Source organism: Balaenoptera physalus (genome assembly GCF_965194825.1).
Source record: "Balaenoptera physalus genome assembly, chromosome: 2".
NCBI lineage: Eukaryota > Metazoa > Chordata > Mammalia > Artiodactyla > Balaenopteridae > Balaenoptera > Balaenoptera physalus.
The window spans coordinates 84,334,821-84,478,999 of NC_138883.1; the positions used below are offsets into that span (position 1 = coordinate 84,334,821).

Consider the following 144,179-nt stretch of genomic DNA (forward strand, 5'->3'; position numbering starts at 1 on the left):
AAGTTAACAGAAGTTGGTTTCAGTATTTTGCATTTAAGAACTCTGACATCTTCTGATCCACTTGGAGTTTTAATCTCAGGACACGAGCGTATGGGAGGCAAATGGGAGATCTCTAGTCCTTCTCATGCTGTTAGGGAGAAGGACAAGTGTAAAAACATTGCTTCTGAGATGTGTGTGCTTAATTACATATATAACAGCTTTACTGAGGTATAAGTCACAAAATATAATACCCTTTAAAGTATACAACACAGTGCTTCTTGGATATTCAGAGTTTAGCAATCCTCATTTTGTTTTGTTTTGAAATAACTTTCAAGAGTCTTTCCAGACTCAAGGGACTTCGAGCATATCTACATGGAATCTACACTTAACGAATCATTCTCACAGCCTCTCAACTCAACTCATTCTGCTCACGCCTTCACTCCTATTCTTAACGCAGTCCCGCCTCGGCACTAGGCCTCACTGATTGGTTGGTGCCTAGTGACGTCATCAGAGCGCGACCTGGCCGCCGCGGCTGGGTGGTCATGTGGCTGGCCGGCCGCCTGTGGCTCCAGGTTTTTGGGCAAGTGTGCTCCAACCTCCGGCGCCTCACCTTTGACGGGACTTGGGGTGGCCGTAGGGGCCCCATGGCGGAAACACTCTCGACCGGGGTCGAGGCAGCGAGTGGGCTGGGGGCTCCGGCTCAGCAAAATGGAGATGCGGGTGGCGACGCGAGGGGTGAGCAGCCCCCAGGGCGCCCGGAGCCAGCGGGCCCAGGAGTGGAGCCGGCCCCGGGGGACGCGAAGCAGGCCGCAGGGAGCGGGGAGCAGGCCGCGACTGCAGCCCCGGGCCCCGGCAAGCGGAAGAAGCGGCGGGGCGCAACCGGGGAGCGCGTCGTGCCGCCCCCGAAGAAGCGGCGGGCAGGCGTTAGCTTCGGCGATGAACACTTTGCCGAGACCAGCTACTACTTTGAGGGCGGCCTGCGCAAAGTGCGGCCCTATTACTTTGACTTCCGAACTTACTGCAAAGGCCGCTGGGTGGGCCACAGCTTGCTGCACGTCTTCAGCACCGAGTTCCGAGCCCAGCCTCTTGCCTACTACGAGGCCGCGGTCAGGGCGGGGCGCCTGCACCTCAACGAGGAGCCAGTACAGGACCTCAGCGTTGTGCTCAAGGTGGAGTCCTCATGGGGCCTGCCCAAAAGGGGGCAGGGTTTTATTTCACAGTCACTAGGGCATAGGTACTGGAGTAAAATCGGGGTAATTCTGAAGCGTTCTCATTTTCACTTGGAACACTCTTTTAGCGCCCGATCTCTGCAGGTAGACAGCCTGTATGCTTCAGAACTCAGCCCACTTATCCCCTCCATCAAGGCGTCTTCGGTGTTTCCAAGGCACAGAAGTTGTAATTCTCATAGCTCCTTTTATGCACTGTCTTGTGGCACTGGCGCTTATGACTTTCTACCTTGCATTGTAGATCTCTGTACAAACAGTAATAACCGAGATTATCATTTATATCTCCTGACTGTGTGCTGGGCACAGAGTTAAGCATTAGGTACTTTAACATTTAATTCTAATGACAAACTTGTGGAGTAGATACTGCCACCTCATTTTACCTGTGAGGAAGCTGAGAAAACTAAGGTAAACCTCACAGAGGTAAGGCAACAGTGCCACCTCCAACGCCTGTGTCCTTATAACTTCTGCTTAAATTATTTATCGTAGAGCCTGATAAGATAGAATTGTGAAATGACAGAGGTTGAGACTAGAATTGTCTAGCCCAGTGCTTTGACTCTTCTTTAAAATTCCATCACAGCTGAGGTACCAGACACCCTTGTTATTAACACTGCCTCACCATAGTTGTGAGGGGATGCAAGGCATTTGGAGAGTGAGTGGTTTGAATCCCCTCTCCCATCCCAATTTTGAGAAGCACAGGTCTGGACTTACCCTCACATTTTACAGATGAAGAAACTGAGGCCTGGAGAAGTTAAGTTCCTAAGAGCATACAGTAAGCCTGTAGCAAATCCAGGTTCAAGGTCACAATAAGTGATGATTTATGGAGGTTTTTTCCTTTATTTTAGAAAAATTTACTTTTTGAATATAACTTTGTGGTAGAGAAAATACGAATAAGCAGAATAACAACAACAAAAATCCATACTCTTACCACCCAGAGATACCACCATTAACGTTTTGTGTATATCCTTCTATGAGTTTTTCAGTGCCTGTTATCTACCTGTATGTCTGTGTTTTTGCAAAGTGAGACTACACTATGCACACTGCTTTTTCTGCTTAAGGATGTACTGTGACCATTCTTCCATGTCAGTAAGGAAGAGGGGAGGAAGCTGTGTGTGCTGCTGACTGATTATGGGTGGCTGGACCCTGGGCTGACTGGTTGCCTATGTCATTGGCAGGACAATGACTTCTTACGGAACACAGTGCACAGGCATGAGCCACCAGTTACAGCAGATCCCATCCGCCTGCTAGCAGAGAACGAAGATGTGGTGGTTGTAGACAAGCCTTCTTCCATTCCTGTCCACCCCTGTGGCCGCTTCCGACACAACACGGTCATCTTCATCCTGGGCAAGGAGCACCAACTCAAGGAACTACACCCATTGCATCGGCTTGACCGCCTTACCTCTGGGGTCCTTATGTTTGCCAAGACAGCAGCCGTCTCGGAGAGAATTCATGAACAGGTTCGGGACCGGCAGGTGAGCCAAGCTTTTGCCTCCTGCAGGCCACCTTCCGACCTCATGAATGCTCTGTGCTGAAAGGGTGTCACTGAGTTCTAGATCTGAAGTGAGCCTTCATGTTTAGCTGGTCATGCCTTCTATCTTCAGGAAGGTCAACACCTAAAGTGCCAGAGACAGGTTATTATCTCTCATGTTTCAAAAGATCTTTAGAGATGAAATATACTGCCTCTCGGTAATTTGCAGTTTTGAAGATTTAAAGTGCTGACAGGCTGAGCAAGGTTTTTAAGACTGTGGGGAGAATCTACTTGGTGGGAAGAATTCTGGATGGCGTTGGAAGATGCTTGGGTAGAAGAGTTAAATGGTGGTGATTGTGGTCTTGAGACTTGTAATTCTGGATCTGATTGTAATGTATTTATTGTTTACTGTATACCAAGCTCCATTACCAAGTACGTTAGAGCCCAGCTGACTGAATCCATATAACAGCCCTGTTGGGGTAAATGCTTTTCTAATCAAACATTTTCCAGACAATGGGATTTAAAGAGGCTAAGTAAGTAATGTGCCTAGGATTGCACAACTGGCAAATGGTGGAGCTGGGGTTTGAATCTTCTTCTGTCTGACACAGGTCCATTGTCATCACTGCAGAGGGTTTGGGCTTCATGCGTTTAGGCTTTGTGCTGACTTTCTCCCTCTTCCCTCCTGTGTAGCTGGAGAAGGAGTATGTGTGCCGGGTGGAGGGGGAGTTCCCTGCCGAGGAAGTAACCTGCAAGGAACCCATCTTGGTGGTGTCCTACAAGGTAGGGGTATGCCGTGTAGATCCTCGGGGCAAGCCCTGTGAGACAGTGTTCCAGAGACTGAGCTACAATGGCCACTCCAGTGTGGTACGATGCCGGCCACTCACCGGCCGCACCCACCAGATCCGAGTCCACCTCCAGTTCCTGGGTCACCCCATCCTCAATGACCCCATCTACAACTCAATCGCCTGGGGCCCCTCCCGAGGCCGAGGTGGCCACATTCCAAAGACAGATGAGGAACTACTGCGGGACCTTGTGGCAGAGCACCAGGCCAAACAGAGTCTGGATGTGCTAGATCTCTGTGAGGGTGACCTGTCTCCAGGACTCCCAGACTCTACAGCCCCTTCCTCAGAGCTGGGCAAAGACTGCCTAGGAGAGTTGGCTGCATCTGCCCAGAAGATGGATGGAGCAGTTGAGGCAGGCCCTCAGGATCTGGACACAGTGCCCTTGGCATCAGGGAAGGCAACGGAAATCGATGTCGTGGATCAAGAGACAGACCCACTGTGTGCAGAGTGCCGGCTAGTGCGACAGGACCCCTTGCCCCAGGACCTTGTGATGTTCCTGCATGCCCTGTGCTATAAAGGGCCAGGCTTCGAGTACTTTTCACCAATGCCTGCCTGGGCACAGGATGACTGGCAAGAGGACTGAGGGTTGTGGCCAATGGAGGGATTACTTCTTGAACTGGAACAGGGATGGGCCATGAAGTAGGAGTTGACCACATGGGGTGGTACTCAGACTTTCTCAGGGGTGAGGTTGGGCTCTTAAAGGACCTGCTCATACTTGCTACCTCCTTCCTTCTTCTCCCTCCAGCTAGAGTTTGGGGACTTTTTGGTTTGTAAATAGATCTCTTTTTCTAATACCGTGTGTGTCTGGTTTTCTTACTACTTGTCATTTTGGTTTTTTAATTGAGGTAAAGTTCACATAACACAATTACCATTCTAAAATATACAGTTTAGTGGTGTTTCATACATTCACCATGATGTGCAGCCATCACCTCTTAATTAGTTCCAAAACATTTTCATCACCCAAAAGGAAACCCATACTCTATTTTTTTTATTTTTTTATTTTTTATAAATTTATTTATTTATTTATTTATGTTTGGCTGTGTTGGGTCTTCGTTTCTGTGCGAGGGCTTTCTCCAGTTGTGGCGAGCGGGGGCCACTCTTCATCGCGGTGCGCAGGCCTCTCACTGTCGCGGCCTCTCCCGTTGCGGAGCACAGGCTCCAGAAGCGCAGGCTCAGTAGTTGTGGCTCACGGGCCTAGTTGCTCCGTGGCATGTGGGATCCTCCTGGACCAGGGCACGAACCCGTGTCCTCTGCATTGGCAGGCGGATTCTCAACCACTGCGCCACCAGGGAAGCCCCCCATACTCTTTAAATAGGTAATCCCCATTTCCTCTTCCTCCTAACCCCTGATTCCATTAGTCAACCTTCTGTCTATGGATCTGCCTATTCTGGACATTTTTTACAAATGGAATCATATAATATGTGACCTTTTGTGTCTGTCATCTTTTGTTTAGCATAGTGTTTTTAGGGTTCATCCAGTTTTGGTTTTTTTGGCCACGCCATGTGACATGTGGGATCCTAGTTCCCTGACCAGGGATCAAACCCGCGCCCCCGGCATTTGAAGCACGGAGTCAACCATTGGACCGCCAGGGAAGTTCCCTGAGTTAATCCAATTTATAGCATGCATCAGTACTTCATTCCTGTCTATGGCTGAATAATATTCCATTGCATGGTTATACCACATTTTGTATATCCATTCATTGGTTGATGGACTTTGGGTTGTTTCCACCTTTTGGCGATTGTGAATAGTGCTGCTATGAACATTTGTATACAAATTTTTGTTTGAATACATGTTTTCTGTTCTTTCAAGTATATACCAAGGAGTGGAATTGCTGGGTCATATGGTAATTCTGTGTTTAATTTTGGGGGAAATCACCAAACTTTTCCACAGCAGCTGAACCATTTTACATTCCCACGGGCAATGCACAAGGGTTCCAGTTTCTCTCCATTCTCACCAACACTGGTTATTTTCCATTGTTTTGATTGTAGTCATCCTAGTGGGATTGAAGTATTATCTCATTGTGGTTTAGATTTGCATTTCCCTTGTAACTAATAATGATAAACATCTTTTCATGTGCTTGTTGGACATTTGTGTATCTTCTTTGCAGAAATGTCTATTCAAATCTTTTGCCCATTTTTAATTCAGATTGGCTTGTTTTTGAGTTATAAGAGTTTTTATATATTCTGGATACAAGACCCTTAAAAGATACATGATTTGCAAATATTTTCTCCCATTTTGTAGGTTGTCTTTTCACTTTATTGGCAGTGTCCTGTGATTCACAAAACTTTATTTGTTTATTATTTATTATGTTAAGAACACTTAACGTGAGCTCTACCTCTTAACAAATTTCAACGTGTACGATACGATATTGTTAACTGTAGGCACGGTGTGGTACAGCATCTCTGGAACTTAAGTATCTTGCGTAACTGAAACTTTATACTTGTTGAATAGCAATTCCCCATGTCCCCCTGCCCCCAATCCCTGGCATCATCATTCTACTCTCTGCTTCTATGTGTTTAACTATTTTAGATACCAGGAAAGAAAAACTCATTTTCCTTTACTCACAGAATACTCTGTACTTCAAATATGTGGTGGTTTCCCCACATCAAGCAATTCTCTGACACAAGCTGGGTGTCCTACACTGTAACTCATCTCTGACACCATCTACCTGGAGATAGGGTCAGATGCCACAAGTTAAGGACTCGGTCCCACAAGACTTGCCCCAACTTCAAATGCCAATGGCAAGTCCAGATTGTTACCTGTGCTTCTGACCAGCTGTGAATCAAAGGTTCTCACAAATGCCTCCTCAGGTTCAACCATTTATTAGAATGGCTCACAGAACTCAGGAAAGCAGTTTCCTTACTCGATTACTGGATTATTACAAGGGATTTTAAAGGACAGGAAAAACAAGCAAGATGAAGAGATACACAGGGCGAGGTCTGGAAGGGTTCTGAGCACAGGAGCTTCTGACCCCATAGAGCTCAGGTGTGCCACTCTCCAGCATGTGGATGCCTTCTTGCTCACCAACTCGGAAGCTCTCTGAACCTAGTCATTAGAGATTTTTAGGGAGGTTTCATTACTGAGGCATGACTGATTATATCATTGGCCATTGGTTATTAAGTCAATCTCTAGCCCTTCTCTTCCGGAGGTTGGAGTTTGGTGGTGGCGCTGGAAGTTCCAGGGTTGATTCCTCTGGCAACCAGCTCCCATCCTTAAGGGTTTTCCAAAAGTCACTGCATTAACATAAACTTTTTTTTGGCCGTGTGGCGTGGCACGCGGGATCTTATTTCCCTGACCAGGGATCCAACCCGTGTCCCCTGCAGTGGGAGTGAGGAAGGGGCATATTTTGGGGTGACATTTTGGTTTCCTTCAGCTGGATCATATGCTATTTCTGCTTTTAATTTTTTGAGGGCCCTCCATAGTGGTTGCACCATTGTACAATTCTATCAGTGCACAAGGGTTCCAATTCTCTACATCCTCTCCAACACTTGTTACTTTGGTTTTTTGATAGTAGCCATTTTCATCACCCAAAAGGAAGCCCATACTCTTTAAATAGGCCATGCAAATGGCCAACAAGCATATGAAAAGATGCTCAACATCAGGGCAATGCAAATCAAAACTATCAAAGATATCACCTCACACCCATTAGGATGGCACATACTGAACAGTAGTGTGGGTGGAGAAACACATTTAGTTTATATGCTTTTAGTGGTTCATACTGGTTGTTAACCACCTACTATATGCCAGACATTATTTAGTGCTGGGATACAGAAATGAATGACTAGGCCCTGCCCTGATAGAGCACATATGTTTAAGTGTGCAAAATACAAAGGGAACCAATGGACGTATGGCATAATTCAGTCTGGAAGTGCCAGCACAGATTTCCCAGAGGAAGAGGCGTTTAACAATGAGTTAGAATTTGCCCAGTAGAGACATGAGAAGGATTCCAGGTAGAGGGGAAATGTGAGAGAAGGCAGGCGTATTCCAGAGCTAGAGAAGATGGAGGCGGCACCCAAGGAGAAATGTTTTCGGGACTTTTGGCCCTCTGGTCTCAGTGTATGATTCACTGTCACTGACTATGGAAGTCTTTGCATGGCTTGTATTTCAACAGGGCGCTCTGAACTACAAAGCATAGAAACAGCCTGGATAAGACAAGATTCACATGGATCTGAGTATCTGCCCAACTTTGTGAAAACTCTATCTCTTTAATCTCTTATGAGCCAACCAATTCCTCTTATCACTGAGACCCTCCTTAACTCAGGAGCTCTGGTTTCCTAGGACTGGCAAAAATCAGATGTCTGGTAAAACTCATTCATTCAGCAGACATTTGAGTACCAACTGTGTACTAAATTTATACCAGACTCTGGTTATATAATGGTGAATAAGATAGATGTGGTCCCTGTTCTTATGGAGTACACAGTCTGCAGTGTACAACATGATGTGGGGAAGACCAGTAAACAGTTAACATGCAGGGAAGTCAATGTTCTGTGTGATGGGAGGAGGAAGGGGGCAGAGGCTACCTCCATACCTAGTCTGTTGTCTTCCAGGGTTCTGAATGGGAACATTAACCTTTGCCGATTTTCTTTCCCTCTCTAGTCCTGTTTGTCTTATTCGCATTCTTTTAGTCAGCTTCAGAGGTTCTTGAAGTAAGGACACATGGATGGGCTTGATAGGGTCCCTGGATCTCTTGAAATTGTATGCAAAATTTTCTGTATGTATATTTTTTTCTGAGGAGTCTATATATTTCAACAAATCCTTCAAATCTGCATTGTCTAATACTAGCCATGTGTGGCGATTTAAATTTAAATTAATTAAAATTAAATAAAATTTAATATGCAATTATTCAGTTGCACTAGCCACATTTCCAATGTCCAATTCACTTGGTCTATTGCACAGCACATGTGGAGAGCACTTCCATCATCACACGAAGTTCTATTGAGCAGCATTACTTCAGTCTCTATTGAAAACAAAAATCCCCGAGTACCATGACTCCACTAGTCTGCAGACACTTAAGAAACAGGGGTTTTGTGTGCGTGTGTGTGTGTGTACGTGCCCATGCATGTGTTCTTCCACCTTCTACGTGCTAGTCAAGTAATTGGTCTCTGTGTCAGTCAGTTACTGTGCTAGGTGCTAGAACAGTTGTAGAGAATCTGTGAAAAAGTTATTGCCCTTAAGGAGCTCAGGTTGAATCCAGTTTATCTTTCCTCTAGTTAACAGTTGGCTGGACTTGAATGTGTTTTTTTCCCCTTGTAAAATGTTACCCTTTTTATTTATTTATTTTTAATTTATTTGTTTTTGGCTGCATTGGGTCTTCAGTGCTGTGCACGGGCTTTCTCTAGCTGTGGCGAGCAGGGGCTACTCTTCGTTGCGGTGTGCGGGCTTCTCATGGCAGTGGCTTCTCTTGTTGCGGAGCACGGGCTCTAGGCACGCGGGCTTCAGTAGTCGTAGCACGTGGTCTCAGTAGTTGTAGCTTGCGGGCTCTAGAGTGCAGGGCCAGTAGTTGTGGCGCATGGGCTTAGTTGCTCCGTGGCATGTGGGATCTTCCCGGACCAGGGCTCGAACCCGTGTCCCCTGCATTGGCTTGTGGATTCTTAACCACTGCACCACCAGGGAAGCCCATGATAGCCTTTTAAAAAATTTAATTTTTATTATATGCCCCGTCTCCTTACCCCTACTCTGGAGGTAACTACTATTAATAATTAAATGGTCTTTTTATGGACTGTTTTCTCTACATAGATACATAAATCTATCTGTATTTTTAAATAAAAATGGGATCAGGCCTTACAAATTTTTCTGCAACTTGCTTTTCCCTAGGACTTTTAAAAAATAATAGCTGCCTTGTGTTCCATTGTGTGACTACACCATACATTAATCCATCCCCTATTGTTGAAATTTTAGGTATTTGCAGTTTTTCATTATTACAAACTATAGTGAACCTCCTTATAATACCATACTACCCTCCAAAAAGATTAAACCAATTTACATTCCCATCAGTAAGTAGTGTGAGAGGTAGAGGCAAAGGCAGCTGAATGTAGTGACTGAAACGGCTGGTTAGGCAACTGCATTTTCAAGTTTGGCTTTAGTTCCAGCTGTGGGCTGTAATCATGGGTTTCCCAGAATGTCTGTATCTCTCAATGGATGACCTAGGTTTGCTTGGGTCAGTCTTGCTCCCAAAGGCTTAGTTTAGAGAAAATGGGCTCATTTCAAAGCCTCTTTAGGCTTTGGATCACTGGTCCTCAGGGCTGAGGATTTTCTAGAACACAGAATTATTGAAAACAAATTATTGAATTATTGAAAATGGAAGCGGAGCAGCTTAATGAATGTGACCAGATTTGGGATGGATAAGTTTATTGGAGTCAGAGGTACCATCACCAAGGCACTCATTCTGCTTAGAACACTGCTTTGCACATGGCAAACAATATTGTCTATGATTATGACTATTGTTTTCTTCCCCTCCAAACCCTCTGTGTACCCTCCTTTTCCTTTCATTTGAAGCTTGTCCATGTTTTCAAAACTGCAACATTTTTATCAGCCATTAACCACATCAAAACAGTTAAGAATTGCCTACTAAAGTTGACCAGTGATTCCACTTGTAACTATATACCTAGAGAAACACTTGTATATGTACCCCAGAAGACATGTATAAGAACATCCACAGCAGCATTCTTATAATAGCAAAAGACCGGAGACAACTGAAGTATCTGTCCATAAGAGAATGGATAGATAATTATATATTCAGACAATTGTATAATAAACAGCAGTAAAAATGAATGAATTATATGGATAAAACAGTTTTGAGTGAAAGAAGTCACAGATGAATGATTCCATTTATATAAAATTCAAAAACAGACAAGACAAATATATACATATATATTCCTAAAATGTTATATATATGTATGTATGTATATGTATATATGTATATTTGGTAAAAAAAAAAGTAAAAGGATGATTAACACAAAATTCAGTGAAGTAGTTTTCTCTTTGGTGGGAGGATGCGAGCAGGGAGGGGCACACAGGAAGCTTCAAAGGTCCTAGTAATATTCTATTTCTTTAGCTGGGTTGTATATACATTGTACTGGTTTTATGCTTTTAAACTATACATACACAATATATTACATGTATGTATTATATCATTGTATGTATAATATCTTTCAAGGTAAAAAAAAAATTTTTTTTAAGCGTTAAAAGATCTCTCTCTCTCTTTTTTTAACCTTTGGCTATCTCTGAAATAGTGACTCTCCTGGTCACCCACTGCACAACTCCCAAGGTCTATTTGACCTCCATGCAGCTGGTGGGCACCACTCCCAAGTGTCTCGGCCATGGGTCGCTTTCACCAGGGATGGAAAAAGAGCACCATATGTCTGGAATTTTGGAGACAGCAATGATAAGCAATATATAATAATTTGCAAAAGTGACTGACCACTTTAATATGCCTTAGCAGATTGAAATAATGCTTCTTTATCATAACAGAGCTGAGAGATCTAAAAGCAGTTTAGAGTTTTGGTATTCTAGATTTGGCATACTTTCAGACACAGCGAGAGCCCTGTGCATTGCATTTCCTAACACTTTATTAATGTGGCATCTAGACACAAAATTCTTGAAAATACTTCATTAATTCAAGTAAACAATAAATGATACAATTTTTCTGGTTCTTTTTTCTTGTAAACTTTCCAACATTTGAAATGGAGTAAGAATAGCTTTATATTTCAACCTAAATGCTAAATTGTCCAGAATCAGAATTGAGGCAAAATTATAAGGATTAAGAATTTTACAAGCAAAGGAATGTTAAAGATTGCCAGAAAATCACCAGAAGCTAGAAAAGAGATGTGGAACAGATTCACTCTCACAGCCCTCGGATGGAACCAACCCTATTGACACCTTGATCTCAGACTTCCAGTCCTCAGAGCTATGAGATAATTTCTGTTGTTTAAGCCAAAAGAAAAAAAAATTAAGTCCTACATCATGGGCTAAAATAAAGGTTGCCTCTGTTACTTGCTGGGTTATACCAAAAAATGATTACTGACAGTCGTCGAAAGGAGAATTGATTTTAAGTGATCCTTTTAGTGAGCACATAGAAAGTACTATCAAGGAGCTATTTCAGTTTTCTGAAAGCAAAATTTTATTTTAGGTGTCAAGCTTCTATATTATTCAAGTATTTAAAAATCAGAATTTAAAATCTATAGCTGTATTAGCTATCAACAGAAAGTTGATCATTGAGACGACTTGGAATTGTTACTGGTCTGTTGTTATCACTCAGTATGCTGTCATAGTTCAGAACAAATATAGCCTTCATTTGTCCATCGTAACATTTCTAAGCATTTACTGAAGGCATCTGATCTAGAATTGATAAATGTAAATCAAAAGATTCAGATAAAAATACTTAAGAAAGTCAGAATCTTTGAGAAAGCCAGAGGGGAAAAAAGTGCTTAGAGTCAATGACCTTTTATTTAGCCCAAAGAGAAATATGAAAAACTTACCACTCCATAGTACCAAAATCAGAAAAGGAATTATTGCTTCTAACTCCATGGAATCATCAGTCATGTCCTCAGGTCCTTCATCCATTAATTTCACCTATTGAAGTTGGGTTTGACCCAGTTTTACTTCATTCTGGAGATTTCAAATGAATACTTGAAATTTGAAATCTGGGGCATTGCTCATCCTCACTGTGATGAGAAGGAAAGGTGTAACTGGTTCTTGCTTGCTATCTATCCATAGCTATCTTTGCAGAAGATACAAAGCATAGGATATAAGCAAGTGTTATTCCCCCTTTCCCCTAGTCTATTGCCATTTATTCACTTTGTCTTCCTGAACAAGTTTACTATAAACTAGATTTCAATTTTTGCTCTATCGATCTTCAATATGAAAATATTGTTTACTTTTCAGCTTAGTAGGCATTCCCAGAAGTTGTTATGGCAAGGTGGATGTTTTCATATGATAGCATGCAGCTGAGGGAATAGTTTGAGGGAAAAAAAAGTTTTGAGTTGATGTTGCAGACTCAGAGAAGAATGCCTGGATTCATTCTTGAACTTCTCCAGGTCTTGTCACAACTGTCTTCCCAGAGATGATTCTCAGTGGGACCATACTTCCTAATGGTAAGGAACAGAATGAATTCACTTCTCATATTGCCTGCCTCTCAAAACCAGTCTTTGTTAAGTCTTGCAGCCCTGGGTCTGAGTTTCTCTTGTAAGAGTTAAGAAACAAACTGGAGGCACACCAAAAAAAAAAAAAAAAAATTCCTGGATTTCACTTCTTCCTTCAGAGCTTTGTCCATGAGGGCTGCTGACATATAAGGATCTGCCCAGGCAGCAGACCATCACCAACTAAACACTGGACAGTTCTTCCCAGAGCACCTCATTCTCCGGAGAGAATGGGTCTTCTTGAAGCTGGACTCAGAGAATGAAGATGCATTCCCTGGCACTGAAGTTACAGGAAAGCTGGAATATCTTGGTGATGCATCTGGCTGTGCAACGGTTCTTTCTCTCCTGGTCTTCCAGAGGTGAGAGGTCCTGCAATAGTTCAGGATAGGACTTGTGAAGAACCCTGGTGTTGATGGAGAATGATTTCCTTGAGCTGTGGTTTGTTGACAAATTTGGGGGAGTAATGGGGATATTTCAAAACATATGAGCCATTCAGGCAGAACTATCTTGTCCAAGTTTTCAGTTGCAGCTTCTCCAGTAGATGGCGCCTCTAACGCTTTACTGCCTTCCTTCATTACATTGATAAATTTTTCTCCATTACTACTAATCCAAGTCCCCACACCCCTGCCCTCAGGCTTTTAAATAATCTGGCATGTTGTTAATCCTTTTTTTTTTTTTTTTTTTTTTCCCAGCTGTGACTCCAGACAGGATCCAAGAGGAGTTTTACAATCTTTTCTCTGGGTTTTAAAGAGACTTACTTTACCCTTCTGTGTTAGCCTGAATCCTTTTGATTCTCTCAGAAACAGGTAAAATAAGCACACTTCTTATACATCAGGAGATCATAGAAATGCAAAAAACTGGGACTGTCATAGCAGGACTTACTGCAATTTCATATGAAAGAAACCACAAATGAACTAAGCATGAAAAGAGGTAAAGAACTGAGGAAAAGAAAAGTGAGCTTCCACTCACAATTTCTTTTTTTCTCTAGACACTTCCAGTGCTTTATAGTTTCAGCTGAAGATTTTCCTTTAAGAAAATAACCCACTCACTTTTTATTTATAGAGACTGGACACATTGATAGACCTTATCAGTTTTCCATAGGAAGTCATCACTGCAAGAAGCAGGCAAAACTCAGAAAAATGACGGAGACTTGTCAGTCTTTAGAGAGGATGCAGCACCAATGCACAATTTCAATACTATTTGGCAAGTGCTGGGGGAAACACAGGGAGCTTCAGGAGCATCTAGGAGAGGTACGAAGGCCCAGAAGCAGGAGAGCACAGGACTAGGTGAGGGAAATCTAATAAGGAGCTGCAGGTTGCAGGGCTAGGGGAGTCTTCTTGATGGGGGTGACATCTAAGCTGAGATCTGAAGGGGGAGCAGAAGCCAGCCAGGCAGGGGTTGATGGGAAGGAGGCATAGGGCAGCAGGAGCATGATCGAGGGAGAGGAGTAGGCAAAGCATCTGCAAAGGTCTCGGGGAGAGAGAGCAAGGCCTAGTTCAGAGGAAGGTTAAGATCAATGTCTTGATGGCACTTTAGAAAAATCTCTCAGGCGCTCTTAACCTTTTTTGTGACATAGATCTTTGGTAGTCTGGTGAAGCCTATGGGTCCCTTCTCAGAATATTGTTTTTAAATGCATAAAATTAAGTTTGTTGTAATATACAGTCAACCAGTTAAGCTGGAATACAGTTATCAAAATAGTTCAAAAATCTGTGATATAATACCAAGTGAAGCAGAAACAGAAAGACAAATACCATATGATATCACTTACATGTGGAATCTAATCTAACATATATGTGGAATCTACGACACGAATGAACTTATCTACGAAACAGAAACAGACTCACAGACATAGAGAATAGAGTTGTGGTTGCTAAGGGGGAAGAGGGGTGGGGAGGGAGGGATTGGGAGGTTAGGATTAGCAGATGCAAACTATTATATATAGAACGGATAAACAACAAGGTCCTACTGTATAGCACAGGGAACTATATTCAATATCCTCTGATAAACCATGATGGAAAAAGAATATGAAAAAGAATGTATATATATGTATAACTGAATCACTTTACAGCAGAAATTAACACAACATTGTAAATCAACTATACTTTAATAAAATAAATTTTAAAATTAAAAAAAATCTGTGATCTAATAGTATAATGCATGTACTTTCTTATGAATGCATAAATTTACAAGATCTAATGGCAGGTCCAACAACTACCATTATCTTGAAGTAGTAGTAATGAGCATAAAGCAATAACAGTAATGTGATATAACAATATCTGTTATTTCTATTGGTGACAAAAATCACGGGTAAGGTTAATATTACTGTAGTTTGCTGCTTATCTTTATTGAAGGAAGTGCTTTCAATTAGAGATGAATGAAAATAAAGCTGCAGTTTTTTCCCCAACGAAGTAACCAATTGAATTCTGTCCATGGCTCCCTTGGGAGTGTGTAGAATCCGGGTAGAAACACCTCCTAGCAGCAGAGTGGTGAATGGATTACAGAGCAAGGCTGAAGGCAGGTGCTGGAGTGACTCTTAGTCCTCAGCCCAGGCAGGTATCAACATTCCCAAGGGATTTGGATTGACGAAGGAGGAGCCACCGGAGCCTGAATTCCACCCTCAGGGCTGAAAACTTTGCTGAAGACACCTGCCCCGTGCCAGGTTCTGGGGTACCGTACACTGCAGAGAGAATGTGTAAACCATTACCGCAAGGGATTGATGACCACTTTTTACTAATTTCCAGCACCATATAGGATGATGTTAAGAGCCACCAGAGTTCGACAGACTTGGGTTACAATGCCTTTTCTGCAATTACAGAAGCTGTATAACCTTGGGCAAGTTTATCTTTCAGTGTCCTCATTTATAAAATGGAGTAATAAAAACGTCTCTCGTGATCACAGGGTTATGGTTAATTAAAGTGCTGTAATTCATTGTGTTGCCTGTAGATAAATACTGGATAAATGAAGGTTGTTAAATGTGAGTTGAATGAATCTGCCCGATGACCTTTCAAGAGGGGAATCTATTCTTTTTCTACTCCCTGTTTTTCCCTCTTTGCTTAAATCCAAGAGAGGAATTAAGACCTTCGCCTTTGGGAAGGTAGATGTTCAGTCTCTGGCTTCTAGATACTACCAAGTTTCCACGTGTTGTCAACATCTTTTTAATGTCGAATACTTTTCTTGAACACCTGCAACCTGCTGGGGGCTGGAAGAGAATCCTCAACACTGTCTCGCGGTAGCTTTTGAAGTGAAAACCCTGGGGTAAGAAGCCACAGTAATTGAAGTTCCTCAATCAGGAGCTGGGTTAATTAATATTGACCAGACCACAATTGGAACATATGGGAACAGTAATAATCGTGGAATTCTATGCACTGTTGTTTACTTCATTAAAAAGACATTAAATCCATTTTATAATTAAACTCCGAATCCCAGAAAATGTCTCTTTCCCAACTTTTTCTTTATCTGCGAGGTCACAATGCTCCCGAACCCGTCTTTCAAAGATTCAAACAGGAGGTTGATTGTGCTAGAGTAAATTGACTAGTAAATCATACCTGGAACAAATATTCAACTGTTTCCATTCCGCAAGCAAATTTACGTTCATCTGTTCAAATCAGAGGCAAAAGCAATTCTCGACGAGGATGGGATTCGAACCCACGCGTGCAGAGCACAATGGATTAGCAGTCCATCGCCTTAACCACTCGGCCACCTCGTCTCCGAAACGTCCTCCTTCCTGCTAGCTATAGGGAGTAAAACTAGGGGGATGTGACGCAATGTGATAGAAGCCGCCATTTTGTACGGAAGCAAAGCTCCTATCCTTTTAATAGCAAGAAATCAAAAGAAGATGGCCGCTCCCATACTGTGGGGGATCTGCAATGGGAAGGGACAAAGGAAAATTCGGTAGAAAATGAGATAACCTTGAAAGAAATAAAATCGGCATACAGGCTGCAAAGAAAGTTTGATTAAAGGAGTCTTAGGAAGGCTCTGGACCCTAAGGGGCGGGGCCGACGCGTTGAGCGGCTTTGCGCATGCGCTCCAGCTAGGCGGTTAGATTTGAATGCTTCACTGAGGCCGTCTGGGTGTTGTGAGGTGACGTCGAGGGGTGGCGGTGAGGTGCCTCTCTGAGAAGCGTGCGGACCCCAAACAAATCTGCGGAGAATTTCTCAAGCAGTTGGGCCGCGGCGGGTAACTTTCGGCCTGGGCTTCGCGCGGAGGCATTGAGGTTTTGTCTGAGCGGTCTGAAGGCCCCGCGGTGGGAGGTGGGGGACACTCCTATAGCCAGGCTGCCTCGGAACTCGCTGGGCTCAGGTACGGACTCTTCTCCGCGGGTGCGGGGCTCTTTCTTTCCTCACCTCGGCCTGCACATGTGCCGCCTCCCTCCTCCCTAGCAGTCTCCATCCACACCTGGGACCCACGGTGGGGGGACCCGGCTCCCTGGCCCGCGGCGTACCCGCCCCGCCCCGCCCCGCCATCTTCTGTCAGGATTCCGGGACTCTTCCTCGCACCCCAGTTTCTTCTCCTTGGGGAGCTCGCGGCTGTTTGCACTTCTTAATCTTTTCTTAGCTATAAGTGAAGTGACAGCAATTAGTGATTTTAAACTCTGGGCTTATGGTTTATTTACAATGTCTGATCGAGTGCTAGCAGCACTGAGCAGATTTTGGGTTTCCGGCGGATGTAATAACGTAAACAAGTAAAGCCAATATTAGTACACCGCAAATAAGTTTTTAAAAAATCTTCCTTTGTCCATTATTAGGCCAGAGTTAGGAGTCTTTTCTTGCTGTTTATCTCAATACTAGAGTTTAAGAAAAAGTTCTAAAAAAAATACATTGCCGATTGGAATTTTGAAGATAGGTTTATAGAGAGATGGCAGAGAAGACCAAAGCAGAGCTTACTCTAGGTATTAAGATTGAAGTTTTCGGTTGAATTGAGTAAGTCGAATTCCTCAGATTTGTATTGGGTTCTTTGTTGTCTTGTGCTAGGGCTGGGAGCGGATGATTCAGTCCCGCATCTAGAGTTTACAGTCCAGAACGGGAAAGAATTAATATACACAAATAACTATAAAACAGGACAATGTAAAGGATTATAGGACATTCTAAAGGAATATGGGAGCACAGAAAAGCTTTATTTGGTGCTTTTTGGCAATGGAGACTAAAGGAGGCTTCTTGGAGAAAGTGGTATTTGAGGTGGAACTTGAAGGGAAGAATGATTTATAGAGATGAGTTAATGTAAGATTTTGCTAATTAAAGTTTGGGTTCAAAGCAGTATAATTCTTCTTGACTATGTGAATGGCTCGGAATGTTTACAAGATGACAAATAGATGTAAACTGAGTAAAAATATTTGGAGTGGTAGTATTAATGATGTGTTTGATGCTAAGTAAGAGATGGTAGAAGATACTCTAGATAGTAGGACAGTGCTGTCCAATAAAACTTTCAGTGTTAATGGTAATGTTTTATTTCTGCGCTGTCTAACGCGGTGCTCATTAGTCCCATGTGACGAAGACCTGCAATGTGGCTATTGTAACAAGAACTATATTGTAAATTTTATTTCATTTTAATTAATTTAAATTTTAATTAATTAAAATTTAAATGATATAGACTCTAGACCTGTTCTGTATTGGACAGCACAGATCTAGAGTCTATATCATTGGACACTATGAAATATATTAACTCTAGATAGTGGTGAAGTAAATGAAGGAGTGGACAAATAGCTAGATAAGTAGATTTTCAGGTTTTGCAGGCTCCATGGTCTACATGATCTCTGTCACATTTCTTCTTTCTATGCTTTTTTTTTTGTTCTCTGTAACTGATTTAAAATGTAAAAAACTACTGTTAAAGGCCCATTTGGCCCAGCAGCTGTAGTTTGTGGACCTCTGGATTATTCAGACTAGTAGTTCCCAAATTTTCTTGGCTCATGGTGCCCCTAGGACAAAAGAAATACCTAACAGTTCTATCAATATTTATTAAGTGTTTAGGCCCAAACAATTTTAGAAGTTGTTGTTAAATGATTCTAGCTGCTTAGTAGCCATTTGAAAAAAATAATATACATAAATTGAAGTAAAAGATAATATTTTAATTTTATTCATAAATAATTACAATTATTTACTAATTGGATATGTGTGCCTGTTGAATATTGCACACCTTTTAGATTTTGGAATCAGATTGGATACTGCCACCCTCATTTCCAGTACCACATTGATCAAAAGTACTTGCTTTATATCACAGCAACTGCCAAAAATCCAGCTTTGCAGTAATATGTTATCAAAACTAATGTAATGTGAATGGGTACTATTTTGAGCTAGCAGTGATGGATAGATGTTGAGAATTGTTGTTTCTCTCAAAAATTCAAAAAATCCCAGAGCACCTTTGTGAGTAAGCTGTAGCACCCCTACCTGTGTGCCAGGTGCACAGTTTTGGAACCAATCAATAATCAATTAATGTGACAGTGATCAAAAGTTCAACCATAATAGCATTTTACACATGAAGCTTAATGTGAGAACCTGGAGTCTCCTATTTCTGTTGGAAGTGGAACTTACAGATATGTACTGAATAGAATATTTTTAAAAGAGGACATCAGTAAGCTTTGAATCTTATTACTTAAGTGCCAGCTGGTCTGCAGGTTAGACAAGAATGATGCACAATGACTGTTTCAAACAATGAAGATGTTTAGGTGATCCTGATTTGATAGTATTTACTATTTTTAATCTGTGAATTTTTAATTTATCACTGAATTTGAAAATATTTCCAAAAGAAGAAAAAAATGCAAGACATAGATCATGAAGGCAACTTTAAAGAATTGTTTCTTTTTTTTTTTTTTTTTAATTTTATTTATTTATTTATTTTTGGCTGTGTTGGGTTTTCGTTTCTGTGCGTGGGCTTTCTCTAGTTGCGGCGAGCGGGGGCCACTCTTCATCGCAGTGCTCGGCCTCTCACTGTCGCGGCCTCTCACTGTCGCGGCCTCTCTTGTTGCGGAGCACAAGCTCCAGACGCACAGGCTCAGTAGTTGTGGCTCACGGGCTTAGTTGCTCCGCGGCATGTGGGATCTTCCCAGACCAGGGCTCTCGAACCCGTGTTCCCTGCATTGGCAGGCAGATTCTCAACCACTGTGCCACCAGGGAAGCCCAAAGAATTGTTTCTTAATTAGTCATACAGCAAATATTTATAGCTCGTATTATTTACAAAGCATTGTGCTAGATTCTCAGAATATAACAGTGAACATAAGAGACACCAGCCCTATTCTCATGGAGTTTACTGTTGGGGCAAGGGTATGTTGATGCAAATAATCAATAATCAATCTATAATAAGAATAGAAGAGAGTTTTATTTTAGCCAAACTGAGGACGATACCCTGGGAGACAACCTCTCAGATAGCTCTGAGGAACTGTTCTGGAGAAGCATGATTTTCAGCACAGTTTTATATTTTGTCAGAACAAAGAACATCAAACATGACAAGGGTACTTTCCTTCAGAGTTTCCAAAAAAGACAGATTAGTAAGTACACAGCAAGTCAGTATGGCCTGGGAGCCTGGGTAGCGAGCCTTATCATCAAAGGAGTACTAGCACTGAGGTCCCAGAAAGGGAGGCATTTATCTCTATCTTCAAAACAGACATTCTTTACTTCTGGACAGTATACCCTTTTCTTTAATGGTTAAAGCAGATGCACAATGTATGTTTGATAAGCCATAACACGGGCTGTTTTAATTAGAATAAAGTTCAAGCCAAATCATGTATAATCCAGAATGGCTTCCCCATACTTCAGTATGTGAAAATTTCTTCCATCAGGTAGTTTGGGAAGATAAAAGGAATAATTAATTTACATAATGGACTTTTAAATTACAGCTGTGGTAATGCCACAAAGGAGACATACACAGTCTACAAAGAGTACTTTTCTTGGCTTCTTGCCAAGAGAGAATAGCAAATATAAGTTTAATGACAGGAAAAAGCTTTGTGTGTGCAGCAATAAAAATGCCAGTGTGGTTAGCATAGAGAGTGAGGAAGACAGTGGTATGAGATGAAGTCTGAAGTCTGAGAGTCAAGTAGGACCCAAATCTTGTAGAGCTTTGTAGGTCCTGGTAAAGAGTTTATTCTCAGTACAGTGGGAAGCTTTTAAAGGGTTTTACGTAAGGGAATGTCTTAAATGTGATTTATGTTTAAGAAGATAACTGCCTACTATGTGGAGAAAGTATTTTAAGGGGATAAGAGTGAAAGTAGGGAGACCAGTGAGGTAGAAATTGCAATATTCTACTTGAGAGATGATGCCAGCTTGAATTATGGTGGTGGCACTGAAGATAGAAGTGAATGAATTTGTGATATATATTGGAAACAGAACCACTAAGACTTGATGATAGATTGAATAGAAGTGGAAATAGCTGTCGTACTTGTTTGATCTCAGGAAAAGTTTTCAGTTTCACCATTAAGTTGATGTTTGCTGTTAGTTTTTTAAACAGATACTGTTTGTTAGGTTAAGGAATTTACCTTGTATTCCTGGTTTGCTAAATTTTTTTTTAACATGAAAGGATGTTAAAAGTCAGCAAACTTTTTTTTTATCTGTTGAAATGATCTTAGGATTTTTCCCTTTTAATTTGTTAGTATAGTAAATTGTAAAATTGATTTTCTAATGTTAAACCAATATTGCATTTCTGGAATATAACCAACATGACCGTGATATATTGTCCTTTTCACAACCTTTCCACAAATTGCTGGCTCTTTTTTTGCTATTCTTTTTAGGATTTTTATATTTATTGTAGTGAAATTAGCATGTAATCTTTCCTTTATTGTACTGTATTTTTCTGGGTATGGGGTGTCTGTGTGTGTATATGAGATGGAGGTGGTTGCGGGTAAGAGAGCTTTTTTTTGGTTGCTTTGGGTCTTCATTGCTGCTCATGGGCTTTCTCTAGTTGTGGAGAACGGGAGCTGCTCTTCGTTGCAGTGTGTGGACTTCTCATTGCGGTGGCTTCTCTTGTCGCGGAGCACGGGCTCTAGGTGCACAGGATTCAGTAATTGCAGCACACGGGCTCTAGGGCACACGGGCTTTAGGAGTTGTGGTGCTCGGGCTCAGTAGTTGTGGCTCGAGGGCTCTAGAGCACAGGCTCAGAAGTTGTGGCACACGGGCTTAGTTGCTCCGCGGCATATGGGATCTTCCTGGACCAGGGCTCGAACCCATGTCTGCTGCATTGGCAGGCGGATTCTTAACCACTTTGCCACCAGGGAAGTCCCAAGAGAGCTTTCTTTAGATACAAAATAATTAAAGTGGTGAAGGTGGTTGCTTTTGGGAAAGAGGATAGTATGTAATAGCTTAAATTTTTAAATTAAAAATATTATTTTAAGTAGATATAGGTGTTATCTGTGAACAGGAGGTAAGTGAAACCAGAAGAATGGATAAGCAGACTGAGAAAGTGATGGAGGACAAAAGGAGAGGGTCAGAGATCAAATCCTAGAAGATGCCCATCACCTTATATCTATATTAACAGCTAATTAAATAAATCAATACTGAAAAATAAGCAGACTTTTACTTCAGGTTCAAGTTCATTATGAAGTATTGTTCTTTAATTTGACTTTTGTTATATATGATGAAAGCATGTAAAATAAGATATCTTTTAAGTACCTTTTTTTTGTTGTTTTGGTTTTTTACTTATTGCTAAGAAGTGTAAGAACATTGATTCTGAAAGTTTGTGTATGTGGTATTTTTTTTTCTAAGTAAGTATTTTAGTCTTTTTATCTATCTGTCTATTTATTTATTTTTGGCTGTGTTGGGTCTTTGTTGCGGTGCGTGGGCTTCACATTGCAGTGGCTTCTCTTGTTGTGGAGCACGGGCTCTAGGCACATGGGCTCCAGCAGTTGTGGCACATGGGCTCAGTAGTTGTGGCTCGCGGGCTCTAGAGCGCAAGCTCAGTAGTTGTGGCGCCTGGGCTTAGTTGCTCCGTGGCATGTGGGATTTTCCCGGACCAGAGCTCGAACCCGTGTCTCCTGCCTTGGCAGGCGGATTCTTAACCACTGTGCCACCAGGGAAGTCCATATGTATGTGGTATTAATTTAGTATTGTGGTAGAAATGCTAATACTGTTGAGTCAGAATCTCTAGCTATTCTGTTTTTTGAAATCTACAATGGAATTTTTTCTTACCCAGGGATAAAGTTCTAAGATTAAAATGCATAAAGTGAAAATATAGGTATGGATAGGTAGGAGATAAGACCAATTAAAGAAACTTCAGGTTATGCTTCTTATTGCACACTCTTTCCAAGACAAATACTCATTGAGTGAGATTGTAAACATAATAAACTACACTGTTTAAAATGTTTCCCCCCCCCCAATTATTTATTTATTTATTTATTTATTTATTTATTTTGGCTGCCCGGGTCTTTGTTGCAGCATGCAGACTTCTTAGTTGCAGAAGGATGAGGGATCTAGTTCCCCAACCAGAGATCGAACCTGGGCCCCCTGCATTGGGAGTCCAGAGTCTTACCCACTGGACCACCAGGGAAGCCCCTAAAATGTTATTTTTATGTCTTAAATTTTTTTTTGCTGAAGTACTTAAAGTTAAACTTTCATAAGATAAATATGCATTTATGCAAATCCACTTTATGCAAGTATCAGTATTTTGATAGCTGATTGACTATATTTTGAGATTGAATTATTATATAATCCATAAACTCATATAAACTAGGACAAATTTTTATTTGAACCATTAACGTCCATATCATTCCAATCAGAGTTAGTCACTGATTTCCTCTTGAATATGAGAATTTTCCAGGATGGGGAATTATAAGAGAGTAGTTTAAAATCCTCAAAATTTCTCATGTTTCATAGCCCCATAGTGAAGTTTTTCCTTTTTTTTTTTTTGGCCCTCCCACAGAAAATAATCCTGAAATTACAACTCTGCTCTGCTCTTAATCTCTTCACAGATTACAACTTCTCTTCCTTTTTTCTCACCTTTTCTCATTTTGTGTATTTGTTACAGAAACGGTTTTTCTTCGAAAATGGATGGGATGTCTTCAGAGGCTAATGAAGAAAAGTGAGTTTGGGAAATGCAGCTAAAAATGTTCAACTCTTTATCAGGGAAAGATACTTTTCCAATTAGTAAGACATGTTTATAACTTCTGAAATGTTTTCGCAGTCTGTTCCAGGGAAAAGAAGTAAATGTTACAAAGTCACAGCACTCCCTGCCATATCTTAATATAAACTCATCTAGAGTCAAAACTGAGAGGGACTTTAGAGACCACTTCCTATCTCTTCAATTTAAGGATGAGAAAATTGAGGCCCAAGGAAATGAAATGATTTGTCCAAAGTTGGCGTCACAAACTAGTGGCAGTTTACAGCCTACAGGCATATATATATATGACAAAGAAAAAATTGTCAAACAATAAACAATGTTTTTAAATTTTTGAATTAGTTGCCAAAATTTCAAGATTTCATACAACAATTAGATTTTCAGCTTTTCCTGAAAAACCAAGTGGTGCAACACTGGGCTCATATTCTTGTTTGGCAACAACTAACATGAGTGGAGTACATAATAGCTGTGATGATCAAACCAGGCAGGAAGGAACTCCCCTTTATAGTCTCAATACCACCTATTTTTCTTGCATCTGCTAAGTTATCTGTTTGGCCACCATAGCCAGTTGAATATTCACAACCTGGTCTAAAAATCACACTGTAGTAAAACCAGAACTAGAATCTCTTGATTTACGGTCCATTTATCTTTTTTTTTTTTTTTGCTGCACTGCGGCTTGCAGGATCTTAGTTCCCTGACCAAGGATTGAACCACGGCTATAGCAGTGAAAGCACTGAGTCCTAACCACTGGACCGCCAGGGAATTCCCTTTCTTTCTTTTTTTTTTTTTTCTTTTGGTCCATTTATCTTATAATTGTGCTTATATCAATATGGTAAATTATGTTTTACTGATTGTTTTTCAAGAGATAGTCTTATGGTATACCATATGTATTTTAAAACACTGACTTTCTAAATACTGAATTTAAGACTTGTAATATAAATTTTATTAAGTGAAAGTGACACCAAGTGTTAAGTGATGACCAATTTAAAAGCATGTAAGGGATGTTATAATGATGGGTTTTAGAAATTCAGTCTTTTACCGCTGTGTATGTAATTTTTTTTTCCTCTTTCAGTGACAATGTAGAGAGACCTGTTAGAAGACGACATTCCTCAGTAAGAAACACCTATTTGAGCTAATAATTGTTACCTTTTATTGAATGATGACTACATACCACAGTAATTTTGAATGACATCACCATCCCAACCCCGCTGGCTTCTATTGCTCTCTGGATAGACTCAAATATTTAACCTGATTACACAATTCTGTAAATATACTAAAATTCCTATTTTATGGGTTTCATGGTAATTTAATACATGCTATGCTATGTAAATTATACTTTAATAAAGCTGTTTAAAAAATATATTTAAACGTGTACAAAGCTGTAGCAAGACACACAATAATCCAACTCAAACTGATTTAAGCACAAAATTTATTGGGTTATGAAATTGAAAAAATCCAAAGATAGGGATGATGTTAGACACAATTTAACCAATCAGGTGTTCCAACAGTAGCACCAGAGGTTGTAGGGTACTTTCACTGTAAGCATCTTTGCCACAAACACTTTTGCCACATAACTAATTGGCAGCAGTGCAATTTAGCTGTAAAGGTTAAATAACTAATTGATAGTTTGATTTCATTTCTTCATTGAAGCAGTACTCTCATTTTTATATTACATAAATCTTAGATACGCCAAGGTCTCCAAGGCAGAGTTGAACCCATTTCTCCCATAGAATTTTAGAACATCTGTCAACAGACATATGACATAATGCCAAGAGCAAACAACAGTGTGGAAGGGTTTTATAATGCAATACAAAGCTCAGTTACAAATATGTATCCTAGTATTTGGAAACTGATAACCTGTCTAATGAAGGAAGAAATTTTAATGAAAAAGAAAAAGCGCGATGCCAAATGAAGAGAACGAATCAATAAACAAAAAAATGTATAAAATACTATGAGCAAAAGACAGAAGGCAAATGCTTAGGTACAACCCACAAAATAAAATCAGTTATTTGCTCAGTATTGCCATGAATCTACACACATTTTAAATGTATTCAAGTATTTCATATCTTCCAATAAAGTCTTTAACTTTCTTATTCATTTTTCATGTTTCATTATGTCCTCTTTAATGTCCCTCTTTTATCTTTTATAGCAAAATTGCCTTACGGCCAGTTAGTTATGCAGCAAAAATGTTTGCAACAAAGATGTCTGTGGCAAATATGCTTATGGTGAAAGTACTGGACACGATCACCAGTACTAGGATTTCATTTTTTATACTCTGATCACTTTATCTGGGTAATCTCCATTATCAGAACGGCTCTTCCTCTGTGATTACTATAGTACATCTAGCTCTCCCAACTTCCAGGTTCAAGTCCTACGTAAAAAATAGTGTCTATTTCCTCAGGATAAAAAAAAAAAGAGAATTCTCGGATTGAATCATGTTGGCTTGATTATCTTGATATGGGTCAAGTCCTCATTACCAAACCAGTCATTATTGACAAAAGAATATCATGTGCAGATTGTTCTCAGCCAGGGCTACCTGTTGAACTCTAGAGTTGGAGTAGAGCTTTACCCAGACCACGTGGGATGAGAGTAAGCAAAATAATTGGGGAATGTGGGCAAGGAGAAGGGAATAGATGCCGAATATTTAAAGCAGCCACAAAGTATACCACTGAGCAATATGAATTTGAGGAGTTTTAGAGGTTTTTACAGGAATTTTACCATCTCTACCTTTCTGTTCATGGTATAACTTGAAATGAAGTGATTATTAATAGACATTGCAGATTTTCTTGAATAATTCTGTTCTAGATTTTGAAACCCCCAAGGAGTCCTCTTCAGGACCTCAGAGGTGGGAATGGGAATGAAACTGTTCAGGTAAGTCTCTGGTACAAATGCTTTATAGATGACTGTTTTCAGTGATATTTTTAATAGTTAGAAACTTTATTAGCTATATGAAGGGAGAATGTCATAAATGATTCTCAGTTGAATATGTACAAGTAAGCATCCCATGGCCTTAAGGTTAAAATCCAAACACTTGAGCAAGCTGGCACTCTTGATTTTTAACCCCTATTTGCTTTTCCAAACTTCTTTCTTGCCACTCTCATACATGTATCTCACCATTCAGAACTGTTTACCATTCCCCAAACAGACATGAACTCTCAAGCCTGCAGGTATTTACATGTGATGTTACCTCTGTCTAGATGGCTAGTCCCTCATTCTTCGTTTATCTGCCAATATTTTATTAAAAATTTATTTTTCAAACACACTGAAAAGTAGAAAGAATTTTAGGGTGAATGTTCATATAGTCATTACCTAGATTCCATAATTAATATTTTATCATACTTGGTTTATCATATATTTGTAGTCCTCTTTTTTAAAAATTAATTAACTTATTTATTAATTTTGGCTGCGTTGGGTCTTCGTTGCTGCACACGGGCTTTCTCTAGTTGCAGCGAGTGGGGGCTACTTTTCGTTGCAGTGTGCAGACTTCTCATTGCGGTGGCTTCTTTTGTTGCGGAGCATGGGCTCTAGGCACATGGGCTTCAGTAGTTGTGGCTCACGGGCTTAGTTGCTCCGCGGCATGTGGGATCTTCCCGGACCAGCGCTCGAACCTGTGTCCTCTGCATTGGCAGGCAGATTCTTAACCACTGCGCCACCAGGGAAGCCCTGTAGTCCTGTTTATCTGGTAATTCCTATTTGTTTTCAAGACTCAGTTTTGGTATCATTTCTCTCAGAAAATCATCCCTTAACATCTTCTGTTGTAATTGTTTACTAATGTCCATTCTAAATTGAGAACTCTCTGAGGTTGGGACTTCGTTATATGTTTTTAAATATATTATGCCTGGTATATAGTTCACTTTCAGTACATTTTGTTGATTGATGAAATGTGTATAGTTTTGGAGACCATATCATTCTGAGTGCTTATGCTACTTCTGCCTCTCTTATCTTTCTATTTCTCAAATACATCAAGCCTTTCCCTGCCTCAGGGCCTTTGCACATGCTCTGCCTAGAATGTTTTCCCTCTGCCCAACTCTTCATCTGACTACTAACTAATCCTTCAGGTCTCAACTTAAATGTACTTCCTCAAAGAAATCTTCCATGATTATCAGGCTAAATTATTTTTTTATATACAGTGTTTATTCACACCACTCATTACACTTTGAATTTTATATTTGTGTGGATTTTTTGTTTTAATTTGTTTCACCATTAATCCCCATTAGAGTAAGGACTGTATTGTTTCCTTTACCAGTCTTTTTCCATCACTCAGCATGGGATTTGGTATGTGTGGTGTTTTTTTTTTGTTTGTTTTTGTTTTTTTTAAATTTTTTTAATTGTATTTATTTATTTATTTATGGCTGCGTTGGGTCTTCGTTTCTGTGCGAGGGCTCTCTCTAGTTGCGGCAAGCGGGGGCCACTCCCCATTGCGGCGCGCGGGCCTCTCACTGTCGCGGCCTCTCCCGTTGCGGAGCACAGGCTCCGGACGCGCAGGCTCAGCAGTTGTGGCTCACGGGCCCAGTCGCTCCGCGGCATGTGGGATCCTCCCAGACCAGGGCTCGAACCCGTGTCCCCTGCACTGGCAGGCAGACCCCCAACCACTGCGCCACCAGGGAAGCCCTGTGTGGTGTTTTTTAATTTAATGAATGTTTGAATGAGTAAATGACAGATTCATAGACTCATAGAACTTTAAAACCAACAGGACCTCAATACTAATCTTGAATCTAGTTCCTTCATTATATAGATGAGAAATATGAGGTCCAGAGAGGTTAAATGTTTTGTCTAAGCCCACACAGTTAGTGGCAAACTTCAAATTGGAGCTCTAATCTCCTAATTTCTAACTCAGTGCTCTTTCCAATATACCACACAAATTTCAGGGGTTTTTAGTAAGAAATATAGTAGTATTTACTATGTCCATATTATTGTCATTATTAAGCTCAAAGCTGCCTGTAGTGTCTGCCAGAGATCTTAACAGAGAGGATGATTCTTTGTTATAACAAAACTTGTCCTCAGTTATCCAGAATTAGCACAGTTAAAATTCTCTATGGATTTCATTTGTTTTTGTCTTTTGCTTTTTGTGTTCAGTATCTACATGAGTAAAAATGTTTGCCGTTGTTAAGGAAGATGAGGGAAAATAAAAGTAAATTATAATGAAAAGATGCTCAGCATCACTAATCATTAGAGAAATGCAAATCAAAACCACAGTAAGATATTAACTCATACCCATTAGGATGGCTACTATTAAAAAAAAAAAAAACAAAATAGAAAATAGCAAGTGTTGGCTAGGATGTGGAGTAATTGGAACCCTTGTGCACTGTTGGTGGGAATGTAAATGGTGCAGCTGCTGTAAAATATAGTGGTTCCTCCAAAAATTAAAATAGAATTACCATATGATCCAGCAATTCCACTTCTGGGTGTATACCCAAAAGAATTAAAGCAGGGTCTTGAAGATATGTATACCACTGTTCATAGCAGTGATATTTACAGTAGCCAAAAGGTGGAAGCAACCCAGAGTCCATTGATAGATGAACGGATAAACAAAATGTGGTGTCTATGGAATATTATTCAGCCTTAAAAAAAGAAGGAAGATGCAAGAGGGAGGAGATATGGGGATACATGTATATGTATAGCTGATTCACTTTGTTATAAAGCAGAAACTAACACACCATTGTAAAGCAATTATACTCCAATAAAGATGTTTAAAAAAAAAAGAAGGAAATTCTGATACATACTACAACATGGATGAACCTTGAGGACATTATGTTAAGTGAAATAAACCAGTCACAAAAAGACAAATACTTTATAAATTACACTTAAGAAGTACCTACAGTAGTCATATTCATAGAGACAGAAAGTAAAATTGTGGTTGTGGGCAGGTTGGCGGGGGAAAGGAGGAGTTGTTTAATGGATATACAATTTCAGTTTTGCAAGATGAAAAGATTTCTGGAGATTTGTTGCACGACCACATAGAGGTACTTAACATTACTGAAGTGTACACTTAAAAACAGTTAAGGGGGCTTCCCTGGTGGCGCAGTGGTTGAGAATCCGCCTGCCAATGCAGGGGACACGGGTTCGAGCCCTGGTCTGGGAAGATCCCACATGCCGCGGAGCAACTAGACCCGTGAGCCACAACTACTGAGCCTGCGCATCTGGAGCCTGTGCTCCACAACAAGAGAGGCCGCGACAGTGAGAGGCCCGCGCACCGCGATGAAGAGTGGCCCCCGCTTGCCACAACTAGAGAAAGCCCTCACACAGAAACGAAGACCCAACACAGCCAAAAATAAATAATAAATAAATAATAATAAATTAAAAAAAAAAAACAGTTAAGGACTTCCCTGGTGGTGCAGTGGTTGGAATCCACCTGCCAATGCAGGGGACGCCAGTTCGAGCGCTGGTTCAGGAAGATCCCACATGCCGCAGAGCAGCTAAGCCCGTGAGCCACAACTACTGAGCCCGCGTGCCGCAACTACTGAAGCCCACCCGCCTAGAGCCCATGTTCCGCAACAGGAGAAGCCACTGCAATGAGAAGCCTGCGCACTGCAACGAAATAAATAAATTAATTTAAAAAAAACAGTTAAGATGCTTCAGTATGTTATGCTAAGTAAAATAGTCGCAGAAGGACAAATACTACATGATTCCACTTATATGAGCTGTCTAAGATGGTCAAACTCATGGAAGCAGAGAAGAGAACAGTGGTTGCCAGGGACAGAGAGGAGGGGGAAATGGGGAGTTGCTAATCAACAGGTATAAAGTTTCAGTTATGCAAGATGAATGAATGCTAGCGATCCGCTGTACAACATTGTCACTATGGTTAACAGTATTGTATCGTACACTTAATCTGTTAAGAGGTTAGGTTAAGTGTTCTTACCACAATAAAATTAAAAAAATTTTTTTTTAATTTTTGAATTTTATTTTATTTATTTTTTTATACAGCAGTTCTTATTAGTTATCCATTTTATACATATTAATGTATATATGTCAATCCTAATCTCCCAATTCATCACACCACCACCCCCCAAAATTAAAATTCTTAAAAGTGGTTAAGATGGTAAATTTTATGTTAATTGTATTTTACCGCAATTAAAAAAAATTTTTTAATCTTAAAAATAGTATAGTAGGGTTACCATAATAGGCAACATATCACTTGTTTTGTTCCCAGTCTTTCTTCTACTTAATTGCAAAATAACCATTCATTTAAAGGAGAGAGAAAAGGTAAGGGATAGTAATCACCTTCCTTAAATATGTTGTTTGTGTCACTGTGCTTATTTTTCACATTGAAAATCATATTCATGTTAAGTGCTTCTATATTGGAATTTTTTGGAGAATCAGATTAATTATCAAAATTAATGATATCACATTAATTCAGAATAAGAACTGGTCTCTGTCTATCGTAATCTTGGAGACCTAATTCACAGTGGTTTCATTAAAAATCATACCATATATTCTCTGCCCTTAGGAATCCAATGCTTTGAGAAATAAGAAAAACTCTCGTCGAGTCAGCTTTGCAGATACTATAAAGTAAGTTGAAAAGAAAAATAATTAAAATGTTACAGGTAATACTTTTTGTGTGTCACACCAAATATGTTGGTACTAACTGATTGGGATAATTTGTGTTTCAATTAGAGAAGCTTTAGAAAATTGTTATTTAAAAGGCTGTTATGCTTAAAAGAGAAACATTGAAAGCATCCCCTCTACAGTCCAGAACAAAACAACTGTGTCTTACGGCTGCTATTTAACATTGTATTGGAGGTGCTAACCAACAAAAAAAAACTAGAGAAAGAAAATGGAGTTATAAAAATTGGAAAGATAGGGATAATCTGTCACCTTTGCAGATTAAATAATTGAATATTAGGAAAATCCAAGAATATCAATTGAAATACCTCTATAAACAGTAAGTAGCAGGATACAAAATTAATATTTAGAAATTAATATATTTCCTATATAAAAATAATAACCAGATAGAAGATAAATGTCCTTTTTTCCATTATATTTAGTTGCTGTAAATTTAATAATAAAAGAATATAAATTGTACAGGGATTTCCCTGGTGGTCCAGTGGTTAGGACTCTGCACTTCCACTGCAGGGGACACAAGTTCGATCCCTGGTCGGGGAGCTAAGATCCCAGATGCCCCGCAGCATGGCCAAAAAAAAAAAAAAAAAAAAGAAAGAATTGTGCAAATGAAGACAAGTTCCTGAATAAGAAGATTTAACATCATAAAGATATCACTTCTCCCTAAGTTATTAATTTAATGTAATTCTTATATGTAATTTTTTATGATTATTTTCTTAATGCTGAGCAGTATATTTGTATTTCTCATTGAAGAGTTGTTTAATTGAGAATTTTCACATTCATATCTAGGTGGTAAAGACATCTTGTGGTCATTAATTTTCAGTTATATTGTAGTAAGAGAATGCTAATTTGTATTATTTTGATTTTTATTGAAATTTTCTGTGTGGTCTTGTATATGATCAATTTCTGTGAATGATCCATCCACTTGAACAGAAGATACATTTTGTATTTTAGAGTGTAGAATTTGATATATATCAATTATATCCATTTTATACATGTTATTTGGGTCTTCTGTAATTTTATATAATTTTAGTCACTTTAATCTGCATGAATTATGAGAGAGGTAAATTAGTCTTTAACTGACAGTGCATCCCACTCTATCCAGTAGTTTTTCTTTATGAATGTTTATTCTGTGTTTATTGGTGCATAGTCATCATTGCTATATCTTCATTTGGGATTGCACTTTCTAGCATTATGAAATATTCATCTTTGCTTTGTTTATTGCTTTTTGACCCAAATTCTACCTAGACTGATGTTAAGATTTCTGTCTTTGTTATATTTTTGTTTTCATTTTTGTGGTATACCTTTGTGTAATGTTTGACCATGTATGAGCAATGGTAAAGTTAGTCGATTTCCTCTCTCCCAACCCAATTTTACTTAATAATATACTTTTGTACTATTAAAAATATGCTTAAACTTCAATTAAAACTTCATTGTATTATATAATATCCTTTGGCATTTATAATGGATGAGGTTATTGGCCTACTTCTTCCTCTTATTTTCTCCCCCTCATTCCCTACCCATCTTTTTTAAAAATTTTATTATTTATTATTTATTTTGGCCACGCTGGGTCTTCGTTGCAGCGCGTGGGCTTCTCTTGTTGCAGTGTGCAGGCTCTAGAGCGCATGGGCTCAGTAGTTGTGACGTGCGGCTCTCGTTGGGGCACACAGACTTAGTTGCAGTATGTGGGATTTTAGTTCCCTGACCAGGGATCGAACCTGGTCCCCCTGCATTGGGAGCACGGAGTCTTAACCACTGGACTACCAGGGAAGTTCTTCCCCCACCCCCACCCCCACCCCCCACCTTTTTTTTAAGTTGTATTATATCTCTTTTTCCCTTTCTCTCACTCTCTTATCTCTCTCTCTCTGTCTCTGGGTATTTGACATTAGGTCATCTGTCACATTTGTGTTTTAGTTGTATTATATATATTTAAATGTTCACATCAGTTCTGTTACTATAGTTGCCCTAATTATCTCTTGGTTGACCAAAGCTTTTTCTCTTATGTTTTCCCAAGAAGGGCTCATTGAAGCAATACTCCCTGAGTTCTTGGGCACTCAGAACTGTTAGTCATAGCCTTTATACTTGAAGATTTAGCTGGATATAAAATCTTCAGTTCACATTTTCTTTTTTTCACTTTGAATATGTTTTGTTTTGTTTTTGTTTTTGTTTTTTATCAAACACCAAAGTCACTGAGGGTTTTTGTTTGTTTTTTATACAGCAGGTTCTTATTAGTTATCTATTTTATACATATTAGTGTATGTATGTCAATCCCAGTCTCGCAATTCATCCCACCGCCACCCCACATTTTCTTTAAGGAACTTGTTAATGTGATTCTGTTATCTTCTGGTATTGAATGTTTCTATGAACAAGTCAGAGGAGAGCATGATTTTTCCCCCTCGTAAACAACTAGATCTTTTTGACAGGCTACCTAACAGATTTTTTTTTCCTTTATCTTTGAAGTTTATTGACTTTACTTGGATACATCTTTATTTTGACTGTTTTGGGTCTTGAATCTTGAATTAACCTTTAAATATCTTTTTCTATTTCATTTAAATTTCGTTAGGGACTCAATAATTTAGAAACACAAATTATGTTTAAATTCTTTGCTTTTCTTCTGTATTATATTCTCTCTTAAGTCCTTTTATTTTCTTTTACTTTGTTCAGTTAAAATTTTTTTCTATGTCCTTTACCATATTTTCCAAGATAGTTATTCGCCCTTATGTCTCTTCCAGTTTTGCCTTCATTCTGTGATGATTATATTTTTTCTTCTGCTTCTTTCATGAGTTTCATCTGTTTGTGTGTCATTTCCTGTTTTCTTACCATCTTTTCCTTGAGTTCTTGTATTTCTGCTTTCATTTCTGTCTTTCATAGAGATTATTGCTTCGTTATGTTTTTTAAGTCCATAGCAAACTGTATGCATACAATTTTCATTTTCTCTGGGACAACATTTTTCTGAGTGTTTTTCTTATGTTAATAAGTTATGTTATGCTTTGCTTTCTTTTAATCTTACAGTGTCCTTATGGATTGTATACGTTTCACTCATCATTGAATGGGTTGGGTTTTCCTGAGCCACCTATTTTCAAGACATTTCTGTGGAGGGAGAGGGGATGTAATGGTGTTCCAGGGTAGCTGTCTTTTTGTAAACAGGCTCTCCTTTTAGCTATCATAAAGATAGCTTGTCTACTTAATATCACCTTCTTCAAATTTTATTTTCTGTATAATTCAGACTTCTTTAACTTGGCCTGTTGTGAGGTGAGCTCCTAGATCAATTTAACCTTGAATTTAAACATTTTAGGATGAGGCTTGATTGTTTCTTGTCCAGAAATCTTCCTAGGAAAGTCCTGGGCTTTGATCTGCATTGTTTCCCATTCCTCATTTGTTCCTCTCTCTCCTCTGCATTCTTTATCTTAACAAACCTTTAGGATCAGACAAATTAAAGAAATTCAATTCTGTATTTGCCATATAAAACATGATTTTGCATTAGGATAAGTTTATAGTTGCCCAGGATTTCAGTTGTGGGACTACTGGGAACATGTTTTCTTTCTTCTTTTCCTTAGAGGAGTAGTAAGTAGATGTTGGTAAGGGGTGAAGAAGGGGGTTCCCACTTAGCGGCAGACTATGTGACATCTTTCTGTTACTGAATAGTTCCAAACAGTAGGTACCTTCTGAAATATAAATTCATTGTTGTCGATTGATAGTAATTCTAATTGTTTTATACTTCTTTTCTATCCATCTTTTATCCATAAATCAATTAATGTCTTCCTGGATAAACATGAGTTGTCAATATTTCATATGTATTGAATTCTGGGAGTGAGGGGTGGGAAAGACATAGTAAGATTTGGTATTATCAGGGAAGACTAGCTATTGCCTGCCAGTAGAGTTCCCTAGGTGGTATATTCCTTGGTGACGTTGCTACTGTCTTCCTAGATCTTGCCCTTGGCTTTGCAGGCTCCGTATTGTTTTTTTCTGTACCAAAAATGGTTCTATCTCTTAGAGATGGACTTCTACTAAACATATTCACTAGAGATTTGTGTATAAATAAGAATGCTACCACTAAATATATCATGAGAACCAAATCAAATGAATCAGAACCCTTATTTGAGTAGATCAATACATTTCTTATAGGCATTCTACCTAAGAAAGTAAATTATAATGTAAATATGGCTTGCTGATCATGGAATCTGAACTATTAGTTATTTGAATGATTCAGAATGTTTAATGGCACCAGGCTAATGAATCCATGTCCACAGTAGGTACGTACACACCTATTGCAAGCCTTGAATGATTCTGTCTGTATACTCCCAGTATACTCCTTGAATAGGTGTGGCCAAGGTTTGATTTAATAACTCATTTTCTCCCCTTTGTTTCAGACTGACTTTTCCTTCACATGCTGTTTTTCTGTTTTTTTTGGCTACACCACTTGGCTTGTGGATCTTAGCTCCCTGACCAGGGATTGAACCCAGGCTACTTGGTGAAAGTGCTGAGTCCTAACCACTGGACTGCCAGGGAATTTCCTTACATGTTTTCTTTAGGAATAGTAATGTTAATGTAAAAATAACTATTTTAAATTTTCTGTTAAGCATTTGATTGTTCCTTGTGCTGTGTTAGATATTTTTGTGTAAATTACCTTTTTTCTTTTGAGTTACTACCTTGGGATTATAGTCCCCAAAGTAGAATTGCCAGACTTAAAAGAAGAAATGGTTACATAGTCATTATTACATTTTTGTTATTGGTTTTAGTACCTCTAGTAATGTACCTTTTTTTTCCTAAGGCACTGTAAATATTAGATTTTAACACTTAATTTTAGCTGATTTGATTGATTTTATTGTTATCTTAGTTATTTTAATTTGTACTTTATTTTTCATTACTATTTTTTCTATATTTTGTTCATTTATGCTTTTTTTTCCTTCTCATTTTGAAACGTTTCGTTTTTTATTTCCTAGTCTACCTAGACGATATTGAAGAAAATATTTTAAAGTTTTTGTGTGGTTAAACCCTTTAAATTTTGTGTTATTAAAGCATGTGTCTTTCTTGGTTCATAAGTAATTTTTGCAACAGATTGTACCTTTGAAAGCTTTCCTTGTATCACAGACACTATATAGATTGAAAAAAAAATGAGAGAGCAAGGAACAACCATAATTAAGATAAATATACATAAAGTTAAATATGGAGGAAAGAATTATTTTGCCCTTTCAGTTAGGTGTCTCCATATGTTTGCTAAATGTTTTATTAATTATATGTATTTACAACTTACTCTTTGTCTACCTAATATGTGGTGTTCTAAAATTTGTATCTTGAGGCATCTAAATATATTTCTGCATTTTCTTCTTTGTATTTCTTTCATTTTTTTCCTCTGACTTCTTTTTTTACATGTAATTTGGTTTATTCATTGTTAGTTTTCATTGATAATTTTCATCTTACTGTATGATAGCAACATTGTTTAGTTCTAATACTTTTTTGCTATGAAACTTAATGTGTTGGATGACTTCATAATTATCTTTTCTGTTGTTTGTCCACAGATAATTTTTAGCTGTGAAAATTTTTAATTTGTAACTTATAGGTTATAGATTGGGTTTAAAATTTTAAAAAATTTAGTCAATAGCCATTTTTTAATAGGGTAGCTCAGCCAATTTACATTTGTTAAAATCAGTACACCTATTCTCCCTGTATTGTTGGATAAATTTAACTTTATTGTTGCAGATTTTTGTTTTGTATTTAAACAAGAATGGATATTGGATTTTATAAATGCTTTTGACCATCTATTAAAATAACTAGAGTTTTTCCCAGTTTAATCTTTAATATGATAAAACAAATTTTTGGGTGTTGAGGTATCTCAGCATTCCTGGGATAAATCCAGTTTAGTCATAAAATATTCTTTTATTGGGTGGGCCAAAAGGTTCATTTGGTTTTTTCCGTAAGATGGCTCTAGTAGCACTTAGTCATCTTTAACTTCATTCGAAACAATTTTGTTAGATTGTATGTGACAGCTGTTATATCAGCGTGCATTTTAAAAAAGACTTATCAAAATCGGTGAATTTTTGTGTAGCCATTTTAATATTGAAGATGGAAGAAAAAAAGCGACATTTTCGGCATATTATGCTTTATCATTTCAAGAAAGGTAGAAAAGCAAGTGAAACGCAAAAAAAGATTTGTGCAATGTATGGAGAAGGTGCTGTGATCGATCGAATGTGTCAAAAGTGGTTTGCGAAGTTTCGTGCTGGAGATTTCTCACTGGACGATGCTCCATGGTCAGGTGAGACCAGTTGAAGTTGATAGCGATCAAATCGAAACAATAATTGAGAGCAGTCAGCGTTATACCATGCAGGAGATAGCCGACATACTCAAAATATCCAAATCAAGCGCTGAGAATCATTTGCACCAGCTTGGTTATGTGAATAGCTTTGATGTTTGGGTTCCACATAAGTTAAGCAAAAAAAACCTTCTAGACCGTATTTCTGCATGTGATTCTCTACTGAAACATAATGAAAATGTTCCATTTTTAAAACAAATTGTGATGGGCAATGAAAAGTGGATACTGTACAATAATGTGGAATGGAAGAGATCTTGGGCGAGCGAAATGAACTACCACCAACCACACCAAAGATGTTGATGTTCTGTATATGGTGGGATTGGAAGGGAGTCCTCTATTATGAGCTTCTTCCAGAAAACCAAACAATTCATTCCAACAAGTACTGCTCCCAATTAGACCAACTGAAAGCAGCACTCGACGAAAAGAGTCCAGAATTAGTCAACAGAAAACGCATACTCTTCCATCAGGATAACACAAGACCGCATGTTTCTTTCATGACTGGGCAAAAACTGTTAAAACTTGTATGGGAAGTTCTGATTCATCCGCCTTATTCACCAGACGTTGCACCTTTGGATTTCCATTCATTTTGGTCTTTACGACATTCTCTTAATGGAAAATATTTCAGTCCCCTGGAAGACTGTAAAAGGCACCTGGAACAGTACTTTGCTCAAAAAGATCCATCTTTTGGGAAGATGGAATTATGAAGTTGCCTGAAAAATGGCAGAAGGTAGTGGAACAAAAAAGGGTGAATACATTGATCGATAAAGTCCTTGGTGAAAATGAAAAATGTATCTTTTATTTTTACTTAAAAAACCGAAGGCACTTTTTGTCCTGCCCAATAAAACATTGCTAGGGAATTCCGTGGCAGTCCAGTGGTTAGGACTCTGTGCTTCCACTGGAGGGGGCACAGGTTCTATCCTTGGCCAGGGAACTAAGATCCTGCAAGCCACACGATTTAAAAAAAAAAAAAAAAAACCTAGCAGATTTTCAGTAATCTTTATTTTGTTTTCTAGAGTATTCCAGACAGAGCCTCATATGCACGCAGTGCAGCCAAACAAAAACAAAAACATTACTAGAGGCAGTTTGCTTATATTTGGGGATTTCTGCACTAATATTCATATGTGAGATTGGCCTATGGGTTTTGTTGTGTGCTATTCTTACTTGGTTTTACTATAAAATCAATCAGAAAGCTTTATTTTACCTTTCTCAAAACAGACCATAAATTAACATCATAGTGTTCTAATTAAAACTTCCAGATTTTCGGGAGTTCCCTGGTGTCCTACTGGTTAGGATTCTGGGCTTTTACTGCCGTGGCCTGAGTTCAATCCCCGGTCAGGGAACTGAGATCCTGCAAGCCACACGATTAAAAAAAAAAAAACAACCTTGCAGATTTTCAGTAATCTTTATTTTGTTTTCTAGAGTATTCCAGACAGACCCTCACATGAAAATAGTGAAAAAGTCAGAAATTTCAGGTAAATTTGTTACTGCAATCCCTGCTAAATCTGTTTTCTATATAATTATGCTGTGGTTATCTAACCAGATAATTGGTATAACTTAATATCCATCTTATTGCTTAAAAAGTGTAACTTGAGCAATGGGGGGCAGAACGTAAGGTACATCGTTAGTATTTTTTTTTTATTGTTGTTAATGTCCTTATGCAATTTTTCTAATGCTTAATCAGTGTATTATTGAAAAACTTTAATCTTTTCTCTATTTATAGAAACAGAAGCAGGAGGAAATGTTCTATTTATGCAGTAAGTAAAAAAATGTGAAAAAAAAAATGTGATGTAAATTATACTTTAAAACTTGTTTACTCCTATTAAATGAAGTGTTTTTAAAGTTAAAATTCTTTTCGTTTTTTATTTCCATTCCCTTTTGTGGAATACTTAGGATTAATTCAGAAAACAGATTCTTTGCATAATTTAATATACTGCTGTAGTTGATAAGTATGTGCATTGTACACCTTATCCTATTAAGAGGGATGAAACATTCTACTTTCATATATAAATCCTCAAATACATGAGCTAGTACAAAACAATAAATAGCAAGTCCTCAGATTTTTTTTAATTAAACTAGTTTTTCTTATTATAACATTAATACAAAAATTAAATAGCAGTAGGCTTGAACAAATGAAAACATGCTTATCTTAATCATAAGAGAAATACAAACTTAAACTATATTGAGACATAATTTTTCATCCAATCAGTTAAGAATATAGGTAAAAAGTCTCTCATTGCTAGTGGGTATATATTGTAGAAGGCAATTGGCAATATCATTCAAAATTTTAAATGCACTTGCTCTTTGGCTCAGAGATTTCATGTCTGGGAATTTATCTTACCAATACACTTGTAAATGTGTGAAATGATGAATATATAAAGTTATTCACTGTAACATTTATTTTAATAGTAAAAGATGTAAAAGATCCTAAAGGTCCATCAGTAAGGGACTGGTTAAATAAATTACAATTTTTCCATGTAATTGACTAGTGTTGAGCTGGAAAAAAAAAAAGATTCTCTTTATATATTGACACAGAAAAATCTCTAGGCTATATTACTTAGGCTCCTCACAGATAACCACTGTTGATAATTTTGGATGTCCTTGCAGAAATTTTATATGTATATCCAAGTGCATGGTTTATCTTTAGCATTTTTTTTTTAAACAAGACAAAAATGGGATCACTCAATGTCTTTTGGCACTTTCCATGTTGTTACATGTAGATCTACCTTAGTCTATTATAATCTGTTGTATGTCTGCACCAGCATTTAGTCAGCTCCCCATTGATGGACATTTGGGTTAACATTTTTTTTTTTTTTTTTTTTTTTTTTTGGCCACGCCGCGCCCTGGGATCTTAGTTCCCCAGCCAGGGATTGAACCCAGGTCCCCTGCAGTGGAAGCGCGGAGTCCTAACCGCTGGACTGCCAGGGAATTCCCTGGGTTGTTTCCTTTGACTTACCTTTTTTTTTCTAAAGCTAAATTTCTAGAAAATGAGTTGCTTTACAGGTCATTCGTTTTTTCGTTGTTTTTTTTATTTATTTATTTTAATTTTGGCCGCGTTGGGTCTTCGTTGCTGTGCTCAGGCTTTCTCTATTTGCAGGGAGCCCGGGGCTACTTTTCATTGCAGTGCAGGCTTCTCACTGCAGTGGCTTCTCTTGTTGCGGAGCACTGGCTCTAGGCGCGTGGGCTTCAGTAGTTGTGGCACATGGGCTCAGTAGTTGTGGCTCCCGGGCTCTAGAGCGCAGGCTCAGCAGCTGTGGCTCATAGGCTTAGCTGCTGTGAGGAATGTGGGATCTTCCTGGACCAGGGCTCAAACCCGTGTCCCCTGCATTGGGCAGGTGGATTCTTAACCACTGTGCCACCAGGGAAGCCCCTACAGGTCATTCTTAAAAACAAAATAGGGAATTCCCTGGCGGTCCAGTGGTTAGGAGTCCCCGCTTCCACTGCAGGGGACCCAGGTTCCATCCTGGTCGGGGAATTAAGATCCTGCAAGCCTCGTGGCACAGCCAAAAAAAAATTATTTTTAATAAAAAATTAAAAAAGAAAAAGCAAGCTCATGTATTAAGCATATTTTTATAGTGTTCTTGAAATTTAGATATCAGAAAAAACTTAATGGTAAGGTCCTTTAATTGCCTTGTAATTTTTTCTGCCAGTATTAGATGAGTCTTTTTTTAAAGATGTCTTTGGAGTTTTCTGCCAGTCACCCTATGAAAACCTTTTGCCTACCCTACCCTTTCAACTGTTGTGATTCTTGGTAATTGTCCAGAGTATAGATTTTTAAATTACTTTATTATTTTTAGGAATAAGAATCCAGAAGATAACTACTGTGAGATAACTGGTGAGTATGATCAGAATACTTTTCTTATCATACGTTTTTCTCTTTATCTAGATTCCTTGAAAAATAATATGTAAGAGAACCATGAACAAAAAATGTAGAGAAAGTGTTCATCTTTACACAAAATCTTTAATTTAAAATTTCACAAACTTACTAATATTTCTCTCAAACCTGCTGTTCCTCTTGTTCTCTATCTTGAACTCCCACTCACTGTCGTTCACTCAAGTCAGGAATTGAGTCATGTTTTACCTTTTCCTCCTTTCTCCATATCCATTTGGCCCTATTCTCTTTGATTTTTTTTTTTTTTTTTCTGGCTGTGCGGCTTGCAGGATCCTAGTTCCCAGACCAGGGATCGAACCTGGGCCCCCTGCTGTGGTAGCGAGGAGTCCTAACCACTGGACCACCAGGGAATTCCCCAGGCCCTATTCTCTTTCAATTCTGTCTCCAAAATATCTGGCCCATCTGTTAGTTATTCTCTGTTCCTTCTGCCCGTATTTGAATTCAAGTCCTCGCTGTTCTATCTTGGGCTATTGTATTTAGTTTCTTATCCTTCTAGTCCATTCTACATATTTCTAAATCTTATCATATTACCTCCCAGCTTAAAATTGTTCAGTGACACTATTTTGCTTACGGGATAAAACCCACACTCTTCAGCATAAACTTGGAAAACCTTTTATAATTTGGCTTGTTTTTTTCTCCAACTTTATCTCCAGCCTGTTATAAGCATCCTGTGCTATATCCCATGAATAACTACTTGCATTTTCCCATGTGGACTTTTTTCCTGCCTGTATCCATTTGTAAATGCTATTTCCTCTGCCTAAAGTGATCTTCCTAATACAATTTGTCTAACAGTCTTCTCATCTTTCACTTAACTTAGCTTTTCACTTAGCTTAACTTTAGTGCTTTCAAAGTAGCCAGTCCACAAACTGTTATAGTCCTTGACAGAAAAGGAACTTGCAATAGAATGTAAATCAACTATGGCAGTAAGCTCCTGTTTAGTTAGTGGCATTTTTTTCTTAGCAAAGCTCTACTGATGAAAGGAATTTCACATCAGCTGCAAGCTTCTTATCTCAAAATGAATTAATTAATTGATAATAAGCAGTTCACCATCTGGCAACATACGTTAAGTAATACTGGCTTAAATCGAGCCTTCACTGACAAAACCAAGGAGTTAGTCACTCTGTTTTGTGCTCTTACAACACCCCTTTTATTTCTCAGTCTATTGTAGATTTTTTTTTTTATATAAATTTTTTATTTATTTTTATTTTTGGCTGCGTTGGGCCTTTGTTGCTGCACACAGGCTTTCTCTAGTTGCCGCGAGTGGGGGCTACTCTTCGTTGTGGTGCACAGGCTTCTCATTGCGGTGGCTTCTCTTGTTGTGGAGCACGGGCTCTAGGGCGTGTGGGCTCAGTAGTTGTGACTCATGGGCTCTAGAGTGCAGGCTCAGTAGTTGTGGCGCACGGGCTTAGTTGCTCCATGGCCTGTGGGATCTTCCCGGACCAGGGCTCGAACCCGTGTCCCCTGCATTGGCAGGCGGATTCTTAACCACTGTGCCACCAGGGAAGTCCCTATTGTAGAATTTATCATGCTGTATTTTAGGTATTTACTTTTGGCTCTCTTATTAAACTAGGAACTCTTTGAGTCCAGAAATTTTGTCTTGTTCTTTGTGCTTTAGTACATGGTTGAGTTCTGGGGCACATAATAGGTTCTGAAACAATATTTGTTAAGTAAATGACAAGAATGGAAGCTGGATATGTAAATAAGACTTTAATAAAAAGCCCATAATTACTTCATCATATTCAGTCGAGGTTGCCGTAAACTCTTTGAAATATTCTAAATATTAAACTTTAAACTTAAGTATTTTAAAACGTATTTCCTGTTTTATTATAGCATCTTCAGTCCCTTCCTTATTTCCAACATCCAGTTTGTTACCTAAACCTTTATATTTCAGTTCTAGAATGTCTTTTTTTTCTTTTTTTTTTTCAACTTCTACTCTTTTTATTTTTTTATACAGCAGGTTCTTATTATTCATCCATTTTATACATATTAGTGCATATATGTCAATCCCAATCTCCCAATTCATCACACCACCCCGCCCACCACCACTTTCCCCCCTTGGTGTCCATACATTTGTTCTCTACATCTGTGTCTCTATTTCTGCCCTGCAAACCGGTTCATCTGTACCATTTTTATAGGTTCCACATAGATGCATTAATATACGATATTTGTTTTTCTCTTTCTGACTTAGTTCACTCTGTATGACAGTCTCTAGATCCATCCACGTCTCTACAAATGACTCAATTTCATTCCTTTTTATGGCTGAGTAATATTCCATTGTAGATATGTACCACATCTTCTTGAGGTGGGCTTGTATTGCTATAAACTTCCCTCTTAGAACTGCTTTTGCTGCATCCCATAGGTTTTGTATCATCATGTTTTCATTATCATTTGTCTCTAGGTATTTTTTGATTTCCTCTTTGATTTCTTCAGTGATCTCGTGGTTATTTAGTAACATATTGTTTAGCCTCCATGTGTTTATACTTTTTACGTTTTTTTTCCCTGTAATTGATTTCTAATCTCAGTGTTGTGGTTGGAAAAGATGCTTGATATGAGTTCAGTTTTCTTAAATTTCCTGAGGCTTGATTTGTGACCCAAGATGTGATCTATCCTGGAGAATGTTCCATGTGCACTTGAGAAGAAAGTGTAATCTGCTGTTTTTGGATGGAATGTCCTAAAAATATCAATTAAATCTATCTGGTCTATTGTGTCATTTAAAGCTTCTGTTTCCTTATTAATTTTCTGTTTGGATGTTCTGTCCATTGGTGTAAGTGAGGTGTTAAAGTCCCCCACTATTATTGTGTTACTGTCGATTTCCTCTTTTATAGCTGTTAGCAGTTGCCTTATGTATTGAGGTGCTCCTATGTTGGGTGCATATATATTTATAATTGTTATATCTTCTTGGATTGCTCCCTTGATCATTATGTAGTGTCCTTCCTTGTCTCTTGTAACATTTTTTATTTTAAAGTCTATTTTATCTGATATGAGTATTTCTACTCCAGCTTTCTTTTGATTTCCATTTGCATGGAATATCTTTTTCCATCCCCTGACTTGCAGTCTGTATGTGTCCCTAGGTCTGAAGTGGGTCTCTTGTAGATAGCATATATATGGGTGTTGTTTTTGTATCCATTCAGCAAGCCTGTGTCTTTTGGTTGGAGCATTTAATCCATTCACATTTAAGGTAATTATCAATGTGTATGTTCCTATTACCATTTTCTTAATTGTTATGGGTTTGTTTTTGTAGGTTCTTTTCTTCTCTTGTGTTTCTCACTTAGAGAAGTTCCTTTAGCATTTGCTGTAGTGCTGGTTTGGTGGTGCTGAATTCTCTTAGCTTTTGCTTGTCTGTAAAGCTTTTGATTTCTCCATCAAATCTGAATGAGATCCTTGCCGGGTAGAGTAATCTTGGTTGTAGGTTCTTCCCTTTCATCACTTTAAATATATCATGCCACTCTCTTCTGGCTTGTAGAGTTTCTTCTGAGAAATCAGCTGTTAACCTTATGGGAGTTCCCTTGTATGTTATTTGTTGTTTTTCCCTTGCTGCTTTCAATAATTTTTCTTTGTCTTTTATTTTTGCCAATTTGATTACTATGTGTCTCGGCATGTTTCTCATTGGGTTTATCCTGTATGGGACTCTCTGCGCTTCCTGGACTTGGGTGGCTATTTCCTTTCCCATGTTAGGGAAGTTTTCAACTATAATCTCTTCAAATATTTTCTCTGGTCCTTTCTCTCTCTCTTCTCCTTCTGGGACCCCTATAATGTGATTGTTGTTGCGTTTAATGTTGTCCCAGAGGTCTCTTAGGCTGTCTTCATTTCTTTTCATTCTTTTTTCTTTAGTCTGTTCCGCAGCAGTGAATTCCACCATTCTGTCTTCCAGGTCACTTATCCGTTCTTCTGCCTCAGTTATTCTGCTATTGATTCCTTCTAGTGTAGTTTTTATTTCAGTTATTGTATTGTTCGTCTCTGTTTGTTCTTTATCTTCTAGATGTTTGTTAAACATTTCTTGCATCTTCTCGATCTTTGCCTCCATTCTTTTCCCGAGGTCCTGGATCATCTTCACTCTCATTATTCTGAATTCTTTTTCTGGAAGGTTGCCTGTCTCCACTTCATTTAGTTGTTTTTCTGGGGTTTTATCTTGTTCCTTCATCTGGTACATAGCCCTGTGCCTTTTCATCTTGTCTATCTTTCTGTGAATGTGGTTTTTGTTCCACAGGCTGCAGGATTGTAGTTCTTCTTGCTTCTTCTGTCTGCCCTCTGGTGGATGAGGCTATCTAAGAGGCTTGTGCAAGTTTCCTGATGGGAGGGACTGGTGGTGGGTAGAGCTGGGTGTTGCTCTGGTGGGCAGAGCCCAGTAAATCTTTAATCCGATTGTCTGCTGGTGGGTGGGGCTGGGTTCCCTCCCTGTTGGTTGTTTGGCCTGAGGCAACCCAACACTGGAGCCTACCTGGCTCTTTGGTGGGGCTAATGGTGGACTCTGGGAGGGCTCACGCCAAGGAGTACTTCCCAGAACTTCTGCTGCCAGTGTCCTTGTCCTCATGGTGAGCCACAGCCACCCCCTGCCTCTGCAGGAGACCCTCCGACACTAGCAGGTAGGTCTGGTTCAGTCTCCTTTGGGGTCACTGCTCCTTCCCCTGGGTCCCGATGCCACACTACTTTGTGTGTGCCCTCCAAGAGTGGAGTCTCTGTTTCCCCCAGTCCTGTTGAAGTCCTGCAATCAAATCCCGCTAGCCTTCAAAGTCTGATTCTCTAGGAATTCCTCATCCCGTTTGCCAGACCCCCAGGTTGGGAAGCCTGACATGGGGCTCAGAACCTTCACTCCAGTGGGTGAACTTCTGTGGTATAAGTGTTCTCCAGTTTGTGAGTCACCCACCCAGAAGTTATGGGATTTGATTTTATTGTGATTGCAGCCCTCCTACCGTCTCATTGTGGCTTCTCCTTTGTCTTTGGATGTGGGGTATCTTTTTTGGTGAGTTCCAGTGTCTTCCTGTCAATGATTGTTCAGCAGTTAGTTGTGATTCTGGTGCTCTCGCAAGAGGGAGTGAGCACACGTTCTTCTACTCTGCCATCTTGAACCAGTCTCTAGTTCTAGAATGTCTTGAGTCTAATCCCTTATTTCCGTTCTTATTGTCTCTTGCCCTAACACAAACTCTCAACATGTTGTATCTGAACTTTTAGAGTAGCTTCTTCATTGGTTTATCTTCTCTTGAATCTTCTTTCTTCTTCTCTTGAATTATTTTTATAAAATGCATGTCTCATCCTGGAAACATTTAGATTCCTTAACATAGAATAAAAGATGCTTCAAAATCTTACCCTAACATCTTGGTCTTTTTTTTTTTTTTTTTTAATTGGAGTATAGTTGCTTTACAATGTCTTAGTTTCTGCTGTACAGCAAAGTGAATCAGCCACACTTATGTGTATATCCCCTCTTCCTTGGATTTCCTTCCCATTTAGGTCCCCACAGAACATTGAGTAGAGTTCCCTGTGCTATACAGTCTATTCTCATTAGTTATCTGTTTTATACATAGTAGTGTTTATATGTCAATCCCCATCTCCCAATCCATCCCACCCTTCCTTTCCCCCTTGGTATCCATACGTTTGTTCTCTATGTCTATGTCTGTCTGCTTTGCAAATAAGTTCATCTGTACTATTAACATTTTGGTCTTATCAGTTGGTACTCTTTACTATGTAACTTCTGCTATCCAGGAAATAAAAATGGAGAAGTGAAGGAGGAAAAAAAGTAGTCCACACTTTCCACTTTTAGAATCCCACCTTTTAAAAATCTCTACCACATTCGAAAAATATTTCAATCACACAGAGAATACAGTAATCACTGATCTGTTTCTAAAATGGGAAAGTTTAAAAGTCTCAGTGAAATTTAGGAAGGACTTAGTAACTGAAAAAACTTTAGTAAATACTTGTAGCTGATGAAATTCCTAAGAAAAGGAAAGTCAGGCTCTTGGTGATATATATTTTTGTCATTGACTGTAGTTTTTCTTTTTACTTAATAGGGATGAATACATTGCTTTGTGCTCCCATTCAGACCCAGATGCCCCAGGGAGAGGTATGATTTCATGCAAGTGCCTTCATATTTTAATCTTTGATAGTTAAAACTTAAAACACAAAAAATTTCATGTTAGTGACATGACATAAGGATTACTTACCAAAATGGACCAACATTGACTGGAAAAACTATGTACCTTTCCAATTAACTAAGTATACTTAAATCACTGCCAGTGTAAATAACAGGGAAATATGTTAATTATATAAGGACTTCTCAACTTTAATGGGCATATGAATCATCTCAGGATTTTATTAAAATATAGATTCTTACCCAGCAGATCTGTGGTAGGTCCTGAAATTCTATAGTTCTAACAGTCTCCTAGGTGATACTAATGCACTGGTCCACAGACCATACTTTGAGCAATAAAGAGTTAGACTGTGTGCTTACAAGTAAAACCACTGCATTCAAGGACAACTCAACCACCCAACAGTATAGAGTGTACTATAAATTAGCCATCATGCACTTATTCCTTCCAAGTCTTTTTTACTTAGAATGAGAATGACCTATCTAATATAACAATTAGAATTTACATTATAGTTACATTTGGTATTGTCAGTCTTTTCAGTTTTTAGTCAGTCTAGGGGTGAATAATTAACCTTAACTTTTAATTTGTTCCGAAACACTAAAAGTATTCACAGACTTCAGAAAAAAATTTAAATAACAAATTACGTGCTGCACACCACACCATTGATTCAAACAAACCAATGTAACATGAAACCATCATCTAGGATTGTTTATATAATACTCTTTCTATATAGTACATGTTATAAAATACCTTTTTAGAAGTTTGCATTTGATTTGATCTCTTATATTTGCTTTCTTTGTAGATTTCAATTACAGAATACAACCATGAAAGGAAACATGCAAATGACCAGACAGTCATCTTTTCAGATGAAAACCAGATGGACCTGACAGCAAGTCACACTGTGATGATTACCAAAGGCCTTTTAGATTGCACCAAAAGTGAAAAATCAGCCAAGATAGATACCACATCATTTCTGGCTAACTTAAAGCTCCACATTGAGGATGCAAGAATGAAGAAAGAATTAAATTTTTCCAGGGATCAAAGCACTTCTTCAGAAAAGAAAATAAATTTCAATGACTTTGTAAAAAGATTGAAAACAGGAAAATCGAATGCTTCTCCTTTTACAGGACCTGATAAAGAAAATTCTGAGATGCCTATTCATTCCAAAGAATCAAATAGGGCCTCTTCTATGCACCAAATGCATGTATCTCTTAGTGTAGATGAAAATAGCAGTAATATGACTAGACTCTTTAGAGAACAAGATGATGGGATGAATTTTACCCAGTGTCATACAGCCAATATTCAGACTTTGGTTCCCACATCCAGTGAGCCCAGCTTAAGGGAATTTAGAGGTGATGATATTACAACTTATGGCAATGACTTTATGGACCTGACAATTAACCACACAATACAGAAGTTACCTTCAGCAGATAATCTGTCTGAAATAGAAAATCAAACTCAGAATGTCATGATGGATGTTTCAACAGGTCATGGAGCTAAAGCACTAGGACAGAAGACAGTCTTTAAGGATAAACCGAATGATGCTTTTCAGGACCCTTCCTTAAACCCTGAAGGTGACATACATATTACCAGCAGTCATATTACAGGGAGAGAAATTCAGACAGTCACACAGACTTCCAACCAGGATGTCAGAACATTGGCCATGATCTCAGAATCTAAACATTCCAGTCCAGCTATTCAAGATTATAAGACATTTTTCTATTCTAGTTGTAATGATGCCATGGAACTGACCAAGTGTTTCTCAAGTATGAGAGAGGAGAAGAATTTGCTAAAGCATGACAGGAGTTATTCTAAAATGTATCCCAATCCAGATGCCATCTCTCTTCTCAGGGAGAATACTATTTATTCGGGAGAAGAAAGCATGGACATTACCAAGAGTCACACAGTTGCAATAGATAATCAGATTTTTAAACAAGTTCAGACAAATGTACAGATAGCAGCTGCACCAGTATCTGAAAAAGAAATGATGATCCAAAATCACATAATCGTGTCAGAGGACAGGGAAATGAATATAAATTATAGCTCAGTTCCTCATGTATCTAAGGAAAGATTACAGCAGAGCCTGGACAGTCCTTTATTTATTTCATTGACTGACAAAAGGACTGAAATCTTCACAGATGAAAATATGGATTTGACTAAAAGTCACATAGCTAATGTAGGAAGTCAGTTTCCTCTTGCATCTTACAGTCTGGCATCTGAGAATACCAGTAAATCTCACTCTCACAGCATAAGCCCTTCAGATGAATGGGAAGAAATGACCAAAGGTCATATTGAACCATGCCGACAACCAAACATAATATCTAAAAACATCCCAACTGACACCTGGGACAAAGGAAAAGATCAAGTTTTGAATATTTCACCCTATCTTGATAAAGATTCTCCTCAGTCACCTGATATTAACCAGAACATAGCAACAAGCCATAATATAGTATACTCTGGTGGAGATCTTGATAAACAAGTACCACTGAGAAATAATAGAAATACAGTTTCTTGTGAGCAATCTTTGTTTCCTACTACAAAGCCATTGTTTTCATCAGAAGGACAGTCTGCTATGAGAAATCATAATACTGCTGTTAACAGTCAAAGAGTGAAATCTGTACTAGACCAGAATTCTAAACTGCCTGAGCCACTGAGGAAAAGTTTAGGCAGTCCTACACCTGACTGTTTTCATGACAAGATAATTATTTGTTCAGAGAAGGAGCAAAATATGGACCTAACCAAGAGTCACACTGTTGTCATTGGATTTGGTCCTTCTGAAGTACTAGAACTAGGTAAGACTAATTTAGAAAACACTAACAACCAGCTAACAACAGTAAATAGACAGAAAGCTGTAAAAGTTGAAAAATGTAATGAAAGTCCAATAGAAAAAACTGGAGTATTTATTTCTAATGATACCATGGGTGTGTTGAAGGACAAGACTGGAATTCTGAATGAAAAGCAAGATGTCAAAATTTGTGAAAGGAAAAGTCTTGGCAGACTAAAAATTGATAAGACTGTTGTATTTTCTGAGGGAGATGAGAATGATATGGATATCACCAAGAGTTATACAGTGGAAATAAATCATAGACCTTTACTAGATGAACATGATTCCCATTTGGTGCCTTTGGCAGGAACTTCTAAAACTGTTTTGTATACATGTAGGCAGGATGACATGGAAGTCACCAGAAGTCACACAACTGCTATAGAATGTAAAACTGTCTCACCAGATAAAATAACTACTAGGCTTGTGGACAAAACTATAATGTTTATAGATAATCACGATGAACTGGAGATGACAAAGTCCCATACTGTTTTCATTGACTACCAAGCAAAGGAGAAAACTGTGCTTCCAGACAGCCCTAACTTTGAACTATCCAAAAGAAAAAGCCTAGAAAAATCAAAAGCGACACCTAATCCTGCTAAGGAGGGTGTTTTCTTTCCGGACAATGGTGAAAGTGATCATTCAGTAGCAAAAGTCAGCCAGCTGACATTACCGGGGGAATGGTCTAATAGTGATCCTTTAGAGAAAGCTGAAGCATTTATATCTGATGATAACATGGAAGTATCTAAATCAACCACTTGGAAAAATGACAAAGATGTACGAAAGCCTGGATTTCTGAATGAATCCCTATCAGGCAAAAGTCAGAGAAGGAAGAGCCTTAAACTCAAAAATGGCAAGACCATTGCATTCTCAAAGAATGACAGAAATGATATGGATGTCATCCAGAGTTGTACAGTGGAAATAAATAACAAAGGTGTCCTGGAAGATAGAGAGGACTCCCATTGGGTGCCTTTGGAAGGAACTTCTAATACTGTTTTACATACATGTGGGCAGGATGATATGGAGATTACCAGAAGTCATACAACTGCCTTAGAATATAAACCTCTCTCACCACATAAAAGAACCACTGGGCCTATGAACAAAACCGTTATGTTTGTAGATAATCACAGTGATCTGGAAGTTACTAAGTCTCACACTGTTTTCATTGATTGTCAAGCCATGGAGAAAATACTTCAAGAGTACCCTAAATTTGGAATAGCAAAAGGAAAAACCTTGGGTGTTTCCTTTCCTAAGGATGGTAGCTCTGTTCAAGAAATCACTAAAGAACAAGCACTGGCTGTAGAAAACAAAATTGTTCTTCACACTGAGCAAAAGCATCGTGTGATACCCTTTGTTCCTACTGATACATTGTCTGGGGGTCAAGGTGAGACAGAAATCAAATTCCATAGCACTGCTGTGGATGAAGAGGTCATGAAAGTTGTAGTCCAGGCCCATGTATTGGAAAAAGCCAAAATTGAAAGCTGTCACTTAAATAGTACAGATAGAAGAAATGTGGGTTTTACAGGCAGTTCTGCAGCTGCTATTTGTGGATCCAGTGATAATTATTCCTGTTTACCTAGTGTTGTTTCTTTTTTTGATAATTTGGAGGAGAATGGCATGCCCTTATGTGATAAAGATGATGTAAAAGCCAGTCATTGCCCAGTGCAAAATGATCTTCCTTATGCAAACAATGTAGCTAGTGAATATTATTTGAAATCTGAGGGACTGCCTCTTTCTGCTCCTTGTTCTTTGTTAGAGAAGGAAAAAGTTGTTCAAACCAGCACCCAAGGACAGTTAGACTGTGTCCTAACAGTACTCAAAGATCAAGATCTGATTAAGGAGCCCCCAAATCTATTAGCTAATGAAACTTTAGTATATGGTGAAGATTTGGGGGAGATGACTAAACTTAACTCAAAGCAAGTATCTTGTAAGCTTCCAAAGGATCAAATGGAGGCCTTTGTTGATAATGCAGAGCATAGTTTAAAGAAGACCTTTGTTGATGATGTTTGTGTTGCTTCTCAGCATCATCTGTCAACCCAGCAACGTCCATTACCTCAACAAGGACAGAGTATTGTCAGTAAAGATGAAACAATATTGTCTAAATCGGGAAATAAGAATTTAAATATTATTAGAGGAAATTCCTCTGAACCCATATGTGAAAACGATTCCACAATGCTCAATAATGAGAAACAGTTTACTATGGCCTGTAAAAAAGAACTAAAGAAAAATATTCAAACAGCTAAATGTAATACAGCTATAGATTTCCACAGTAACTCAGACTTGACTAAGCAAGTTATTCAAACTCATATCAATCCTAGAGAAGCATCAGGTCCTGTAATTGCATCTAATGCTGCAACTTTTAGTAGTATCAAACCACATCTGAATAATTTGAATGAAAAAACTGAAGAATTTTTAGATTTCCAACCAGTTCATATACCACCTTCTCCAGAACAATTACTTGAATTAGTAAATAAGGCACACAGTAATAAGAGTATAGTGCAAGCTACAGAAATACATAATGTTAACATAGTGTCCAGCAGTGTTAAAGATCATAGGGATGAAGAAAATAAAATTTCTCATAATGGAGCTGAAACCATCTCTGTACCATTAATGACGACTATAAAAGATAAAGTGAGGAGATGTTCTTTGGGAATATTTTTGCCCAGATTGCCAAACAAGAGAAACTGTAGTGTCACTGGTATTGATGACCTGAAGCCGATTCCAGCAGACACAACTGATTTAAATAACTTAGAAACTCAGCCAGTCTCCAATAAACATTCAGATACTGGATTTGTTGCAGCTAAGCTGAACTTAAGCCCATCTCAATATATAAATGAGGAAAATCTTCCTATATATCCGGGTGAGATTAATTCCTCAGACTCTCTTAGCATAGATACTGAGGAAAAGGCTTTGACTGACACACACCAAAAAGAGATTTCACCATCTGAAAATAAACTGGAAGAAACCTGCAATAGCCAAAAAAGAACCTGGGTACAAGAAGAAGAAGATGATATTCAGGATGAGAAAAAAATCAGAAAAAGTGAAATTAGGTTTAGTGATACCACACAAGATCAGGAGGTGAGCTCTGTCTTGAATTAAGAAATGTTCTTGATTTTTTATGAGTATTCTTGAATTTTAATTTTAGTCTCGGGTAAGCAGGAATTATTTCCAATTATAGGCCTGGAGAAATATTCCTATGTACAATCTTAAGAAGTTAATTGACTAGCATTATACTAGTCATCTTAAACCTTTCTTAAATATTCCCATGTAGAATCTTAAGAAATTAATTGACTAGCAGTTAGACTTAAACACAATTTGAAGTGACAAATGGTCACAAAAAATGAAATGGCAAGTAGTACAAAAATTAATATCAAAATTGTGTAATTAATTCTAAATATTCTGTCACTTCTAGTGATTTGTCATTTTGGCTTTGCATATGAGAATCTCTAGCCAGGGTATATGTGGTTTGACAAGTCATCTTCAGTGTGAAAATATTTGGAGGGTAAAAAGTTTTTTTATTATGCAAACTGCTTAAAGAAAAGCTGGACTGAATTTTCTTGGCTAATGAGGATATATAGAAGCTGAAAGTCCATTTCTTTCGAGGATGGGAGAATACCTAGATCAAGCCCAGTATCTCAAAGTGAAGTAAGTGAGATTTTGTGTTTATTTAAAAAGTCATAGAAGGTTCTTTCTTTATCTTGCAACACCTAGGCTTCTTAGATGTCCTGAGGTGACAATGTATGATAAAAAGTAGAGCTAGTGAATTAACCAATTTGTAAATATCTTCGTTATAATTGATAAAAAAGCAACATCTTGGACATGGAATTGTTAAACCATCGCTGAGAAATGTATGTCAGGACTTGTTCATTAGGTTGGCAGCAGAGGGGCAGAAGGAAGTATAAAGGGAGGGCTATATGTGGATGTGTTCATATTTAAATTTTGATGATAACCAGTGATGTGTGTGTATCTCTTGGCTGTACTATAGGAATATGTTGTTAAGTAATTCAGTGGAAACATACCTCCTTGCTAATACTTTAATAGTTTAGATAATGAATCCTCTTAGAAGCATTATACTTTACGTACTCTGTTGCATTATGTCTCATTTTTAATTGAACATTAAGGGAATGTAGTATTTTAGTCGTAACTGCCAATATCTTTATCTAGAGGCCTGTTGCCATTTTTGTCTTTTATGAAATTTTTGTTGCCAAGAAAGGCAGGATTACATTTTTTCCTTCCAGATTGAGTTGGTTTAGTGTATTCTTGGTTATCAAAATACTCATAGCTTTGGGACTTTTAAATGGTAAATATTCATGATGTGTGAAAAAGCATGATACATAACTGTATGATCTTAATTATATAAAAATGGATGCTAAGTTTTGTAGGTACACAAACGAGACCTAGGATGACACATCAAACAGTAAACTGCTTGTGATTGTGGATGATTTTGTTTTTTCTTCTTGTGTTTTTTGGTTTCCTATTTTGCACATGTTAACTTTTAAGAAATAAGTGTTATTTTAAAAACCTTTAAAAAAAAAGGCATAGATTATAAAAGTTGAGGGAACACTGATTTGGATAACTTGTCACTGAAACTGAGTTTTACAGGTGGAGAAAGTATCATAGGTTCATAGGGGACTTCCCTGGTGGTGCAGTGGTTAAGGATCCGCCTGCCAGTGCAGGAGACACGGGTTCAATCCCTGGCCCAGGAAGATCCCACATGCTGCAGAGCAGCTAAACCCGTGTGCCACAACTACTGAAGCCCGCGTGCCTAGAGCCCGTGCTCCGCAACAAGGGAAGCCACGGCAATGAGAAGCCCACGCACCACAATGAAGAGTAGCCCCAGCTCGCCGCAACTAGAGAAAGCCCGTGCACAGCAACGAAGACCCAACACAGCCAAAAATAAAAAAACAAATAAATTTATTTTAAAAAAAAAGGAAGTATCTATCATAGGTTCATAGAAACAAAGTTTAAACTCTGTTAAGAAATATGTAAATAAGCTTAGAAGATGATTTCAGTGGTTCTTTAAGGTGAGGTCCTGAGGAAATTGTTCATCTATGAAGCTTTGAGAAAGTTGTAACAGTAATATAAAATGTATAACTGAGTAGATTCTATGAAAGTTAGTATTATTTTGTTCAATAAATATTTATTGGGTATCTGCTGTGTCCTAGGTACTGTTTAAGTCCTGGGAATGCTTCAGTGGGAATTTACGGACAAAAATCTGTTCTCATAGACGTCACATCCTAGCACTTAGACAAGGAATATATTGCCCTTAAAAACATAAGCAGGGCTTCCCTGGTGGTGCAGTGGTTGAGAATCCACCTGCCAATGCAGGGGACGCAGGTTCAATCCCTGATCTGGGAAGATCCCACATGCCGTGGAGCAACTAAGCCCGTGTGCTACAACTACTGAGCCTGCGCTCTAGAGCCCGTGAGCCACAACTACTGAGCCTACATGCTGCAACTACTGAAGTCCGCACACCTAGAGCCCATGCTCCGCAACAAGAGAAGCCACTGCAGTGAGAAGCCTGCGCACTGCAACGAAGAGTAGCCCCCGCTCACTGCAACTAGAGAAAGCCCACACGCAGCAATGAAGACCCAGCTCAGCCAAAAATCAATAAATAAAATAAATTTATTTTAAAAAAAAACATAAGCAAGTAGGTAGATGAAAATGGCATTTAAGGCTGTAAAGTCAAATGGTTAAAATGGTCAAAGCAGGACCATATGACTTATTTGACTTCATCCAAAGGAGTCTTGGTCACCTGGGGAAGGAAGTACTAAAGCCTGGAAATAAATGCCTTCTCTGTACTCTAGACAGAGCCATCGTGTACAGCCGGTATTCTCTTCTGGTTTTCTGCAGTGTGGTAGCCCTGACCGTGGTGACTAGTTGAAAAATTGGATAGGTCAACATTTGGTAGCTCATAGGATATGGCTGTAACCTAGATACCTCTGGGGAACATTTGCTTTTATAGTATAATGCACAAAGTTATTTCTATATATTTTTAAATAAAATTACTTTGAACTCTAAAAGCCTAAAAAGTTACCTGTTGCTTATTCTAATTCTTTACTAAGGTATTTTATATGATTATAGATAAATTTTATGTTCGAAGTATTTCTCTTAACATTGAACATTTAGTCATTATAAGTATACACTGTCATAACATTATTCTTATGATGTTTCTTTATTGATCATTTCAGATTATTGATCACCGTGCTGAAGGAGCTATAGATAAAAATGCTAACAGTGTGTTGATAAAAAGCCTGAGCAGGACCCCATCTAGTTGCAGCAGTTCTCTGGATTCAGTCAAGGCTGATGGGACCTCTCTGGACTTCAGCAGTAAGACCTTCATGAAGGCTAAATAATAGAAGTCATCTGCTTACTTGACTAATATAGAAGTCATCTGCTTACTTGACTAATATAGAAGTCATCTGCTTACTTGACTAATAATAAATGTATTTCAGTTCAGGAGATACTTGAAAGTTGTATAAGCTTTTTGGTAGTTGATAAGTAAAGTCATACTTAGTTTATTTTTAATTCTTAGTTATTTTAATAAATTGAGAAGTGTATATTACAAAAGTGATTTTCTTAAGAGGCTTATAATTAGTAGAGAAACATATGGAACCTTAAAACTGTAATACACTTTGCCCTACAAATGACTGTCTTCCCAGAAAAATCCTAGCGGATAGCTTCAAGAGCATGAACCACACATAAACCTGAACAATAACTAAAATTAAGTTTACAATTTAATTTTGACTTTTTCATCACTTGAATTTGCTTTACTTGTAGCACACCCCAGTAGTCAAATAGAATCACAGTTCCTCAGAGATACCGTTTGTGAAGAGAGCTTGAAGGAGGTATGTTAAAGTAGTTCTCATTTCTAATGCAGCTTATTTCCTTATTTTGTTTTCTCGTTTAATTTTTTTTTAATTATGAAATATTTCAAATATACAGGAGACTAGTTTTCTTTTTTTTTTTTGGTTAAGGATCCAACATGGCAATTAATTATGTGGAGTAGAATCACAATTGGAAGACCTACGTTTTGTTGGGTTTTTTCCCAATTTTACTGTTACTGAATAAACTTAAGAAATAATATTAGATAAAATCTGCTCATGTATAGCCTACAAATATCTGGATAGTGTTTCCACAAATATATGCAAAGTACTTTAAGCCATTTAGAAACAAAGGAGGTGGTTATAGTCAAAATGAATGGTCATGCAAACTTTTTTTTTTCCTCAGAAACTCAAAGATGGGAGAATAACAATAAAGGAGTTCTTTATACTTCTTCAGGTCCACATTCTGATACAAAAACCTCGACAGAGCAATCTCCCAACCAAAGTAAGTTCAGTTTCTTGGCAAAATAGTTATCTCAGTTAAAATATATTGTACTTGTTTACTAAACTGCATCAAAGCAAGCGTTTATTAAAAAACAAAAAAAGAAGCTAAGGAAGCAAATTTTCCATATAAGGTTTTCCTGTAGAAGGTACATTTGGGGTTAGCATAAAAATTGATTTTTTTAAAAATAATCATGAATTTTGAAAACGTGAAATTTTATTTTTTTTCATTTCTTGCCGTCTATTTTGTTTTTTATACTTTTTCCTGAACATATGGTTTTTAAAAAAAGTACAGCAGAAGTTTGTTTTTTCGGGTTTTTTTTTTGGTTTTTTTGGTTTTTTGTCTGCTTTGGGTCTTCATTGCTATGCGTGGGCCTTCTCTAGTTGCGGCAAGCGGGGGCTACTCTTCGTTGCAGTGCGTGGGCTTCTCATTGTGGTGGCTTCTCTTGTTGCGGAGTACGGGCTCTAGGTGCGCAGGCTTCAGTAGTTGTGGTGCACAGGCTTAGTTGCTCTCCGGTATGTGGGATCTTCCCGGACCAGGGATCGAACCCGTGTCCCCTGCATTGGCAGGTGGATTCTTAACCACTGCACCACCAGGGAAGTCCCCAGCAGAAGTTTTTAAAACACTTATCAAAATCAAAAATATATAAGGTCATAGAATACTTAAATAATACAGTCAAACTGAGTTTAAAAGATTAATAGACAAACATATCACTTACATACAAAATTACATAATATTTTTTTCACTTAAGTCTGTCAAACATTTACAAAAATTAATTATGCCCTTGGCCACAAAGAAAATGGAAAAAAAAAATGGAGATTTCGTGGACATCATCTGATCTTAATCCAATAAAATTAGAACTAATAAAAGGACAAATATCTTAGCTTCTTGGAAATTAAGAAACACATTTATAGATAACTCATATCAAAGAAGAAATCAAAACTATTTAGAAAGCAAAGTAAGGAGAACATTTAATGCCAAATATATGGGATATACAGCAGAAATTCTACTTACCAGGGAATTAAAAGCCTGAGATATCATTGTTATAGAAAAGACTCTAAAGGATTTTTTAACACTCACTTTAAGAAATTGGAAAATGAACAATAAAATAACATCCATAAAAAGGCAGGAAGACAGATTTAATCCAGGTAAATAATAAAGTTATTGAAATAGAAAACAAAAATTAGTAGAAAAGATAACAGATCTAAAAACTGGTACTTTGAAAAGACGATAAAATAAGAAAACTCTTCAAGAGCCTAATTAAGAAAAAGGAGAAAGCTAAAATATATATGGTTGAGAAAGAAGACATGTCCACAGATTAAAGGAGAGATTAAAATAATTTTTTTTTAATCCACCAACTGTGATGATAAATTTTAAGACCTAGATGGTTTTTCAGAAAAATATAAATTACCAAAATTAACCCAGGAACTGGAAAACTCTAATTAACTACCATTGAATTTTCTTTTTTACAATTTACCATTAAAATTGTCTCTAGGACCAGATGAGTTCTAACTTTTAAAGAATAGATCCACACATATATGAATATTTGCTTTTTGACAAAGATGCCCCTGCAGAACAGTGGCCTTTTCTATAAATGGTGTTGCATCAGTTAGATATCCATAGGAAAAAAATGAACCTTGATTCATACTTCACCCTATACATAAAAATCAGTTCTATACAACACCAAAAGCACAAGTGACAAAATTAAAAATTGGAGCTCATCAGAATTTAAAACTTGTGTGCTACAAATGATACCATCAAGAAAGGGAAAAGACAACCCACAGAATGGGAGAAAAATTTGCAAATCATACACCTTATAAGAGACTTGTATCCAGAATATATAAAGAACTCTTGAAATTCAAAAAGACAACCCAATTAAAAAAATTGTCTGGGACTTCCCTGGCGGTCCAGTGGTCAGGACTTCGCACTTCCAATGCAGGGGGTATATCCGATCCCTGGCTGGGGAACTAAGATCCCACATGCCCCACGGTGTGGCCCAAAAAAAGAAAAAGCCAAAGGATCAGAATAGACACTTCTCCAAAGAAGATATGCAAATGGCCAATAAACAAAATGATGATTAAGGAAATACAAATTAAAATGAGTTACTACTTCTCACCCACTAGGGTGGCTGTAGTCAAAAACACAAAATAATAAGTACTGGCAAGGATGTGGAGAAATTGGAATTTTCATACATTGCTGATAGGCATGTAAAATGGTGTAGCCACTTTGGAAAAGAGTTGAGTATTTCCTCAAAAAGTTAAACATAGGGCTTCCCTGGTGGCGCAGTGGTTAAGAATCCGCCTGCCAATGCAGGGGACAAGGGTTCAAGCCCTGGTCCGGGAAGTTCCCACATGCCGCGGAGCAATGAAGCCCGTGCGCCACAAGTACTGAGCCTGCGCTGTAGAGCCCACATGCCAGAACTACGGAAGCTTACGTGCCTAGAGCCCGTGCTCTGCAACAAGAGAAGCCACCGCAATGAGAAGCCCACGCACCGCAACGAAAAGTAGCCCCCGCTTGCCGCAACTAGAAAAAGCACACATGCAGCAAGGAAGACCCAGCGCAGCCAAAAATAAATAAATAAAATAAATTAAAAAAAAAAAAAGTTAAACATAGAACTATTATATGATCCAGCAATTCCACTTCTAGGTATTTACCTAAGAGAATTGAATACATACATCTACACAAAAACTTGTATGTGAGCATTATTCATAATAGCCAAAAAGTGAACTGATTAGTAGTTACTTGAAGCTGGGATGGGGTGGAGGAGAACGGGGAATGACAGCTAACGGGTGCAAGGTTTCTTTTAGCGGAATGCAAATGCTCTAAAATTAGCTGGTGCTTGATGTTGTACAACCCCGTGAATATATTTTTAAAATCATTTAATTGTATACTTAAATGGGTGAATTATATAGTGTGTAAATTAAATCTCAATAAAGCTGTTTAGAAAGAAATCAATTATAGGAGGATTGTATATCTAACGTGAAAAGTAAATCAAAGATGGAAACTGGGAAGATACTTATGCATCTTTTGGGTTGCCAACCTCATTATTCTTATCACCATAGTGCCCCTTCCTAGTAGAATCTCCTTGCCTCAGCTGAAGATGGGGAGTAGAAAGGTGCCTAGGTATGCAGCCAGAGTCTTAGGAAAAGCAGAAAGAGTACCAGGGGACCAGAGCAGAGGGGAAGGGTAGGAACAGAGAGGATGCTGGCAGGGTGGAAGAGGGAGAGGATATGTAGGAAGCTAATCTTTGAGGGTATGAATGCTCCCCTTTCCTCTCAGACCTTACGGAGGTCAGGAGGGGCAGTGTTAGGGAAATATATCTGGGAACAAACCCATCAAGATAGTAAGAGAAATCCACTATACTTCAATAAAATAAATTTAAAAAAAAAGATGGTAAGAGAATTCAGGCTATATATCAGGAAAGAAATTTAAAAATCCCAAAGTAGAGGAAGCCCAAAGAAATGGAGTATGTATGGGCTGTGGAAAATGAGGTTCACAGCTATGGGCATCTGTTCCAGGACTTAGATGACTATGAGTCTCCTTTAGGGTAGACCTGGGGAGAGCATTTTTGAGGCAGGTGGGGAGATGTGTGGCAGCCCTCATAGACAGATGTACAGCATCCATATGTGTGTGTGCAGTTGTAGGAGCTCAGCTGGCAGCACTGGCAAAAGGTACTAAGTAGAAATATCAAATCACTATATTGTGTAACAAGAACTAATAACATAGTGTTGTAGGTCAGTTATATTTCAAAAATAAACAAACAAACTTATTAAAAATGAGATCAGATTTGCGGTTACCAGAGGCGGGCAGTGAGAGGTGGGGAAATAGGATCAAGGCAGTCAAAAGGTACAAACTTCCAATTATAAGATAAATAAGTGCTAGGGATGTAAGGTACAACATGATAAATATAATTAACACTGCTGTATGTTATCTATGAAAGTTGTTAAGAGAGCATATCCTGAGTTCTCATCACAAGGAAAATTTTTTTCTATTTCTTTAATTTTGTATCTGTATGAGACGATGGATGTTTATTAAACTTGTGATAATCATTTCATGATGTATGTAAGTCAGATCATTAGCTGTAAACCTTAAACTTATTCAGTGCTATATGTCAGTTATATCTCAGTAAAACTGAAAGAAAAAAAAAGGTGCTATGGTAGTGCCCCAAGACCTCCTGCATGCCCAAGGAGTGGCTCAGGCCAAAACACTATAACTTACACCCTTTCAGTGCGGTTGAGGAACTACTGCAAGTACCCCTGCCAGGCCTGAGATACCCAAGAGCTGATTGTGCATAAATTGGGCACTTAATCAAAATAGATAAGTCAAGTGAGGAGGGTGACCTGTGCATATAGTCCTGGACTCAAGGTACAGCAAATTACCCATGTATTGCATACAGCATGGGCAATTGCATCCAGTATGTACCCATAGTGCATGAGCCTAATATCCATTGGCACTTGGCATGCCTGGTGAATCTCTGAGAATGTGGTCCCATGTTTCACTTTGTGGTTATGAAGGTTCAAGAGGAAACCTACTCTTTTTTTAAAAAAAACTTTACTATTATAGGAATTTTCAAACGTATACAAAAATAGATAATAGTTTAATGAACTCCCCGTGTATCCATCACCAAACTTCAAAAATTATCAACTCCTTATTCTCTACATTTTCCTACCTCCCCACCCCTGTTATTTTGAAGCAAATCGCAGGCATCATCAATTTATCTGTATTTCAGTATGTATCCCTAAAAAGATGGGGATTCTAATTTTTATTTATTTATTTATTTATTTATTTATTTATGGCTGTGTTGGCTCTTCGTTTCTGTGCGAGGGCTTTCTCTGGTTGTGGCAAGTGGGGGCCACTCTTCATCGCGGTGCGCGGGCCTTTCATCATTGCGGCCTCTCTTGTTGCGGAGCACAGGCTCCAGACGCGCAGGCTCAGTAATTGTGGCTCACGGGCCTAGTTGCTCCGCGGCATGTGGGATCCTCCCAGACCAGGGCCCGAACCCGTGTCCCCCGCACTGACAGGCAGACTCCCAACCACTGCGCCACCAGGGAAGCCCTCTAATTTTTTAAATATCCAAATACCATAATCATATCTTAAAATGATTAATTATTAAGTCAGTATTTATATTTCTCTGATTGTCTGCATTATTTTCCAATTTGTTAAGTTGCAACCCAAGTGAGGTCCAAACATTATAAACACTTGATATCTCTCTCTCAATTATCTTTTAAAGTATAAGGTCCCCTTCCATAACCCTCCCTTCCCCCCCGCTTCTCTCTCTCTCCCTCTCTCCCCCTCTCTCCCCTAACCCCCGCTTTTCATGAGGAAGCCAGATTTTTCCATACTCTGCTCAGTATGGATTTTGCCCATTGTGTATACCCAAACTTTCATTTTAACGTGTTCCTCTGTCCTTTGTATTTTCTGTAAATTGGCAGAGGCCTTATCAGATGAAGGGTTTTTTTTTTCAAGTTTACTTTATAGTTGTACTTTCATCAGGAGATAGTATCTGGTGATGATGTGATGATCAACCATTATTTAATGATCAACCATTATTACTAGATCATTATCTAGATCTAGTAATTCATTAGGAGTTGTAAAGTAGTGATATCCTAATTTTCTTCTTTTTTTTTTTCATTTATTGTCTAAATACTTCTATAAAAAGAAATATTCCTTTATCAAGTATTTGGCTCCTATATGAAAGGCAGTCAGCCATTTTCCCAAGGAGGCCTGATTTCTTTGAGAAGAAGTATAGAGCTTTGATTTTTCTTTATAAATTTAGCCTTAAAAATATTTTTTAAGAAAGAGAGTCAACATCAGTTATAATTGCTTTTAGCACATTTTTACACTTTCTGAGCACATCTGTTAGAAAGTTTGTTACAGATAGAGAAATGAGATTAAAATCTCATTTGTTATTTCCTTTTAATTTGTCAACTGAAAGGGGAGAATGAGAGGAAACTAACATTTGTTAGATTACTTCAGCAGGCCCTGAGCTTTGGTACTTCTTTTTTTTTTTAATATTTATTTATTTTTATTTTTGGACGCGTTGGGTCTTCGTTGCTGCATGCGGGCTTTCTCTAGTTGCGGCAAGCGGGCTACTCTTCGTTGCGGTGCACGGGCTTCTCATTGCGGTGGCTTGTTGTGGAGCATGGGCTCTAGGCTCACGGGCTTCAGTAGTTGTGGCATGTGAGCTTGGTAGTTGTGGCTCGAGGGCTCTAGAGCACAGGCTCAGTAGTTGTGGCACATGGGCTTAGTTGCTCCGTGGCATGTGGGATCTTCACGGACCAGGGCTCGAACCCGCGTCCCCTGTATTGGAAGGTGGATTCTTAACCACTGGACCACCAGGGAAGTCCCGCTTTGGTACCTTTTTAAAAAACTTTTACTTTAATCTTAAGAGGTTGGTCAATATTGTGCCCATTTTATAGATGAGGAGACCAAAGCTTAGAGTGGTAAAATGACTTATTCCGTGCCACACTGCCTATAAATAATGTACAGTTGTGGCGTTTTGTTTGGTTTGGTTTTTATATGTAATGAGCCGACTTGGTTTTTCCAATACTGCATTAAGGACATCGGAAAGTCATTGGATTAGAGCTGTAAGACAGTTAAAAAAAGTCCAAAAGACACTTAAGACATTTTAAAATAACCAAATTTTTACTGCTTTATTTTATGTATATCAGAAAAATTTGAGTTCAACCTGGGATACAAGTAAGGAACAGGGCTAGAGAATGAAAATAGAAAAGCATAATCTTGCAAACTGGCATCTTTTTTCTTTCTTTTAAGGGAGAGGTTTTTGGTAAGTTTGAATTTTCAGGTATTGATAGTTTTTAAAACAACGCATAGCCATTTTCCTTTCTCCTCAATTTTATTGAGGTATAATTGACAAATAATGCATAGTCATTTTCAAATCACTTTCAGTCCTATGAGTGGAACATCCACAGTTCCTCTAAACATCTGTGAGAAATTGACTTTGAGATCAGAGACTTTATTTCAAATTCCAACTAGTAGCTTACTAGGTGTATGAATTTAACAGAGTTTTCGAATTTTTCTTTGTAGAACTTTTTAAAATAGGCACTCTGAGACTTGAAACAGTTCTTGAACATGGTTTGGTTCTCAAAATACCAGTTTTGAGGGACTGATTTTTTTTTTTTTCCAGTTTACTATAAACACATCACCTACTCCAGAAGACCTGATGTTAAGTCAATATGTTTACCGACCCAAGATACAGATTTATAAAGAAGATTGTGAAGCTCTTCGCCAGAAGATTGAAGAGTATGAAAGTTTTCTTTTTTGTGTGTGTTTTGTTGGATGGGTAAATTATCTGTGTGGCAAGGTTTTGATTAGAATAACACCAGCATAGGAAAAGTTGATAGCATTAATTGGCAGTGTGATATGGTATATGGGAAAGAGTTTCAGCTTTGTAGTCAGACAGATGGAAGTTCAATCCTGGCTACAACAGTAGCTGTGTAACCTTAGGTAAGTCATTTAACCTTCATTTCCACATCCATCAATTGAGGATAATAATACTTACTTAGTAGGTAGAAATGAGCAGTAGAAATAGTGTACATTAAAAGGTTACATGCCATTCTTAGCAAAGAGTAGGTCCTTAATAAGCAATCATTATTAGATTATGATATCATAAATTGCAAAAGAACATCTTTAAAAGAAGATAATATCCTTTAGAGATTTATATATAGTGCCTAAAATCAAGATTGACTTTGGGTTTATAATTCTATCACATTTGCCCTTGATTTGCATTTATAAAAGAACAAGGTTTTTCTCAGACTATAGTCAGTGGTTTGGTATAAGTAGATGCTGCAGACTAATTTACAAATTAGGTATATCTATATTTTCGCAGGTAAATCAAGACTTGCGACTCAAGACAATGTTTATATCATACTTATCTAGAACTGTCAAACTAAATTTGAACCAATCTAACAAATAGAAAAGAAATGAAATAATCTTTTAAGAATCGTGTAGTTTTAAAACTTTTGGTGATGAGCACACTGTAGTGTACATAGATGTCAAAATATAATTTACACATAAAATTTATATAATGTTATAAACTAGTTACCTCAGTAAGTAAAAATAATTAAAGGGAATTATGTAGTTTTAAAACTAGAAGTTTAAGATGCTGTTAAATTATAGTACTGCAGATTTGCCTGATTTCTGGCTCGTTCATTCAAGAAATATGTATCGAGCACCTACTATGTGCCAGGCACTGTACTAAGTCCTAGGGTTCATCACTGAACAAGACAAGTTTCTTATCTTCATGTTGTTTAAAAGAGTTGGGTGTCTCAGGATTTGTCTGAGAATGTTTTGTTTTGAATGAAGTAGGCAGATCTTGTATACAATGAAAAGTCTGTTTAGATGTGCTCTACTGTTTGATTTTGCACCTATGTGCCTGTATATATTATCTTCTAACTCTGATAAAAATGTATTTCCTCTACTTATTAACAAGAAACTAATATATGACTTTGCTACTTTTATTAATGGTATTCTATAAAGGTGAGATAAGACCGAACTGAATTGGAAACCTTTACTTAAAATAATAGCTACGGGGCTTCCCTGGTGGCGCAGTGGTTAAGAATCTGCCTGCCAATGCAAGGGACACGGGTTCGAGCCCAGGCCCGGGAAGATTCCACATGCTGCGGAGCAACTAAGCCCGTGTGGCACAACTATGGAAGCCCACGTTCCACAACTACTGAAGCCTGCACGCCTAGAGCCCATGCTCCGCCACAAGAGAAGCCACGACAATAAGAAGCCTGCGCACCACAACGAAGAGTAGCCCACGCTCACCGCAACTAGAGAAAGCCCATGCACAGCAACGAAGACCCAATACAGCTATAAATAAATAAATAAATAAATAAATAAATAACAAAAAATAATAACTACAACTTCACAACAATAATGCATTCACAAGCTTTAAGGATTCTCTATAAGTGACATATTTTCATTTTGGAACAAGTTGATGCATTGAGATGAGAAATCTATTTATTTGGGAGGGAAGTTTTTTTTTTTTTTTAGTACATGTCAGTGCGATATTTCCTTTTCTTTTATTTATTTATTTATTTTTTATTTTTGGCTGTGTTGGGTCTTCGTTTCTGTGCGAGGGCTTTCTATAGTTGCCGCAAGCAGGGGCCGCTCTTCATCGCAATGCGCGGGCCTCTCACTATCGCGGCCTCTCTTGCTGCGGAGCACAGGCTCCAGACGCGCAGGCTCAGTAGTTGTGGCTCACGGGCCTAGTTGCTCTGCAGCATGTGGGATCTTCCCAGACCAGGGCTCGAACCCGTGTCCCCTACATTGGCAGGCAGATTCTCAACCGCTGCGCCACCAGGGAAGCCCTGGGACGGAAGTTTTTTTGAATCATAACATTCTTGAACTGTTCAACAAGTGTTGAAATAATCAGGCTGGCCGCTGTTCCTGAGTGAATTCCGCTCTTTATGTAGAAAAGAACTAGGAAAAATTAAGTATGCCTGTAGATCTGAGCTGATTCATTCTAGCTGACTTCTGAACTCCGTGCTAATTAACTTTTCTATGTTTTAGATTAAAGCTTTCTGCACTGAACCAAGATAAACTGTTCACTGATGTAAATAGGAACCTATGGGAAAAAGTGAGACACTACTCTGATGAGGAGGTACTTTTGTCTCATTTTCTGAATGGGAATCAGTATAGACATTTTGAAAAATGTTTATTGTGAAATTAGTACCTGTTACTTGATAATTAGTGATGAGTTCTTTAAAATTTACTTCTCAGATATAATATGTAAACAAGATTTTATTATACATGAATGATTATTAATATATAATCTTTTCAAACCTTAAGTGATCAATTTAATATATGAAATATATTTGAAATTTATTTAGAGTTCCCTCCTTGTTTACTTTTCACTTAGATTAAGATGGGGAAGAGATTTACTTTAATTAATTAAATAATAAGCAACTCATTTTATATTTGCCCTAATTAAAGAATTTTATTAACTAAGAGCTGGTTGTTTTCTAATTTGTAATATAAGTGAATTAAAAGTAGGAATCAAAATTGAAATCTTTAGTTCTGGACTTAAACAATTAAATGGTATTAAATTTGCAAATGAGAAGCCTTAGGAATCAGAGTCTAGGATGGGCAAAGCTTAGCAGGTAGCAGCTGAACCAGCCTTCCCAGACTATTTGCCTTCTCTAACTCATTTGTTAGAGTGCAGTGTAATCTTTGACTTTCCCTTACAGCTGAAGGCCTTTGGAATTTACCTGAACAAAATAAAATCGCGTTTTACCAAGATGACTAAAGTCTTCACTCACCAAGGAAAAGTGTCCCTGTACAGCAAGCTGGTACAGTCGGCTCAGGTAATTTGAGACAGTTAAGAGCTTAGAAAGATCTATTAAAATTACTTTATAGTGGTTATGGAATACAAAGCACGTTCCTTAGGAGACATGTGAATGAGAGCTGGGCAAAAACTTAAAATTGTTCATAAGAGGTGGGGTTCAATTTATTGAAAGTAGTAAATCCTGGCATCTTGAGTAATTCTAGAATATATTTACTAATATGTGCCTATGTGTCATCTCAAATTTGTTATTCATTATACATACTGAAATAAAACAATACAGGATTCTGATCTTCCATTGCTAAGGACTGTACTGTAGTATTATCTTCCTCATAGTCCATACTCAGCTGTGTTTGTGTGTGCATGTGTTTAAAGTAGCATTTCCCAAAATGATCATCCTTTAAGAAAGGTCTTGCATAAAAAAACTTTCCATTGACAAATAAGCCTGGGAAATGTTACATGCAGTGTCCCCCTTTTGGAGGAATATAATAACTAGCATATTAAAGTCTAAGGTCAGAAATATATATATATATATATTTTTTTTTTAGTCTAAAAAGAAAAAAATGCTATAATTCTATTTGACCAGTGTTTCCCAAATTTATTTGACCATAGAACATTTTTCATGAACTCTTTTTAAGTAATATATATTAACATCTTTTATTACATGGAAATGCTAAAATAAAGTACAAAATATGAACTTATATTAATCTGTTATGTATGCTTTAAAAAAAATTTTTTAAGACCAGACTTGAAGTTTTGATCTTTGTTTTAAGATTTGCCTGTTCATGACTTAGACACAGCAGTTATGTTAGCAGTTTGAACCATTTATAATGTTATAATGTTTTGTTTGAGTTTTAACTTGACAGTCTATGATATTGTGTGTTTAGAACAAGAGGGAGAAGCTTCAGACAAGGATAGATGAGATGGACAGCATACTTCAGAAGATTGATAACTGTCTCACTGAGGTGGAAATAGGTAAAGTATCTTGAATACTCTTCCAAAAGAAAATTTAGTTGTATCTAAATGCTTCCCTACAGTACACATTGCTGGTAGCACTATGCTGAAGCCTTGTGTTAGCAGCTTGAGACATTAAATTAGAGCAAATTAAAGCTCCTTTACTGTGGTCATTCATAACACAATCAACAAGAAATGCCCAAGATAATAAGTCTCTTTGGGAAGCTCTTCATAACCTAGACTGTGATATTGTGTTGTTGTTGTTGTTTTAATAAATGAATTTACCTCTGTTTGAAAATTATCTATCCTTTCAGTTTGATCTCTCATGATCCCGACTTGTTAGTATTATCTTGAAACTACTCTCTCAAAGATCACAAAATTTCCCATAATCATCAAATTTGGTAGCTCTCAGTCCTTAGCCATCTAGATGTCTTCATCATTTGACACTGCTGATTATTCTTTTCTTCCTGAAACTTTCTTTTCCCTGAACTCTATGATACTGCACTACCCTGACCCTATTCTTTTCTCCTAGCTGTTCCGTTTAGCTCCTCTGTTGTCCCTTCTCTAACCTCTTGTATAGGCATTTAGATTTTATCATCCACTCATTTCTATATTCTTTCCCCTAATGCTTTCATCTTCCTTAACAATTATGTTATATGAATAATTCCCAAATTCAGTGAAATTCATCAAGCATTTGTTGAGCACCTACTACATGCCAGATACTGTGCTTAGCATCAGAAAAAAGATATACACAGATTTTTGCCTTTAAGTGGCTTATAATCATTTTGGGTGAGGGCATCTTTAGCCTCTTTCTCTTGAGTTCCAGACTTAATGTTTCCAGCTTCTTGCTGAACCTCTCGGCAAAAGTGTCCTTAAGCACCTCAAACATTATGTGAAAAAATGGAATTTATTGTCTTCCCTTTCCAAAATAAAATCTGAAAACTTGTTCTCTCTATAAACAAGTTCTCTTTCTCATCTCTAACGGCATCACCATTCTTATAAATTGTAAAAGGCTCGAAATTTTATTGTCTTTTAGTCTCTCTTATCAAGTCCTGTCATATCTGCTTCTTCAGTATCCCCTGTGTTCTTTCCCATTCCCATTAAGGCTGTCATTAATTCTGACATGTGCTATTTCAAGTCTTCTAACTAATCTTTCTACACTCTTAATTTCATTCTATCTCTTTCCTGTCCAACGTGCACATTGCTGCCAGATTAATGATTATGAAAGACAGTTTTCATTATGTTACTTCTCTGAAAACTTTTCTGCCTTTCCATTTATTACAACATAAAGTCCAAACTCCTGATCTTGACATTTAACAATCTCTACAATCATTTTCAGATATTCCTTTCTGATATGATTTTACTATTATTCCCTTATACATCCTAAATTCCAACCAAATTTTGTCATTTCTGTGCAGTCCTGCCACTTTGTCTTTGCCTAATACATTCTCCCTCTATTTTTACCAAAGGACATGTTCTCTATCTCCCTTGAGCTACCATGGCTATTTTGTTAGTACCTCTTATATTACCTATCATACATACTTGTAATTATGGTTACTTTTGTATAGTTTATTTTCCTAAGTAAATTGGAAGCTCCATAGGGGCAAAGATCAGCTTTTATTTTTCTTCATATCCTTCAAAGTTCTTAGCACTACGCTTTGCACAGAATAAGTGCCTAGTACATGTTTTCTGCATTGAATTGATAAGTATATGAATTTCATAGTCTTAAACTGTACCACCCCTTTGTTCATTATTTTGCTTTTTTACTTCATGAAAAAAAATAGAAGCCATTAGGGCCAGAACTTCTAAACTTTCTGCTACCAAACAAACCAAACTTTTATATATTTGTATCAATTCTTTCATCCTTCCTTTTCCCTAAGATCAATGTTTCCACCTAAACTTTGAATTGCAGCCCCTCTTGTCTTCTCAGGAATCTTATAGCACTGATTTTCCCTTATCTGTTGTATATTCAACCTCTCTGCCTCCTCCAATGGATATGTTCACCTCTCTCTTATCTTTAAAAATACCAACAACCACACTCTTTTTCTAGGTACCACTGAATGGCTCCCTATTTCTTTCTTCATTATTCCTTGAGCAAATTACTGAGTACCTGTTATGTGCCTTGTATAGTGCTCGGTGCTAAGAATACTATGGTGATTAAAAATAAACTTTATGCCCTCGTGGAGCTTTTTTTTTTTTTCTTCATTTATCAATACTTCCATTACTTTCTTTTTTTTTTTTTTAATATTTATTTATTTATTTGGCTGTGTCGGGTCTTAGTTGCGGCACACAGGATCTTCGTTGCAGCATGCAGGGTCTTTCGTTGCAGCGTGTGAGCTTCTCTCTAGTTGTGGCGTGCAGGCTTAGTTGCCCCGCGGCATGTGGGATCTTAGTTCCCTGACCAGGGATCAAACCCACGTCCTCTGCATTGGAAGGCAGATTCTTAACCACTGGACCACCGGGGATGTCCCCCATTACTTTCTTTTAATTCAAACATTTATACGCAAAGAAACGTTTCCATGCTTTAATTTTTTAACATAATATACAGAACCACAATACTATTTCAGTTGCAAATCATGGGAGATCACATTCAAATATGCTTGGATTTGACAAGTTGCTATTACAATACTGAGAAAAGACTATAAGAATTAAATAGTTTTATGGTAACTGCTATGGAAGAGTGGTTCCATGGTGCTATAAGTTCCTGAAACAGAAATCTGACCTAGTCAGGTCAGGAGAGGCTTCCCTCTGAGGAAGTGGCATTTAAGTCAAGATCTGAAGAATAAGTAGGAGTTAAAGTGAGAAGGGAGGGGAGAGCCGACTATTCAATATGAATAGCACAGGCAGAAGCCCTTCTATGGGAAAGAATATACCAAGTACAAGGGTCTGAAATAAGGCCAATGTGACTAGAATAGAAAGAGCAAAAGGGAACACAGTCTGAGATGAAGCTGGAGATGTCAGTTTTAGGGGCCAGGCCAAGGAGGGCCTCTTAAGGAGTTTTGAGTTTTTCTAAGAACAGTGAATAGCCATTTGAAGGGTGTTAAGCACTGGCTGCAGTGTAGATACTGGATTTGAATAGATCAAGAGTAATTATAAGAAGTTAAGTAGTTATTGGACTGGTATGGTTAAGAAAGGACAATAGCTTATATTAAGGGAAGCTGGTGGTGGCAAAGGATAAAAGTGGATTCAGAAAATATTTTTGAGGTAAAAATCTAAATTTGGGTTTGGATGTGGGGAGAGAGAAGGCTTTTAAGGATGTTTCCAAGGTTTCAGAAACAAATTAAATTTAAAAATGTAAATTTGTGTATTTGCATCTGTATATGTGTATCTGTTCCTGCTTAGTCCATGGGGTTTCCTAACAATAACTTTAATATATGCAAATTATATATAAACAGTTTCCCTCTCAGAGTGTCCCCTAAGAAGCTGCTATTGGAGATCATTGCCATATGGCTCGAAGTTCACTTGTCTGCCACTAGAAGCAAGTCTTCGTATGAAATTATTATTATAGCTCAGTGCTTTTTTGGCAAGGAAAGGTGGGGAAAGATGAATGTGAAATATTCTTAACACTTCATTTGGGGACCATCTATTCTTTTCATCTCTGGTTGTTTATTTTTGACTGAGTTATTCTAATGCATGTTGTCTACTTTAGAAACTAAGAATTTGGAGGATGAACAGAAAGACAATCCTGTGGAAGAGTGGGATTCTGAAATGAAGGCTGCAGAGAAAGGTAAGTGAATTAATTAAGGAGATAAATGGGGAGAAAAAAATCCCCTGTTCTGAGTTTATTTATTTATTTAGGTAAGATTAGTGAGATAGACTTTTCAATAAAACAGATGATTTTTGTACCAATATTTTAATGTGTACATTCTGATTGATTTGTTTTGTTTTTCTTTTCAAAGAACTGGAACAGCTGAAAACTGAAGAAGAAAAGCTTCAAAGGTTAGTCTTCTGTTTGAGTGTTAGAAAATATGCTAAACTTCACATGGCTAAGTGACTTCCTACCTCCAGAAACTGACAAGCTTGAGGACATGAGTATTGACTAAGGCTGAGTCAGGGCTTCTACTGTACTTTGAACTTGACCTTGGAGGCCATCTTAGTCAATAGTATTTTCTAAGCATTTATTGTTTACAGAGCATTAATCCAAGACAGTAGTTCTCAAGCTTGTAAAATATCAGGATCCTATTAAAGAAAATCTAGCATTAAACTGCTTTTATATGGCACTTAAATATAAATAAATATAAAATGAGGTATGTGTTTCTTATACTCTGGATCTTATTTAACTGTAAGACTAAAAGAAATCAAATACAAATAATGGCAAAACCAAAAAAATTCCAATTGAAAATGTAAATTTGACAGGTGATAATATCAATATTTGGCTAAAAATAAATTGATGCTAGCAAAATGACTAACAAATTATAAGTTCTGTTTAGCTCTAATAAACTAAACAAAACCAAACGCAGGCACCGAAATTATGTCATGTCTCAGTTTTAAGGTAGGCATTCTTTTTTTTTTTTTTTAAATCATTTATTTATCTATGGCTGCGTTGGGTCTTTGTTGCTGCGTGCAGGCTTTGTCTAGTTGCAGTGAGCGGGGGCTACTCTTTGTTGTGGTGTGCAGGCTTCTCATTGTGGTGGCTTCTCTTGTGGAGCGCGGGCTTCAGTCATTGTGGCTCGCGGGCTCTAGAGTGCAGGCTCAGTAGTCATGGCGCACGGGCTTAGTTGCTCCGCGGCATGTGGGATCTTCCCAGACCAGGGCTTGAACCCATGTCCCCTGCATTGGCAGGTGGATTCTTAACCACTGCGCCACCAGGGAAGTCCCAAGGTGGGCATTCTTACGATCTACATTATGCTTACATTTTTAACATCAAAATGAAAATGTAAATCTTAATAATAATCTTAAAGAACATGTGAACCCCTAAGAATATCTTCATGGATCCCAATTTGAGAGCCATTGACTTAGGCCTTTCTTAATTAGACCCAAACTTCTAGTTTAATGCTTATTAAAAAAAAAAAAAACAACTAAGAATGCAAAATGGATGTCATACACCTCACTGGGGAGCCATTTAGCACATGACTTTTTGTCATAAACTTTTAATGAAGTTTGAATTCTCTAGCAGTGGCCTTATCTTTCTCTAAATACCTGGTTTGATTTGCAGAAATCTCTTAGAGCTGGAGGTACAGAAAAAGCAGACCCTTGCTCAAATAGACTTTGTGCAAAAACAGACAAATAGAACTGAAGAGCTACTGGATCATTTGAGGTAAGGAAAAGTAGGTGGCATTAATTTGTGTTTTATCCTGTACCTTCATGGTTGTCTAAATCCACTAGTGCAGTTGACATGTGTTTGTAATGTGTATCACTGTTTTTAACCTATAATACAATGCATTCTCAAAAAAAAGAGTTAATATATTCAACACTAAGCTGAAAGTATACAAGGTGGGAGAGCTATGGAATTATAATTTTAAAATATTTAATATTTTATATTGCCTAGACTTGGTTTTTCTCTGATATACAACTCAAGATTGAGTCCATTCTTATTTCTTTTAAAAGCGTAAGTTTGTATATTCACAATATTGGAATTAAAATAATGATTGTCTCCCAAACCAGGTAGAAAACTCCAGCAGCTGCTTATGGTACTATTCAGCTGGTATAAGAAGTTAACTCTTTTCTTTTATCTCAAAAAGTGTTTTTTTTTGTCTTGTTTATTCTCTCTTCAGCTTGTCTGAATGGGATGTCATTGAGTGGAGTGATGATCAAGCTATATTCACCTTTCTTTATGACACAGTAGAACTCACCATCACCTTTGGAGAGCCAGTAGGTGAGTAGCAAGAATAAGATAATTCCCCTGCACATAAATGTATGGCTAAACTTACTAAAGATTCATATCTCTATTTTAATATAATAACTATTGACATAATAAAAGCACTGCTGAAAATCTTAAAAGAGGCAATCACTTTAACTAGTGATAACAGAATTTTATTTTATTAAATAAAAAATAAAATAAAAATTCAGCTAGTGAAAGTTGCCCTTTGTCAAATTACATTAGATAGAAATTTTGCCTATCCAAAATAATGGATCAACATGCTATTCACATCTGTTTACTCTGAGTTCCTTTTTTCCATCTGTCTTTTGTGATAGACGATTTACTCTAATGGCTGATGATTCTTGACTGGTTGATTTTTGTATATAAGTTAACCTAAAAAGCTAATTGGAAATTCTGTGTGTACTGGTAGGTTTATCAAAGTAGGTAGACATCACTATATGGTAACTTAACAGAGTCCTAGCTATTTTGTTAAAATCTCCTGTCAGTATCTTTAGATCTTTTCTCTTGAAACAGATAGCTTCAGCATGGCAAACCCTGGGTGATCATGGCCAAATTGAAACTTAGGATCTTTATAATCTCCCAGCCTCCAAGCCCAATTCTCCTTAAAAGTTCCTGGGAATTCCCTGGCAGTCCAGTGGTGAGGACTCGGAGCTTTCACTATTATGGCCCCGGGTTCAATCCCAGGTTGAGGAACTAAGATCCCACAAGCCGCATGGTGTGGCCCCCCCAAAAAAGTTATTTTTCTAAGTGAATACCATCAACTTCTGTTCAGGTTCAAAATTAAAACTTAGGAATCACTCTATACCTCTTTCTTTATTTTTATTTCTTTATTTTTGGCTGCGTTGGGTCTTCGTTGCTGCGTGCGGGCTTTCTCCAGTTACGGCAAGTGGGGGCTACTCTTCGATGTGGTGCGCGGGCTTCTTATTGCATGCGGTGGCTTCTCTTGTTGCGGAGCACAGGCTCTAGGCGCATGGGCTTCAGTAGTTGTGGCACGCAGGCTCAGTAGCTGTAGCTTGTGGGCTCTAGAGCGCAGGCTCAGTAGTTGTGGCACATGGGCTTAGTTGCTCCGCGGCATGTGGGATCTTCCCGGACCAGGGCTCAAACCCTTGTCCCCTTCATTGGCAGGTGGATTCTTAACCACTGCACCACCAGGGAAGTCCCTATACCTCTTTCTTCCTCACCAGGCATATCTAAATCATGAATAAGACTTATTGATTTTAATTTAATATTCATCTACTTTTTTGTGTCTCTTCTGTCAATAGTCATCCCTAATCTAAATGACTACAGTAACACTATAGGTGGTCTTTCTGGACCTTTTCCTTTTCCTCTCCAATTCTTTCTCCTTCTTGTAGCAATAGTGATTGTTGGGCTTCCCTGGTGGTGTAGTGGTTAGGAATCTGCCTGCCAATGCATGGGACACGGGTTCGGGCCCTGGTCCGGGAAGATCCCACATGCCGCGGAGCAACTAAGCCCGTGCGCCACAACTACTGAGCCTGCGCTCTAGAGCCCGTGAGCCACAACTACTGAAGCCCATGTGCCTAGAGCCCGTGCTCCGCAACAAGAGAAGTCACCACAATGAGATGCCCGTGTACCGCAACAAAGAGTAGCCCCTGCTCGCCACAACTAGAGAAAGCCCACGTGCAGCAACAAAGACACAACACAGCAAAAAATAAAAATAAATAAAATAAAATAAAATTTAAAAAATAGTGATTGTTTAAAATTTTATCATGTACCTCCTACTCTTAGACTAATGATCAAAATACTAATATAGCCTGGAAGGCCCTGCATGAATTGAATTTTTCCTCCTTTTTCTGCCTCATTTTACACTGTTCTCTGCACGTCAGCCACAATGGATTTCTTTCATTTCCTTAAAAGATCATGGTCTTTCATGCTCAGTCATATTCCATCCTACCTCAGGACATTCATACTGATGTTTCTTATGCCTAGAAGCTCTTTCCCCTGTCTTAGTCCTTCTGGGCTGCCATTTTTAAAACACCATAAACTGAGTAGCTTATAAACAACTACTGGAGGCTGGAAGTCCAGTTCTGGAGGCCAGAAGTCCAAGATAAGGATGCCAGCAGAGTCAGGCAAGGGCCCTCTTCCAGGTTGCAGACTTTTCATTGTATCGTCACATGACTGAAGGCCTAGTTAGCTCTCCAGGGTCTCTGTTGTAAGAGCACTAATCCCATTTCTGAGGGCTCCACCCTCATGATCTAAGCAACTCCCAAAGGTCCCAGCTCCTAATACTATCACACTGGGCATTAGGATTTCAGCCTATGAATTTCAGACCATAGCACCTCCTCTTCACTAAATAAATGTCTACTAATAGTCCTTAAGAGCTCAGCTAAATTATCACTTTCTCAGGAAAGTTTTCCCTGACTCTCCTTTACTCATTCCCTCCACTACTTGCTCTCCTGGTATGTGTTATCATTGCTTCCTGCAGTTTTCTTAATTGAGCTTATTATAGTTTGTAGTTCTTGGTATGTTTATTAGTACAATTATCTGTGTGTCCCCCTGAGTTGTAAGCTTCTTTAGAGCATAGACTGATCATGTCTGTTTGTCTCACTGTCATATCCACGGTGCCTAATACATAGAAAATAATCAACAAAGTGAAAAGAATCAGAATTTGAGATACAGGAGATAACTCTGCTGTATGGAAGAGCAATCAGCTCTCCTGGCTACCTAAAATTCATTACTATAATGCTGAAAGCATACATGATTTTCACTGTATTGTTACAAAGATAGTAGGTCTGGGGAGGTCATAGTCATTTTCTTTATATGGTTCCTGAAAATAATATAATCTTCACACAGAAGTTAGGGAGCGAAGGAGGAGGCCCTGATAAATTACAAAAATGTTCCACACCTTAAATGTCATTTAAAGGCCTGCCAGTTAATATGGTTCAGCATTCTCATGGGAAACTTTGCATACACAGAGAATAATATGATTCAAGGATAAACCTTCAGCTGCCTATGAAAAAACCTTGCTACCCAGAAAGAGGAGGAGTCTAAAGCACTGAGTTATATGTGGCTTTCAATCAGATAATAAAAAGAAATACTATGCTTGTGTTGGTTTTTCCTAGTTGGTCTCCGTTTCCTGGACAAGGCTTGTAGGAAGATTGTTGACCTGAATTTTCAATCTCTGTTAGATGGTAAGTTCAAAACATTTAAACCAACAAGACTTTGTTGGAAATTTACAAGTGTATATTGCTCCTTGAGAACTCTTTTACATACTAAATTAAATATAAACACCAACAATAATAATAATTTGTTCTTAGAAATGTGTATTAGACCTAAAACTGCTTGGGTATTGTTCCAAATATTGGGTGGGTTTTAAAAGAAATTTTTTTAAAAAGTTATTACTAGATCTTGAACAATGGTTAATAATAGCTATTTCCATAATTTACAAATTACCATTATGACTACTTACTCTGTATCAGGCATGTGTACTACTTACATCAACACTACTCCCCATTTTACAGTTAGGGAACTACAGCTCAAAAGAAGTAAGTATTGTGTTTAGGATCACTCAGGTAGTAAGGAAAGCCAGAATTTAAACTCACAGTTATGTTACATTTAAGCCTATACTTTAAACTAAGTTCTAGTCTATGTGTGATAAAGGCTTGAGTTTATATCAGAATGTCTTATGTTCACTATATATGTTGATTTATGTGTTTGAAAATAAAATGGAGAAGATACTTAGACACCTAGTAGTTTGAAGGTATTTCTAGTTAATATTTCTAGCTTGTGTTTATAAATATATATAAAATATATGAATAATAAGTAATACCCTGCTTTTGATTTTTTTTTCCCCTTCCGCAGAGGATAAAGCTCCTCCTTCCTCCCTTTTAGTTCATAACCTTATTTTCCAGTACATTGAGCAACAGCAATCCTGGAAGAAGAAATGTACAACACAGCATCAGGTACCCAAGGTAAATTCCCATTGAAGTATTTAAAGGAAAATTATGTTAACTGTCCCAAACAGCAGAACTGAAATTTTATATATGTAATAGTGTATCCTGAAATGATAAATATAGTAAAGTGTTTAACTTTGGGGGGTTCTTTATAAAAGAGCCACTAAACACTGAAATGTTTTCATACTCTCATTTTTTTTTTTTTTTCCTATTTTTCCCAGATGCTTCAAGAAATCTCACTGGTAGTGAGCCATTGCAAACTTCTTGGAGAGGAGATTGAGTTTTTAAAGCGATGGGGACCAAATTATAACCTAATGAACATAGCTGTGAATAATACTGAGTAAGTGTGTTAGTTCCCTAGGGCTGCCATAACAAAGTACTACAAACTGGGTGGCTTAAACAACAGAAATTTATTGTCTCACAGCTCTGGAGGCTGAAAGTCTAAGATTGAGGTGTCAGCAGGGTCAGTTCCTTCTGATGGCTGTGAAAGAGAATCTTTTCCATGCCGCCCTCCTAACTTCTGGTGATTTGCTGGCAGTCTTTTGGCATTCCTTGGTTGTAAATATATAATCCCAATAGCTCCTTTCATTTTCACATGACATTCTTCCTGTGTGCATGTCTGTGTCCAAATGTTCCCTCTTGATTAGGACACCAGTCATTCTGGATTAGGGGCCCCCACCCTACTCCAGGAGGACCTCATCTTAATTAATTAAATCTGCAATGACTCTATTTACAAATTAGTTCATATTCTGATGTCCTGGGGATTAGGGCTTCAACACATGAAGTTTTAGGGGACACAACTCAATCTATAACAGTAAGTAATTTGTTGAAAACTTATTAAAATAATTTTATTAAGTTTCATGACTAATGAAAATACAACCATAATAACACTTTGTTGCAGTTGTTTTACTCTCTATTTGTTTGATAAGGACAAGAAATGATGTATACCAAAGTTTCTCATGCCAGTATAAAAGGAAAATGTATTTGTGTTTCATTCTATTTTTGTTTTGTATTTTTAATTGAGGATCTTGTCTTTTACAGATTGAGGCTTTTATTCTGCAGCTCAGCAGCATTTGCAAAGTTTGAGATAACTTTGTCTCTCTCAGCCCATTACCCATCTGTCCCATTACCTTTCTCTATTCAAAATCACCTTGGAAACATTGGGTGAGTAAAAGGCCAGCAGAAAAGGGCCCCCAACTACTTTTTTACCTTTGTTATATCTTTTGAAAGATCTCTCAAAGTGGTCAGAAAATGGATAGACCATAGTGAAAGCCAAATGTCACCTCTATCTGACTTCATTTTGAAGAATTTGTTCTTTTAAAGTCAGTGACCTTCATTGCTGTCTCCAGTGGATGCTGGAGACAGCTGGTCTATTTTTTTATACTTGCTCCACTTTTTGAACACCCCTACCTAAACAGGAATCAAGAAGGATAAAAATCCTGCATAAGCTTAGCCCAGATCATATTTGAACAACTTTTATGGTGCAGTCGTAGTGCTTTTCTCAATTAGTCTGTGGAAACAGACCTAAAAATATTTCATTTCTACTGTATATTTTGTGACTTTTTGGACACACTGCTGACAGATTGTAAAGTGACAGAGTTTAGAATATGCCCACCTCAAATCCATCAGCAAACACCAACAGATATTTATAGCCAGAGAAAGCAGCTAAGTCAAGATACCTCACAATTATATACAGAATTGGATCTTAGGCCTTATTTTTGGAATCTCAGTTTAAACTGGACAATCTAGTTATTTCCAGAAATACCTATTTGTGCTTCCTAGCAGACTCAGAAACTGTACTCAAAAATATGAATTCCACTGAAATTAAGACAAGTTTCCAGAAAAATTAAGTAACCTTTTGTTCTTTCCAGCCAAGATGAAATTGCTGCCATTCTATCTAAAGCACCACTGGAAGACAACTACCTAAAGAATGTAGTCAAGCAAATTTACCAAGTTCTGCTTCAGGACTGACTGCCCTTTCTACCAGTAGACCCATGGACTACAGTTGTAACAATCAAGCACAGTACACTAAATAACAATGTTATGTCAGAGTCTCCATTGCTGTTTAATCTTCATCTTTAGGTCACAGAAGCCTAAAATTTCTTCTGATGATGTTATAGTTAATTTGTATGGTTTTTAAATTTCTAGAGTCAGGAATAATGAAAGGCCTCAAATAGCCTGCTGTCAAGTTACTCACCTTTCTACCAAAGGTTTAAGTAGTAGAACACTTAGGGAAAATTTCTCCTAACTAAAGTTGTGCTCTCCGCTTTAGTACAAGCCCTAAGGAGTAACTTTTAAGTATAAGAAGAGGTGTCACCACCGACAAAAACATTAGCCATTTTCCATATATAGGGCTATGATTTTTAGTTGCTGGCTTCTGCCTACCAGGTATTTCTGGGGTAGTCATGTCTATCTACCAACCACTCATCCTCCTTTTGCTCCATTCCAGAGATGTTATTAAGAGAAAGCAATAGCACTCAGCTATTGGAATGGTTGCTGTCTTTTCTCGAAGACCTTGCCTTTTAAATAGTGTCTATTAGTATTTTCCTAATAAATATAATTTTGTAGGGAAAGTTAATTCATTTTTGGTCCAATACATATATGTAAATATATTAATATTGTTCTTGTGTTTGTGAGGTAGTAAGGAGATGTATATAGAAATACAAAAAGATGTATAGACACCCTTCTGCCTGGGCAGTTTCTATCTTTCTGAAGGATGCTTTACAGCAAGATTCTCAGTCTCCTTTTATTTAATAACCAGCTTCAAACAATATCACACCCAAAATACAGGTTTGTCAAGTTTTGGCAATAGTAATGAACTTAATATAAGTATTGGTTTCTGAAGCCATACATTTCTCATACACAAAGATAAGCACGTCATTGATATTGAATGATCAGTATTATCTGTAAGATAGACAAATATGAAAAAACTTCACCCAATCTCTAGTCAAATCCTAATCATGATAATTTTTGTTTCTCTTATATTGAAGCCTAAACTAAAATATATTTGCATTTTTAAACTAGTTCGTCTTAATATTTTGCTTTATACTTTAGGATGGGGTTAAAGACCTATGGGTCCCACGAATGTTATCTGCCCTCTTGATTGGCTTTTACTTCGGAGCTACTTTGTCAAAAGAGCAACTGGTCTTTTAAGCTTCAAAAGTCAACATAAAACTCATTTGCCATAAAAATCAAGATGTAGATGTTCCCTATTTCTGTGAACTCCTTGAAAAACTTAAAAGTCAGCAATATGGTCTATTTCTCATGAAACTTAACTTAGTTTTCTTACTGGAGTTATTTCTTTTCTGTAAAGCTAAAAAATAGAAGTTTTGTTTTATGCATTTTGGTAACCTGGAATGACAAGTTCCCAGAATGATTTGGCTTGTAATGATGGTCTCTGCTTTCTTGGGCTTGGAGTACATAATTGTAATATTTACCTAGTTATTTGCTTTTGTATTTGTTCAAAGTATTGGTTATTTTTATAAAATTCTTTGGAAGTTTTTCCTCTACTGATTGGAAGCAGATTAGTTTTTGTGCTATTAAAATGAGCTTATTATATGAAATATTTTAAAAACAGTGTCTCTTCATGAAGTTTTTTTTTTTTTTTAACCATGTATCCAATACATCTTTGATGATATGCCAACGAAAGCTCCATTTAGGAACACCCACCTATTTGAAAACTCAGATAAGATTAAAGTATGTCAGGACCTTAATGAAAGAACCAGGTACAAACCGTAGTTATCCTTATGTCTCTAAAGGACAGTAAAAGAAAACTATTTTGAAGTTCCTTAGGAAACTATCACTTCTTACGAGTTAATGGAGCGGTTCTCAAAGTATAGTCCCTAGACCAGCAGCAGCAGCCTCACCCCAAAGCTGCTGAATTAGAAACGCTAAGGGAGGGGACCAGCAATCTGGGTTGTTGGGGTTTTTTTACTTTCCTTTTTTCAAAACAACTTTATTGAAATATAATTTACATATGATTCATCATTTTTTTTAAATTAATTAATTTATTTTTATTTTTGGCTACGTTGAGTCTTCATTGCTGTGTGCGGGCTTTCTCTAGTGGCGGCGAGCAGGACCTACTCTTCGTTGCGGTGTGCAGGCTTCTCATTGCTGTGACTTCTCTTGTTGCGGAGCACAGGCTCTAGGCACGCAGGCTTCAGTAGTTGTGGCTCGCAGGTTCTAGAGCGCAGGCTCAGTAGTTGTGGTGCATAGGCTTAGTTGCTCTACAGCATGTGGTATCTTCCTGGACCAGGGCTCGAACCCATGTCCCCTGTATTGGCAGGCGGATTCTTAACCACTGCGCCACTGGTGAAGTCCCTGACCCATCATTTAAAGTGCCCAAATGAATGGTTTTTAGTATATTCACAGATATGTGCAACCATCACAATTTTAGAACATTTTAATCACCTCAAAAAAGAAACCCCACTTTTCAACAAATGGTGCTGGGAAAATTAGATATCTACATACAAAAGAATGAAGTTGTACTCTTACACCATATGCAAAAATTAACTCAAAATGAATCAAAGATATAAATGTAAAAGCTAAAACTCTAAAACTTAGAAGAAAACAGGGGAAAAGCTTCATGACATTGGATTTGGTAATGATTTCTTAGATATGACACCAAAAGCCCAGGCAACAAAAGTGAAAATAGACAAATAGAACTATCAAAATTTAAAACTTGTGCATCAAGGGACATAATCAACAGAGTGGAAAGGTAATGTATAGAATGGGAGAAAATATTTGCAAATAATGTATCTGATAAGGGCTAAATATCCAGAATACACAAAGAACTTCAATAACAAAAACAAACCAAAAAAAACATATCACCCAATTTTAAAATAGGCAAAGGACTTGAATAGACATTTCTCCAAAGATGATACACAAATGGCCAACAAGCACATGAAAAGATGTGCATTATTTGCATTAGGGAAATGCAAATTGAAACCAAAATGAGATACCACTCACACCCACTACAATGACTGTAATCAAAAAGAAGATGGGGACTTCCCTGGTGGTCCAGTGGTTAAGACTCTGAGTCCCCACTAAAAGGGGCACCTGGTTCGATCCCTGGTCGGGGAACTAAGATCCTGCACGCCCACGCAGTGCGGCCCCAAAAAAAGAGGGAAAAGACAAGATAAGTGTTGACAAGGATGCAGAAAAATCGGAACCCTTGTGCACTGTTGAATTGATGGGAATGTAAAATTATGCAGCTGCTATGGAAAACAGCATGGTAGTTACTCAAAAATTAAAAGAATTACCATGTGATGTAGCAATTCTACTTCTGGGTATATACCCAAAAGACGTGAAAGCAGGAACTCTAACATATTTGTACACTCACGTTCATAGCATATTTACTGATAGGCAATTTCAGTGTCTATCAGTTGATGAATGGATAAATAAAATATGTTATATACATAAAATGGAATATTATTCAGCCTTAAGGAAAAAAAAATTCTGACACATGCCACAACATATATGAATCTTGAGGATATTATGCAAAGTGAAATGAGCCAGTCACAAAAAGATAAATACTGCGTGATTCCACTTACCTGAGATACTGAGTGTGGTCAAATTCATAGACACAAAGTGGAAGGGGCGGGGAATGAGGAATTCTTGTTTAATACGTATAGAGTTTCACTTTTGTAGGATGAAAAAGAGTTCTAGAGATTGCACAACAATGTGAATGTACTTAACACTACTGAAATGTACACTTAAAAATGTTTAAGATGTCAAATTTTGTGTATTTTACCACAATTAAAAAAAGAAATCCATAGGTGTTGCTATGGAAACAGACAGGACCTAGGAACCAGGCTTCATGGTTATTATATTCTGCCAGGAGTGTACCATGTTTTACCCGAGGACAAAGAGAACCGCATTCTTCTCTACGCATGCCAGAATTGTGATTACCAGCCAGAGAAGAAAAACGAGGCATCATCTACGTCAGCAAAATAACACAACTGACCCAGAACATCACTGACGTGCCCCAGGACCAGACGTTGCCGGGAACCGAGCACTACCGCTGCCAAAAGTGCGGCCACAAGGAGGCAGTGTTCTTCCAGTCGCACAGAGCCAGGGCTGAGGATGCCATGAACCTGCACTACCTGTGCAGGGCCCCACACTTTGGCCACCACTGGAGTGAGTGAACCCCTTCAGCCCCACATGTATAAATGCTGGGTTCCTGCGTGCAAAACAAACAAAAAGCAAAACCCGTAGCCTTTAGGTATTGCCCCCTATCTTCACATCACTCTGACCCACCCTACCCCTAAAGCAACTAGTAATCTACTTTTTTTTTTTTTTAAATAGCTCTTTATTGGAGTATAATTGCTTCACAATACTGTGTTAGTTTCTGTTGTACAACAAAGTGAATCAGCCTTATGCATACACATGTCTTCATATCCCCTCCCTCTTAAGCCTCCCTTCCATCCTCCCTATCCCACCCCTCTAGGTCATCGTAAAGCACCATATAATCTACTTTTTATTACTATGACTTTGCCTATTCTAGACCTTTCATATTAATGGAAGCATATAATATGTGATATTTTATGACTGGTTTCTTTCATTTAGCATAATGTTGGAAGGTTCAGTCAAGTAATGTATCAGCTTCATTCATTCCTTTTTATGGCCAAATAATATTTCATTGCTTGAATATACCACATTTTATTTATACATGATTAGAGTAATGGGATTTTAGAGATTACACAAGCAACGAATATATATATACAAATTAGACTTCATCAAAATAGAAAACTTTTGTGCATTAAAGAATATCAAAGTGAAAAGACAATCTAAAGAATGAGAAAAGATAATTATGAGTCATATATCTGAGAAGGATCAAGTATCCAGAATATGTAAAGAATTCTTATAACCTAATGATAAATAGACAACTCTATTTTTTAAATGGACAAAGGACTTGAATAGACATTTCTCTAAAGATCTGCAAATGGCCAAAAAGTACATGAAAAAGATGCTTGACATCATTAATCATTAGGGAAATGAAAATTCAAACCACATTGAGATACCACCTTAAACTTACTAGGATGGGTTATATAAGTTTTTAAAAATGGAAAATAAGTGTTGGATAGGGTGTGGAGAATTTGGAACAATGTGATTGCTGTAAAATAATGCAGCCACTATGAATGTAAAATGATGCAGCCACTATGGAAAACAATTTATCAGTTTCTGAAAAGGTTAAACATAGAACTACCAAATGACTGAGCAATTCCAATCCTAGGTATATATCCAAAGGAACCGAAAGCAGGAACTCGAAAAGATATTTGTACATTAATGTTCATAGCAGCATAACTCGCATTAGCCAAAACCTGGAAACAATTCAAGTGTATATCGACAGATGAATGGGTAAACAAAATGTGGTATATACATACAATGGAATATTATTCAGCCATAAAATAGAATAAAATTTTGATACAATAAGAATGGACCTTGAAAATACTATGCTTAGTGAAATAAGCTAGACACAAAAGGACAAATATTGTATGATTCCACTTATATTAGGTAAATACAGACCTTATTCAGTTCCACTAGTTTTTATATGCAACTCATTTGTGTGTGCGTGTGTATGGTTTTATACAATTTTATCCCATGTGTAGGTTTGTGTAACAACCACCACAATCAAGATAGAGAACTGGGGCTTCCCTGGTGGCGCAGTGGTTGAGAGTCTGCCTGCCAATGCAGGGGACACGGGTTCGAGCCCTGGTCTGGGAAGATCCCACATGCCGCGGAGCAACTGGGCCCGTGAGCCACAATTACTGAGCCTGCGCGTCTGGAGCCTGTGCTCCGCAACAAGAGAGGCCGCGGTAGTGAGAGGCCCGCGCAACGCGATGAAGAGTGGCCCCCACTTGCCACAACTAGAGAAAGCCCTCGCACAGAAACGAAGACCCAACACAGCCATAAATAAAATAAATAAATAAATAAAAATTTAAAAAAAAAAAAAAAAAAAAAAAAAAGATACAGAACTGATTCATCACCACAGAGTTATGACTCCCTTTTGTTTCCACTTTATAGTCACACCCACACCTGCATCCTTATCCTCTGGCAACCACTAATCTGTTTTCCATCTCTACAATTTTATCAATTTTAGAATGTTATATAAATGGAATTATAAGGTATATGACCTTTTGATACTGGCTTTTTTTCACTCAGCATAATGCCCTTGAGATCCACCCAAGTTGCCATGTGTATAAATAGTCTGTTCCTTACTATTGTAGAGGGTTATTCCCACTGTAAGGATGTATCATAGTTTGTTTAATCATTCCCCCATTGAAAAATACTGGGCTGTTTCCAGTTTTTGGCTATACTAAATGATGCTGCTATGAATATTCATGAACATATTTTGTATGATCATACATTTTTATTGCCTTGGGATAAATGCCCAAGAGCTTGCTGGGTCATAAGACAAGTGTATATTTAGTTTTATAAGGAAGTACCATACTATTTTTCAGAGTGGGTACACCATTTTACATTCCCACCAACAATGCATGAGAGATCCAGTTTCTCTACATCCTCATCAGCATTTAGTATTATTAGCACAATTTTTACATTCGCCATTCCAACAGAGGTATAATAATACGATTGTGGTTTAAATTTGCATTTCCCTAATGGCTCACATCTTTTTGTGTGTTTATTTGACATCTGTGTGTCTTCTTTGATGAAATGTCTGTTCATGTCTTCCGCCCCTTTTCTGACAGTCTAAACAAATTGGATTTTTTTTTATTTGTTTTTTTTTTTTTTTACTGCTGAGTTTTGAAAGTTCTTATGTATTATAGATACAACTCCTTTGTCAGATATGTGGGTTGCAAATGTTTTTTTCCCAGTCTAGAGCTTGTCTTTTCATCCTCTTAAACAGGGTCTTTTGCAGAACAAACTTAAAATTTTGGTGAAATCCAACTAACAATTTTTCTTTTATGGATTGTGTTTTTGGTGGCATATCTAAGAACTCTTCACTTAGTCCTAGTTCCTGAAGATTTTCTCCTCCATGTACTTCTAAAAGTTTTATAGCTTTATGCTTTACATTTAAATCTTTTATCCATTTTGAATTAATTTTTGTAAAAGGTTTAGATTGAGGTTCATTTTTTTCCTATGCCCGTAGAATTGCTTCAGCACATTTTTTAAAAGCCTATCTTTCAGGCTTCCCTAGTGGTGCAGTGGTTAAGAATACACTTGCCAATGCAGGGGACACGGGTTTGAGCCCTGGTCCAGGAAGATCCCACATGCCACGGAGCAACTAAGCCCGTGCACCACAACTACTGAGCCTGCGCTCTAGAGCCCGTGTGCCACAACTACTGAAGCCCGGGCACCCTAGAGCCCGTGCTCCGCAACAAGAGAAGCCACTGCAATGAGAAGCCCGTGCACCACAACAAAAGTAGACCCCGCTCGCCACAACTACAGAAAGCTGTGCACAGCAGCGAAGAACCAAAGCAGCCAAAAATTAATTAATTAATTATTTTTTCAAAAGCCTATCCTTCTATTGAATTACTTTTTTCAATTAACTTTTTTGGTGTGCAATAGTTTTTATTGTGGTAAAATACATAATACTGATCATTTTAACCATAAATGTACAATTCAGTGATAGACATTCTAGTTGTTTCTGATGCAAATGTTTCTCTAGGCCCTAGAGTGTAGGGCACATTCTAAAGAGAGAAGTTTCTAAGTCAAAAGATATGTGAATCTTAAGCTTTACTAGGTAAAGCCAAATTGTTTTCACAAGTATGTCAATCTTTCCCAAACCCAGTCATGAAGATAGTCCTTTATTTTATCTTCTAAAACTTTATAATTTTTCTATTCACAGTCAGATCTTTAATAAACCTGAAGTTGGTTTTACATATGATGTGAGGTAGAAGTTTATTTGGTTTTTTTTTTCCATAAGTGCATACGCAATTGTCTGAGCATCATTTATTGAAAAGACCATTCTTTCCCTACTGAGAAATGACATGTGATACCTCTGTCATAAATGAAGAATCCATATATGTATGGGTTCTTTATTTTGTTCCACTGACCTATTTGTTTATAGCCAAGCCAATAAAACACTGTCTTAATTACTATAGCTTTAAGATAAATTTTAATATTTGGAGAGGAAAGTCCTGTCATTTTATTTTTCTTCAGTATCACCTTGGCTAGTCTTAGCCTTTTGCATTTCCACATAAAATTTAGAATCAGATTGTAAAGATGCACAGGGGAAAGGGAGACTTGTTGGGGTTTTTGTTGATAACATTGACTCAATAGACCAATTTGAGAGAAATTGGCATATTTACAATTTTGAGTCTCCAATCCCTAAATGTCTCTTCATTTATGTAGTCTTCAAGTCAAAGCCTTTTGATAAAGTTTTATAAGTTTCCCAATAGAGATTGTGTATATATTTTGTTTCTTGTTACTTTTTTATGTTATTATAAAAGATATCTTTTTCAAATGTCATTATTTTTGCTATTATATAAAATACAATTTTTGTATGTTGGTTTTTGTAAAGCCACGTTTCTAAAACTCTTGATAATTCTAATCGTTTATGAAATTTCTTTTTAATTTTTTTATATACATAATCATATCATCTGTGAAACTGAGTTTTATTTCTGCCTTTACAATAATTATTCTTTTTCTTTCTTTTTCGTGCCTTAATGCACGAGATTAAACCTCCAGTACAGTGTTGATTAGAGATGGTGATAGGCAGGCACCTTTGTCTTGTTCTCACCTCAAAGTAAAGCTTTAAAGTTTCATGATTAAGTGTGATGTTTACTGAAGGTTTTGTGATGTCACTGTTGCTGTTGATATACCCTTTATGCAGTTAAGAAAAGTTCCCTTTTACTCTTAGTTTCTAAGAAATTTAACATGAGTGGATACTAAAGTTTTATCACATAGTTTATTTTATTTATCATGATGATCGTGTGATTTACACTTTTATCCATTAGTGTGGTGAATTCTAGGAATTCATCCATTTAATCTAGGTTTTAAAATGTATTGGCATAAAATAGTTCATAATACTATTATATATGCTTATTATTTTTTCTACAATGTGAAGATATGTTCCTTTTATTGATCCTGACTTTGGCTATTTGAACTTATTCTTTTTTTTCCTTGATCAGTTTAGCCAGGAGATTATTAGCATTTTAAAATAAAGGATCAAATTTTGGCTTTGCAGTTTTCCAGTTTACTAATCCTTGATTATATCTTTATTTTGTCTGTCCTACTATTTTTAGGTTTATTTTGCTGTTCTTTTTCCAACTTCTTGCGATGGTAGATATCTAGCTCAATTTTTAGTCTTCTTTTCTACTATGTACTTAAGGCTACATATTTCCTCTTTTTATTATTTATTTGTTTGTTTGTTTGTTTGGCTGTACCGGGTCTTAGTTGTGGCACACGGGATCTTTGTTGCCGCTTGTGGGATCTTTGTTGTGGCATGCCGGATCTTTTAATTGCGGCATGCGAACTCTTAGTTGTGGCATGTGGGATCTAGTTCCCTGACCAGGGATCAAATCCAGGCCCCCTGCATTGGGAGCGTGGAGTCTTAGCCACTGGACCGCCAGGGAAGTCCCTATATATTTATTTCTAAGTAATATTTTTGTTATCATTTAGCTTTTCTACATGATGTTTTAAATATATATTATGTTTCTATATCATATTAATATATACCATATATTTGTCTTTTTTCTTTTGTGGTCAATAAGAAAAAGATCATTATTGTACTTCATAACAGAACTCAGTCCCAAGGTTACAGATTGGACTTGGAAAACAGATGAAATTTTGAAGGTAGGTGTTTCCACAAGTGAAGAATACCTGAGGGGCAAGAGATTGACTTGCAATACTGATATCTTTGCTCTTAAAATGTTCATATCTTCAGTTTCAAAGTTTATGAAAATGAACAATGAATAACATATCAGACTGAGCCCAGGTAGGACCTATATAGCTGAGAGTAGTTACACTCACAGCTGAAGAAAGTCAAGATGTTTAGGCTGAAAATGGTATAAATCCCAAGTGGCACAAATATATATATATATATATATATATATATATATATATATATATATATATATATATATATGTATGTATGTATATCTATATATTCCAACCCTTTTAAAATATTTCACTAGAGGGAATTCCCTGGTGGTCCAGTGATTAAGACTCTGCACTTCCAGTGCAGGCGGCACGAGTTGGATCCCTGGTCAGGGAACTGAGATCCCACATGCCGTGGTGCAGCTACAAAAAAAAAAAAAAAAAAAATTCACTAGAAATATTTAACAAGGGCAAAAAAGTAATGAGGTAGAAAATTTTAATCACCACGGTAGCATTTCCTTGGAAAGAACCTCAGAATCCAGTCTGATGCTCAGATTTGCAAGTACACGAATTACCTTTACTGGAACTCAGCAAGATATTTAGACTTGCACTAACCAAATTCACAAGAGATTTTTTTCATAGCAGCTATTATCCAGTGTAACATACACCATCCCAGAAGATCTTAATAGTTATTAACAAAATGTTAAGTTTATGTATCCATATACTTCAGTGTAAACTGCTGAGGAGGAAAATTTTTTTCTCTACCCTGCTAGGTTTGTTAGCAAGACAGTAATAAGGAAGGGCTGGGGTTAAACCAGAGTATGCCATACCTTGCAGAAGTAGAATACTGTACCAGGCAATAACAGAAATTGTAACATGTGCTGGACAAGCTTAAGTTAAGAACCAGAGTGTGAATTTCAGAAACCTCTTGTGTTCTCTTTACTGATGATTGGAAGGAAGGAGAACTATGGCCTCCTAGGTCTTCATGTGGAACAAAGAACAGGTCTCACTAATTAATGATTTTAAAAGATCAAAGAGGGCTTCCATGGTGGTGCAGTGGTTAAGAAACGCTCAGGGGACACGGGTTTGAGCCCTGGTCCAGGAAGATCCCGCATGCCACGGAGCAACTGAGCCCGTGCGCCACAACTACTGAGCCTGCGCTCCAGAGTCTACGAGCCACAACTACTGAGCCCACATGCCACAACTACTGAAGCCCGTGCGCCTAGAGCCCATGCTCCGCAACAAGAGAAGCCACCGCAATGAGAAGCCTGCGCACCACAACAAAGAGTAGCCCCGGCTCGCCGCAATTAGAGAAAGCCTGCGCACAGCAACAAAGACCCAATGGAGCCAAAAATAAATAATAAAATAAAATAAATAAATTTATTTTTTAAAAATCAAAGAATGCAGGAACTATTATTGGGCAAGAGAAGAAATCATAGCAGATAAAATAAATCAGTCACAAAACCTCCCACTTCCATATCAAAGTTAAAGACCAGCCATAAGCACATCCTTGAGCTGTTTTTGCAGAATCTAAACCCCCTTGAACACTCAACCACTAAACTGACTAGAGCTTAAGGATTGATTATGCTGACCTTTGCTGACCCTCTTGACTTCACTCAACTAGGTGCCTCGAATTTTTTAACCTAGAGTAAACTTTGCCTCATTTTAAGACTAAAATGTCCACCCCAAGGGCAGGGATTGCTACCATTTTTTAACATGCAAGTATGTTTGAACATGTTGTCGTGCTGCTCAACTAGAACTCCACCTCTACGTGGAAGAACACACTCACCCTTTCATGAATATGCATGCACCCTTAGCTTAACACTTCCCTGATCTTGCTGTGCTGGGAGACAGTGTTTTGAGAGCTATCTCCCTGTCTCCTTACTTGTCACAAGTAAAAAACACCCTGCTTTGATCAAAAGTACTTGGCGTGTTCATTGGCTATGCACCCCAAGCCACGGATCCATTGAGTCTGGTAACAATTTCTGGCGACGCTGGTGGGTCCTGATCAGGGACTAGGGTGGCCGGCCACACTGGGGTGAAGCAGTAGGTGGGGGCAACTCCTCCAGGGCTTACTCACCTCCGGTACTGATCAGGCCGCCTGGGGTCTCTTGGTCGGTCAGAGGTCTGCTTGGTATCTACCAGCTCAGAGACTACTCACAGGCTGATCTCTGTGGGTGGAGTGCCCACCTGAACAACTTTGTTCAGTGCCAGCAGACTTCAGAGGGTGAGTAGAATTCAGAACCGGTGCTATAATTAAGTGCAAGTGTTGGGATAATTTCACTTTTTGATTAAAGCAGAATTTCAGGAACGTGCAATTGGGGTTTCAGGTGGGACAAATTAAACCTTGGGTTTCTGTAACTCTGGGAGGTTGTGTTCTTCCCACTCTGTGAGTGGGAACTTCGTTCCTACTGCTCTGGGGTGTTGCATTCCTCTTGTAGGAGACTAGAGACCTCTGGGTTTAGAAGCCATGTTTTCTGTGACTTGGGGAGGTTAAGTTCATTTTTTAATAAGAAACAAGCAACCTCTGGGTTCAGGGAATGCAGACCTGGATAGGGTCCCTATCAAGTTTCTGGGACACTGGAGACTGGGCAACTTGTTGTCGCAGTTTTTTGGGGATCAACAGAAAACTTGCCATGACTTAGGAGTTCCCACCTGAGATCAGTTGGGCCAGATACTCAACCACATCAGGTTTTTCTTTTCTTTTTTTTTTGGTTGCGTTGGGTCTTTCTCTAGTTGATGCAGGCTTTCTTTAGTTGCAGTGAGCAGGGGCTACTCTTCGTTGCGGTGCCCGGGCTTCTCATTGCGGTGGCTTCTCTTGTTGTGGAGCATGGGCTCAAGGCATGCGGGCTTCAGTAGTTGTGGGGCGTGGGCTCAGTAGTTGTGGCTCGTAGGCTCTAGAGCGCAGGCTCAGTAGTTGTGGCGCATGGGCTTAGTTGTTCTGTGGCATGTGGGATCTTCCCGGACCAGGGATCAAACCCGTGTCCCCTGCCTTGGCAGGCAGATTCTTAACCACTGCGCCACCAGGGAAGTCCCAGGTTTTTCAATCAGGAGGATGAGAGGTGGGAAACTATTTTCAGACTCGGGAAGAACAGACTCTGATGTCTGTAAATTGTATCAGTCAGCCCCTGAGAATGGCTGCTTCCCTGTGGTACATCAGAATGGGAAACATTTCTGTTCCCGAATGTAGTCTGTTGAGATGTATTACAAGTAATTGTAAATCTTTTGGGTAACAACCCATGACAAAGAAACAAAGATAGTGATCTTCTGTAATGTTGTCTGGCCCCAATGCTCATTAGGAAGCCAAGACAAATGACCAGAGAATGGATCTCCAAATCACAGTATCATCCCATAGTTAGTTCTTTACTGCAGAAGGTTAGAAAAATGGGTCAAGATGCCACATATACAGTGCTTTATGGCCCTTTGTAAAGTGACAGCAATCCAAAAGCCAGGAAGCATTGGGAAACTGATTCTGCGAATCATAGAGGGCCTATATATCAGAGGGCCCTGTAGATTCAGGACTTCCCATGGGACGGGCCCAACCTCTTGTACCACCCCCTTACCCGGCACCTCTTATTTTTTTTCTTTTGGCCACGCCACCATGCAGCTTGTGGGATCCTAGTTCCCTGACCAGGGATCGAACCCGTGCCCCCTGCAGTGGAAGCGCCAAGTCCTAACCACTGGACTGCCATGGAATTCCCTACCGGGTACCTCTTACCGGGTACCAACCCCTGACCCTGTTCCGCCTTCCCTGTCAGCACCACCTCCTGCAGAAGTGAAGAAGGACCTGACTGTTCCCTCTCAAGATTTTTGCCTGCCCCTTCCTCCTGGGCCCTCTGTTTCAGGGGGAACCACCTGAAGTGGGGCTAATTATCAACCTGAGGTTTCTGTTTGCCGCCTCAGGCAGGTCCCTAATGGTGAGGGAGGCTTACAACCATCTATGTCCCCTTCTCTACCTCAGACCTCTATAATTGGAAAGAACATACTAGAAGCCTGAGAGAGGATCCAGAGAGATTCATAGATTTAATGAGTGGAATATTTACGACTCATAACTCTAATTGGGCAGATCTTCAGTCCCTCTCAACCTCCTTACAGCTGAGGAAGACCAGTGTCCTGTCGAAGGCTGGGGAAGAGGCAGATAAGCAGCACTTAACTCAGCCAACCACCAGATCTGGAGACCAGCAGCGGAAGCAGTCCCTGCCATTGACCCTACATGGGATCCTGTGTTTCAGTGAATAGGGCCTGGCTTGAGAATTACCGAAGTCTCCCACTTAAGGGGATAAAGGTTTCTTGCCGGAGACCCATTAATTGGGGAAAAGTCATAAATATTCAGCAAGAGGCTGAAAACCCATCAGCATTCCTAGAGAGGACTAGAAAATGTCTCCAACAGTATACAACTCTTGATCTAGACGCCCCTGAGAGTAACCCAGTGGTCAATACTTATTATATCTCAGAGTGCCCCCAACATATGAAGGAAGCTGCAGAAAGTAGCAATGGGCCCAAACACCCCAAACTCCCAGCTGGTAGATATTGCTTTTGGGGTGTTCAACAACCGAGCTATGGCTGAGGAAGAAAAGGGGGACAAGAAGCTGAAAAGGCAAGGCACCCTCCTGGCTGTTGCTCTCCAGTTCACCTCAGGTGAGCCACGGGCATCGGATGGACCAATGTGGGTGAGTAACCCCGGCCCCCACCGAGGGACCAAAGTGGGGCCACCAGTGAAGTTGGGGCCCAATCAATGTGCTCTCTATAAGAAGGAAGGGCATTTGAAAAGGGAATGTCCTGACCATCCTCAGAGCAGGAGGGCCACAGAAATCCCAAAGCTCGTGATACCCCAAGTAGAGGAGGACTGACAAGGCCTTATAATCCTGATAATATATAATCCCAACCTCCCCCAAAGGAGCACCAGGTTGTCTTAGAACTGGAGGGGGAGAAAGTAGAATTTTTAATAGATACTGGAGTCACTTACTCAGTCTGGACCACCCTGAGAGGAAGACTGTCCAAACGGGAGTGTACTATTAAAGAGGTATTAGGCAACTTTACTAGGAGGTTATTTTTAGAACCATTGACATGCAAGATAGGACCCTGCACACTACTGGACTCCTTCCTATATGTCCCAGAGTGTCCCATCCCTCTGTTGGGATGGGACCTGCTCTCAAAGTTAAAAGCCTCTGTAAGTGTTGACCTAATGGAAAGGCATATCTCTCAGTGGGGAAAAAGCTTTTACTAGCCCTGGGAGAGGATATAAGAAAGTCTGAGAACGTACTTGCCCATATCTTAGAGAAGGTGAACCCAGCTGTATGGGCTCAGGGTTGAGTCCGAAGAGCTAAAAACATACAGCTGATTAGGATCACCTTAAGGAATTCTGATCAATATGCTCGAGGAAAGCAGTATCCCCTTAAGCCTGAGGCAATCAAGGATGAGTTACATAGGACTGAGTGAACTGGTGAATATGGTTGAAATATTTATGTTTTTTGTCTGAAATATTACTGGCTTTTAATCTGTGTTTTCCAGATATAAGGAAACATTTCCACTTAAGCTAATTGTGATTGACAGCAACTTGGTAAATTATACCTATGTAAGCAGAACTGAAACACTTTTCTTTCTACCTAATCTCTCCAGAAACTGGAAACTCTTAGGTTCCCAGCAGCCTGTCAGGTGAACAAGGAAGGTCACCTCCCAACAGGTGCAGAAATCTCAAGGTATTTTGTGACTTCAAGAAGAGCGGAATTCATCCAAATCTGTAGATATCATAGGCAGAATCTGTGGCAAGCTCTTGACGTGGATTTTCTGGCCTTGAGAGGCCTTTTAAAGAGTCAATCTGAGATTCCTTATGAAAAGTTCCAGCACAGCTAATTGAAAAGACCCTATATGATCAGTTAGACTTATGTAAATAATCAGGCCAAGTTTATTGAAATTAGACTTATGTAGCAAACAAATTAGTCTTAATTTGGCTATACTGTTTTCCATAGTGGCTGTACCAACTTATATTCTCACTGAATGTAGGAGGGTTCCCAACTGTAAAGTTCAATTAAATTATTAAAAGTACACTCTAAGTTTGTTTCTAAAGCTTATCACAGCAATCTGTCTTTAGATGAAGATCAGATGCCCTATGACCTGCAACCAGGAGATTAGGCATCTGTCTTCCATCTAGATAAAAGGATCCATACCAGGTACCCTTAACTAGCTCATGTGCAGTGAAACTGAAGGGAACTGACTCTTGAGTTCATATTTCCCACTTAAGAAAGGCCTCTGCACTGGACTGGTCTATAGAAAGAACTGCTGACCCCAAACAACAGCCACACCAGGATGAGAAGAAGACAGCAACAATGGTAGGCAGCTGACCCAAGAATCTGGACTAGGCCTGTAAGACCCATCCTACTAATTTAATCGAACTCTTTTTTTTTTAATAGTAATCTTTTATTTATTTATTTATATATTTTATTTTTGGCTGTGTTGGGTCTTCGTTTCTGTGCGAGGGCTTTCTCCAGTCGCGGCAAGCGGGGTCCACTCTTCATCGCGGTGCGCGGGCCTCTCCCTATCGCGGCCTCTCTTGTTGCGGAGCACAGGCTCCAGACACGCAGGCTCAGTAGTTGTGGCTCACGGGCCTAGTTGCTCCACGGCATGTGGGATCTTCCCAGACCAGGGCTCGAACCTGTGTCCCCTGCATTAGCAGGCAGACTCTCAACCACTGCGCCACCAGGGAAGCCCTAATCGAACTCTTTAACAAATGTTTGTAACTGCCTATTAATATTGAAAGTTATTGTTTTATGTCTAACCATACTGGTGGCCCCAATGTTTAGAATGGAAAGAAAATTCTCTAGTGAAGTTGTCACAGAGCCTAACTACTCATGACATGTATCATTGCTTGCTTTAAGTCTACTGTTAAAAGCACATATACAATGTTTGTGTAACAATTCGGTATAATTGATAAATGTATAGCCTATAAAAAGTTTTCCCAAAAAAAAAAAAAGTTTTCCCATTAGCATACCTCAGCTTGTTCTCTGTGGTCTGATTAGTTTTCCCCCAAAGTGGATAACTAGGCAAATATCTGTATAAACAAAAAGGAGACCTAGCACTGAGTGACATGATGGACCAGGGTGAGGCAGCAACCTCACTGGCACTGAAACACAAATATTTTGATCTAGACAAAGATTTGCAAACAAAAGGGGAAATGATAGAAGAAGTCTTCACACTGAAGTATGGGTAAGTCATTCTGGCTAATACATAATTAACCTGAACATTATGCTGACCAGAACCGCCTGTTTTGTGACCTATCAAACATGTATCGTATATCTGCTTTGACCACTAAGGAGGGGAATCATTTGAAAATCCAAATGGAGTGGCTGTAGTTCAGGCATCCAAGGTGGAGCTGGATGGCCATTGTGAATGTGATTTTTATTCTTTTTTTTTTTTGCCTTGCCACGTGGCATGTGGGATCTTAGTTCCCCAACCAGGGATTGAACCTGTGCCCCCTGCAGTGGTAGTCTTAACCAATGGATCATCAGGGAAGTCACCCATTTTTATTCATTTTTGTTTGTTTGTTTTTGTTTTTTGGATGTGATTTTTAGACACATTCCTGTATTGCTGTATTTTCTGAACTGTGTCAAGGACACTCATTGGTTCTCAAGGCAGTGTCTGCTGGCAGTTGCCAGCTGGAGACCATCCTTGTGGTCTCCTCTTGTAACTATTAAATTTTTTCTTATTTTGGAAATAGTAACAAATGAGACAGTTCAAGCCATAGCCTCACAGCAGAAGACACTAGATTCTTTAGCCAGAGTAGTACTGGGCAATAAAATTGCTTTAGATTAGATTTTAACAGAAAAAGGAGACATATGTGTAGTGGCCAATAGCTCCTGTTATGTGTATGTTAATAACACATCAGAAGTTAAAACCTCCTTAAATAACATTAGGCAACTCGTTACCTGGCTACAACAAGTCTCCCTAGAAGTGACAGGTACAGACTGGTTTTCAGGCTTATTCTCCTGAATTCCTCAGAGAATGAGATCTACTTTTCAAGGTTTATAAAAGTTCAGGTTGTCACTCCTCCTTCTACTTCTAATTGGGACTATTACACTAAAATGGTGGACCAAGGAACTAATATCTTCATCATGCAAGACTAGGTTCCAAGACCTGGAACTTGGGAATATTTCCATCTTGGTGTCCATTCCCCAGCTGAGGCAGAACTACACCCCATTTTAGTAGGAAGTATCCAGAGTGGTTATTGCCCCATTCCCTCAAAGATTTTGGGAAAGTTAAAACAGGAGAGGAGATTGAAACTGAGTTCCCCTAAAACTGAGTTCCACTGCCAAGTTTATGATTAATCTCTCTATCCAAAACTATTCCCTTTCTTGTCGTGTCCCTGTTACCCTCAGGATTGAGGAGTATCAAAGAAATGGGGGGATTAAAACTGAGCAGGTTATGACATAGTATGAGTGTGTTTCGTGTTTGGTAATTGCAATCATTGTTGCTTTTGTTGTGGTCATCCATTTACAATGCTTGGTGTCAGTCTACTTATCTCTTGTAAAAATAAAATACAGTGTGTGTGTGTGAAAAAAAGAATCCATATATATATATATTTCTCCCCTACCTCTTCTGGACAGTTTACTCAGAGGTACTGAGTGGCTGCGCAGGACCCTGTGAGGCCCTCCTACGTACAAAATCCCCTTGAGTCCCCCATTTCTTATTTGTAGAAAAAGACTAGGCCTTCTCTGAATCCCAAACAGCAGACTCAAGCAGTTACTAATTAGGGGAATGCAGAAGCACAGGAAAAGCAGTCAAGAAACAATAATTCAGTGATAAAACAGAGTCCTAGTTCCTCCTCAAGGGATAACAATATGTTGAATATCTTTGAGTTGTTATGCAGAAACTAAGACCCCCTGCCCAGGTGGAAAATGGTGACTATGTGCTGACCACAAGTGTGTAGACCCCAGACTGATTAGTACCAGGTTGATGATTGAGATTTCTGAAACACCACCTTGTTACCTTACCACCAAGCAGTCAGAAGAAAGTCTATGACCTGATCATGCATGCTGCAACCCTTACCCCAAGTGTTGCCTTTAGAAACACTTTCCTGAGGGACTTCCCTGGTGGTCCAGTGGTTAAGACTCTGCCCTTCCAGTGCAGGGGGTGTGAGTTTGATCCCAAGTTGGGGAACTAAGATCCCACATGCCAAAAAAAACAAAAAACAAAAAAAAACACTCTTCCCTGTTTGGGTTTTTGAGCATGAGTTACCCGTTCTCCTTGCTTGGTGCCTTGCGATAAACACTGTTCCTTCCTTCACCACACCCCAGTGTCAGTAAATTGACTTTGCTGCACAGCAGGCAAGTGGACCCTAGTTTGGTGTGGTAACAATAGTACCTCATATAAACAGATACATACATTTTAAATTCATAGGTATGTTAACCAAGGTTCAGCTGGGCTGTTTTCATGGGAAAACTGGATGCCTATGAGTTTACTGACTGTGACATTGATTGAAATTCACATGACTGAATCTTAAGGAATCATAGCAAAACTCTATTCAGCTGAATCTTGGGGAAATATACTTGTAGAAAGGTGTTTTTATTTACAACGCATGTCTGCTGCCCAAGGACTCCTTCCATTTTGTCAGAGTACTAGGAAATTGAATTAGTAAGGAACAAATGAGATTGCTTGATACACATCACCTATATAGTATTCTGATTTTTTTAAAATGCTTAACTTGAATCTAATCATGAGGAAGTAAATAACCAATTCCGGATTCTCTGGACAACCGGCTTTAACTCTTTAAAAGTGTCAATGTTGTTGACCTAAAACACACTGCCAGATATTTTTCCAGCAAAAATGGGTTTATTCTGGATCAGCAGAGAATTGCAGTTCAAGATTTGCAACCATGGTGGGCCACATGCAAGTCCCCACACTATAAGGGAAGGAGAACACATTTATAGAGAGGAAAAGGAAGCTGGGAGGGATGCAGTAAACAAGGAGTTCACGGCTTTTTGTTGGTTGAGTCCTTGCCAGGAAAGAAGAGGAGTCTTCTGCTTTTTGCTGGGCTCTGCTATCAGTGCAAGGTTTGAGAGCTCCCCCTTCTGTCTCCTGACTCTACTTAACTGAGTTTTCTGTTTATTAATTTTTTAAAATGTCATGAAATCAAAACAAAACAAAAAGGCAGGGGAATTCTCCTAGAACACAGGAGACTAAAGAGCCTTTGGAAAGGCAATGCCTGATCCCTGATTGAATTCTGTATTTAAAAAAAAAAATTCATAAAGGATATTTTGGGGACTTGGAAATTTGATGCAATGTTAAATTTCTTGACTGTGATAATAGTATTATGTAGGAGAATGTCCTTATTAGGAAGTACATGTCTGCAAATTACTTTCAAATGGCTTTTTTAAAGTATATATGTGGGCGGGACTTCCCTGGCAGTCAAGCGGTTAATACTCCCCGCTTCCACTGTAGGGGTCGCAGGTTCCATCCCTGGTCTTCGAAATAAGATCCCGCATGCCGTGCGGTGCGGCCACAAATTTTAAAAATATATGTATATGTGGGTATGTGTATATATGCATGTGAGAGGAAACAGAGAAACAAATACAGCAACATGTGCATAAGTGTTCAAATGCACCGTTCTTTCAACATTTCTGTAGGCTTTTTTTTTTTTGGCCGCCAAGCGACATGCGAGATCTTAATTCCCCAACCAGGGATCCAACCCTGCCCCTGCAGTGGAAGTGCAGGAGTCTTAACCACTGGACCGCCAGGGAATTCCCAGGCTTTAATTTATTTTTATTTTTATTTCTTTTTTGAAGTATGGTTGATTTACATAGCCACTGTGTTATTCCTTTATTTATTTATTGGCTACACGTGCTGCATGCAGGATCCTAGTTCTCCAACCAGGGATTGAACCCATGCCCCCTGCATTGGGAGCTCAGAGTCTTAAACACTGGACCACCAGGGAAGTCCCTTCCCAGGCTTTAATTTTTTCAAAATGAAAAATTGCAAATGAAAAGAGGTTTGCTTGGTGACCAACTAACTAGAGGTAGTATAGTTCTGAGAGAGGTTTCATCCAGGCTTTAGGGAAGCCTGATGAATCGCTTTTATTCCATAAGGAAGTATATCTTCCTGTAACTGTTTCTGATGCCAAATTTTGTTTCTTTCCTCCCTACACTATGCCAAATTCTTGCTGGTGATGTATCCCCATCCTTTAAAATTTTTCCAAAATGAAAAATTGTATTGTGTTCATTTTTTAAAATCAGACTTAAATCTGTATTATTTTTAGTTTTTGAGTGGGTAATACATTCATATGGCCCAAAATTCAAAAAGTACTGAAAGGAAAGTAAGCATGTCTCTTTTAGTCTGCCCCCAGACACCCAGTTTCCCTTCTTGGAGACAACTAATGTTATCAGTTTCTTGTCCATCGTTTCAAAGCTATCTTGAATACAAAAGCAAACATGTATGCAAGTAGGAATGAGTGTGTAAATATATATTTCTTCTCTCCTTCTTTTTACACAAATAGCACAGCAATACACACTGTCCTTCACTTTGCCTTTTTCACTTAACGACATATCTTGATAGGTTCAGATCAATACATAAAGAGCTTCCAACCCATATTTTTCCTTTTTATTAAATCATAATCCACTGGATGGATGTACGATATCTCTCTTGATAAACATGTAGGTTGTTTATCACCTTTTGCTACTGCAACCTATGCTGAAACTTTGCGTATGTGTAAGTTTATCTGCAGGATATTTTCCTAGAAATGGAGCTGTTGGGTCAAAGTCTAGTTGCATTTGTAACCTTAATAGATGTCACCAAATTGCCCTTTAAAATAGTCAAATCAATCCTACTAGCAATGAGTGCCACAAACTTGCTAATACAGTGCATTCCAAACTTTTTGGTGGTATCTCAGTATGGTTTTAATTTATATTTCTCTCATTATGTATGAGGTTGAGCTTCTTTATATATGCTTTAGAGAAATTTTTATGTCCTTTTCTGGGTACTGTTGATAATCTTTGCCCACTTTTCTGAGTTATCTTTCTCATTGACTTGTAGAATGTCTTCAAATATAAAAGAACTCTTTGTGATATAGGTTGCCAAATTTCCCCCCAGTTTGTTGGTTTATTTGACTTTATGATGGGTTTTGCCATTTAGAAATTTAAAGATATATAGTGATGAAATAAAATTCGTATTTTAAGGCAAGACAAAAGTTTAAACATAAAATTTTTCTCTGCCCTTTCGGGCCTCCTCCTTCCCCTCCAGTGTGCATTGTGCATCTGCATTATGTATTAACCAGACCTCCCCAACAGCAGAAATACCTGCTTAACCATAAAGATCAATTTTTCTTCTTCTGGCACCAGCCATATAATCCTTAGAAGAAATCATTCCTTTCTCAATCCTGTAAGGGATCATGATGAACCACTACCCACATTGTATGTGTAGACGTCTTTGGTGAACTTAATGAATAGAGATTGGTCCAGAACAGACTGGGTCAGATGACCTGGGAAGATACTGGGAGATACTAATGGAAATTCTTAGCTTAAATATTTACTTACTTTATTAATGTTACTAGCTATATTACTTGTATTCTGCCTATTTTACAAGGTTATTGTTTTTTGCACTACCAAATGTGTGACTAAGCCTTCAGTAAAATAATAATGACTAGGGAACTTGAAATGATTGACCAAATATATAGGTCTATAAGAGCAATGATTGTAATAGTGTTAACTCTAGATATGGGAAGAAGCCATTTCCTGGACCATAACAGACTAGTAAGACAGGCGGTCCAGAGGCTTTGGGCTACTGTTAATAGGGCTGAGTCCAGTAATAGCACAATGAGTGGCCTATTAATGAAATCCTTGCCTGACCTGAGAATGAGTATTCCTAGCGCTGTGGGACAAATTGGTCATGAAATGCCTCCCATCCTTGGTCGAAATTAAGACACAAAGGGAGGGTTTTGTAAGATAAAGAATGGTGGCCAGGGACTTCCCTTGTGGTCCAATGGTTAAGAATCTGTCTTGCAATGCAGGGTATGCCAGTTGGAGCCCTGGTCGGGGAACTAAGATCCCACATGCCGCAGGGCAACTAAGCCCGTGCACCACAACTAGAGAGCCCAAGTGCTGCAACTACAGAGCCCACACGCTCTCTGGAGCCCGCAGGCCACAACTAGAGAGAAGCCTGTGTACTGCAATGAAGGGCCCACGCTCCACAATGAAAGATCTTGTGTACCACAGCTAAGAACCGATGCAGCCAAAAAGTAAATAAATGAATAAATAAATATTTAAAAAAAGAAAACAAGAATGTTGGCCACCATCCAGTTCTATAAGATTCCAGTCGTTAGCAGTGCAGTCACTGACCTACAGTACACCCGAGAAAGGAATTCAGGGCGAAGAGCAGGATGAGGCATTTCCTGCTCTGGGAAAACTGGCAGAACTGGCCCTCAGATAGATATTTTCAGGAGAAAATTTTATGAACCCAGTTTCTTGCATCTTCCCATACTTAGAAAAGCACTAACACCATTAACTAAGATATCCATTCCTTTCAAATAGCAGTAACCTTCTACCAAGATGTGTGCTTGTTTGCACATACCCCTTTGTTAAAATCACATACATACTGGCCTCCCCCTTTACTTCTTTGGAACAGTCCTCAGAGCTTCTGAAGGACTGTCTCCTGGGTTATAATCTTCAGGTTAGCTCAAATAAAATTTTCTGTTTCTTTCTTAGACTGAATATTGATTAATTTTCCATCGACAATAGTCAAATGTTTCAATATTTTCCTTTATAGCTTTTGTAAGGCCCATGGTTTCTCTTAGAACTTTTATGGTTTGACACTTTATATTTATATCTTTGATTCATTTAGAAATTTATCCTAACATAAAGTATGAGATAAGGATCAAAATTAATTTTTTCAGATGGCTATGTGGTTATCCCAACACCATTTAATAAACCCTCTGTATTTTTTCCCTCTGATTCAAAATTCCTCTTTTATCATATACTAAATTTCTCTGTGTATTCGTATCTATAACTGAGCATGGTAGGCAGAACAACAGCCCCCCAAAGATGTCCACATCCTTTTAAAAAAAAAATTATTTATTTATTTGGCTGCACAGGATCTTCGTTGTGGCATGCGAGATCTTTTAGTTGTGGCATGTGGGATCTAGTTCCCTGTCCAGGGATTGAACCCGGGCCCACTGCATTGGGAGTACGGAATCGTAACAACTGGACCATGAGGGAAGTCCCAAGATGTCCACATCCTAATTCCTGAAACCTGTGAATGTTACCTCACATGGCAGTAGGGACTTTGCAGATGTTTTGAAGGATCTTGACATGGGGAGGGTATCCTGGATTAGCTGGGTGGGCCCAGTGTAATCACAAGGATCCTTATAAGAGGAAGTCAGGATGTCAGAGTCAGAGAAGGAGATGTGATGAGGGAAGCCAAGGTCAAAGTGATTGTTGGCTTTGAAGATGGAGGAAGGAGCCTCAAGGCAAAGAATGCAGATGCCTCTAAAAACTGGAAAAAGCAAGGAAATAGACTCTCTCCTAGGACCTCCAGAAGGAACACAATTCTGCCAACACCTTGATTTTAGCTCAGTGAAACTCAGAATTTAGGATTTCTGACTTCCAGAATTGTAAGATAATACATCTTTGTTGTTTTAAGCCACTAAATTTACGGTAATTTGTTACTAGCAGTGATAGGAAACTATGACACTGGGATAACTAGGCTGTGTGCCATTGACCTATCTTTTTAGCACAAGTACATTTTAATTATTGTAGTTTTATAATTTGTTTTAATAGCTGGTCAGTTCAGGCCCTTTTATTTCAGGATTTTCATGGCTCTTCTTGCTTTTTATTTTACCATATAAACATGAGAACTAGCTTGTTCAGTTCCAAAATAAAAACCTTGTTGGTATTTTTACTGAGATCATGTTGTATTAAATTTAAAGATCAACTAATGGAGGACTGCTACCTTTAAGATGTTGAGTCTTGGACTTCCCTGGTGGCTCAGTGGTTAAGAATCCCCCTGCCAATGCAGGGAACACAGGTTCGAGCCCTGCTCTGGGAAGATCCCACATGCAGAGGAACAACTAAGCCTGTGTGCCACAACTACTGAGCCTCCGCTCTAGAGTCCACGAGCCACAACTACTGAGCCTGCGTGCCACAACTACTGAAGCCCGTGTGCCTAGAGCCTGTGCTCTGTAACGAGAAGCCACTGCAATGAGAAGCCCGTGCACCGCAACCAAGAGTAGCCCCTACTCACCACAACTAGAGAAAGCCTGCGCACAGCAACAAAGACCCAGTGCAGCCAAATAATTAATTAATTAATTAATTAAATTTTTTTAAAAAGATGTTGAGTCTTCCATTACAAGCAGATAGTATGCTTTTCTGTCTTGTGTCGTTCTTTAATATCTTTTTTTTAAATTTATTTTTGGCTGCGTTGGGTCTTTGTTGCTGTGCACAGGCTTTCTCTGGTTGAGGCGAGCAGGGGCTACTCTTCGTTGCAGTGCGCAGCCTTCGCCTTGCAGCGGCTTCTCTTGTTGCGGAGCACGGGCTCTAGGTGCGCAGGCTTCAGTAGTTGCGGCACGCAGGCTCAGTAGTTGTGGCGCACGGGCTTAGTTGCTCCGCGGCATGTGGGATCTTCCCCGGCCAGGGCTCGAACCTATGTCCCCTGCATTGGCAGGCAGATTCTTAACCACTGAGCCACCAAGGAAGGCCTTTCTTTAATATCTTAAAGTTTCCTTTGATGTATACTTTTCTCATTAAGTTTATTCTGAGACATTTTATATTTTTGTTACAATTTAAAACTATCATCATAGGGCTTCCCTGGTGGCGCAGTGGTTAAGAATCCACCTGCCGGGCTTCCCTGGTGGCGCAGTGGTTGAGAATCTGCCTGCTAATGCAGGGAACACGGGTTCGAGCCCTGGTCTGGGAGGATCCCACATGCCGCGGAGCGGCTGGGCCCGTGAGCCACAATTGCTGAGCCTGCGTGTCTGGAGCCTGTGCTCCGCAGCAAGAGAGGCCGCGATAGTGAGAGGCCCGCGCACGGCGATGAAGAGTGGCCCCCACTTGCCACAACTAGTGAAAGCCCTCGCACAGAAACGAAGACCCAACATAGCCATAAATTAAAAATAAATAAATAAATAAAAGAATCCACCTGCCAATGCAGGGGACACAGGTTCGAGCCCTGGTCCGGGAAGATCCCACATGCTGCAGAGCAACTAAGTCCGTGCGCCACAACCACTGAGCCTGTGCTCTAGAGCCCGTGAGCCACAACTCCTGAAGCCCGCGTGCCTAGAGCCGGTGCTCCGCAACAAGAGAAGCCACCTCAGTGAGAAGCCCATGCACCACAACGAAGAGTAGACCCCGCTTGCCACAACTAGAGAAAGCCCACGCACAGCAACAAGGACCCAGTGCATCCAAAAATAAAATAAAATAAATACATTAAAAAAAAGAATAAAAAAAAAACTATCATCATAAAATCAAAACAAATTTGTACAAAAAGTTCAAACCATACACAAAAGAATGCAGATGAAGACAAAGTCATCCAAAAATCTTACTAGAGAGCATCCTTCCACATACTAGTTTCTCTTAGCCATAAAGGAGGGCAGTGTCTGTTGGGTAGGCAACCGACAGCAATTGCCACAAATCCCATTGGGATTTCTATTAGGAATTCACTGATTTTGGAGAATTTTCAACTTTATAACATAGAGCTCTTCTGCAAACATAGTTTTAGAGATCTCTCCATGCAGGTCCTGAATATTTCTTAAAGTTTATTCGTAGACATTTATGGGTTTTGTTGCTACTTTGAATGGGATCTTTTTTCTATTACATTATCTAGTTATTGTTAGCACTTAATAAAGCTCTGATCTTTTTATATTTTGTAATTAGCTACACTAATGTACTTATTGTCCCTTAAACTATCCAGGTATATAATCATATCTGTAAATCTTTTCCAAGATTTGCATCTTTTATTATTTGTTTTTTATCTTTTATTATTTCATTCTTTTGTTATAGCACTTAGTAGCACTTTTTGCACAATAGTAAATAATAGTGGCAATAGATAATTTTGGTCTTGATTTTAATGAAAGTGTTTCTAACATTTCATTAGCAAAGAGATGATGGCAGCTTGTCTGGGATATCTGTATCTATATATTACTGATGATGTTAAGCAAATATCTAATTCCTTTTTACCGTTTTTTCCCCTTAATCAGGAATTTATGTTGAATTTTATTGGATATGTAGGGGAGCAAAACTTGGCACACCAAAATGTCTCTTTGGTTTGTGGGTTATTTCGAGTTGAAAACAATCAAGGTCCAATTAAGGTCAGGAAATAACTTTGACCTTCCCCCTAATTGCCTAAAACAAGTCCACCCTATGTTCCATTGTCTCTGCATGGCCAAACATTTATTTGCCAAACGTTTGCTTTTCCATCTGCTTGTGAATTGCCTTCCTCTCTTCTGAAGTCCTAAACCACTACCCCCAACATCCTCTTTTGTCCTTACTAAAGACAGTATTTAAGGTGAGGGTTCCTGCTGTTTTGAGGAGTAACTCAGGTTTCCTGGGTCACTCCCAGGTATACATGTTATTAAAATTTTGTTTGATTTTGTCTTACGTCAATTTAATTCTTAGATCAGGCAGAAGAACTTAGGAGGGTAGAGGAAAATTTCTTCCTCCCTGACAGATGCTTTTCCAAAATGATGAAATTAACCATTTGTTTTTTCTCCTTGACCTATTAATATAGCCAATTATAACTGACTTCCTAATATTGAATTGTCCTTGCACTACTCAAATAGATCACTTGGATGTGACATGGGGTTTCCCTTTCTGGATTTCCCTTTCTATACTCCAGGGTGACTATACTGATGAGATCACTTTTTCTTGAGACGAATTATCAAATTTCTGCTGATTAAGTTTTGGTCTTATTAGAAGGTGCCTCCTTGAGATTTCAGATAGGTCACTTACATTGTAACTTAGGATATATTCAAAACTTTTCAATTACACATTTATAAATATTCTCATGGATTGCTAATTTAACTGTTATCAAGAAATCTATTTTGTCTCATTTCTGACTTCTTAGTGGGTTGTCTTGGAGGAAAAGACGTATTTGTTTAAGCAGAAAAAAATGGAAGATCATTGGAACATAGGGGTATCTCACGGACCTCAAGAGCATTAAATGCTGCTGGGCCCCTGAGAAATTGGAAAGATCTGGAAAGCAGTCAGAATTCAAAACTGTTTCTTTCTGTATGACTCTCTCCCACTTTCTTAGTCTCTCAACTTCTTAATCTTTCTGCAGATGGGGTTTCTCTGGTTTGACATCCACACAGCCAAAGGAATTCCATTTTAATGAAAGGTCAAAGTCATGTATCTTCACTCAGCCAAGAGGGGCTGTGGGTTTGCAGGTGCTCTCAGGAGGTAAGTATGTGAAGAATAGGAGGTGAAGGTGCGTATCTCTGGTATGGAAGGCAGTTCACTATTATCCCCAGGTATCATCTATAACCACTAAGTTAGGTTGATTCTACCTCCAGAATGCTTCCTGAATCTGTTCTCTCTGTCACTGCTCTAGCTCAGGCCTTCCTCTCTTGCCTGAAATATTGCAAGAGCTTCCTAACAGTTTCTGTAGTCTTTACTCTCACTCTCCTGAAATCTATCCTTCAATGCCACAAGGTAACAGTGTGAGGATTAAATTAAAACTTTACGAATTTTAAAGCACTCCACAAATATAAAGTGGTGGGGAACAAAAAACAGGTCTAAGCACATGACTCATCAGGTTAAAAACTTTCAGTGATTTCCCCATTACCTAAAGAATAAAGGCTAAAGCTCTATAATGGTCTTAAGCCTCTTCATAGCCTGAAATAAACGAAATTTAACAGTCTCAGCACCTGTTACGACACTTCTCCTGCCTCATCAGACAACAGTATTCCTTGACCACATTGTTAATTTCCATACCCATGCTGCTCTATCCGCTTATATTGTTTTCCATCTCCTCTTCTTCGCCCAGGAAACCCTACCCAACCTTTAAAACCGAAATCAACTTTTAACCACGATAAGATTTACATTCTCAAAATCAATGTCTCCTTCCTCTGGAGTCCCGCAAATCTCCAGTGAAGTACCACAGCTTTACTAATATTTCAGTCCTTTCTTCCTCTCCTCCATTAGCTGTATGTTCCAGTTTCATCCATCTACTCGAGCGTCCTCAGCTCCACCACCTACAAGGGCCTAGAAAGCCCCTAGCTCCAGAATTTGACTGAGTTGGAGATTCAAAGCAACCTGAAGGGCCAAATACCCCACTTTAGATGCTTAAGAAACAAATCAAAGAGTTCCGAAAAGCCTAGCTATTCCCTACAGGTGGTGAGGAACTAAAGCTGCGTCGCCCTCCCGCGGTGCATACTGGGAGATGTAGTCTCGGGCCGGCCCACTACCTCTTGGGAGTTGTAGTCCCCGATCTGATAAAGGGAAAAAGGACGTAACTTCCAAATTTTGAATTAGTCCTAAGGGAGAAAAACAAGAGGGGAACCCAAAACATCCTGCGAAGTCAAGTTCTTTCGGCCTATCTCGGCCTCACGAGTAGCCGAAGGGGCGGGGAGGCGGACCCAAGAAGAGCGGGGAGACGTTACGTTGACGCAGGCGTGACCCTGCCCAATAGGATTTGGCGGGATTTCCGAAAGCGGCAGACGGAGTGGACGCTGCCGCCTGAGACCGAGGCCTGAAGACAGTTGAGACGCCCCCCAGGAGCGCAGTTAGGAGCTGAAACTCGCCTGGGTTACGTGCAGAAGGCCGGAGCAAGGGCGTAGAGAAGTGGGGCGCAGGCGAGGGGGTCTGCAGTCCGTCCGGGGTCGGCCGCGCGCGGGTCCGGCGGACTGTAGTCGGAGCGTGCAGCCCGCCCGGGCGAGTTACGCTGCAGGCGGAGGTGAGTGTGAGGCGCAGACCCGGCCCCTTCCCACCGCGTAAACCGGACCCGTACCCAGACCCAGACTTGGGCCCCAGCTCCCTCAGCGGGCTTAGGGGCCCCTCCATGCCAAGTGAAAAACTCGGATATGACGGGGCGGGGCGGAGCAGGGTTGTGCCCGGGCTCGTCCGACCCTCGGAGCTCATTGTGGCGAAAATAGAAGCGCATTCTAGAGCTGGGAGGAACCTTACTGGCCTTCACTTGCAACATCCACTTTATGGGTGTGGGCGAGGAAGCCCAAGATCCAGAGAGGTGTAGTGACTTAAAAGTCGCAGCTTTTAAGCCAGAGCCAGGGTTTCCGGATTTCTGGTCAGTGCCCTTTCCATTACACAAAGTTTGGCTTACAAAGTACCCACCTCCAGTTGCCAATAAGGTATTTGCGTTTTTTAATGCGGAAGACCGTTCAAGCGATGCCTAGGGAATGATTTCTAGTGAAATTTGTTTTTTCTTAAACTTCTGAAGTGAAGTGTAATATACAAATAGAAAAATGCACAGATAAAAGTGTTTACAGCTCCATGAACCATTACAAAATGAATATATCTGTGTAATCACCACTCAGGTCAAGAAATAGAATGCTGTCAGCAGCCCAGCTGCTGCTTGTGCCCCCTTCTCTAATACTCTCCCTTCTCCCCAGAGGTAACCACAGTGTTGACTACTAACACCATTGTCTAATTTTGCCCGTTTTTGAATTTTGTATAAAGGAAGACTATATATTTTTGTGTCTGCCTTTGCTCAACATTTTGTCTGCAGGTTTGTAAATGTCTTTTCATTTAGCAGTTCTTTCTTGTTCCTGTGTTGTATTCCTTATTCATTATACCTGTGGCAGATATCGGGATTGTTTCTAGTTTTAACTTGTATGAGAAAGGCTGCTGAGAATATTCCTGCATACATTTTGGTGCACACGTGTATGCTTTTCAGTGGGTTAATAATACAGAGTAGTGAAATTCCTGGGTCATAGCATTTGCCTATCTTCACCTTCCATATTTAATACTAGTTTTCTAAAGTTGTCCAATTCACACTCAAACCAGCAGTGAACGAGTGTTTAGTTGTTCCACACGTTTGCTAATACTTAGTATTGTCAATCTTTTAAATTTTGTTACCTTGTGGTTTTAATTTTTTTTTTTAATTAATTAATTTATTTATTTATTTTTGGCTGTGTTGGGTCTTCGTTTCTGTGCGAGGGCTTTCTCCAGTTGCGGCAAGCGGGGGCCACTCTTCATCGCGGTGCGCGGGCCTCTCACTATCGCGGCCTCTCTTGTTGCGGAGCACAGGCTCCAGACGCGCAGGCTCAGTAGTTGTGGCTCACACTAGTAGTTGCTCCGCGGCATGTGGGATCTTCCCAGACCAGGGCTCGAACCCGTGTCCCCTGCATTAGCAGGCAGATTCTCAACCACTGCGCCACCAGGGAAGCCCTGTGGTTTTAATTTTAATTTTCCTGATCATTAATGAAGTTGAGCATTTGTTGATATGTTTATTAGCCATTTGGTATCTTCTGTTGTGCAGTGCTTGTTCAGATCTCTTGCCTATTTTTCTATTGGGTTGTCTGTCTGTCTTGCTGATTTGAAGGAATTCTTTATATATTCTGGTTACCAGTTATATTTGTGGTAAATGTTTTCTCCCCTCACTATCATTTGACTTCATTCTCACAATGGTGTCTTTTGATGAATAGAAGTTCTAAATTTAAATACAGTCTAGTTTTTCAGTCTTTTGCTTTTTGGTTATTGCTATATGAATACAGTTCAAGCCATCTTTTTCGTAAATTATGAAGGAAGACACTTAAATTTAAGTTGCCTTCAGGTGATTCTGATATTTGGAATTATCATAAACTCACATTATGCTAAACATGCCATCTAAGAGCTACACCTGAACCAATCAAGAACAAATGGTTATCTTCTGTCAAGTCTCTAAGAATGGAGATTTCTTTTTTCTTTTTTTAATTTTATTTATTTATTTTTGGCTGCGTTGGGTCTTTGTTGCCACGCCCAGCCTTTCTCTAGTTGTAGCGAGCGGGGGCTACTCTTCATTGTAGTGCCTGGGCTTCTCACTGTGGTGGCTTCTCGTTGCGGAGCACGGGCTCTAAGTGCGCAGGCTTCAGTAGTTGTGGCACACGTGCTTCGTTGCTCTGTGGAGTGTGGGATCTTCCCGGACCAGGGCTCGAACCCGTGTCCCCTGCATTGGCAGGCGGATTCTTAACCATTGCGCCTCCAGGGAAGCCCTTATCTGTTGTCTTTTGAGTTAAATTTATCTTGCTTGTTAAAGTGTCCAGATTGTTTTGGTGTGATTTAAGTATATTTATTCTTGTGGCCATCAAGACTTGTTTGCTTTTACTAATACCTCATAATAGAAATCTTTTTGTTCTTCATTCTTTTCAACCTGAGCAGTCTTAACTCTATCAAAATAATCTGACTTTTGGTATAGGCCTTATATTTATATGGAATATTTCAAACTGAGCAAGGTAATTCCATGTTATTTATTCATTTGTGCATTCAGTGAGGTCTGGAGTTGATTAAAATGGTGATCTTTATGGGACTTCCCTCGTGGTCCAGTGGTTAAGACTCCGCACTTTTAATGCAGGGAGTGCGGGTTCGATCCCTCGTTGGGGAACTAAGATCCCACATGCTGCACAGCCCCCTCCAAAAAAATGGTGATCTTTCAATTTCATACACTTCTATTAGAAGCAAACTGTGTGACTACAAGCTGTCCTTGCCTAAGGTGGGGATACTTCTCTCATCTCAGTCCATTGTTTCTCTATCAGGAATGGAGGCTTATGGCAATTATTCTGTACCTTTATTTCACTCCTGTCCCACCACCCCAAAACCCTGCTTTCTGGAAGGGAACGATGGAACTGAAACAGTTTAACCTTTCATCGATTTTTTTTTTTTTTTTTTTTTAAGTAGAGTCCTGGAAAGTCTGCATTCACTTGCCAAATATTTACCAAACACCTAAGATTTACCTAAGATTTATAATGTATCATGAGGTGTATACAAATAAATGAGACTTGGCCCCTGTCCTTAAGGAATATGAAGCAGGGGAACAGAGGGATATAGTTGATCTAGTTAAGCTGTTCATCTTTTTTTTTTTTTTTAATTTTATTTTTTGGCTGCGTTGGGTCTTCGTTGCTGCACGCGGGCTTCTCTTGTTGCAGAGTGCAGGCTTCTCTTGTTGCGGAGCACGGGCTCTAGGTGTGTGGCCTTCAGTAGTTGCGGCGCGCAGGCTCCAGGGCACCCGGGCTACAGTAGTTGTGGTGACAGGCTTAGTTGCTTCATGGCATGTGGGATGTTCCCGGACCAGGGATGGAACCCGTGTCCCCTGCATTGGCAGGCGGTTTCTTAACCACTGCACCACCAGGGGAGTCAAAGCTGTTCTACTTTAAGAAGCAGGATATTCCTGGCTCCTCCTAAAGTCTTTCTGATACAGCTATCTAGGTGGAAGGGAAGGCTGGTGAGAGATTTTTTTTCTTTTTCCTGCCCTGGGTATGTCAGTGATTAAGCCAAAAGCCTGGCAAGTAATTCTTTAAGAGATTTATTGTAAAACTGTGTTTGCAGCTCTGTACTTTCTCTAGTGTTCTTCCTGATGGCCATCTGTACTTTTCAGTATTGAACACTAACTAATGGCTATGCAGATGCAGCTTGAAGCAAATGCAGATACTTCAGTGGAAGAAGAGAGCTTTGGCCCACAACCTATTTCTCGATTAGAGGTATGTGCTTGGTCGCTGATTTTAGAATTATAATGCTGGACAAGATTGTTCTACCTATTGGGAGAAATCACAACCTTTACATAAACCATTGGTTTACTACCTAAGGTCAAAATCCAAATTAGAGTTTTCAGGAGGGTTGTCAAGGATTCTGTGGAAAGGCTTAAGACAGTTGCTAAACATGTCTGGCCAGATCTCTTTTTTTGTCAAGAATTCTTCTACTACATTATCATTTTTCTTTCTTAGAGCTGGATGTCAGAAACTAAGAAGCCCTACGATCCCATGGTAGAGTCTCTGCTGTTTGTACTAAGTATGAAATTATTGTCCAGGGAATTACAATGGCCTGGGCCAGCTATGCAGGAAGGGGAGAGGAACAATGTCTCTCCACTGACCTCAATCTGAGCTGAGGTTACTAGGAAGACAGCTGTCATAGGCAGAGAGAAGGGCTTGGGGTTACGTTGTAAGAGTTCAAGACTCTGCACAAGAACATCAAGCACCAGAGCTGGGGCCTTGCACTATTTCTGTGCATTGTACAGAGGCCCCAGAGTGAGTGCAGTTGACTTGGGCTGAAAGAAGCAGGAGAAAATGCTGAGAAAGCCTTCATTCTTCTGTCTCTTTATGCATATTCCTCCCGTTGGCCCCTAAGCTTCCACTCTCTGGAAGTTACTTAAACGGGTTTGTGATAAACATTGGAAAATTCAGAGTCATAACTTTTGGTTTCAGTGAGCATCCTTATACCCACACATGTGTATTGCTTTTTGCTTAAATATTAATAACAGACCGGTTTCTATGGGCAGGTACTATTCTCTCACTCTCCCAAACCTTCCCTGACCCCCAAATGCATACACATCCCCCTACTAATTCATGCTGTCCTAGAAGTCATGGTTTTGGTGGCTAATAAAATCAAAGCTGACTTTGTATATAGGGAGAAAGAAGTACCTTTGGGTGGTTTGTTTTTGAGCAGTGGTATATAAATCCCTGACCAAAAGTAGTTTTCTCCATCTTTAATATCAGTTGTTAAAACAGAGCTTTCCAGTTATTGTGCTACAAAAAGGTTATGCTAAGATATGCTCACCTTAGCTCTGGGGCAGTCTTAGCTGTTTACCCCAGCTTAGTGTAAAACATATTTTTTTATGTGTGCTTGATGTGGAAAACTTTGGGAAATGTTTAAAGTGGGCTTTTAGGGCCCAGTGTCTCAAAGTTCATTCAGAATCCTAGTCATAAAAGGTTTAGAGTTACAGGTTTAATCCAATTCATGACAAGAGTCTATTTTAATATACATAGTGCTAGTTTAAAACTACTGGTTTTGCTCTCCAGAAAGTGGGCATAGAGGGAACCTACCTCAACAAATAAAGGCCATATAAGACAAACCCACAGCAAACATCATTCTCAATGGTGAAAAACTGAAAGCATTTCCTCTAAGATCAGGAACAAGACAAGGATGTCCACTCTTGCCACTATTATTCAACATAGTTTTGGAAGTCCTAGCCACGGCAGTCAGAGAAGAAAAAGAAATAAAAGGAAGACAAATTGGAAAAGAAGAAGTAAAACTCACTGTTTGCAGATGATATGATACTGTACATAGAGAATCCTAAAGATGCCACCAGAAAACTACTAGAGCTAATCAATGAATTTGGTAAAGTTGCAGGATACAAAAGTTATGCACAGAAATCTCTTGCATTCCTATACACTAACAATGAAAGATCAGAAAGAGAAATTAAGGAAACACTCCCATTCACCATTGCAACAAAAAGAATAAAATACCTAGGAGTAAACCTACCTAAGGAGGTAAAAGACCTCTACTCAGAAAGACACTGATGAAAGAAATCAAAGATGACACAAACAGATGGAGAGACATACCATGTTCTTTGATTGGAAGAATCAGTATTGTGAAAATGACTCTACTACCCAAAGTAATCTACAGATTCAATGCAATCCCTATCAAATTACCAGTGGCATTTTTTACAGAACTAGAACAAAAAATCTTAAAATTTGTATGGAGACACAAAAGACCCCAAATAGCCAAAGCAGTCTTGAGGGAAAAAAACGGAGCTGGAGAAATCAGACTCCCTGACTTCAGACTATACTACAAAGCTACAGTAATCAAGACAATATGGTACTGGCACAAAAACAGAAATATAGATCAATGGAACAGGATAGAAAGCCCAGAGATAAACCCACGCACCTGTGGTCAACTAATCTATGACAAAGGAGGCAAGGATATACAGTGGAGAAAAGACAGCCTCTTCAATAAGTGGTGCTGGGAAAACTGGACAACTACATGTAAAAGAATGAAATTAGAACACTCCCTAACACCATACACAAAAATAAACTCAAAATGGATTAGAGACCTAAATGTAAGACTGGACACTATAAAAAACTCTTAGAGGAAAACATAGGAAGAACACTCTTTGACATAAATCACAGCAAGATCTTTTTTGATCCACCTCCTAGAGTAATAGAAATAAAAACAAAAATAAACAATTGGGACCTAATGAAACTTAAAAGCTTTTGCAAAGCAAAGGAAGCTACAAACAAGACGAAAAGACACCCCTCAAAATGGGAGAAAATATTTGCAAACGAATCAACGGACAAAGGATTAATCTCCAAAATATATAAACAGCTCATGCAGCTCAATATTAAAAAAAAAACAAACAACCCAATCCAAATATGGGCAGAAGACCTAAACAGACATTTCTCCAAAGAAGACATACAGATGGCCAAGCACATGAAAAGCTGCTCAACATCACTAATTATTAGAAAAATGCAAATCAAAACTACAATGAGGTATCACCTCGCACTGGTTAGAATAGGCATCATCAGAAAATCTCCAAACAACAAATGCTGGAGAGGGTGTGGAGAAAAGGGAAGCCTCTTGCACTGTTGGTGGGAATGTAAATTGATACAGCCACTATGGAGAACAGTATGGAGGTTCCTTAAAAAAGTAAGAATAGAATTACCATAGGACCCAGCAATCCCACTACTGAGCATAAACCCAGAGAAAACCATAATTGAAAAAGACACATGCACCCCAAAGTTCATTGCAGCACTATTTACAATAGTCAGGTCATGGAAGCAACCTAAATGCCCATCGACAGATGAATGGATAAAGAAGATGTGGGGACTTCCCTGGTGGCACAGTGGTTAGGAATCCGCCTGCCAATGCAGGGGACACGGATTCGAGCCCTGGTCCGGGAAGATCCCACATGCCATGGAGCAACTGAGCCCGTGCGCCACAACTACTGAGCCCGTGTGCCACAACTACTGAAGCCCACGTGCCTAGAGCCTGTACTCCACAACAAGAGAAGCCACCGCAATGAGGAGCCTGCGCACCACAACAAAGAGTAGCCCCCGCTCGCTGCAACCAGAGAAAAGCCCACGCACAGCAACGAAGACCCGACGCAGTCAAAGATAAAATTAAAAGAATTTTTTTTTAATTTAAAAAAAAGAAAAAGAAGATATGGTACATATATACAATGGAATATTACTCAGCCATAAAAAGGAACGAAATTGGGTCATTTGTAGAGACATGGATGGATCCTAGAGACTGTCATACAGGTGTAGAGAACAAACATGGACACCAAGGGGGGAAAGTGGTGGTGGTGGTGGTGGGATGAATTGGGAGATTGGGATGGACATATATACACTAATATGTATAAAATAGATAACTAATAAGAACCTGCTGTATAAAAAATAAAATTCAAAAATTCAAAAAAAACCCCACTGGTTTTGATAATGAATAGGTTGATAATTTGTTATTAAATGCCTCACATTTTAGGTCATACTTTTCAAAGCTTTTGCATATAATATCACAGTTAAAAAGAGCTCTGTGAAGTAGGTAGGACAAATAACCACATTAGACAGATGAGGGAACTGAAGCTTAAATTTATCCATGGTTTTCTTCACTTGCAGCAATGTGGCATACATGCCAATGATGTGAAGAAATTGGAAGAAGCTGGATTCCATACTGTGGAGGCTGTTGCCTATGCACCAAAGAAGGAACTAATAAATATTAAGGGGATTAGTGAAGCCAAAGCTGATAAAATTCTGGTAAGTACTGTTTATGTGACCGAGGGAGGCAGTAGTGGTACAAAAGGGTGTACAGTGAAAGGCTACGGTCTTCCTCCTTCCACCCCTCCTGTGTCACCCTCTTCCCCTTTCCAGAAGTGACTGCATTACCAGTTGATTATCTTTGTATGTGCCTCCTTGCATAAATTGGGGTTTTTCTTAGGGAATTGCAGTATCACGGGTTATGACATAAATACTGCTAAATTGACTACCAGTTTGCACTCCCACCAGCAGTGGGTGGTATGTACCTTATCGTTCTGGATATTATGATTTCATGCCTTAGAAATATACTCATTAGTATGCAGCCACAAAAAATAGTTTCGAAGAATATCCATTGACATAGGAAAATATTACTGATATAAGAAAGCAGGTTAACAAAACATGTTTGTGTTCATATATGTTTTTGTTTTTTTAAATGTGTGTTTTTATATATGTATAGCACATACACTGGGGATAGACACACTAAAATATTAACTTTGTTTCTGGATGGTGAGAATGTGAGCAATTTTTATTTTTGCCTCAATTTTCTGAAGTTTCTACAGTTTCTATGATAAACATGTATTACTTTAAATAGAAAAGCTGTTTTTATTGCTTGAATATTAAAGCCATGTTAATTAGGCTCTCAGTGTGTATAATCTGTTAGTCAACTAGTCATACACAAGATTCTTTAATAATAAGAAAAAAATGTGATTATGAATTATATGCTTGTTTTTTTTAACCTAAATAAATGACATAAAAGTGATTTCACTGGCTTAACTTAAATGAGGTAGTAACTTAATAACCCTTTATATTATATAACACTTTAACTTTTTTTAATTGAATTTTTATTTTATATTGGAGTATAGTTGATTTACAATGTTGTGTTAGTTTCAGGTGTACAGCTAAGTGATTCATATACATATACATATATCCACTCTTTTTCAGATTCTTCTTCCATATAGGTTATTATAGAATATTGAGTAGAGTTCCCTTATAGCACTTTAACTTTGAAATCCCATCCCTTTCATATATACAGTATTCTCACTTAGCCTTCATAATGACACTGGGAAAGATAGGACCAGTATTATCTCTGTCTTACAGATAAGGAAACTTAGGCACAGTGATTCAATTATTTATCCAAAGTCATGCAGTTAATCACAGAACTAAGACTAAATCCAATTATTTTCATCCTGATATACTGTGATCCTTTCTCATTTCCCTCCAAAGTCTTACAGCTACTATTCATTTTTCTTGCTTCATATATTCCTTTAGCACTCATAATACCCTGTGATTACATTTTATTTTATGCACTTATCCTTTGGTATTTACAAGCTATACCTTGGAGATAATAGCAGGTTAGGTTCCAGACCACCATAATAAAGCAAATATTGAAGTAAAGCGCCACGAATTTTGTTGTTTCCCAGTGCATATAAGTTGTGTTTATACTGTTCTGTAGTCTATTAAGTATACAATAGTATTATGTCTACAAAAACAATGTACCTACCTTAATTTAAAAATACTTCATTACTAGAAAATGCTAACCATCATCTGAGCCTTAACTGATTTGTAGTCTTTTTGCTGGTGAGGGTCTTGCCTCCATGTCAATGGCTGCTGACTGATCCGGGTGGTGGTTGCTGAAGGCTGCGGGGGACTGCAGCAATTTCTTAAAATAAGACAACAGTGAAGTTTGCCACGTAGATTGACTTCCTTTCATGAATGATTTCTCTGTAATATGCAGTGCTATTTGATAGCATTTTACCCACAGTAGAAATTTTTCCAAAATTGATATCAATCCTCTCAGACCCTGGCACTGCTTTATCAACCAAGTTTATGTCATGTTCTAAATCTTTTGTTGTCATTTCACCAGGGTCTTCACAGCATCTTAACCAGGAGTAGATTCTATCTTAAGAAACCTCTCTTTGCTTATCCATAAGAAGAAACTCCTCATCCATGAAAGTTTTATCATGACATTGCAGCATTTCAGCCACACCTTCAGGCTCTACTTCTCATTCTTTTGTTACCAACCAGGGTTCTTGGCCTTCTTAATCAATGGAAATTGATCAGAGGCCAGACAAGAAATTCAGGCAAGGCTTTATTGGGGCCCCTGCTGCAGCAGGGGAGAGTGAGAACAAACAACAGGTTCCTTTGCTTGCTCGCTCCCTGAGTGGGGGTGAGCTTGTTCTTTACATGGGGTGAGGGTAGGGGTGTGTCCAGGCGTCGGGCTGGAGGGGTGGCTTAGGTGGTTTGCCCATCCCTTAGTTCGTGTTTCATGTAGGGGGCGTGGCAGTACCCTCCTTTTGCTCCAGGCTCTTCAAAAGTGACAGTTGGGTTTTTTGGTCTCTTTGTATGTTTTGTCCAGAATTTGCCCTAATTGCGCATGCAGACAGTTATTTTTTGTCCCATACAGTTTCTTTGTATTTTGTTGCTCAAGAAGAGGTGTGTCCAGGTGCAAGCATTGCAGCACCGCAGCAAAGGGTCCCAGGTCCCAGCCTGTCTCACTTTTGTTGTTTCTACAACATCTGTATTTACTTCCTCTGTTGAAGTCTTGAACCTGTTAGAGTCACCCATGAGGGTGAGAATCAACTTCTTCCAGACTTCTGTTTAATGATATTTTGATCTTTTCCCATGAACCACGAATGTTGTTGTTGTTTATATATATACTTTTTTTTTTAAACAAATGTTCTTAATGGCATCTAGAATAGTGAATCCTTTTCAGAAGGTTTTCAACTGACTTTGCCCAGATCCATCAGAGGAATCACTATCTATGGCTACTATAGCCTTACAAGGTGTATTTCTTAAATAGTAAGACTTGAAAGGTGAAATTACTCCTTGATCCACAGGGTGCAGAATGGATGTTGTGTTAGCAGGCATGAAAACAACATTAAATCTCATTGTACATCTCCATCAGAGCTCTTGTCAATGAGCAATAAAATTTGAAAGGTACATTGTCAATGAGCAATAAAATTGGAAAGGAATCTTTTTTCTAAGCAGTAGGTCTCAAAGTGGGTTTCAGATATTCAGTAAACCATGTTGTAAACCGATGTGCCATCATCCAGACTTTGTCATTGCATTTATAGAGCACAAGCAGAATAGATTTAGCATAATTCTTAAGGGCCCTAGGATCTTCAGAATGGTAAATGAACATTGGCTTCAACTTAAAGTCACCAGTGGCATTAGCCCCTAAAAAGAGAGTCAACTGGTCCATTGAAACTTTGAAGCCAGGCACTGACTTCTCTTATGTAGCTATGAAAGTCCTCAATGGCTTCTTCCAATATAAGACCATTTCGTCTACATTGAAAGTCTGTTGTTTAGCGTAGCCAGATTCATTCATTATCTTAGCTAGATCTTGTGTATAACTTGCTGCAGCTTCTACATCAGCACTTGCTGCTTCACCTTGCTCTTGAATGTTATGGAGATGGCTTCTTTCCTTAAACCTCATGAACCAACCTCTGCTAGCTTCACACTTCTCTTCTGCGGCTTCCTCACCTCCCTCAGCCTTCACTGAATTGAAGAGAGTAGGGCCTTGCTCTGGATTAGGCTTTGGCTAAAGGGAATGTTGTGGCTGCTTTGATCTTCTACCCGAACTACTAAAATTTTTTCCATGTCAGCAGTAAGGCTGTTTCTCTTTCTTACCATTCATGTGTTCACTGGAGGAGCACTTTTAATTTCCTGCAAGAACTTCCTCTGCATTCACAACTTGGCTAACGGTTTGGCACAAGATGCCTCACTTTCGGCCTATTTCAGCTTTCGACATGCCTTCCTCACCAAGCTTAATCATTTCTAGTTTTTTATTTAAAGTGAGAGATGTGCAACTTCACTCCTTTCACTTGAACACTTAGAGGCCACTGTAGGGTTATTAATTGGCCTAATTTCAATATTGTTGTGTCTCAAGGAATAGGGAGGCCTGAGGAGAGGGAGAGATGGGGGAATTGCCAGTGGGTGGAGCAGTCAGAACACACAAAACATTTATCAATTAAGTTCACAGTCTTATATAGGCGTGGTTTTTGGCACCCCAAAACAATTTTAGTAACATCAAAGACCACTGACCACAGATCACCATTACAAATGTAATAATAATGAAAAAGTTTGAAATACTGTGAGAATTACCAAAATGTGACACAGACATGAAGAGAGCAAATGCTTTTGGAAAAATGGTGCATATAGACTTGCTCAACACAGGGTTGCCACAAACCTTCAATTTGTAAAAAGCAGTATCTGTGAAGCACAATAAAATGAAGGGCAATAAAATGAAGTACGCTTGTATGTTGTTACAGAGTTTGATTATCTTTACTCTTGGAGTTTTCTGTAGTGTAAAGCAAGTATTTAATTTATAAAATTATATATTTATAGTTTGTGTTGACTACTGTTATACAGAAATTTTCTATGAAAAATAATCTTTAGACGCTAAAGAATCTTCAAAAAATGCATCCTACAGTTTCAGTGCATGTAGTTCTGCCACATAACCTAGTCAGATGGACAATATCTGAGATTTATTTAATATCTCATACAATAATATATATACAACCCAGTAAATTCTGTTTTATTGTGTACTATACTAAGAGCTTTGAATTTTTAAGCACTGTTATTTTATAGTATTAATTCAGTGGGCTCAAAAATTATAAGTAATTCTTAATTTAAACCCTTAAAGATGTTGCCATCCATGAAGTATGAAGTTGTCATTTATTGGATTGCTCAAATAAATAAATTTGTTGAAGTGGTGACTTAATTGAATAAGTAAGAATTCTGAATACCTAATACCTCTTTGAAAGATTGTGATATTAAGCCAGTAGGTGTCCCTAAAGTCTATATATTGTTGATTACTGGGCATCAGTTTTTGTGACTGAACAAATCCTGACCTTTGCTTATGCCTTGTCAGACATAAAAAACTCCTACAGATTTAAGACAGATGAAAGCAAGCTTATTATATAAACAAAAGAATAGAAGTCAAGTTCTGCCAGATTAGGCAGTTGGCATGGTTTTTACTTCAGATTTCACTTTGGTTATAATCTGTTCCTTTAAGAGCTCATAGACTAGAAAATGTCGGGGTTAAAATGACAAGGGAAAACATCTCCTATGAGTTTGGTTTTTTTCCTTCACATTTTTGATTAAAATTTTTGAACTTACTGCAAAGTTGAAAGAATTTTACAATGAACACTTATTTATCCACCACCTAGACACTGCTATTAACATTTTAATATACTTGCTTTATCATCTGTTTATCTCTCCATCCAGCCATCAGTCCATCTGGGATTTTTTTTATGCTTTTCGAAGACAGTTGTAGATGTCAGTACATTTCCCCCTAAATATTTTAGCATATATTAACTAGAGTTAAATATTGGTTTATAGTTCTTCTCCCCTCTCTTTAGTATTCTTATTTTCTAATTTTTATTAATCCTGAAGATTAGTAAAAGTTATAGGAAAAAAGAAGGAAAGAAAATTCTCAAAGAAATAATACAAGATTTCCCAGAGCTAAAGGGAAGCAGAAGTCTAAGGCCCCACAGAGTGTCAAAGACGCACACCTAGACTCTTCAGTGTGAAATTTTCAGTATACCAATTATAAGGAGAAGATTCTGAAAGATTTCAGAGAGAAAAATGTAAGTGACCTCTAAAGGAACAAAAATCAAAAAGATAGCACATTTCTTATTAGAAATCTGGATGGTAGAAGCTAGTAGAGCAGTGCCTTCAAAATTCTGAGGGTAAATAATTTTAAACCTAGAATTCTATTTGTAGCAATATTATTCACCCAGTGTTAGGGCAGAATACAACATTTTCAGAAATACAAGAATTCAGAACATTTTTCTCTCATCCTATTCTTTCTTAGGAAGTTACTTGAGGATATACTTTACTAAAATGAGGGCAGAAAACATAGGATCTAGGTTGGAGAGACTCCAACTCAAATAGTCAGGAAAGGAAAGCCCAGGACAGTAGATAGCCTGGGGAGCAGATAGCCCCATTTGCAGAAGAAAAGGATATCTTCAGGGGGAAAAAGGATTAGCAGAATACACAGTAAGATTGAGAGGTTGGAAAATTTGAGAAATGATAAAGTCAGAGAATACTAGAGAAAGATATGCCTCAGATATAAAATCAAGGTAAAATGGAGCATGATTTTGAAACTAGTGGCTTAATATAAAAAAGAATTCATTTGAACTTGACAGAAACCTTTGAGAGACATCGGTTGTTAACATTGGAACCTTAGTGAAAGAATTGTATTTCTAGCACACCATTTGGTTCTGCAATAACTATAATATAAACATTGTAAGGAGTTTTCAAGTGAAGTATTAAGCATATAGAGAAGTTTAGAGAATAATGCAAACCCACGATTCAGCTATATATTGGTTTTTTCCCTTTGTGGAAAGTTTTTAAAGTACAAGTTTAATCTCTACTTGCTATAGATCTATCCAGATTTTTCTCCTCCCTCCCTCCCTCCCTCCCTCCCTCCCTCTCTTCCTTCCTTCTGACTCAGACAATTTATTTTACTGAATTTAGATTCAAGCTCAGCTAATCATTTGGGGCCTGGACTTGGATTCTTTTTCTACTTCAGTGAGTTTTGATAGTTTGTGTCTTTCTAGGGATTTCTGTATTTCTTATAAGTTATCTAATCTGTTGGCATATATTTATTTTTGTAATGTTGGTAGTAATGTCCCCTCTTTCATTTCTGATTTTAGTGATTTGAGTCTTTTTTAATCAATTTTGCTTATTTTTTCAAGGAACCGACTTCTGGTTTCAATGATTTTTCTCTATTGTATTTCTATTCTCTATTTCACTAGTTTCTACTCAAATTTTATCTTCTTCCTTCTTGCTTTATGTTTAGTTTGCTCTTTCTTCAGTAACTTAAGGTGGGAAGGTTAGGCTATTGATTTAAGATCTCTCTAATATAGGCATTTACAGCTATAAATCTCCCTTTAAGCACTGCTTTTCCTGTATCCCATAAGTTTTGGTATGTTTTGTTTTCATTTTCATTCATCTCAATGAATTTACTAAATTCCCTTGTGATTTCTTTGATTCATTGGTTATTTAGGAATGAAATGTTTAATTCCATGTATTTGTGAATGCATTTATTTTTATTATTTTTTATAAATTTATTTATTTATTTATTTATGGCTGCATTGGGTCTTCGTTGCTGTGCACAGGCTTTCTCTAGTTGCGGCGAGCGGGGGCTACTCTTCATTGCAGTGCGTGGGCTTCTCATTGCAGTGGCTCCTTTTGTTGTGGAGCATGGGCTCTAGTCGCCCGGGCTTCAGTAGTTGTGGCTCGTGGGCTCTAGAGCGCAGGCTCAGTAGTTGTGGCGCACGGGCTTAGTTGCTCCGCGGCATGTGGGATCTTTCCAGACCAGAGCTCAAACCCGTGTCCCCTGCATCGGCAGGCAGATTCTTAACCACTGTGCCACCAGGGAAGTCCCCCTATTTTAAAATTTTGGTATCAGCCTATAGACTGATCATTAATGATTTATCATTGACTACAAAGTAGGATTAAACGTTCTCAACCTTGACAGGGTAAAAGAAAATGTACAGCTGACAGAGATGGAAAAGTAGGTGTGGAGGGAGCAAAAATCAAGGACAAATGTCCTCATTTAACAAAGTAGAAAGTTAAGAGATGCATTCTGTGGTTGATAGAACAGGAAATGAAGGTTTAAATATGTAGGACTTTGAACTGTATTGTCAGGCAAAGTACATATGTGTTGGTCTATCATAGTTTTTTATTTTTAACTACATGAATGTATTACTTAATTGGCAATTTAAAAATTAATCTTCTTGGAGTCTCTAAATTAATTTATCCCTTATTTGCCAGAGAGATAAAATAATCCTAGGACTAGAACTACTAGTATTTTGATAACTTTTTAAAAAATTTTATTTATTTATTTTATTTATTTATTTTTGGCTGCGTTGGGTCTTCGTTGCTGTGCGCGGGCTTTCTCTAGTTGCGGCGAGCGGGGGGCTACTCTTCACTGCGGTGCACGGGCTTCTCATTGCATTGCCTTCTCTTGTTGCAGAGCACAGGCTCTAGGTGCGCGGGCTTCAGTAGTTGTGGCATGTGGGCTCAGTAGTTGTGGCTCGCAGGCTCTAGAGCGCAGGCTCAGTAGTTGTGGCGCATGGGCTTAGTTGCTCCACAGCATGTGGGATCTTCCCAGACCAGGACTTTAACTCTTGTCCCCTGCATTGGCAGGCAGATCCTTAACCACTGCACCACCAGAGAAGCCTGATAACTTTTTAAAGAGAGATCGTTCTGGAAATTTTGTTAGATGTTATCTCTTCCCACTGTATGCCTGGTTTTACTAAGCGTATTTCATCGATTTGGCATTTCTTATTTTTCCCCAGACTGAGGCAGCTAAATTAGTTCCAATGGGTTTCACCACTGCAACTGAGTTCCACCAAAGGCGGTCTGAGATCATACAGATTACTACCGGCTCCAAAGAGCTTGACAAACTACTTCAAGGTATAGTAATCCCTTATCCTATGTTGTGAACTGCGGTTAGCAAAGCATCCAGGTTATAGAACATAACTAAATAAAATATTGGGGTCGGGTTTATGTGTTAGATAGAATTAAGAAAGAGAAGTATTCACATTGAAGAAGGAAGACCGCTGGAGGGTGGTACTTGACTTAAAAAATACTAAAATTATCTGCCAATTAAATAATTTAATCTCCATTTAATATTGCATTCTGAGAGTAAGCTCCCTCTGCCTAAAGAAATAATTATAACCTTTTATCTACCACAAGGTAGAAAATCTGATGACTGGTTAAAACACTCCATGCTTGAATACTACATTGTAGTATCAATACATTGTAGTGCACAATAATCTTCAGGACTTTATGGAAAGCTGTAAAGTTTTTGAACTTTTGAAAGCACTGCTGTCCTAAATTTTTGCAAAGTTAGATTTGGTCCTTGTTGCTTCCCCAAATATTCGATCATTCAAGTTTCCTTTTTTTTTAGGGCACAAAATAGCATGGGTTCAGGAATCACACTCAAATTTGAGCGTTTGCTTTCTCTTCTGTTCCCCCTCTCAGCATTTACTGGCTGTATTACGTGGTGCAAACTACTTATTGTGTTCTATGCCTCGGTTTTTTTATCTTCATAATGAGGACAAAAAGACTCCCTACCGGGACTTCCCTGGTGGCACAGTGGTTAAGAATCCGCCTGGCAATGTAGAGGACATGGGTTCAAACCCTGGTCCAGGAAGATCCCACATGCCGCGGAGCAACTAAGCCCGTGGGCCACAACTACTGAGCCTGCGCTCTAGAGCCCACGAGGCACAACTACTGAGCCCGCGCGCCTAGATCCCGTGCTCCACAACAAGAGAAGCCACTGCAATGAGAAGCCCGTGCACCACAACGAAGAGTAGCCCCTGCTCGCCACAACTAGAGAAAGCCCGCGCGCAGCAACGAAGACCCAATACAGCCATAAATAAATAAATTTATTTAAAAAAAAGACTTCCTACCTTATAAGTTATTGGAATTAAAAGAATTGATATATATATAAATACGTAGCACAATGCCAGATACACAAGAGACATTTGGTAAACATTAGATATTATTTATAATTTATTTTTTTTAATGACTGCTTATTGACTTGTGATGGCATAGTTCTGTATATTGATTGTGGTGATAGTGAAATGAAGCTACAGATGTGATAAAATTGCATAGAATTACACACACACAAATGAGTGCATATATACCTGGAGAAATCTGAATAACTTCTGTGGATTGTATCCATGTCAGTTTTCTGATATTGATACTGTATTATAGTTATGTAAAACGTTAACATTGGGGGAGACCGGATGAAGAATTCACGGGCCCTCTCTACATTTCTTTGAAATTTTCTATGAATCTAGAATTATTTCAAAATAAATATTTTTAAAATTACTGCTTGTTGAAAATTGGGTTTCTAAATTATGTAAACATCTTTCTAATGAGCTCCTAGGACATTTCTTTTTTTAATAAATATAAGTTTATTTATTTATTTATTTTTGGCTGCGTTGAGTCTTCACTGCTGCATGTGGACTTTCTCTAGTTACGGTGAGCGGGGGCTACTCTTCATTGCGGTACATGGACTTCTCATTGCGGTGGCTTCTGTTGTTGCGGAGCATCTGCTCTAGGCACATGGGCTTCAGTAGTTGTGGCACGCAGGCTCAGTAGTTGTGGTTTGTGGGCTCTAGAGTGCAGGTTTAGTAGCTGTGGCGCACGGGCTTAGTTGCTCTGCAGCATATGGGATCTTCCCGGACCAGGGATCAAACCCATGTCCCCTGCACTGGCAGGTGGATTCTTGACCACTGCGCCACCAGGGAAGTCCCCCTAGGACATTTCTATGATTATTGTTTCTAAATATTTGTATTGTGCTAAGAGGTGTTTCTTATTGCTCTTCTATTAGGAGGAATTGAGACTGGATCCATCACAGAGATGTTTGGAGAATTCCGAACTGGGAAGACCCAGATCTGTCATACGTTGGCTGTAACATGCCAGGTGAGATGTTGGGGCTCTAACTAATCAGATCAGCAAGAATATGTTGATTCCTGTTATTAGCAAGCATCTGTTAGCATGGACAAAAAATGCACTTTCTCTGTTTTCAAGAATGCTATATGTAGGGGAACTTCCCGGGCCATCCAGTGGTTAAGACTCTGCGCTTCCACTGCAAGGTTCGATTCCTGGTTGGGGAACTAAGATCCTGCATGCCACGTGGCTTGGCCAAAAAAGAAAAAAAAAGAATACTATAGCTAGTTAGAAGATAGACTGCTACTGCAAAACTTCCACAGCGTAGAAACTTTCAGATTATTAATTTCATATACTTTCTTACCAACCACTAGGCTTCCCCTGGCTTCACCTGCCCTCTTCACTAGTTTATATTGTATGATTCATCATTAAATGATTCTTCATTAAAGTCATTCCTTTACAGATACCCTCAGATTTACATCCCCCATCTGAAGAGATGCCATTCCTAGATAAACCCTATCTGTCTTTTCAGTGCCTGTTCCCAAGTAGCTGATCATACTGGAGAAAAATCCTAACATAAAGGTGATGGGCATCACTTTAAATTCAAGATGACAGACTTTAAGTTAACATTCAATACTGCTTGGCAGACCTACTGAGTTTCTCCTCTGAAAAAGGTTGAATTCAGGCAAACTTTTTCCCACTCAGTAGGACAGTTATCTCATACTTTGTTCTTTCTTCTCAAACCTTCATGCTTCTCTTCAGCCCTCACTCTTAGCCAAATGACCTAACCTGTTCTTCACATCAAAACTATAAAACCCACCTACCTTTTTTTAAAAATTGATTTTATGAAGTATAGTTGATTTACAATGTTTTGTTAATTTCTGCTGTATAGCAAAGTGATTCAATTATACTAATATATACATTCTTTTTCATATTCTTTTCCATTATGGTTTATCACAGGATATTCTTTTTTTAATATTTATTTATGTATTTATTATTCATTTTTATTTTCTTTTTCTTTTTGGCTGTGTCGGGTCTTAGTTGCGGCACATGGGATCTCTTCATTGAGGCATGCGGGATCTTTCGTTGCGGTGCGCGGGCTTCTCTCTAGTTGTGGTGCGTGGGCTCCAGGGCGCACATGGGTTCTGTAGTTTGCGGCACATGGGCTCTCTCATTGAGGCACGCTAGCTCAGTAGTTGTGGCAGGCGGGCTTAGTTGCCCCGCGGCATGTGGGATCTTAGTTCCCTGACCAAGGATCGAACCCATGTCCCCTTCATTGGAAGGTGGATTCTTTACCACTGGACCACCAGGGAAGTCCCTATCACAGGGTACTGAATGTAGTTCCCTGTGCTATACAATAGGACCTTGTTGTTTATCCATTCTATATATAATAGTTTGCATCTGCTAATCCTAAACTCCCAATCCATCTCCCCCCGCCATCCCTCCATCGCCCCCCGCCTCCAGCAACCAGAAGTTGCTTCTCTATGACTGTGAGTCTATTTCTGTTTCATAGATAGGTTCATTTGTGTCATATTTTAGGTTCCACATGTAAGTGATATCATATGGTATGTCTTTCTCTTTCTGACTTATTTCACTTAGTGTGATAATCTCCAGGTCCATCCATGTTGCTGCAGATGACAATAAAAAATACCCCTCAGCCCAACAATGTATTACTTTGGTAAACTCTAAAAAGGATTTCAGAGAGAGAGACAGTTTTATGGAAAGATGAGTTCAAAATTAGAGATGGTGGGTTTGAGGTGTTTTGAACAAAATGGCATTACAGATCTTCCTTGACATACGATGGGGTAACATCCTGATAAACCCATCGTAAGTTGAAAGTCATAGGTCACAAATGCATTTAATACACCTAACCTACTGAACATTGTAACTTAGCCCAGCCTACCTTAAACATGCTCAGAGCACTTACATTAGCCTACAGTTGGGCAAAATCATCTAATACAAAGCCTATTTTATAATAAAGTATTGAATATCTCATATGTAGTTTATTGAATACTGTACTGAAAGTGAAAAACAGAATGGTTGTAAGTGTACCAGCTGTTTACCCTTCGGCTCAGGCAGCTGACTGAGCACAGCACACTGCTGCTGCCCAGCATCATGAAAGTATTGTAGAGCATATCGCTAGCCTGGGAAAAGATGGAAATTCAAATTTTGAAGTATGGTTTCTACTGAATTTGTATCACTGTCGCACCATGGTAAAGTTGAAAGATTGTAAGTCGAGCCATAGTTAAGTTAGGGACTATCTGTATTTGAATCTAGGTAGATTATACTCACTTCTCCCATGGGCAAACTTACTGATGGAGCTGGAGAATAACTGAAAGGAAAACTGCCTCCTTTTATCATTATTGACAGAGGGGGCTTCCTAGTATCTTTCCATTCAGTGTGAGTTCTTATCATCTCAACAAAATAACAGTCATTGTTGGAACTCATTTATAAATTTAAACATCAAATATAAATTGTTCTCTTTTGTGTATTTTTCCCTTATAAAACAAGTTATGAACTGTCCTTCATAATTCATTCTGTATTTAAAAAGCACTTTATAAAAAATGTTTATTACATCATTGTAATGCAGTGCTATAGTTAAAGGTGGTATGTGCCATAAAAAAATATGGATTTTGTTAGGATCCTGTGTCTTGGGTAGGGTTCACATTTTAGTGAAACACATATATCTGCAGAGGCTAATATTATGAGACTGATTTTCTGAAGTTACCCAAGAAAATCTGTCTCCTCATTTTTTCATGTTACAGATATGCCCATCAGTCAATACTTCTGTCTTGAAGTGGTGAATGCCATTTCTTTCTTTCTTTCTTTCAATATTTATTTATTTATTTAGGCTGTACCAGGTCTTAGTTGCAGCATGTGAACTCTTAGTTGCAGCATGCATGCAGGATCTAGTTCCCTGACCAGGGATCGCAGCTGGGCTCCTTCCATTGGGAGCGCTGAGTCTTACCCACTGGACCACTAGGGAAGTCCCGCCATTTCTTGAGATAGGAAAATATTTTGGTTCTTCATGAATAAAAGTTTATCTAATAGCTAGAGGCCCAACTTGATGGTCTCCTGTTTTTCTCATCATTTTCCTTTCTCACTTGTCATTTTAATTGTGTTTCTCTCCTCAGTTGCTCTACTGATCTTTTCATTGCAACCAAAATGTCACCATATGACAGTCACGTTAGGATTCCAGTATCAAGTAGACCTAAGCCATGTTGGCTCCATCTCATACATAACTCCTAGTAGAAAAAGAGTTAGGGGGATAGGAGAACTTTTAGGATAAGAGGGGAAGCAATGAGAAGAGGAAGAGTGGTATAGTAAGCTGTAGAAGCTATAGCTTATTGCCCAAAGCACCATTAGAAAATTGTTAGCTAAAGGGAAATAGGAGTGTTTAAAATAACACCCAGACATGGGTCATTTGACATGATATGTGACCTTTTTAAATAGAAATGATTTCCCCATGTTGTTTTGTGTTTTTTTAATCTTATTTTTTTTTAATTTATTTGTCATATTTATTTTATTTTTGGCTGCATTGGGTCTTCGTTGCTGCGCGCAGGCTTTCTCTAGTTGTGTTGAGCGGGGGCTACTCTTCGTTGCAGTGCGCAGGCTTCTCATTGCGGTGGCTTCTCTTGTTGTGGAGCACGGGCTCTAGGCGCGGGCTTCAGTAGTTGTGGCTCGCGGGCTCTAGAGCGCAGGCTCAGTAGTTGTGGCCCATGGGCTTAGTTGCTCCGCGGCATGTGGGATCTTCCCGGACCAGGGCTTGAACCTGTGTCCCCTGCGTTGGCAGGTGGATTCTTAACCACTGCACCACCAGGGAAGCCAGCCCCCACCCCATGTTGTTTTGACAGGGATTTATGTGGAATAAATATTTAAAGTACAGTACACAATATAGTTGCCATGGCAACTCAGCCTCTCACACTGATGCTCTTAAGTTGTACAAACAGACTCCTATATTGGAAATGTTTATTAAGTTGTCAGATAATGCCTATTAATAAACTGAAGCAAAATTCTAAAATAAACATATCCTCTCTATAAAAATAACTGAACATTCACAGTTGGCTGAATAACTACGGATCTTTGATATTTTTTTCAGAGAAAAACAATTCTAATTCATTAATAATAGAAAGGATTACATGTCACCAGCCTAAGAGCTGGAACCAGAGGTATAGAGAGGATGTTAGATTACTATTTAAATCTAAACATTATCACCTCACATTTTTTCAGGTTTTCTCAACTTAATGAAGCGAAACCCCACTATGTATTAGATCTCTGTCTAATAGTGAAGTTATATAAAGTTGGGAGCCATACTTAGGTTACAAAAATGAATAGCCCATGCTTGTTCAAAGTTCTAGAATAATTTTAAAATTCTGAGAAGACAGTTTAACATAAGTACCAATTTTAAATGCACATGCCCTTGACAGAAAATGTGTCTTACAGAACTTTTCACATATAGTCAAGAATAAATGTGTAAAGAATTTACACCATAGCATTATAAAATGGTGAAAGTTCAAAACTTGCATCACTACAAAATAGGAAGAAGAGTTAAATTATGGTACTAAGCAGGTATTAAAAATAGCTACTTTGGTGGTGTCCCAGCCCAATAACACAAGATGGCTGAAGTGGCACTGGGAGGGTGAGGTGGAGGAGATGAAATGCAGTGGGGTGCAGAGCATATAGTCCATCCCCTTGTGACTGGCCCAGCAATACCCTGGGACCATGTCCACTTCTCTGCTGTCAGTCGGCCTACCAATGCCATGCCCAGCCACTCATGGCCTCCCTTCTGCCCAAGGAGGTCTATTTAGCTGGAAAAGAACTCCCTCTCATGCTAGCACTAAAGATACAAGAAAGTGAGAGAAGGGAGAACTTCATTCATCTTAATTCCTGGGGACTTAGCCCCCTGAATGTGAAGATTTTCTCCTCCCCCCAGACTGAGGCAGCTGCTGCTGTCTGTCCTCTTGGCCAGTGGTTTTAAACATTTCCTCTATCAAGACCCTCTTTTGCTATATACATATCCTTTGCTCCTTTCATGGATTCCTAAGATTTGAAAGATTTTTATCTGCCAACCTGCATAATGATAATGTAATCATTTCCCCCTGTCCAAATTAACAAAGCCTTCTGTAATTGAGTATATGCTAAAATCAGTGCCCTAAGAGGTGGAGGATATCATAAGTCTTCCAAGTACATTCTGTATGTCAGGCACTGTGCTAAACAGTTTACATGAATTATCTAATCTTCAAAACAGTGCCATAGGGAGATTTTATCTACATTTTACAGAAAATGTAGAAACTGAGAATTAATATTCTCAGGTTCACATAGCAAGTGGCAGAATCACATATAAAAAGTGTTTGTATGAAAATGTATAGAAAGTGATCTGGAAGAGGACTCCTGTGGGAGATGGGAGTGATCAAGAAGAACTTTCAATTTTTTACTTTTTTCTATATTGTTTGAATTTTTAATACAAGCATGTAGTACTTTTGTAATTTTGAAAAAATACATTTTCTCAGAAATAGGAAAAGAAAATTTTGGCGCTACCAGGCACTTAATGTAAACTGTCCTGAGGGATTTTCCTCAGAATTTAAAGGTGTATTAGGCTCCAAAGTAGATTTCAAGGGTGGAAACTACACTTTAGCAGCATTCGCTTAAAATCTGTAGAACTCAGGGTGTCTGGCGTGGGATAGGTAGCCTGAAACAGATTTCCCTGAGGAGCTCATAAGACAGTTTTCATGGCATTCCTCCATTTTCTTTCCTTTTTTAAAACTCTTTGTATTCTTCCTTTTCTGCTTTTGTTGATTTTTAACATCTGTGTGTACAATTGGAGCAAACACCTTTTTATTCTTTCTTGCTCATACTGTAGACATGCTAGGGGATGCCCCTGGGGTATTTCCAGTCTCCTTTAGCAACCCTAAGGAATGAACTCTGCTCAATAAAGTGAAGTGTAAGTGTGGTCTGCATATGCTAAAATTAATTGGGTATTGGATCAGGGTCTCTTACTTATTAAAGCTAAGTAAATGATCTTCCAAATGTTTGTTGTCTTGAGATAATTGATTGGTCGTGTGTTGGTATACAGTCATAGAATTCAAAAAAAAAAAATTAGAAGTTTTTATTTAAAAAAAAGAATTTTGTCACCTACTTTGGTCTATATTTCCAAGCACTCCAACTCTGGCTAGACTCTAGCCTCACATGTTATGGGACACAATGAGCTTCATATCTGCTATTTCTATCAGAAGTATCAGAAGTGAATGCCTCCTCCCTACCTCTGATTGTCACTTTAAAGTGTTTTTTCCTTTTGCTTTATTGGGGGTGGGAGGAATTATAGACCCATCATGAGGAAGTTGGTCAGTTATATTAGAAGTACAGTGTCATTTCCACTGTTCTTTTTCTCTCTAGCTTCCCATTGACCGAGGTGGAGGTGAAGGAAAGGCCATGTACATTGACACCGAGGGTACCTTTAGGCCAGAACGGCTGCTAGCAGTGGCTGAGAGGTAGGTTACTGGATCAGATGAGAGAAATATGGCTCCATATGTCACTGTAGTGATTGCCAGGGTTAGTCTGGCTGAAGGGTGTCTCTTCTTCTCTCTTATTGCTCTGTATCCCAAAGTCATATGTGTGTTTCAAAAGAATAACCTTCCTTAGAGAAAAACATGCTTCTTTAGTCAAAAATCTATGAGTTGCTGTCAGACTGGATAAAAAACAAGATCCAACTATATGCTGCCTTCCAGAGAACCACTTAGATTCAAAGACACAAATAGGTTGAAACTAAAAGGATGGAAAAAAGATATTGCATGCAAACAGTAACCATAAGAGGGCTGGAGTGGCTGTACTAATATCAGACAAAATAGACTTTAAGACAAAAAAAAAAAATCAGAGGCAAAGAGGAACGTTTTAGAACTAAAAGGTCAGTTCATCAGGAAGATATAACAAATGTAAACATATACAGACCTAATAGAGCCCCAAGATATGTTAAACACAAATTGATATAATTGAAGGGTGAAATAGACAATTCAAGCATAATCACTGGGGACTAATGCCTCACTTTCAATAATGGATAGAACATTTATCAGATGCCCTGATAAAGAGCATCTACAAAAAACCTACAGCTAGCATCATTTTAATGGTAAAAATCTGAATATTTTCTCCGTAAGATTGGAAATAAGGCAAGGATCTCCACTCTCACTACTTATGTTCCACATTGTACTGTAGATCCTAGCCAGTGCAGTCAGGCAAGAAAATGAACTAAAAGGCATCCAGATTGGAATGGAAGATGTAAACTATCTTTATTCACCAATGATATGATACTGTATGTAGAGAATCCTTAGGAAACTACACACAAAAAACTGCTAGAACTAAATTAGTTTGTCGCAGGATGCAATCTCAATATGAAAAATCCATTGTACTTCTGTATACTATAAATGAACAATTCAAGAATTAAGAAAATAATTCCATTCACAATAGTGTCAAAAAGAATAAAATACTTAGTAATAAACTTAACAGAAGTTCAAGACTTGTACACTAGGGACTTCCCTGGTGGTCCAGTGGGTAAGACCCCATGCTCCCAGTGCAGGGGGCCCGGGTTCGATCCCTGGTTGGGGAACTAGATCTTGCATGCTGCAACTAAGACCCGGAATAGCCAAAATAAATATTTTAAAAAAAAAAAAAAGGACTAACACTGAAAACTAACATTGCTGAGAGAAATTGAAGATCTGCATAGAGAAACATTCCACATTCATGGATTGGAAGATGCAATATTATTAAAATGGTAAGGGAGTTCCCTGGCTGCCTAGTGGTTAGGATTCTGGGCTTTCACTGCTGTGGCCCAGGTTCAGTCCCTGGTCGGGGAACTGAGATCCTGCAAGCCAAGGTGCGGGGGAAAAAAAAAAAAAAAAAAAAAACTACCCTCAAATTGATCTATAAGTTCAACACAATGCCTATTGAAATTCACCAAGACTTTTTGCTGAAATTGACAAGGTGATTATAAATTAATATGGAAATGTCAAGGACCCAGAATAGCCAAAACATTCTTGGGAGGAAAAAAAGAACAAAATTGGAGGTCTCAGTCTTCCCAATTTTAAAACTTACTATAAACAACAGTAATCAAGACAGTGTGGTGCTGCCATAAGGATAGACATATGGATCAATGGAACAGAATTGAGAGTTCAGAAATAAACTGTTTCGGGACTTCCCTGGTGGCACAGTGGTTGAGAATCTGACTGCCAGTGCAGGGGACACGGGTTCGATCCCTGGTCTGGGAAGATCCCACATGCCACGGAGCAACTAAGCCCATGCACCACAACCACTGAGCCTGCGCTCTGGAGCCCGTGACCCACAACTACTGAAGCCCACGCACCTAGAGCGTGTGCTCCGCAACAAGAGAAGCCACCGCAGTGAGAAGCCAGCACACCACAACGAAGAGTAGCCCCCGCTCGCTGCAACTAGAGAAAGCCCGTGTTCAGCAATGAAGACCCAACACAGCCAAATAAATAAATAAATTTGTAAGAAAAAAAGAAACTGTTTCACTTATAGTCACTTGATTTTTGACAAAGGTGAAAGACAATTTAGTGGAGGAAATAATAGTCTTTTTAATAAATGGTGCTAATGTAGTTGGATATCCACATGCAAAAAAGATAAATTTAGACCCTTACCTTACACTATACGTGAAAGTTAACTAAAAATGGATACCATTCTGGTGATTCCTCAGAAAATTAAACGTAGAATTACAATATGATTCAGGAATTCCACCTCTGGGTATATACTCAAAAGAATTGAAAGCAGGGACTCAGATAGTTACACACCAGTATTCATGGCAGCCCTGTTCACAACAGTCAAAAGGTAGAAACAACCCAAGTATCCATCAACAGTTGAATGGATAAACTAAATGTCCTATATACATACAATGGAAAGTTATTCTCAAAATGGAAGGAAATGCTCACAGTATGCTACAGCATGGATGAACCTTGAAAACATTATCCTAAGTGAAATAAGCCAGTTGCAAAAGGACAAATGTATGATTCCTCCTGTATGAGGTACTTAGAGTCAAATTCATAAAGACAGAAAGTGGAATGGTGGTTGCTAGGGGCAGGGGTGAGAAGAATGGGGGGTTATTGTTTAATGGGTACAGAGTTTCAGTTTGGGATGGTGAAAAAATTCTGGACATGGATGGTAGTGATGGTTGCACAACAACGGGAATGTACTTACTGCCATTGGACTGTACACTTTAAAAAGATTAAAATGGTAAATTTTGTTATGTATATTTACTGTATATATATATATTTTTAAAGAATGATAGTCCTATATTTAGCTAAAATTATAAAACTTTTAGGAAAAAAACAGAAAATCTTTGTGACCTTGAAGTAGGCAAAGTTTTCTTAGATACAACACCAGAAAGCATAGTCTATGAAAGAAAAAAACGATAATACAGAGTCAGTTTTCATTTAATCAAAATTTGAAACTTCTGTGCTTCAAAGAGCACTATCAAGAAAATAAAAAGACAACCCAAAGAATGTGAGAAAATATTTGCAAATCATATATCTGATAAGGTTCTAGTATCAAGAATATATAAAGAACTCTCACAACCCAGCAGTAAGACACCCCAATTAAGAAATGGGCAAAGGAGTTGTATAGACATTTCTCCAAAGCAGATGTAAAATGGCCAATAAGCACATGAAGAGATGCTCAACATTATTAGTCAAGAGGAAATGCAAATTAAAACCACAGTGAGATACCACCAGTAGGATGGCTGTAATGAAAAAGATAGTAACAAGTGTCAGGGAGGATGTGAAGAAACTGGAACCCTAATACATTGCTGGTGAGAATGTAAAATTGTGCAGTCACTTTGGAAGAAAACAATGTGGCAGTTAAACATATATTTGTCATATAGCCCAGCAATTTCACTCTGGTTATGTACCCAAGAGATATGAAAACATGTCCACACAGAGACTTGTTTGTGGATGTTTATAGTATTGTTATAGTAGCCAAAACCTGGAAACAACCCAATTGTCCATCCACTGAACGAATAAAATCTGGTTGATCCATACAATAGACCACTATTTAACAATTAAAAGGAATGAAGTACTGATACTTGTTACAGCATGGATGACCCTCAAAAAACATGCTAAATGATAGAAGCTAGACATAAAAGACCACATATGATTCCATTTATATGAAATTTCCAGAAAGAAAATCTGTAGCGGGAATTCCCTGGCAGTCCAGTGGTTAGGACTTCGTGCTTCCACTGTAGGGGGCATGAGTTCGATCCCTGCTCGGGGAACTAAGATCCTGCATGCCACGAGGCAAGGCCCAAAAATAGAAAAAAAATCTAGAGAGACAGTAGATTTGTGGTTGCCTGGGACAGGGAGTAGAAACAGAAAGTAACTGCATATAGACTTGAGAAATCTTTCTGAGCAATGGAAATGTTCTAAAACTGAATTATGAAAGTCATTGAATTTTACACTTAAAACAGGTCAATTTTATGGTATATAAATTATTCCTCAGAAAAGCTGGTAAAGAATTTGTTCATTTTTCTACATCCCCTAATATAGCTTTCAAATAAACTCTCAAAATTGTTTTTCTTAATTTTCCCTTGTCTAGGGTCAAATGTGATCATTTGACCCCTACCACACATTTTACTGAAACCTAGTGATTAAATGGAATTTAATTGCATGTTGAGATGTCAGATTCACATTGGAACCTGCGTGGCTAAGTTGAGGAGAATTTTCTTTTCTAATTCGTTTATAATTATAACCAAATTCTCTTTCCCAGTTTACAATTTGAGGAATCCAAGTCATCGAATGTACACCACTGAGGCATAAAATTAGGTCGGAACAGTAATTGTAGCTCTTTGCTTCTGCTTACAAAATCCCTGTCAAGAAGAAAGAATTACTTTCTTGCGACCTGATCTTAGTTTTCTGAAGATGAGTATACTAAAACGTATCTTCCCTCCCCAAGTTGTTTTTGGTTTTCTACAGAGATCACACTTTTAATTTTTAAGTATGCTGTTTTATTAGTTGAAGAGTTCTTTGGGATAAAGTCATTAAGGTTTTGTCCAGTAATATAAATGGGTGTTCAGATAGGATATATGAGACGGTAGAATGTTGGCTATGAGGACTGGGACTTTGTTTTGATCACTTGCTGCTGTATCCCCTAGCCCTCGAACAGAGCATTCAGTATTTGTTAGTGAATTAATACTTATTAATTGGAGCCATGTTTATGGCTGTTTTTGTCAACTGAAAGAAAAATGTTTAAATAGAAATTTCATTAATCATTTCAATCACTTCTACCTATCAGGAAAAATTTTTATAACTGAATTTCTGTTTATGTACATTGCATTTAAATTTATATTTCTGAGAAAGTTACAGGACAGGGCCTCCTCAAGATAGTTAATACCTAATTTCCTTTCACAAGAGAACAACCCTCACTGATTAAGTTTTGCCATGCCTATTGAAGAATATTAACCCACATTCAGGTGACTAGCTCAGGGGGTCTAAGACTAGTCCTCAGTATAGCTGCATTAGCATCACCTGAGAAATTGTTCGAAATGCAAATCCTCTGATTCCACTCCAGATCTATTGAATTAGAAACAATCAAGAGACTCTGAGGATAGGGTCCAGCAATCTGGTTTTGGTTTTTTGTTTTGTTTTTTTCTGGCCATGATGCACGGCATGCCGATCTTAGTTCCCCAACCACGGATTGAACCCATGCCCCCTGCAGTGGAAGTGCAGAGTCTTAACCACTGGACCACCAGGGAAGTCCCCAGCAATCTGTTTTAACAAGCTCTCCATGTGATTGGGATGCTTGCTAAAGTTTGAGAACCATGGCCACAATTGCTAGCTACAGTGTCCCTACCTTTTTTGAATGTTCTTTTAAGTACTATGAAAGAGAGAATGCCAGAACCCCCTTGAGGCAGTACAGCTGTTTTTCAAACTTGTATGTTAAGAATCACCTGAGGGGGCTTCCCTGGTGGCACAGTGGTTAAGAATCCACCTGCCAATTCAGGGGACACCGGTTTGAGCCCTGGTCCAGGAAGATCCCACATGCCCCGTAGCAACCAAGCCCGTGCGCCACAACTACTGAGCCTGCGCTCTAGAGCCCACGAGCCACAACTGCTGGAGCCCGTGCTCGGCAACAAGAGAAGCCACTGCAATGAGAAGCCTGCGTACTGCAGAGAAGAGTAGCTCCCCACGCGCCGCAACTAGAGAAAGCCTGCACGCGGCAAGGAAGACCCAACGCAGCCAAAAAAAAAAAAAAAACACCTCAAGTGATTTTTTTTTTAATTTATTTTTTAAATTTTTGGCTGCATTCGGTCTTCGCTGCTGCACACAGGCTTTCTCCAGTTGCGGCGCGTGGGGGGCTACTCTTCTCTGCAGTGGCTTCTCTTGTTGCCAAGCACGGGCTCTAGGCACGCAGGCTTCAGCAGTTGTGGCTCGTGGGCTCAGTAGTTGCGGCACACGGGCTTAGTTGCTCCGTGGCATGTGGGGTTTTCCTGGACCAGGACTCGAACCGGTGTCCCCTGCATTGGCAGGCAGACTCTAAACCACTGGGCCACCAGGGAAGTCCTATTTGTTTTCTTTTTGAGAATAGCCATTCTGACAGGTGTGAGGTAATATAGCTCATTGTGGTTTTAATTTGCATTTCCCTTGTGATTAGTGATATTGAGCATCTTTTCATGTGCCAGGTGTTTGTTAAATATGCAAATTATCACAACTCTTCCCTCAACATTGTGATTCATTATGTCTGGTTTAGACCTAGGAATTTAATTTTTTTAACAGAGTATTCTTATCCTGAGGAAGTTCTGGAAACACTAAGAGAAGTTGCTTATTTCCAACCAACTTTTTCCAAGTTGTGGGAATTGAAAGTTCTATGTGCTGCTTCAGGAATGTAAGCACAGAGATCCCAATAGTCGTCTTTGTGAACTCTGTTGAGAGAAAAGCCAGGATGACTCTTTGTTTTTCTAGTAAATCTTCCATATTCTGACAGCAAAAGATAATCTCCGTTCCTGATAGTAGATTATATCAATGTTTCTTGAGGCAAGACTAGAAGACTTGTGCAGTACAGTACTTAGGCCTCTTCAGTCTTTTTTTCTGTCTTATAGTCATGATTTAAATAAAGAAAATTTTATCTCCTTATTCCCATTTGGTCAGGATCCCAAGGTAAAACTCTATCTTCACTTCATTTTCTTATCTCCATGCCCAGACTCAACAAATTCATCATCATCAATCCACTTAATACAAGAGCTAAACTTCCATTTCTGTTGATAATGGTGAAGAATAGCTGGTGAAATGTCTAGGAAAGTGCAAAGACTGCATGTGCCTAATATGATGAATCAATTCATCATAAGATGTGGAAAATTCAGTTGGATAGAGTGGGATCTCCTGATATCGAGGTTCAGCTTATTGCAGTGTTATTTCAAGTGCTAGAACATTCTTTTGTTTTTCTATTCTTTTGGGTAGGAAAAATGAGAGGAAAACTATTTACTGAAGCTAAGTCTCAGAAAAATAGGTTTGACACAGTGTATGCTTTTGTAATGATCAGAATCTACATAGAATAGACTACTTTTAAAAGACTGATAAAATCTTAAGCATAGAAGTTTTTGGTTCTCAAGGAATTATAGCACACTGATTTTGTTTAAACAGATTATCTTTTGAACTGTTACATAAGGGAGTCAGTATTATACTTTTGGACTATAGTGATTTTAGGTAACATTAATATGAAAATATTACTTGAGTTAAAGTGATGATATATAATTCTCTTTTGGTTTGGGTTATAGATAAAAGCTGTATTCAGCAACATTTATTCAGAATGTACTAGGTATAAAAAAAAATGTGCTAGTTGGAAAGGCCTAGTCTTTTCCCTCAAGTAATTTGTTGTCTAGTCAAAGAATGGCAGGCAGCTCCTCACAAGTGCCATAGAAAAGCCTAAATCAAGTTTTCTGGAAGTGCAGAAGAGGGAGAATCACGTCTATTTGAGAGGTACAGGGAAGCTCTTATAAAAGTGCAGGTATTTAGTTGTCTTGACAGATGGATAAATCAAACTACCTTTGAAGAAATGGGGTCCCATTAGCATACATTTAATGAGAAGTTGTCTTTCTTGGACCACCTTGAGTATTCATGTCTTAGGTGGCAGTTACAAAGGTGAGAAAATACAGATTTTTCTAAGAAAATAGGAAGTATTTTTAAATGCAAAGGGAAGAAAAATCATTATTGAGGTATAAGATGAATTAAGGTATCACTTATTTAACCATACTAGATACATGTCACATATTCTATAACTGTAACTAGTTACTAGCAAGAAAAAAGGGGAGAATAGATGAAATATACTTATTTCTCTTAAACCTCTTACAGTATTGAGTCCTTAGAAGGTTTTTGAGCTTAGAAGGTTTTATTCCTATACAACAACAGTTTATATATTTTTTTAATTGATCTTTGAGTGATCATTGTTTTTGTTTCAGTCCTAATTCTGTCATGCTGCCCTTTGTTTTTCCAGGAGACCATTGTTTCCTTGTATTTGGAAATTTCTCATTCTAGTTCAGGAGTCCTCAAAGAATAGATTTGATTTATTCTGAAGTCCTGCCAGGTAGATCTACTCTAAAGCAGTTGCTGTCATCTCTTTATAGTTTCCCTGGGCTTCCTAATAGAAAGGGAATTATATTCTTTAGCCTTCTTACTATCATTTCTTACCTACCCATCCAGGTAATTTCGTTGTTAGAGATGAATTTCTCATCTGCCTTGGTTCTGTGTGCAGCCTCAAAATGTTCTTTCTTCTAGATATGGCCTCTCTGGCAGTGATGTCCTGGATAATGTAGCATATGCTCGAGGGTTCAACACAGACCACCAGACCCAGCTCCTTTATCAAGCATCAGCCATGATGGTAGAGTCCAGGTATGTGGGCAATAGAAGATACTGAATATGTTCCCAGAGCCCTTACCCTGAATCTTGTACAGGCTATGGCCAATTAGATAGTAGCTTGAATTAGATATGGGGAGATTTAAGTTTTAGTTCCTATTTTGCCACTCTTGCTGTCATTTAGGTCAAGTCACTTTTAAAATATGAAGCTATAATCCACCTGAACTTGTTGGAATTTTTTACTTTGTTATAGGGTTATTCAGAAATGGATGCTGTATAAATAAATAATATATAACTATAAATATAAAATTTCAGGGTAGTGGGAAAGAGCAGAATCTGACATGGGCTAGAAACAGGCTTCAGAGAATCCGTGTTCCCTGTAGGTATGCACTGCTAATTGTAGACAGTGCCACCGCCCTCTACAGAACAGACTATTCGGGTCGAGGTGAGCTTTCAGCCAGGCAGATGCACTTGGCCAGGTTTCTGCGGATGCTTCTGCGACTTGCTGATGAGGTAAGTTGTGGGGTAGGGACAGAGAATGCCTACTTTCAGGGGCCATGAATTCTAGTAGCCTTGCTGGGAGGCCAGGATACCAGGGCCTGGTATCATCAAGATATCAGTTAGATATAGAGACTTTAATCATTCATTGCTTTGTGGGGGATAGGGGTGGCAGCAGTAAGTCTCTTGGAATGTCTGACCACAAAAAAATGACATTTATCCTTTCCCTGTCAGTTTGGTGTAGCAGTGGTAATCACCAACCAGGTGGTAGCCCAAGTGGATGGAGCAGCCATGTTTGCTGCAGATCCTAAAAAACCTATTGGAGGAA

General features: G+C 38.7%; 3 protein-coding genes and 1 pseudogene across 8 annotated transcripts in view; all 4 read left to right on the forward strand.

The window, feature by feature from the left end:
• The first annotated feature begins 138 nt into the window (after positions 1-138).
• Positions 139-4,306, forward strand: RPUSD2 (RNA pseudouridine synthase domain containing 2). Its single transcript, XM_082449351.1, has 3 exons — positions 139-1,148; positions 2,378-2,674; positions 3,361-4,306. The coding sequence occupies exons 1-3, from the start codon at positions 522-524 to the stop codon at positions 4,093-4,095; spliced, it is 1,659 nt and encodes a 552-aa protein (XP_082305477.1). The 5' UTR covers positions 139-521; the 3' UTR covers positions 4,096-4,306.
• A 12,387-nt stretch (positions 4,307-16,693) lies between these two features.
• On the forward strand, positions 16,694-82,454 carry KNL1 (kinetochore scaffold 1). Of its 3 annotated transcripts, XM_082449305.1 has the most exons (26): positions 16,694-16,825; positions 23,591-23,644; positions 24,753-24,792; positions 26,486-26,551; positions 31,128-31,189; positions 38,970-39,022; positions 39,271-39,304; positions 41,345-41,382; positions 47,442-47,494; positions 48,322-53,418; positions 56,532-56,670; positions 57,121-57,188; positions 57,571-57,669; positions 64,814-64,929; positions 67,204-67,294; positions 67,881-67,997; positions 68,863-68,950; positions 72,579-72,656; positions 72,829-72,868; positions 74,085-74,186; positions 74,644-74,744; positions 77,831-77,899; positions 78,570-78,679; positions 78,883-79,001; positions 79,703-79,825; positions 80,533-82,454. In XM_082449305.1, the coding sequence occupies exons 2-26, from the start codon at positions 23,610-23,612 to the stop codon at positions 80,630-80,632; spliced, it is 7,038 nt and encodes a 2,345-aa protein (XP_082305431.1). In that variant the 5' UTR covers positions 16,694-16,825; positions 23,591-23,609; the 3' UTR covers positions 80,633-82,454. The 3 variants fall into 3 exon arrangements, with proteins under 3 accessions (XP_082305431.1, XP_082305433.1, XP_082305432.1); XM_082449306.1 differs by lacking the exons at positions 16,694-16,825; positions 31,128-31,189 and having other exon boundaries at positions 23,593-23,644; XM_082449307.1 differs by lacking the exons at positions 31,128-31,189; positions 56,532-56,670; positions 57,121-57,188; ... (12 more) ...; positions 79,703-79,825; positions 80,533-82,454 and having other exon boundaries at positions 16,816-16,948; positions 48,322-48,369.
• Positions 82,455-84,408: 1,954 nt separating this feature from the next.
• LOC309654869 (DNA-directed RNA polymerase II subunit RPB9 pseudogene) lies at positions 84,409-86,303 on the forward strand (annotated as a pseudogene). The gene has a single exon. The product of its transcript is annotated as a DNA-directed RNA polymerase II subunit RPB9 pseudogene (transcript).
• A 23,729-nt stretch (positions 86,304-110,032) lies between these two features.
• RAD51 (RAD51 recombinase) overlaps positions 110,033-144,179 on the forward strand; it is a 36,525-nt gene continuing 2,378 nt past the window's right edge. Inside the window, exons 1-9 of one of the 3 annotated variants that reach the window (XM_082449369.1) lie at positions 110,033-110,311; positions 113,945-114,047; positions 117,957-118,094; positions 126,407-126,524; positions 128,455-128,546; positions 134,907-135,001; positions 143,276-143,389; positions 143,737-143,866; positions 144,086-144,179. The exon at positions 144,086-144,179 is cut by the window's right edge and continues 28 nt beyond it. In XM_082449369.1, coding sequence (XP_082305495.1) covers positions 113,961-114,047; positions 117,957-118,094; positions 126,407-126,524; positions 128,455-128,546; positions 134,907-135,001; positions 143,276-143,389; positions 143,737-143,866; positions 144,086-144,179 — 868 coding nt within the window. In that variant the 5' untranslated portion in view covers positions 110,033-110,311; positions 113,945-113,960. Of the gene's footprint in view, positions 110,312-113,895; positions 114,048-117,956; positions 118,095-126,406; positions 126,525-128,454; positions 128,547-134,906; positions 135,002-143,275; positions 143,390-143,736; positions 143,867-144,085 lie in introns of all 3 variants that reach the window. The other 2 variants (XM_082449368.1, XM_082449370.1) reach the window with 2 other exon arrangements.

Coding starts and splice junctions, on each gene's coding strand:
- RPUSD2 (XM_082449351.1), top strand. CDS start 522: ATGTGGCTGGCCGGCCGCCTGTGGCTCCAGGTTTTTGGGCAAGTGTGC. Junction 1,149..2,377: donor ACCTCAGCGTTGTGCTCAAG/GTGGAGTCCTCA, acceptor TGTCATTGGCAG/GACAATGACTTCTTACGGAA. Junction 2,675..3,360: donor AACAGGTTCGGGACCGGCAG/GTGAGCCAAGCT, acceptor CCTCCTGTGTAG/CTGGAGAAGGAGTATGTGTG.
- KNL1 (XM_082449305.1), top strand. CDS start 23,610: ATGGATGGGATGTCTTCAGAGGCTAATGAAGAAAA. Junction 41,383..47,441: donor TAACTACTGTGAGATAACTG/GTGAGTATGATC, acceptor TTTACTTAATAG/GGATGAATACATTGCTTTGT. Junction 67,295..67,880: donor GACACTACTCTGATGAGGAG/GTACTTTTGTCT, acceptor TTTCCCTTACAG/CTGAAGGCCTTTGGAATTTA.